Source organism: Symphodus melops (assembly GCF_947650265.1).
Source record: "Symphodus melops genome assembly, chromosome: 5".
NCBI lineage: Eukaryota > Metazoa > Chordata > Actinopteri > Labriformes > Labridae > Symphodus > Symphodus melops.
The window spans coordinates 3,488,551-3,628,853 of NC_136695.1; the positions used below are offsets into that span (position 1 = coordinate 3,488,551).

At 43.3% G+C, this 140,303-nt stretch overlaps 11 protein-coding genes and 1 long non-coding RNA gene across 13 annotated transcripts in view; 3 read left to right on the forward strand and 9 right to left on the reverse strand.

Moving 5' to 3' along the window:
- Positions 1-449: 449 nt before the first annotated feature.
- Positions 450-11,011, reverse strand: popdc1 (popeye domain cAMP effector 1). The gene is made up of 8 exons (XM_079344671.1): positions 10,860-11,011; positions 7,780-8,014; positions 5,563-5,687; positions 4,653-4,840; positions 4,396-4,504; positions 2,920-3,087; positions 2,669-2,810; positions 450-1,520 (listed from the first exon to the last, which is right to left on the reverse strand). The coding sequence occupies exons 2-8, from the start codon at positions 7,997-7,999 to the stop codon at positions 1,390-1,392; spliced, it is 1,083 nt and encodes a 360-aa protein (XP_079200797.1). The 5' UTR covers positions 8,000-8,014; positions 10,860-11,011; the 3' UTR covers positions 450-1,389.
- Positions 11,012-12,011: 1,000 nt separating this feature from the next.
- On the reverse strand, positions 12,012-17,631 carry popdc3 (popeye domain cAMP effector 3). Its single transcript, XM_079344748.1, has 3 exons — positions 16,748-17,631; positions 14,196-14,304; positions 12,012-13,535 (listed from the first exon to the last, which is right to left on the reverse strand). Exons 1-3 carry the CDS (start codon positions 17,251-17,253, stop codon positions 13,263-13,265), a joined length of 888 nt encoding a protein of 295 aa, XP_079200874.1. The 5' UTR covers positions 17,254-17,631; the 3' UTR covers positions 12,012-13,262.
- Positions 17,632-18,531: 900 nt separating this feature from the next.
- On the reverse strand, positions 18,532-25,237 carry LOC306824572. Its single transcript, XR_013779157.1, has 3 exons — positions 24,076-25,237; positions 23,820-23,864; positions 18,532-21,905 (listed from the first exon to the last, which is right to left on the reverse strand). It is a non-coding gene; the product is annotated as an uncharacterized lncRNA (long non-coding RNA).
- Positions 25,238-26,023: 786 nt separating this feature from the next.
- Positions 26,024-34,102, reverse strand: stx12l (syntaxin 12, like). The gene is made up of 10 exons (XM_079344749.1): positions 33,903-34,102; positions 31,915-32,040; positions 31,757-31,826; positions 31,548-31,647; positions 29,262-29,399; positions 29,116-29,153; positions 28,782-28,887; positions 28,624-28,696; positions 28,453-28,535; positions 26,024-27,109 (listed from the first exon to the last, which is right to left on the reverse strand). The coding sequence occupies exons 2-10, from the start codon at positions 32,012-32,014 to the stop codon at positions 27,017-27,019; spliced, it is 801 nt and encodes a 266-aa protein (XP_079200875.1). The 5' UTR covers positions 32,015-32,040; positions 33,903-34,102; the 3' UTR covers positions 26,024-27,016.
- Positions 34,103-41,102: 7,000 nt separating this feature from the next.
- LOC306824564 (IgGFc-binding protein-like) lies at positions 41,103-71,417 on the forward strand. Its single transcript, XM_079344743.1, has 36 exons — positions 41,103-41,112; positions 43,725-43,775; positions 43,864-43,997; positions 44,583-45,241; positions 46,249-46,682; positions 46,833-46,996; positions 47,781-47,957; positions 48,090-48,315; positions 49,535-49,780; positions 50,373-50,474; positions 50,676-50,823; positions 51,432-51,552; positions 52,024-52,356; positions 52,652-52,823; positions 52,921-53,018; positions 53,657-53,787; positions 54,622-54,791; positions 55,063-55,277; positions 55,972-56,163; positions 56,296-56,484; positions 57,453-57,889; positions 58,866-58,984; positions 59,526-59,722; positions 60,674-60,812; positions 60,970-61,152; positions 61,462-61,607; positions 63,004-63,350; positions 64,442-64,665; positions 65,747-65,888; positions 66,506-66,842; positions 67,239-67,355; positions 68,890-68,991; positions 69,084-69,279; positions 69,475-69,738; positions 70,212-70,351; positions 70,508-71,417. The coding sequence occupies exons 2-36, from the start codon at positions 43,727-43,729 to the stop codon at positions 70,712-70,714; spliced, it is 7,257 nt and encodes a 2,418-aa protein (XP_079200869.1). The 5' UTR covers positions 41,103-41,112; positions 43,725-43,726; the 3' UTR covers positions 70,715-71,417.
- Positions 71,418-72,928: 1,511 nt separating this feature from the next.
- LOC306824569 (dysbindin-A-like) lies at positions 72,929-81,410 on the reverse strand. The gene is made up of 10 exons (XM_079344747.1): positions 81,245-81,410; positions 78,257-78,310; positions 77,733-77,783; positions 77,545-77,605; positions 76,530-76,662; positions 76,296-76,428; positions 75,259-75,281; positions 74,471-74,617; positions 73,922-74,050; positions 72,929-73,740 (listed from the first exon to the last, which is right to left on the reverse strand). Exons 1-10 carry the CDS (start codon positions 81,355-81,357, stop codon positions 73,481-73,483), a joined length of 1,104 nt encoding a protein of 367 aa, XP_079200873.1. The 5' UTR covers positions 81,358-81,410; the 3' UTR covers positions 72,929-73,480.
- A 1,485-nt stretch (positions 81,411-82,895) lies between these two features.
- LOC306823951 (uncharacterized protein) lies at positions 82,896-98,582 on the reverse strand. Of its 2 annotated transcripts, none has more exons than XM_079343897.1 (8): positions 98,459-98,582; positions 94,923-95,057; positions 94,097-94,706; positions 90,828-90,972; positions 89,272-89,444; positions 88,833-88,982; positions 88,498-88,721; positions 82,896-88,188 (listed from the first exon to the last, which is right to left on the reverse strand). In XM_079343897.1, exons 2-8 carry the CDS (start codon positions 94,965-94,967, stop codon positions 86,998-87,000), a joined length of 2,538 nt encoding a protein of 845 aa, XP_079200023.1. In that variant the 5' UTR covers positions 94,968-95,057; positions 98,459-98,582; the 3' UTR covers positions 82,896-86,997. The 2 variants fall into 2 exon arrangements, with proteins under 2 accessions (XP_079200023.1, XP_079200022.1); XM_079343896.1 differs by lacking the exon at positions 98,459-98,582 and adding an exon at positions 96,187-96,370.
- On the forward strand, positions 98,441-104,788 carry LOC306823950 (uncharacterized protein). Its single transcript, XM_079343895.1, has 8 exons — positions 98,441-99,028; positions 99,505-99,617; positions 100,083-100,186; positions 100,405-100,579; positions 100,667-100,775; positions 100,893-100,978; positions 101,430-101,500; positions 102,447-104,788. Exons 1-8 carry the CDS (start codon positions 98,555-98,557, stop codon positions 104,024-104,026), a joined length of 2,712 nt encoding a protein of 903 aa, XP_079200021.1. The 5' UTR covers positions 98,441-98,554; the 3' UTR covers positions 104,027-104,788.
- Positions 104,789-105,622: 834 nt separating this feature from the next.
- Positions 105,623-120,398, reverse strand: LOC306823822 (aldehyde dehydrogenase, mitochondrial-like). The gene is made up of 13 exons (XM_079343667.1): positions 120,147-120,398; positions 117,827-117,931; positions 116,881-117,021; positions 115,472-115,551; positions 115,102-115,213; positions 114,346-114,474; positions 110,896-111,009; positions 110,661-110,763; positions 109,952-110,136; positions 109,692-109,856; positions 108,624-108,781; positions 107,121-107,235; positions 105,623-105,864 (listed from the first exon to the last, which is right to left on the reverse strand). Exons 1-13 carry the CDS (start codon positions 120,264-120,266, stop codon positions 105,832-105,834), a joined length of 1,560 nt encoding a protein of 519 aa, XP_079199793.1. The 5' UTR covers positions 120,267-120,398; the 3' UTR covers positions 105,623-105,831.
- Positions 120,399-121,778: 1,380 nt separating this feature from the next.
- On the forward strand, positions 121,779-125,983 carry rbm42 (RNA binding motif protein 42). Its single transcript, XM_079344173.1, has 12 exons — positions 121,779-122,062; positions 122,468-122,524; positions 122,856-122,988; positions 123,069-123,135; positions 123,935-123,997; positions 124,092-124,243; positions 124,338-124,505; positions 124,632-124,766; positions 124,857-124,974; positions 125,327-125,424; positions 125,511-125,607; positions 125,704-125,983. The coding sequence occupies exons 2-12, from the start codon at positions 122,469-122,471 to the stop codon at positions 125,814-125,816; spliced, it is 1,200 nt and encodes a 399-aa protein (XP_079200299.1). The 5' UTR covers positions 121,779-122,062; position 122,468; the 3' UTR covers positions 125,817-125,983.
- An 866-nt stretch (positions 125,984-126,849) lies between these two features.
- Positions 126,850-131,884, reverse strand: ppox (protoporphyrinogen oxidase). Its single transcript, XM_079344745.1, has 12 exons — positions 131,772-131,884; positions 131,552-131,686; positions 130,365-130,480; positions 130,080-130,212; positions 129,829-129,973; positions 129,469-129,662; positions 128,745-128,805; positions 128,496-128,614; positions 128,294-128,407; positions 128,061-128,210; positions 127,764-127,806; positions 126,850-127,262 (listed from the first exon to the last, which is right to left on the reverse strand). The coding sequence occupies exons 1-12, from the start codon at positions 131,853-131,855 to the stop codon at positions 127,126-127,128; spliced, it is 1,431 nt and encodes a 476-aa protein (XP_079200871.1). The 5' UTR covers positions 131,856-131,884; the 3' UTR covers positions 126,850-127,125.
- Positions 131,885-136,527: 4,643 nt separating this feature from the next.
- dyrk1b (dual-specificity tyrosine-(Y)-phosphorylation regulated kinase 1B) overlaps positions 136,528-140,303 on the reverse strand; it is a 20,205-nt gene continuing 16,429 nt past the window's right edge. Inside the window, 8 exon segments of the mRNA XM_079344279.1 lie at positions 136,528-137,259; positions 137,261-137,481; positions 137,983-138,086; positions 138,829-139,011; positions 139,118-139,238; positions 139,333-139,473; positions 139,570-139,716; positions 140,138-140,274. Of these exon segments, the coding sequence (XP_079200405.1) occupies positions 136,965-137,259; positions 137,261-137,481; positions 137,983-138,086; positions 138,829-139,011; positions 139,118-139,238; positions 139,333-139,473; positions 139,570-139,716; positions 140,138-140,274 (1,349 nt within the window). The 3' untranslated portion in view covers positions 136,528-136,964.

Consider the following 140,303-nt stretch of genomic DNA (forward strand, 5'->3'; position numbering starts at 1 on the left):
AGCATGTATAATTCCTCTGCAGGACTGATCACTGTGCTGATAGCTGTATTGGCTTAAAGATGCAAAACACTCATTTAAGATTAAAAATGTTAAACCCAAGAAAACACACGTGATATGTCATCTAAAGGATTTTCTTTCATGTCTCATTATATTTCTTAAACATGTTATCATTTCATATATCATAATCCTGCAGGTGGACGTTCACTGACTTCTCTGCAACAACAAAAATAACCTGCACTTCACATTATGGCCACAGGAGGGCGCTCCACACCTCCAGATCCTACAAAACCACACCTTAGGCCTGACTTTAAAAACCTGCTGGCAGTACCTTCAGGAGCAAACAGAGCAGGATGACTGGCCACAATTTATATTTTATGTTTTACACAGCAAAATATTAAAAACTTGAAAACATAACGTAACAGTTTAAAAAAACATCAAACAGCGAGACACATCTGTGAATGTTTTTTATTTAACACACAAGTGCACTGAAAATAAAATAATAATAATATATTCTTAAACTATTTCTTCAGGGAAAATTATCACCAACATTACAAAGACATATCTGTGTGAGCTTGTGGATGAAATAGTAAAGTTTAAATCTATAATGAAAAAATAAAATGAAGTCACAGAGAGGAGAACGCCCTGTTGGAACATGTTGAGCACAATATGAATGATTTCCAACTAATATATCTGAGAGAAGTTAAAGCTGCACTCGTAAATATTCTAATATCAACAAAACGTTTTGTAAGGTGCACTCACAGGCGATCCATCCTGTTCCTAAATAATCCGGTTTAAGCACGTTCGAGGACAACTTTGTAAGAGCGCACCTAAAACACAACTAGTTTCTTTAAATTCATTTGACCCCCAACTCAAGACTCTGGTAAGAATTGCTTCACCTTGTTCAAATACAGTAACGTTTCAAAATTGCACTTTTTTAACATTTGATTCAAAAAGCGATTCATTTGGAGTTTTTACAGACGAGTCCGGCTGGGAGGAGAACCAGACCCAGAGTTCACTACACGGGTTATAAATCCAGTCTGGCCTTGGGGACCTGCGGGAGGAGCTGAGGAGTTGAACGCCTGCTGCCACCGCGACCCGGCCCTCAGATAAGTCGAAGAAAGTGGATGGATGGACATTTACGCTCCATGACCGTTATGAGGTGAGCTGAACTCATGGAAGGATGGATAATCAAAAATCACTGATTAATCATATTTAAAAAATTTAACATTTTAGAAGGTGAAGTCATTTCACATATTAATTTCAGCGCCCTCTGGTGGACAAACTCGATAACTGACAAAAACGTTTTTGACGTTCAAATGGTGCAAAAACAAATGGCCCACATGTCCATAAAAGGCTGGTGCCCGGGTTTCTCTCTATGTGGCGTGCGGTCTACACCTCCTCACTGGAGGTGCTGCCCATGTGAACGGACTTGGCAGGAGCAGACTCTTCAAAGACGTCGTCCTCCAGGCCTTCTGCTATGGGCTTCATCTTCGCCGAGGTTCTGGTTCCGGGTGATTTTTCTAAAGAGAGATGAACATGAATCCGTCATGTGTTTTTTTTGTTCATTTATTTGTTGGGTTTTTTTGAGCTCATATGCACTCAGGGATAAAAAGAGACTCAACAACCGATAGAAGAGTTCACATTTCACCAAACAATCCACACAGAAGGAGGTCATTATGAAAAGTGCATCAATAAAACCCCCGGGCGGGCGCCATGCGAGGGCGAACGGACTCTGCGGAACATTAAAAAGCTCCGTGGATGAAGTCCATTAGCACTCACAGGTGCTCCATTAACATGATGAGAGCTCCTCTGCAGAACAGAAACAGAGCTGCTCTCCTCATTGATCGCATCGTGAAGAGCTGCTTTTAGCACGCCGTGCACAGTTCCTCCTGCTGATGCGTGCCATGCTTTCACTCTGCTGCAGATAATGTGAAGGAGCGATGTCAACAGGGTCCGGCACAAAGCAAAGAACCAAACATATGTTTTAAAACGCTTATGCTCATTGTGCAAGTTTGTTTTTTTGTTAGGACCGCCCACTTTTAAAGGGCCGTGACCTACATTCATGGGACGTGCAAAGTAACCACGAGGCCACCGGCACCTAAACTGTGAAGTCCCAGGCAGCAAATTCTCTCAGCACAATCCCAGCTGAAGTTCCTGAACTCTGACACCGCAGCCATCACGACGATCTCAATGACTGTTTGTTTTTTTTAAACTTCAGCCTGAAATAAGAACGCTGTGTCACGTTTACAGATTTAATCGTCTTAATCTTAAACCTTCAGGGACCCATGTGGGGTTGCCTCTCGTTGCGCCCCGTCTCTGGCCCCCACGGCGGCGACTTCTCATTCAAATGTCTGTCCTATAAACTTTTGATGGTACTGTCTGTGAGAGCACAGGTAACGGGGAGTCAGGGTTCGATTATGGAGGCGGAGCTTGAGATATATCTACCACTCCAAGGACGGCAGCAGGAGCAAAGTCGGCGTTAAAAGCTGTTGATCATGTGGGTCCCGTGGGGCGGGGCTCAGCAGGAGGGCGCCTCGAGGAAGTGAACAACGTGTTCTTTAAAAAAAGAAGACGCTGCCTCTTTAGGGTTGAATAACTCGCCCCTCCCTCCGTTATTGCTGCGGTAACCTTGAGACAGACGCAAACATCCTATTGGCTGAGAACTCACGGATCGATGACCCGGCCGACCCTCTCTGAAGGATCTGGTTGAGGACGTCGTCGGTGTCACTGGTGCTCGCCATGCTGTTCCTCATCTGCATCATGGAGAGCTGGGAGCAGAGGCTGGGCTGCCGGTCCATCTTCTTCACGGCCTGCGACAAATTCATCATCATCATCATCATCATCATCATCATCATCATTTTATTCATCAGCAGTTCATCTCTGGTGTTTGCTTTGACCACACAGCCGCCTGGGCCGCACCTTGTCGCTGAGCGTGGGGTCGTTGAGAGAGTACAGCTTGTTGGTGATGTCTTTCCCGATCAGGTACCTGAACACCTCGTTCAGGAAGGTGTCCGACTCCAGGAAGTATGTGAGTCTTTCTCGAGACCAGCACAGGAACTTACAGTTCTCCTCGGCCAAGATGGTCACCTTCATGCAAAAGACAAAAAAAAAGAAAAAAAGCAAACACGCGTGTCAGTGAGAGGAAGCGTGACGATGAACAAGCAGCTCTTTGTGATCCTTAAAGAGACATTTCTGAACTTTGAAGCCTGAGGAGGATGTTTATATGGTTACAGCTCAGCACAGTTGAGAACTGTCATAGAATTTCTTTAATTAGATGAAGATGCTTTTTCTCAACCTAACATGGAGCTCAGTGTGAAGTCAAGAATTTAGCCCCTCCCTCTCCTGCTGTGGTGATCAGCTGATTTACTCTTTAAGTAATAATTAGGGGTGGGACTTGATTAAAAAATGTTTAACTAATTAACTCAGGGCTTTCTAATTAATTAATCCAAATTAATCGCATTTTAAGCGCGTCACAATATTTGCCCTAAAAAGCAACACTTCTCAGTCTAAATGGATTTTAGTGGATGATTGAATACAATGCATGCAGTGTTACCTGCTTCTCAGTTTCATAAAGCTGTTGGATCTTGTTTGAAATAGTTTTTCTGCACAGCAGCTGGAAAGTTGGATCACACGTTGCTACCTTTAGCCCATTTTCTAACCTCTTATCTTCTATCACTAATAGTGATCTACAGTCCAGAGCGACCAATTTAGAGAGTGAATCTGTAACTTTATCAGACGTTGAATTAATAATTTTGGTTATTTGGTCTTGTTTGTACTTGTGGCAAAGCTACCATTAAGCTAGCAATAAGCTAGCGCGTAGCAATGACAAACAGTTCCGGGCTGTTTATGAGGAAAACTGTGATTAAACGCGTTACAAAATGTATTATTAAAGTTATTTCCTTGTAATAATCCAACCCGACTCTGCCACAGCCTCTCTAAACCAATCAATCCTCACGCTGCTGCGGCCACCTTTTAAAATCTGCTCTACTCTCTTCCACAGTCAGTTTGTCATTTCAGTGCGAACACTGCGACCCTCCGTTCCAGCTCAGCAGAGTTCAGCCTCAGAAACGCACTCCTGCGTTTACACGGCAGGTCAAAACATTCACACACTGATGGTAGAGGCTGCTGTGTGAGGAGTTCCTCTCATCCCGTTCATACACATTCACACATCGCTGATGAAGCAGCAGGAGCAGCTTAGGTCAAGGGTCTTGCTCAAGGACACATCAGACATGTGGCTGCAGGAGCTGGGAATCGAACCCTCGACTTTCTGGATGATAGACGAGGGACTCTACCGACCAGTAAGGAAATCCCCAAGGGGAGGATCCAGTATGACTTTAATCAAATCAATCATTTCTGAAGCATGGACGACACAAAGAGTTCAGGATTTCCTGGTACCTGGAACTTCTCTCCTCTGTGCATCTCGGTGGACCTGAACTCTGGAGAGTCGATGAACGAGTTTGTGTAGATGTTGTGAAGGAAGTGACCTCTGTAGGAAACCTTCATCCTGTCACACACAAACACAAAACTTTAGTTTAAAAAGTGCAACTCAAAGACAGCTGCTGAAAATACAAGTAAAACTATAGACTACGTACTATTGGCAGGTAATTTCAGCAACAAACTAATAAAGAAAAGATATTTCCCGGATCACGTACTTTCCTTTGAGGAGGATACTGAGCCGTTCATCCACCGAGGTCTTGTCCTCGGCAGCGTAGGCCTGTCCTTTCTTCAGGGTCTGGATGGTGCAGAACTGTCCTGTGAGCCTCTGAAACAGAGCCTCCTTCACGTGGAGGGGCTCGAACATCCTCCTGTAGACCGAGCGCAGCTCCCTGTCGATCTTTATCTGAGAGAGGACGGACGCAGATTTAGAGTCAGTCCGCTTTCTGAGTGAAAGGTGGGGGTTGGTGGGGGGGCAGCTCTCCTGTCTCATTAAGAACAAAGACTGTCGGCTCATTTGTGGCCACTCACTGACACTGAATCCCCCTGTGCCCCCCCCACCCCCCCCCCCCCCGATTTGATCTGCATCTCGTTAGCATAAAGCAGATCCACAGCAGGAGGGTCTGCTGCTTCCTGAGAGACAGCCACGTAGAAGTGAACACTGAGCCGGTGAATACATAAACACACTTGTTCCTCTGATACCTGCTTCACTATTTCCAATCTATTGAACGGTTCTATGATGTGAACAACGGGAGCCGCTCTTCTTTTTTTATCATTATTGTGTTTAGATGGTTTAGATGTGCGATGCTGCTTGCTGCATCATCGGAGTTATGCACACCGCCTTCACATGAATGTCTCTGAAGTGGGAGGAGGTTGGCAGCAACATGAGCCAAAGAAAGCGCAGCAGCAATTATAATCTGCATCCAACCAAGATGTACTCTATCGGCGGGATCTTTAACTTTGAATAATTCTGTGCTAAATCTGTCCCTGTCATTCGTCCCAGTGATTATTTCCCAGCTAAAATAGGTAAACCCCTGAGCTGTCTCCATGTAAAAATGAGCCAGTCGTCTGAACGGCTCTTTGAAAGGAACGGTGATTTCGATGAGTGTGCGTAGACGTGCAACTCACAGGTCTGCGTTTGTAGAGGAGGAAGAACAGGTGCATGAAGTTCACCACCAGGAACACCACGTTCCACACCATCACATCCAGGTTACACCTGTACAGAGCTGCCCAGGCGATGAAGAGGCCGCATCCTGTCAGAATGAGAGACACACACACACACACACACACACACACACACACACACAAGAGATTTCATTTAGGGCTTTTTATGAGTATGAGGATAGAGTCTTACTCCCAGGCTGCAGCTTCTGTACTTGGGGTTGTGCAACGAACCACTAGGCCACCGGCCCAGTGTCGTAGATCTTCAAAGCACGAGTCCTGTCTTTTATATTTTTTGTTCTTTTCAACGACTTCTAGGGTTGAAATGACGGATAGTAGAAAACTTCATCCTGCAGCAGTGAAACAGGCTGTAATGTCTGCAACATAATGATCCAAGTGAATCCACTGAAGGTTGTTGTTTCTGTCACTGAAAGGCTCAGACTGTGATTCTGACAACATTACAGAGAAGATGTGTTTTTATTAACCACTCACATCACTCTCTTTAAATGTGGGAAATGGAGCTTTTTGTCAACATGGACTGGTGTCTTTGAAGAGATCGATGTGACAGCTCTTAGTAAAGATCCTCTCCCTCTCTGACGGACGGGTCGATCTCTGTCGGGATCTTTTCTGTAAAGACACTTTGAAGTACGATCTGAGGCTGTCAGTGACAGAAACCAGAACTTTAAGTGGACGCACTTTAGTACCAAACCGTCCTGGGGACTTTCTGAACTATCCACTATCCAAGTTCCTTGAGAACTACACACCACGGGGACTCTTTCAGTATTCACACCGCCATGGGGCTGGGAGAGTATCTACTCTGAAGCAGGAGCTAAAAAGGTTCCTTTAAAATGGGTTCTGGGAACCAAGATAATGTATTGTTCCTGTGGGGCAGAATCACAGAAAAGGGATGCAACAGTTCCTAGAACTATAAAAAAAGTTCCTGCAGCCCGAAAACAACCTTTGATCCATCAAAGATAATGCTGCAGGCGTTTCTGCCTGTTGCATTACAGCAGGCTGCAGGACTTTGTTCCCTTAGGTCTTATTGACCCCATGAGATGAAAAAACCAGACCTCGGCTTCAATAACTGCCCTTTGACATTTGATTCAAAGAATCCACTTATACAGTGTTTTTGAACATTTATTTGGGTAACCCACAACATGTGAAATAAACCCTTCCAGTCCTTTGTGGGATTCTGGTAAACAAAAAAAATCCCCTCCCTTCGAGCAAAACCTTTCAGGCAGGTATTCTTGGGAGCAAAGGAATGATGTCTCCTGGGAAAATTCAGGGGGGGTGACTGCATTTAAAGAGACACACACATCAAAACGGAGCGTTCAGAGAGAGCTGGTTTCTACAGGGTCATAAACCTCCTCTAAGCAAAGCACAGATGTTTCACTTAGACCACAGGGGACTGTTTGAAAAGGAGGACAATATGTCCTCTTTAATATGCATGTGTTCTTCCATTTTTGAGCAGAAAAGCTTTAACTGTGGATGACAACACACATGCAGGAAGATGAATTATAAAGCCTTCGGTTTTCACAACAAGAGCACGAGACAAAAGCGAATTGAATTTTAAAAAACAAACACAAATTCAGTCTCAGACATTTTAAATCACGTGACACATTCAAAACCTTTGTTTCTATGAAAATAAATGTAATCTAATTGCATGACTTAGTTAGCATGAAAGTAGCTCAAAGTACAACATACTGGGTGTGAAGCGTCTCTGTTAGTCCCCTCTTCCTCTTCTCTCTCTGTCTGTTTAGTTTCTTTAAAAATCCTCAGGGACGTGCTTGTTCGAGAGGACAATATAAATAAACTTGACTGTCACAGATTTAACCACATTACCCATAATTCATGCTGCTTCCTGTCTGTACTCTCAGTCCAAGCAGAAGATAAACATGTTGGACGTTCTGTTTCCAGTCACCATCGTGAGCTTCCGCTATCTGCTGCCTTTTAAGGACTCTGATGTGTTTAAATGATTCTCGTCCGTGTGCTGACTTCAAACTTCACATTGTGCATAAAAACAGAAAAAACTTCTGATGAGGTTTTTGATGCACAGAGAATAAAGATCTGTCATGTTGTGTGTGCTCACAGCTCCAGCATTATCACCTCAGGAATGCCTTCACTGAGGTGGGGTATGTGTGTGTGTGTGTGTGTGTGTGTGTGTGTGAGGGGGGGCGGACAGACCTGTCGTGAGGAGCAGGCGCAGCAGGATCATGTGCAGGCTCAGCGTGGTGGGGATGACCAGGCCGAGCAGCAGGGACAGGTTCCCCAGATGGAAGAGGAGGTGGTGGGCCTGCTCCCACTCCTGGCAGGAGGTGACATTTTGCTCCACTTCAGGAGAAGCCGAGGGGAGGGGCAGCAGCGTGGTGAAGAGGAGTGGGGGCAGCGCCGGGGTAGAGGACATCCTTCAGCAGGTCACCTTGAAAAAGGAGGGCGAGGTGACAGAACATGTGAACGGAGGAAGAAGACTTTTTTTTTTTAGGTTTGTAAGGAACATCGTGATCTGTGTTTCCTTTTTCCTGAAAATAACTTCTTTCTTTCATTTCTGTGATTCTGTAATTTTTGTCCTGTTTGCACATAAAAACATATTCTAATAAATGTTGCTGCTCATTTCAACCAGTTTGTTTTTTATTAAGGTATCGTATACTTTTATATTATAACTCAAAGGGTTCCCAAACATTTCAGCTCCCAGAACAAGGTGCCAGAGATTAGAGATCCCCACTGTCCGTAGAGGTGGTTGATGCACAGATACACACTTAAAGAAATATCTAAACACAAAAAAAAAAAAAATTGTGGAAGACATCGTTCGACTTCATTGGAGAAAAACTGTCGGAACTATTGGTGTCAAATCGGAAAATAAGGTAACGTAACATTAAGAATTGTAGCGTATCTCAACCAGAATCACGTTGTAACATGACGTAGCCTACATTATTTTAGCAGAACATAACGCCACATCCTGTAATTTAACGTATTGTGTCGTGTCGTTTGTTATCCGATCCTGGAACACATGACGTGGTTTAATTTAGCGCTACATAACGCAATGTATCGTATCCTCTCGTGTCATATCACATCCAATCAAATCATATCCAGGATCACAGTGAAACGTGACGTAACGTAGCATAACGTAACGTAGCGTAACGTAACGTAGCGTAACGTAGCGTAACGTAGCGTAACGTAACATAGTGTAACGTAGCGTAACGTAACGTAGCGTAACGTAACGTAACGTAGCGTAACGTAACGTAGCGTAACGTAGCGTAACGTAGCGTAGCGTAACGTAACGTAGCGTAACGTAACGTAGCGTAACGTAGCGTAACGTAACGTAGCGTAGCGTAACGTAACGTAGCGTAGCGTAACATAACGTAGCGTAACATAACGTAGCGTAACATAACGTAGCGTAACATAACGTAGCGTAACATAACGTAGCGTAACATAACGTAGCGTTACATAACGTAACGAAACAGATCATATCTAGGATAACATTGTAAAGTGTTAATTTAATGTAATTTAGTGAAAGTTTTGTATCTTATTTAATCTGGGATCACATTGTAACGCGGTGTGTCTTGGCATTACATAATGTAACATAACATTATTTGACGTATTGTGTTGTATCATATTGTATCCTGGAACACATGGTCACATGGTTTAACTTAGCGTTACATAACGGGATGTACCGTATCCTCGTGTCATATCATATCCAGGATCACAGTGTAACGTGACGTAGCATAGCGTAACTTAGCGTAACATATCGAGGATCAAAATGTAAAGAGGCCTAACGTAACGTAACGTATCATCAGGGATCCCATTATAAAGAGACGTTACTTAGCATTGTAATGCAATGTGGCGTAACTTAACTTAACGTATTTAACAAAACCTGATCAATTCTATATTTATTGGGAGCCTTGTCAGGTCCTCTGTGACCTACAACAGCAACATTAGCATATGTGAAGCGTTATGTTTGTGTCTGACCTGTACGTTAAACTCTAGTTTTTAACCATCATGCATCATGCACCACAAAATATCTATGTATTTCTGCAGCATTATATAGAAAAGTCAGAAGCACCAAAAGGATGTGAAATCTTCCCAGAAGCCCTTAATCTGTTATTTTAAGATGATAATGTTTTGTAAAGACGTCAAACCTTTTACAATCAGATGGCAGTATTTTTTATTATTTTGTTAAAGGGACTAAATTGGAGTTAAAAGTTTTAAATAACTGAACTGTCAGTAAAGTAAAGTAAAGTTCCTGCAGCCACAGGTTTGTCCCCACACTGATGCTTATTATACAAACAGGTCGGAGACAATATAAGGCCATTTAAATTCTAACTACACGGCTGATGATAAAATATTCACAACTCCCACATTTATGATTATTAATTTGAAGGATGTGGCATCAGTCTGTCTGCAGGTCAGTGTGGGGCAGACTGAAGATTGCTGCAGAAAACAATAACTCACAAGCGACATAACAACATCTTTGCAGAGTAAAGAGAAACGTTTCTAATTCTATCACGCAGACAGGAGCTTCACCTTTTCTTTTGAACCCTTTTTTTAAAACAACTTTATTCTGATGGAAAAGTCAAAGAGGAAATGAAAGAGTCAACCTCTCAAATTCCATGTGGGAAATCCACAAAAGCAATATGCAGATTTTAAATTAACATTTGCAATGAAAGAAAACAAAAACAGACCTGAAAATGTAAATGATCTTTTTTGTATGCACACTGCACAGTTTGAATCTTCATGAATGATCTTTAAAGATAATCTCCCTACTGTACTCTGCGCTTCATTATTCGTTTTCTTCTTTTAATTAAAACATCTTAAACGTTGACATGTTTTTGTTCATCTCTGTGAGTTCAGATGTCTTGTTTTTTCGGGGTATAATCTGGGTGCTTTTTACAAGTTAAAAACTGATGCATGGTGTTTTCTTGTTATCAAGTTGTGTTTTGGGAAAGCAGCTGATGTGAAAATGTCACAGAACATCCTGTGTCATGTCACATCAGGCAGCACAGGAAACATCCAGGATAAATATCAGGCTGGATCTGATCTTCTCAGAGGTTCATTATAACATAACATGTCCTTTCATAAAAGATCAAATCACAGCCTGCATGCTGCAGAATGAGCTCGGAGTGTTTCTCTGTCAGCCTGATGTTGTGCAGCTCTGAGGGGCTCTGATGTAAAAATAGAAAGAGGGGACACATGCAAGAATCTCTCACAGCTGACAACTTTCTAACTGCTCGTCAAAGTACACCGAGAAGAAACGTGTCGATACTCACCGATCAGCAGAAGCAGCAGCAGGTGGAGTGAAGCTTCAGCCGATGAAGAAGAAGAGGAGGAGGAATGATTCCAGTGAAAGACTTCAGGCAACAGAGGAGACCGTAATCTGGACCCTCGGATGGGGGGGGGCTGCACAATGTGCGTCGCACATTCCTCACAGTTGACAGGGACAGACTAAAATGGGCAGGAAGGCGTGAGCAGATTAGCTGCAATGACACAGAGCTCCGACAGGGGGAGACAGAGCACAGAGTACCACTTGGGACTGGTTCGAGATCTGTGTAATGAAGAGCCCATTGCTTGGTGATCCTTTCCTCTCAATAGAATCATTTCCATGATAAGATTTTAACATTTTCTACGGAGCCTCAGAAGTCACAAAAATGAAAATGTTTCTCCCGTGTGCACAATTTAAAAACTTGTTTCCGTCTATGAGAGAGACAGGACAGACAGACCCCCACAGTGAGGACTGCAGCCTCTACACATGAGCTATGCAAGATGAACACTTTCCTCGCCAACATAATGATATATCATGTGTATAACATTATCATTGTGTAAACTATCTGTGAGTTATTTGTTCCCACAAGCACACAAGAGAATTATTTTGTCTGCACAAAATAATATTTTATACTTTTTGGGAATTAGGGGGCTTCATAAATCTCTCAGGAAAGACCTAGAACAAAGACTAAAGCTTTTCATGTCACATCTGTAAAAAAAAAAACAAAAAAAAACAGGGAGGACCCAATTGCAGAAAACAGCGAAAAGATTTATGACGCAAATAGTCAAAAATTTACTTAAATAACTTTTTTAAAAGTCCAAAAGAATAAAGCACAGGGACCACAGGCATGCAAAGAAGAAATTACACAATATAACAGGAAACATTAAAGAATAAACAGGGAAACAAGCAACACAAGGGATTGATTTATTTTACTTTCTTGGATTTACATACAAATTGCTGTATTCCTATTGGAACAGTCATTGCATGTAAAGATTTGATGGATAATTTAAGACAAAAACAAGGTCAAGTTAAGACTATTTTAAGAAATTACTCTAGTCAAATTATCATTTATCATTTTTACAACAGCTGGTGCCTTAATGTTCTTTAATGAGACATTGCACTAGTCAATAGAAGACGTTTAGGATTTATTACAACACAGTAAAGACATATTAGTGTATTTACATTTGCACAATGTTACATTCACAGGAGGCACTGATCTAAAAATATTCACCTTTTACATTCATCATGTTTAAATACGTTTAAGCATTTTTAAAGGTCACATATGATGTAAAATACACTTCACCATTTTTTTATAACACTAACATGTGTCCCTAATCTGTCTACATACGCCCCAAAGATGAGACAACTCCATCCTCTCCGTCTTCTGCCTGCTCCACTTTTCAGAAAATGTGTGCTCAAACAGTCTGTTTGGAGATTTTCCCTCCATGACATCACAAAGGGCAGTAGCCCCTCCCCCAGGTGGGTGACACTCCCACAGCTAGGTGTTTGTTCTGCCCTCTGAGTCTGCCTTCTCACCGTAAACAATAGGACATGGAGCCAGAAAGCAGCGAGTACACCCGAGCCCTTCCAGAGAGGGGGCGTGGTCAGACACAGCTCATTTACATATTTAAAGCTACAGACACAGAAACAGCCTGTTCTGAGCAGGGCTGAAATAGAGGGGTTTATAGACATGATCAAATACAGGATCAGAGTGGATTTACAACAACACACTTCACACGCATGTTGAAGAGGAGCTCTGAGAATTATTTAAGAGGAGGGGGAGGTGATCATGTGACCTTCAAAGGAACGATTTAATGTGATATGAAGTTCAAAATAGTTTTAAGAGCATGTCAGTAACTGTCATGAGTCCACAGCTGTTTGCACACACCACTTTTCAAACGCATCAGCTCCTCAGTCAAAGTGCGATTGTGATGTCTGAAAGATGGACTCTGAGGAAGAAGAGCCGACGACTGACAAACACAAACGTGACACAAACGGACACCGTTCTGAAGCAGCGAAGATCTTCTAATGAGATGATCTTCCCTCGGTTTTTAACTCTGCCTGGTAACCAGCAAGCTCATGTTTTATTTGACGGACAGATTTCAGGTCGAGCCAATCACGACTATGTTTTCACTGAGGGAGGTTTAAGTGCAGCTTTAAGGCTTTTACTAAAAGGACAAAGTCGGACGCTGTTTCCGTGGAATCACGTTTGATCCGCTATCTGCTCTTTAATTCCATGTTCAATGATAATTCAGGCAGATTTAGTATTTGTTTTGACAGAGTAATTTACCACTTGGAACAGATCGTGGCTTACTTTGACCCCTAACTCCTGCATGAAGTGAGTCCGTCCAGCGTAAAGTAGGGCAGCCAGTGTGTGTGTGTGTGTGTGTGTGTGTGTGTGTGTGTGTGTTCAGGCCGTCCTTCCTCCCGGCACTTGTAAGAAGACATCTGTTTTTTCTAAGTCTCTCGTGGTCACGTGACAGAAGCTGGGTAAGCGGAGATCATAGCGGTGTCCCGAGCTGTCGAAGGCTTTGTCGTTCAGAGAGTACAACTTCTCTGCAATGTCGTTACGCACAACCAGGGCAAAGATCTTCGCTATGTAGCGATGCTTTGCAAACAGCAGATAAAGTTTCTTCCTCCTCCACGACACGTATCTGCAGGAGTTATCAGCACGCAGGGTGACCTGCCGGAGGACGAATCAAAATCATTAGAGAGATATGAGGCATCGAGGGAACAAGCTCGTATTCATACAGTTCAAGTATTATTACAGCTTACCACAACGATAGGATGATTATGTAGGTTTAACCAATAATTTGTTTTGCAGTACCCATTTTAAACACTAGGGGTCAAAGTTACATATTGCTCCTTTAAGTTAACTAATTAGCCCGTTAGGGATATTTTTCTCGGTTTGACAGTTTAGCAACTTGGCCTTTAAGTCTGAAATTAATGTCTTAATGTCAGACCTTAAACGCACCGTGATGAACAGCCTTAATTGCTACAGATAAATAAAATATAAGATGATATATCAAACATAGTGATGATGGAAAAAGTATTATTCTTATGAAGATTTATGGATACGTTGGTCGACTCAGGGTTCAATAAATTAGCTCGCCTTAGATGTAGTCTGAAAGGTTTTTTGCACATGCAGGTGAGATAATAGTAATACATTTTATTTGTAAGTGCTTTTACAAATGCACAAAGACACTTTACACATGAAAATCATAAAATATACAGTTAAAAACAGTAGCAAAAAAAAGAAAGAAAAAAGTTATGTATTAAAATGAGGTGAGTTTTGAGCATGCTTTTTTGTGTGCAGGAACGGATGGGTTAGAGATCGAGTCACCTGGAATATCCCCTCCTCTGACGGTCTCAGGGAGTCCCATTCAGGCGAGTCCAGGAACTGGAACGGGTAGATGTAATGCAGAAACTCTCCGTTCACCGTCACACTGATTCTGAAGGAGAGCGAAGGGAAACGTGAGACTTAAACAATCATTAAAGTGGAAAATAACAACCAATGAATCCGTGGCACCGCAGGTGGTCAGTGTGCAGTGAAACAAACGCTGTGACATCATGTGTTGGGGCGTGGCTTAAAGGAGACTTCCAGAATATTTCAGGCTGTAAATTACTCATGAGAATAAAAAGCACCTGTTCTTAATCTGTTAGCCTCTCTAGATATAAAAAATGACTCACATCACAGAGGTAGTAAAAAAAAGAGCAAACGAGATCAACCTGAAGCAAGTAGCAGGACGGAGACGACCACGTCTCCTGTCCGTCTGTCTGTCTGTCTGTCTGTCTGTCTGTCTGTCTGTCTGTCTGTCTGTCTGCGTCACAGCAGCTGCAGGACCTCGAAGCAGCGTTGACAGTGAAAAAAATGTTGCAGAAGACGATGACAGGAAAGAATGAAACAAATGCAATAACAGCAACCGGCACATCAAACACACACAAAGCGAATAGCACAAATATAAACAGTGCAGTTACTCTGGGGGACGTGGGGGGGGGGGGGGGGGGGGTGTGTAGGAACAGGCTCAGTGGATTTCATGAATGTCAGTTAAGTGAGTCGTCTGAGGGGCGTTTGTGTCCAGAGAAGCTCACGTTAATAACTTGATGGTTCCTTATGGCCTTGAAGACGCAGACAGATCTCCAGCACAGTTTTCTTTTCGTGCGTCTTACAGTCGGTCTGATCAATAACGAAACACTAAGCTTATTCTATTTAAACTACACCAATAAACAAACAGACAGACGATTCCTTCAGAGAATTTCACGTTTTCTTTTGGTATTTCTCTCATATCCAAATGTTCAGCGAGGATTTCTGGGTAATATTTGATCATGTGATGTAGCTAGTTACAGCACAGCCAACATCCAACATCTGAGACGAGCACGCCGCACATCTCAGAGCGATTCCAAAAGACCTTTCAAACACAAAAGTTAAAAGTTAAAAACGACAGAATAGGAGCTACAAGGTCGGCTCTGTGTGTTCACTGTTAGTGTAGTTAATGCGACAGGAAGTGCTCCAGGCCAGCAGGGGGCTCCATTCCTATTTATTTTATTAATTTATATTAATCATTTATTTAACCAGGAGAAATTTTAAAAAATCTATTTTTCAGGATTCATCCAAGCCGAGACAGGCTGCAGCCGGCACAGACAGAACTGTTTCTGACGGACGATAAGAGGCCGTACAAACATACAAATGTAATCAAAGAAACCAGCTGAAAACAATCATACACACGACTGACTGGTACAATGTGTCCGTTTGACTTTTTTTTTTTTTCCCCACACGTGAAGTTTGAATTCGTCTTCCAACTTTGCACAGAATGAATGTGCTCATTTATAAAAGCATGGTCCTTCATGTCTGCACCTGCACGTGGACCATCGAATGAACCGAACATGGAACAATGTGTTTCACCTAAAGACACTTCATCCTCACTGCACTCACAGAAAAAAAATACATATTATTTTAGTATCAACATTAAAAATAAAATCGGAAACAATCTAATGTGATGCATCCGTCCTATCCATTTACAAGAAGGTACAGTGTTTGTTTGTTTGTTTGTTTGTTAGGATGGTAGGGAGGGAGGTACTTTATTGATCCCGAGGGAAATTCAATTCAATACAACTGCTGCATATTCATTTCCTCCATATCTGTATGTACAGCTATCATATATCTTCACTTTCAGAGTAAAATAAAGTTAATGAGTGTATAAACTGAAGCCTTGGCTGAGCTTCACATATTTTCTGAATGAGTGGAGTTTATTTAAAATCACATTAAGAAGGATTAGGGCAGAGTAGAGTTATATTACACTTTCTGAAAGTTACAGCACAACGAGCCATGAGGCACAACCCTAATTATAACCATGTAAGTGGTGGGGATGTAAAGATGAATCACGACATGGTGATAAACCCGTTCAAAGGTGTCGAGGTTCTCATCTGTACACTGATAAATGATCATATGATGAGCGTCAGCAGCTGTAGAGAAAAGATGAATAAACTGAGGACAAAACAGAGGGGAGGAAACATTTCAACTTCAAGACAGAAAATGAAAGAGGTGAGAAGATTAACAGAGGAGACACAAATACTACAAGACAAGCAGCATGATGCAGTGTTTAAAAAGAATCACCTCCTCATAGCAGCCTCCAGAGGAGTCTGTTTCACTCATCATCTGTCTCTTTTTGTTAAATAATAAAGAGTTAAGTGAATCTTTACATCAATAAGTTGTGCTTTAGTCTATATCATAAAACAGATCAAATGTTATTAGTGCCGAATTATAAATAATTAAAAAAATGTGTTTTTTAGTTTTGGAAAATAAAAATCCGTTTTATATTTGAGCCTTTAGTAGAACAATCAGCAGGTTTTAACATGAGGTTTGGTGTGAGACTCTGTCGGCTCTGCTGGATTCACCTGCCCGACAGGAGCACGGACAGCTTGTCTATGGGCGTCTTTCCCTCCACGGCGAAGCAGTGGTCCCTCTCCAAGCCGTGGACCTCTGCGTCACAGCAGGCCACGATCTTCCCGAAGTGCGTGAGCGACACCCCGAGCTTCTTGAACACGCAGGCGTAAAGCTCCTGGAAGTCCCTCTCGAAGGAGACGCTCCTGAGCCGGTAGGAGACGTGCAGCAGCTGACCCGAGCAGACCCCGAACAGCGCCAAGCTCCACAGGAACGCGTCCGTGGTGCACGCGTCGGACCAAGCCCACAGCGTGGAGCAGAAGAAGCCCACGGTCAGCAAGCTGAACAGGTACAGGACCCCGTAGAAACCGCTGCCCCCCATGAAGCCCAGGAAGAGGAGGATGTTGGACAGGTGGAACACGGCGCCTTCTGCGCCCTCCTTCCAGCCCTCACACAGGGGGTACCCCGGCGGACCCGGGTCCACCGTGAAGTTCAGAGCCTCGAAGTCCGGCGGCTCCATGCTCTCCACACAGCGTTACATTAAACAGCAGACCATGGCGCATAAAATCCTGCAGAGTCCGTCAGAGAGAGAGTGAGGGAGGACTTCACGGTGATCATGAGAGAGAGAGAGGAGCTGACACCTGAGAGAGCGAGGAGCACGCGGGGATCACATTCATCACCGGAAATAGACTGAACAACATAAACTGAAAAGCCCAAAAGAAATCATTGATGGAATTAAGAGCAGCTTCAAACATGCAATTTGTTCAAGTTAATTATAAAAGTGGATTTTTTTTTTTTTTTTCAATCATTTGCAGATTTGTGTTTCTGCGAAGTTCTACTACGGAAGCCCGAAGAGGACATGCTTCCTTTTAAAAACAGGTGAATTACTCAACATCTCAAGACAACGAAATAAATAATCAGAGCAGTAAAAGACTCTAAATATCATTAGTTAATTGTAATTAATCACATTTTTAATCACTTGTGACATTACATTATTTTGTATAGACTGGTGTAGTTTTGAGTCCTAAAACCAGGAAGTGAGTTAGCATTTTAGCGCCATGGGTTCCTTACTCTAAAAGGGGATTTTGAATGTGTTTGTGTTTAGACGCCTGAAATAAGGTCTGTGGTTAACACAAGCTGAAGAGATGTTGACGTTTTATTGACGAGAAAAACTACGTTATCTAAGACCGCACTTGTGAATTTTAAAGTTTTTACGCAAACTTTAAACGGCGGTTGCTAACGAGTAGCTAACTGAAACTACAGTGGTTGTCATGGAGACATTGCACGTCATCACGCCGGGAGCTCTCTCCCTAATCCTCCTTACAGCCTCTAGTCATGTTTTTCAGTGCTCTTGTAAATATTAGGTTAATAAACAACTTATTAAGCTAACATTTGGCTATCTTGTCAATTCCGCTGATTAGATCAATGAAGCATAACGGTCGTGACGTCATAATATACCGACCACGGTGTAGTTCGCTAGCGCATAACTTTAGCATTTTACTTCTCTCGGCTGCATTAACTCTTCAAACTTCATATAAATGATTTTCATCTGTAAAGATTATCCCGCTGAACTAAACAGCAACGCGTCAGAAACGTGTTTGACACAGAGCATATTTTCTGCAATGATCCAAAATCCAATGCAAAAATCCCATAGGCAAATTTTCGTAGGAACCACCGGCGCCATTTTTTCGGGTTGGCCTACAAAAATACGTCATTACTATACCAGACTATTTAAGAAAAAAGAGCTTTTATTTTGTATTTTTGGAGCCTTCTGTCTTAAAATTAAGGGTACTTAACATCCTGTTTGGGTGCAAACCCCTCTTATTTTGAAAGAAATAAGAAACGTGCAGAAGATCCACGATTACAATATAAAGTTAACCACAGCAAAAAGTAACTTGTTAAGTATCGAAAAGTGAAAACAGCTGAAGAGGACGGTAAAAAAGTGAAATGTTTGACGTCTCAAAGTGGATTTGACTTTTGACTCGTTAACTGATCGTTTTTTGTTTTGTTTTAAGATGAAAGGAGTTACTGAAAAACACAGAGGTGTCGTTCTTTTCCATCTGAGGAACTACGGTGTGCAGAAAGGGACAAAACAGCATGCAATCAATGCAGTCCAGAAACATGAATGCATTACTTTCAGACCGAATTTGTCATGGCGTTCAAAGTATGAATGCTGACTGCCCTGAAATTAACTCATCAGAAAGAACCATCATCATTAAAGAGTAAACGTGATAAATACAACATATAGATATGTCCTTTGAGGGCTTCTGTAGAATTAAAAACATGCAAATATACAAAATAAACAAAATAGGAAAGAGTTGGTACTAAAATAAAACAAACAATAAAACTGTTTTAAATAAAGCAGTCCATAAAATACATGTTTAGCTCAAGTTAAAATGGTTCATTTGATGTCCTGTAATAAAGTTTTTCACCAGATGAACTGATTCAGAATCATCAGAGAGCTGAAGGTTATGAAGGACTGAGATCTTTGCAGACCAGAATAGCTGCTGTGCTCCCTCAAAGTGTGCGTGTGTGTGCGCACACAAGGTGACTTTGTCTGTTTCCTGGATGGCAAAGTGTGTGTGTGCATGTGTGAGTGTGTGTGTGTGTGATGTATCTGGGGCAGCAGAGACAGACGCAGACCCCCGGGTGTATTTTCACATCTTGTCTGACAGTGTGTGCAGGAACATTTACAGCGAGTCTGTCCCTGGTTTGTTTTTTTATAGAAAGCTTAATGAAGAAGAGAATTCGGACTCACTGATAGAACATGCTGTGTGCTGTATGTGTGCATGCATAAGGTTCACATTAAAGCATTTATCTCCCCGCAGATACCCAACACCTGCTATTTATAGAGACCCTGGGCGGTGAGTGTGTGCATACCTTCTTTAAGAGTGCAAACTGAAGCCCAGATAGCCACACATAGGAAAAAGAGCCAATTAACATAAAATATGCAGGGAATTAAATCTGCATGGACGGAGCAGATGTGTCCAATCAGACGCCCCCATCTCCAAAACAACGTCCAGGGAGACGCGCAGCAGTAATTAATCTCCTTCAGGAGAGCTGTGGTGTTATCTGACAGTTGGTGCGCTCTTATTTTTAGACCGCCCGGGCACTCGAACTCTTCGCCAGGACAGCAGAGAAAGAATCCGCCGGGTGGTTTCGATTACAGTCTCACAAATATCAACTGTCAGTGTGTTGAACTCAACATCAAACTTTACTTTATCGTTCTCACCGTTTAGCACAAAGAGGTTTTTTTGTTCACATTTTTTGCGATCTGGGTGACTAAAAAAGTGTTTTAAGTTTCTCTAGAACAACTTTTCAGCCTGCAGCAGAGAAACAGGCCGTAATGGCAGCAACTAAGTCTCGTCTTCATTGCTGACCAGCTCAGATTGTCTCTCAGAGTGTCTGACAGTGTTGTAGAATAGATCCTATAGACTGGTGTAGTTTTGAGTCCTAAAACCAGGAAGTGAGTTAGCATTTTAGCGCCATGGGTTCCTCACTCTAAAAGTCAATGGGGATTTTGAATGTGTTTGTGTTTAGACGCCTGGAATAAGATCTGTGGTTAACACAAGCTGAAGAGATGTTGGTGTTTTGTTAGACGAGAAAAACTATGTGACCTAAGACCCCACTTGTGACTTTTAGAGTTTTTACGTGAACTTTAAACGGCGGTTGCTAACGAGTAGCTAACTGAAACTACAGTGGTTGTCACAGACATTAAACGTCATTACGCCGGGAACTCTCTCCCTAATCCTCCTTACAGCCTCTAGTCATGTTTTTCTGTGCTCTTGCAAATATTAGGTTAATAAACAACTTATTAAGCTAACGTTTAGCTATCTTGTCAAATCCGCTGATTAGATCGATGAAGCATAACGGTCGTGACGTCGTAATAAATCGACTGCGGTGTAGTTCACTAGCGCATAACGTTAGCTTTTTACTTCTCTCGGCTGCATTAACTCTTCAAACTTCCTATAAATGATGTTCATCTGTAAAGATTATCCTGCTGAACAAAACAACAACGCGTCAGAAACTCAGGACTCAAAACTACACCAGTCTATAGTGACTATACCGTCCCTCTAAAGAAACCAGCCTCCATTACAGCCTGTTTCACTGCTGCAGGCTGAAGAGTGCAATTAAAATCCTTTTTACCTCACAGAGCATGTGGTGTTTCTGCTCCAACTTCTTCATTTCCTGTTTGATTGTGTTATTGTTTGAGGATTTATCTTTAAAAACACACAAGTGTGAGTGATGACACGCACAAATAGAACCAGCGAGGCCGTGGTTAAATTTGAGTTTTTGTCAATGAAGTCTGGTGGCTTTGGAGAGAGTGAGGTTTTTAGATAGACCACATCACTCCTGTCCTTCAACAACTCCACTGGCTCCCCGTTAAATACCGCAATACTGATTTTAAAATCCTCCTTCTCACCTTCTAGACTCCTCTGTATACCTTTCCGATCTCCTTCACACCTGCACACCCTCTGTTCAGTCTCCTCCATGGTCCTCACCTTCCTCCTTTCCGCTTTTCATCAACAGGGTCTCGAGCATTCAGCCGCACAGCCCCTCTTCTCTGGAACTCTCTTCCCACCTTTTCAAGCTCAAAACTCACCTTTTTAAAAATCAGCTCATTCTGTAGGACCATGCACTTCTTACTGTTGTCGTTTTGTTTTTATTGTAGTTGATTGTGGTTGTTTTTATTCTGCTGTAAGGTGACCTTGAGGGTCATGAAAGGCACCCACAACAAAATGTATTATTATTATTATTTATTATTTATTATCTGCAGTTAAAAGGTCTATCAGTGTGGGTTACTACATGAATGTTTCCGTGTTTGTCTCTCGCTGTTAGCTTGCCCTATAACGGTTGGTCACGATTGTTTTTAAGTCCTAAAGAGCCGACTGGATCAAAAACAGTAAATACGAAGGTTGTGAGGGAAAACGTCTTTGACTGGTTGGTTTACCTCCAAATAATTCCGTGATAAACCAGAAGAATGTGTCTACTATCAGACACTTCTACAGAGCGTGTTTACTGTGCTCAGCCGAGAGATGTCCTGCTGTGGCGTTTGGTAAACTGTAAGCGTGCACTCCAGGGAGCCCGATCCACGTCACGAAGGCTAAAGTCCTCAATGCAGCAGCTTTGGGTTTGAATCCAACCTCGGTCCTTTTCTTCAGCCGTCCTATCCTATAAAGATGAAAAATTAGTGGACATGAATGTTGTAAATATCATTCTGCTCCGTCTAAAGGTCAAATCCAAAAAAGCATATTGTGGCAAAGACATTCAAATGCACCAATAAAGTTGTCCAGCGTCAATTTACTTCTTTTGTGACTGCGTGAAAGGAGTGTTGTGTGTATATATATATATATATATATATATATATATATATATATATATATATATATATATATATATATATATATATAAAATAAATCTCAAATAAATCCAAAAACATCTAAAAAGCGATAAGCAGAAAACAAAGTAAATCCAGGGAGCAGAGAGAGACAAATGAAGGGCGACAGGAGACATACCCACAAACTATGAACTGACAAAGAGGGTAACAAACACAGAGACTAAATAGACATGGGGTAATCAGACCCCATGGGGTAAATAGACACAGGTGAGACTAATCAGGGTCATCAAACAGGCGGGAAACACACAAGGAACCAAGAACAGAAGTAAAACCTGAAAACACAAACAAGATATTACAAAATATAACAGGAAATACTTAAGACTGGTATAAAAAGCACTAAACCCCAACAACACAAGAAACATAGGAAACAAACTTAAAGACAACACAGAAGGACACAAGGACAAAGGGAACACACAAGGAAACACCAACACACAGAAACAGGGAACAATGAAAACCAAGACGAAACACAGAACCAAACCATGACAGAGAAAAACAAGCTCTCCCAGTCATGTGCAACAGACTGTCTCCAATGAAGTATGTGTGTATGTAACTAAGTATAGTCATGTCAGAGTTATGTTAACTGACTTTATTTTCAGAAAATGATCATCCAGGAATAGTTGTCTTGATCACTGGAAAGTTTCCCCTACAGCATCTGTTAAATCTTGCGGTGCAGTTACCGCCAACTCTTAGCAGACTGGTGTTTGTTGTCTCTTCAAACGTGTGGTTATTAGTGCGGCTGGGACTCTTTGGGTGTCTCATGGTTTGATTCCATTTTGATTCTCGGGCTCACCATTCGATTGAGAATCCGTTTTCGATTCAAAGGCGATTCTGGATTCATGATTCAAAGTCCATTTTTGAACTTCGGGTTTCTACTCTCCAGTCATCTGTGAGACTGGCTGAATTTCCTGCTGCTCCTTTTTATCATTCTACAGAGCTAGCATTAGCACTTAGCAGGGAGCTACTGATTAGCCTAAAGAAAAAATGATTTTTTTAAAGTTATGAATCTATTTAAAATCTCAGTTGATGAGAATGTCGATTTTTACATAAACAGATTTTTTTCACTATGATCTCTTTGTGTGTGTTTGGTGAATTGAAGGGTATAGTTTTTGAAAAAGCCACCCAGTTGTTTTGTGAATCGTGGCTCTATAGCCTGTGCGTTCATAAGACAGGAACATTTTCAACAGTGTCCAATATCAGGGATTAATTGACACCCAGCAGCCAATCAGAATCGAGCTATCACCAGGCCCTTGGTAAAAAAAATAAATAAAAAAAAGTAGTAGTGAGTAATCTTTTTGTTTGTCTTCAACCTGCTCTTGCTTCTCTGCTCATTAAATGACAGAACAGACAGAGTCGTCTGCTCCTCTGTCCCTGTCACACATTCACATCTCTGGGAAACCAAATGGGACACACTGGTGGTCTCTCCTGTCCACAGATGCAGTTTGACAGACCTTGTTGTAGCTTATTAGAGCATCAGGGACTCACACAGGGAGCCGCAGAGAGTGACGTGCCGGTTGACAGAGGAGGGGCTTTGAGTGGTCTCGAGTCGTGGGCAGACGAGGCATAAGGGTGAATCAGGGAGTAGGAGGCGGGTGACAGGAAGGCGGAGGTGGCCTCACCATCTTGTCTTTAAAAAGCCTCAAGAAAAATGTAAATGTGCAGTGTTTGTGCACGGAAATATTCCCACTCACTTGTTTCCTCCTTTGCGCAGCCATGATGAAGTGTGAAATCTGCCCCTGTGTGAAGACAAAAGAAACTCATTTAATCTCTGTGTCCCACATTAACAGAGCCTCTCCTTTTACAATCATCGTCGCTCTTCCTGTGCGTCTATCAGACGAGCCAATCAGCCCTGATTATGAGTCTGAAACTCTTCATAACAATGAACGAAAGGAGAGCACAGACGGTGGGTTCCACCGCGACAAAAGGGAATATGGAAAGCAGACTCACCCTCTCTTTGTCCTGAGCTGACAGGTGATTTCGATCAGACTTTTTTCCCCCCGTGAGTTTCCCCAGAGACATCTTTCCCTTCAGCGAACATGGACTGTCTGCTCTAAAGGCCAGAGGAGGAGAGGATGAGGAAGCGATTGGTTCATAAAGAGAAGCTGAATATAGGGAGCTCCCTGCAGGCGACACATATTAACAACCAGATTCTATTCAAACGCTGAGACATGAATAAGTAAAAGGCTTTTATTTATTTCAGCCTAAGAAGCGACCCTGACTTTTTTTTTTTTTTTTAAACAGTCTATGCTTTAAGTCAAAGTCCACACTGAGCATGCTCAGTGAGAGCCCAGTGTCAAAGTGTTGAGTCACCTTTCTGACCTTCCAGTGATGTCGAGGACCCCCTCAATTCTCCTCCTGCGGAAACAAGGCGGCCGTTACCACGGCAACCCTGATGTTAGCATCCTTTACATCCCACCATGCTCCCATTTCTCACCGGTTAAGATTTTTTTTTTTGACCGCACTCAGAAGGGTAAGAGTCTCTTTCAGACGTTGGAGTGCCGTGCACTGATTAGACATCTCGACTTTTAACGCTGCAGCACCGACAGCAGAGCGAGCTGAAGAATATGCAGCGCAACCGGAGGACGAATACAGTACAAGCATCAGAACACACAACGCAAAGGCTGCAGAAATTTGTGTTACATCCGTTGAGCATCACTTTAGTTGCAACAAGAGCTCATCAGTACTGATTTCACCTGTTATCAAACCATCCAGGTGATCAGCCGACCTCAGAGATGAGAGGCTGGTGATAAAGTGTGCTTCACTTCCAGTCCGCTGAAACGCTTTCTCTTACCAATAAAACAGTATATAAACCAGACATGCCTCGTTTTATGTGCTGTGAGAACAAGACCTTCATTACATCTGTAATGGTTGACATGATCACCCTAACTAGGTCAAGTTTCACTCTATTGTCTTTCACACTTTATGCTAATCTGCTCATCAATAGTTGGGTACTTTAATGACAATCACCATGATCACTCCTGGTTTCACCTTATTGTTTTGGACACTTAATGCTAATCACTGCTCCTTTATGATGCTGAGCATTTTAATGGCCCAGTCTGCATCCCTGCATTGACTGTTTAATGACTGTACTCGCACCTCTGGCACTACCTCAAACACCTCTGTACATGCACATGTAACTCGTTTCTAGAAGGTCAGCACTTTTGTTTCTAAGGCTCTTCAACTGTTTACAGGTCTCTTTTAACCAGCACACATGTTTTTCTCTCCTTCACAGGTTATGTACATTATACTATATAAGTTTTAAGTCTAATGCTAATGCTAACTGCACAGGTTTAACATATAATTATGTTTACTCTTAGTCACATAGGGGCTGCTAAATCTTGTTTGGGGGATTATTGTATAGAGAGGGGAGGGGGGACAGTGGGTGTGTATTGTAACTAATGTCTTGTGTCTGTATACTGCTACTGGATGCCTTGAATTTCCCTCGGGATCAATAAAGTATCTATCTATCTATCTATTGCTGTAAAATTGATGTTTTTAAAAAGCACTTTTAGCTTCATGTTTGATCAAACTCTGAACATATGGAAATACTTAAAAAAAACTATTTTCATTTATAATGTCAGTATAAAACATTAAATGTCACTCTATAATAGTCTTTTTCTTGCGTTTTGAAAACAAAAAATAAAGTTGTCTTTGTACCTTTTAGGAGCTGTGATGTTAACACGGTGTTCATGGTTTAGGAGCTGTAGATGGACAGTGTTGCTATGAATCTGTTTATCCTTCAGATAAAATAAAGCAGCTTCATTTACATGTTTTAAGTTCCAGAGGAGTGTGTTTAGTTGACCACCAGCGCTTAAATGCGACAACAAACCTGCTTCTCTCTCTCCTCGTGCTAACATCTCCCCCTGGTGGACAGAGTGACACATTACACCAGCAGCTCGTTCATCAGGCGTGTCTGTATTGAACTCTCCGTTTCAGGGAGGCAAATCCAAGAAAACTTTACACAGACACTTCTGATTCAACAGACAGTGTTTGATAGGACTACATATAAAACTGTGCAACAGTGCATTTCATAAGACACAGAACTACAGCAGTGATAAAAGTTAGTCTAAATTCTGTTATAGGAATGTGGGATTTATTTGACGTCGGACCAATCTCAATCTCCCGCCTGAGTCCTGAACACCAAACTTCAGCTGTGTGGAGCTCTTTATTTAATATAAGTTAATTTATACCAAACTTAAAGGAAGAATCTGCGACATTTTACAAATAAAATCTCATAAAATCCAGTCTTTCCTGTGTAAATGTGTGTGAGTCCTGACAGTTTAAATTGAGGGAGAAGCTGGAGTCCCGCTGGCTGTGTTGTTGTCAGAGCTGTGTTTACATGGACGGCTCCTCCCCTTGTGTATAAAAGCTGTTTTAGTCAAGAAGAAGAAGAACATACTCACTGATTATTTGGATGAAGAGTTTTTAGATCGTTCTGTGTCAGTTTACATGAAGCTACTAGCTAACTAAAGAGCGCTAACATTAGCATGCTAACACAACAATGCAGGACACAGTTGATTGCAGCTCGAGCAAAGGGACAATTTTATCAGCTGCTTGCTCTTACTGGTGCGTTGTGATTTATAGCTCCTTCATGTGAACGTGAGTAGAGAGTGGTTGGAGACGTCTGTTTGTTTTGGTTTCGTTCTGGAGCTCAAGGGCGACATCTACTGGATCAAAAAAAGTCGCACATTCTTCCTTTTAATTTTCAAAAGGCGAGAATTATGGGTCCCTCCTCAAAAAGGGACACAGACTTAATCAGTGGAGGTTAGGATAAGAGCATGCATGCACACATACATAAAAAGGTTTCTCTCTTTCTTTTACACACACACACACACACACACACACATGCTGGGAGTCATCTGAAGGCGTCAGTGGGCGGGGCTTCTCCTCATTTCATGGCCTGCCAGATGATGATGATGATGATGAGGAGCATCAGCGACAGCACCATGGCCAGTATGCACATCCTCTTACGAGACTTCCTCTGCAAACACAAAACAAACAGCGAGCTGATTCACTGCAGCGTGTTCGATGTTTCACACACAACATATCTTTAAGACTGTCAACAATCACACAGAGAAAAAAACAACAACAACTCCGCTTTATAAATCACACACTGTCTCTTGTGACTACACGACGTGCTGCAGCTGTCCTGACGATGAACGGATTTTGTTTTCAATTCAAACATCTCATAACGTGTGCAGCAGCGATTCTGCAATAAACACTTCAAGAGATTTAATCCAACGTCTTTGTTCCCCGAGCCTCATTTAGCGCTGTGCACAACTTCACGAGCTAACTGTAGTCTCACGATCGCCCGCTTATGAGTGTGAAAGGAGAGTTATTTCCAAAGTGGCTCTTCATTATATATGTTGCCAAACATTTTGTCGTGCAGACGGAAAAGTGGCTGATTTCTCGAGGCCGAGCGATGCATATTCCTGGTTCAGAGAACTTATTGATCAGCAGGGAAGATTCTGTGGAAAAGAGTCCAAATACAGGCAAACAAGATGTTTGTGATTATCAACTTCTCACTTTCACCTCCATCCATGTTTGTGAGGTTTGTATTGAGAGATAATCCTGAAAAATCTGAAAATATAATTTCAGGTGGAGATTCTCCCGACCTGGCTGTTCACGTACAGTATACTCCTAACAGAGGGAGACAAGACAAGAGAGAGGGGCGGGGGTCTCTCTGAAGTACGATGTGACGTAAAAAAAAAACAACACAGAAGAAACAGACGGAGCAACAGAGTCCTCCAGCCTTTTCATCACAGCAGCTTTACTCCGGTTGTTTGGCCGTACTCCTCTGTGACCACATCCACAGCGGGACGGTTTACTCCTGATTATTTGGAGGTCACGTAAGAGTCACATGAACTTTTGACTGTGACGTCCATTGTCGTGTTACAATCGCTGGGGATGAAATGTTCAAATTCAAAATGAGCCAATTTAAATAAATGTTTTTATGTGGATGCTGTAGGCTAATTTCTAATTATTCTGCGGACTCCCTGCAATACCCTTCAGTACCCCTAGGGGGCCGTGTACTCCCTGTTTGGAATCACTGCTCTGAACGATGGTATAATGAGAATATTTCCTTCATATCAACGCTACGTGTGGAATGAAAATATTAACTAAAGAGTGGACGTCAACATCCTGACAAACAGGAAACGTTAATGCAGCAGTTTATCGTAGTGTTTGGATGCACCGTGCAGCAGTCACACAACATCCTTCTAATGTCCCGCTGCGTCCTCAGCTCAGCTCAATGAAGAAAAAAAAAATACTCGGGAGCCGACAGGACAAACTTCAGCGAGCACGAGAGCGTTGTTAGCGTCTGACCTGGTAGTAGGAGGCCTTCTGCAGCTGGACGGCTCCTCTGCCCACGTGAGCTTCAGCTCCCTCCACATTCGCCTCGATGCTGTCTGTGAATCCAAACACAGGAGGAGCTTCACACCACACGCTCACAGCACAAACCATCACATCTACTCGTCTGACAGTCCCACGACCTACCGATGGTCTCTCCCTGATCGTGGATCATCATCGCCAGGTCCTTGAAGATCTGATTCACGTCCATGATGTCCGCCTGGGGACGACAGAGGGAACTTAAAAAACGGAACTAAAAAGGGACGGTGTGTTATTTTAACAGTGTACAGGAGAACCTCTGATACCTCCAGCTGTTTGATGTTGGTCTCCCTCTCCTTGATGGTCTCCAGGTCCTCCTCTGTGATCGGGGGCTCCTCTGTCTGAGTCTGGGTCTGACCCCATTCGCCTCCTCTGCACAATCACACCACAACGTAGAACTTGAGTCAAAGACAGCGTCCAAAAGGAGGGACGATAAAAATAACACTCAGCCGACGAGCAGCTTGTTCAACATCCAATAAGAGCGTACCTGAAGCTCAGATCAGATCAGAGGAGGCTTACATGCCATGTCAATGCATCGGTCCGCTCTACTGGGAATAAACATTTAACAAGAAGCAGGTGGAAGAGCGAGAGGAACCTTACTTTTCAAATGTGACCAGCTGCTCGTTTCCTCCATCTCCCTGCAGACAGGAACAAAAAAAAACATTCAAAGTGAGCTCACATCACTTCTCCACTAACGTTCACTGAATCCTTCACGGAGTCTTTAAAGTCGAAGCTGTGCTGCTCACCGTGACTCTGGACCCGGCTCGAGCCCGGACCACTGACTCCTTCTCCTTCTCGGCCGCTCTCCTCTGAACCAGCTGGAAGTTGTTGAGAGCTGCGGAGAAGTCGTTCATCAAACGCTCCCTCCTCAGCTTCTGCTGCCTCTGAAGGAGCGAGAGGAGGAAAGAAAACATCACCGACAGCCAGACGCACGTTTGACACCGTTTCACAAAGCAAACAGATCAGAGGTGTCGTTATCGTTTCACACTTAATAAGCAGAAGAGCTAAATGTAAAGGACCGCCTTTACACTTTGAAATATTATTTGTGTTTTATCTGGCAGTCTCTGAAGCTTTAACAGCAGCGTCATGTTTTGCACGTAACTCCGCCTTAACAAGTCGTGCTGCGCTGTGATTGGCTAAGACAGTCAATAGATCAAACAGAGGACTTTTCAACCAACTAAGAAAAAATTAAATAAAAAAATTATATATATATATATAAATGTATATATATATTTACAGTGACCACCTGCAGATATCTTTGGGTCTGAGAGATGCCAAAAGCTGCAGTTCCTGGAGTGTCCACTAGAGGCTGTCACAGAGAGTGAGACCCTCTCAGCTCTGCAGGCTATTTAAATTACGTTAAGGCTTTAAGTTATGGGTGTGGCCTCTTTGATTGACAGGTGGCAGTGGCCACTGAGCTAAACTTTACCTCATGTCTATGTTTGTACATGTTTATATAATAAAAGACAAATCCTCTGTGACTTTGTAAACACTCAGGAGGAAGATAAATATAATAAGAGGTCGTCTTAGTGTCAACTTTGAAGCATAAATATTCCATAAGTTTACGCTTGGATAAGCAATGCATGAGAAGGGATGTTAGCTTCTCATTAAAGGACATACGACGTACTCATGATGTTGATCGGAGGAATGCAGAGAAAATCATGTTAGCGACATGTTTCTGTCATGTGGAGCGCAGCATGTTTCCCCTTCCTATGAACCTTTGAGCTGCTTCATGTCTCAGTGACAGGATGATGCATGGAAATCATTTTTATCGTCACACTAACTCTTTGCCCTGTTAGTCTATTAAAAGCAGCAAAGGCGTGGAGAGATGGACTGAGATCTAAAGTGAATCAAACGTCTCTGTAGTCTGTCTGTCGAGCCTGGAGCTCACCGTACCATCCAACGTCTTATATTCACTGGGAGTCAGAGCGTGAAGAGCCAATCAGCTGCTCCCGACCGGGCCGATGAACTTATGACATGTTTGACATGTTGGTTGTACGACTGCACACGCTCTCAAAGAGAGAGCAGAGCCAGATCTACAGACAACACTGCGTCCAAAATCTCCATGGCAACAGCAGGGATGCCTGCTAAAACAGTCAGATCTGACTCCAGCCTCCGTCGTATCATTCTGAACCCTCCGTCCTGATGTCACCCGTACGGAGGGAGCTCACAGCTTCTTCCTGTTTATGTGTTGACGTTTTCTCTTCTCGTCTGCCAACGTTAGCTTATTCTGAAGATGATTACGAGGCATATTTCTCATGAAAGTTTTCACTGTGCTTTTTGAGTGTGTGGACACATAAATCAGGAGCTTTGGCTGGAGCGTCGTTGGTTATTGGTTGCTTTAGTCCAGTGAGGTAAAATCAGGTTTTTCTGTCAGTGGAGTCGGGTGTCTTTAAAGAGAGTGATGTTCCAGCTGGATCTTCTTCTCCTTTAACAGTGAAGCTTTCAGACACTCAGGCCCCGCCCACACGTAGCCGGGTATCTCACAAAACAAAGATATTTTTCTACTTTTCGGCCTCCCATCCACACGAACACGCAGAAACGAAGCTTTTAAAAAGCTCCGACCAAAGTGAAGATTTGTGAATTCTCCGTTTATGTGTTTACATCAATACGTCAATAACCGGGGTTTTCACTGCCTTCGACAGAATATGTTCTTACATCACATGTGCGACCTGGAAACAGTCTGAATGTGCTTAAAAACTTCTGCGGTTACGTGTGGGTGAAGTTTTTTCTACAAACGAGGTCGTGTGTATGGAAGTGTTTTTCTGGACGGAGGGGACAGGATATTCGTTCTTACAAAAACCCGGCTACGTGTGGACGAGGCCTCAGATCTGAGCCTGTCAGTGACAAAAACAAGACCTTCAGTGGACACACTTTGATGGATTAAAGACTGTAAACGTTGCATCTATCACAGCCTGTTTCGCAGCTGCAGGTTGAAGCAATGTCCTGAAGGAATTTCACACATGTACCGAAAAGTTCCCTGGAAGAAACCAAGAATTAGAGAATTTAAAAAAAAGCAACAACAGACAGACCTGCTCGGATGGAGACAGAGGTGGAGGCAGAGACCCGAGCTCCTTCAGGTGTCTGTTTGTCTCTTTGGCCAGCTGGTTGGTGTAGTGCTGGAGCTGCTGTCTGCAGGGGAACACACACACACACACACACACACACACACACACACACACACACTGTGAGATTTAGACGGGTACACGTCATCAAAAGACAACGCGGGACGAGGACTCACAGTTTCTCCTGCAGCTCCGACGTCTCCTGTCGAGTCTCCAGCTGGTAGAGCAGATTCTTGATCTGACCGGCTGCACAGAGAGAAAGAGGCGGAGCTTCAAACAGACGCCATGGGTTACGAGACGTCACATCGTGATGCTACACACGGCGCTCACTCACAGTTGTGGCTGATCTTCTGGATGTTGGAGCTGCACGTCTGGACGAGGCCGTTAAAGTCCCCGGGCTGGGACCAGCCGCTGTCTGCTCGCGTGTACGACATCCTGAGCGACACACTCGAAACACCAGCTGCACACACACACACACACACACACACACACACACACACACACACACAGGGAGGAGAGAGGGAGAGAAACAAAGGGTTATTTCATATATTAAACATGTTTCATGTTGTACTTTCACTGTGACTTCTCATCCTTTATTTTGAAACCTGTCAAGTCGTGATGCAGACAGGAAGCATGAAAGTTGTTCTCTGCCGAGCACTGCCAAGTAGCCGTTGAGCAAGGCACCGAACCCAAAAATCGCTCTGGTGCACGGACTTCTCTCCACTAAGACGAGCAACATGTCTCTAGTGTAAAATCTGGGCTTGATAAAGTATATAAAAATTTAAATATGTTAGTCGTGTCCTTGCTTGAACACTTTGATCACTTTTAAAGGATTAAATGATTTTGATGCCGTCGAGCCTCGTGAGCAGTGAGTGAGAGTTGGGCTGTGTTGGTTTTTAAACAGAATCTATTTGACAGCAGCCGGAGCCGATCGGGCGTGTTTAGTATTCTTAACACTTGTATTTTAAGCTTCTTGTTTACGTGTGTTTGGATCATGTTAAACAGTGTTTTGACAGTGTTTTGTGTGGTGAGTGGTTTCATCTCATTATGCAGTTGCAGTGTCGAGCATGCGGCGTGTCAAAGACGAGGTTTAGATGGTGCAGCAGGTCATCCAGGATTCCCCGCTGTCGTCTCTCTGGAACATTCTGTTTTCTGTTTCAATTAAGATTATACTTAGCTACGTTTCTGTGGTTATTTTATGGCTGTGACTTTCTACCACAGCCTTTGAAACCCAACATTTATCAAACTATTATTGACAGACCCAACACAACACTCAAGGTACTTAATGTGCTTAAGCAGGAGCATCACTAAATGTTGTCCTGAACATGCAAATACAACCTTTTTGTTTCCTCTCTCTGGGCTCTCATGTTGTCATATTTAATCTTCTCTGTGACGTTTAATGGTCTGCTTCTTCTTCTCTCTTCGTCAGGACGTCTCGTGTGAAGCACTTTGAATCGCCTGGTTGCTGTCATGTACTTTATGAATAAAGTTTCCTTACCAGGAGGGCAGCTTGTCAACAAACTTTAAACCACAGCAGTGGCCCAAAATGTCCAAATTTTGCATTGACAGTAAGAATCCTCCCTAAGGGGGCCCCATCTGCTCAGAGTTACATGCACTATTAATGTGAGAAAACAAAGTTTGTAAGTGATGTCAATCCAGGAGAATTATCCGTCAACAGGAGAGAAAAAACTAAAAGAGGAAGAGGAGGAAGTGTCAGTCTACTGGCAGACATAATGGAGATAAATGCTGGTTGGAGGGCCCCCCAATTACTTTTCTGCCAAGGGCCCCTATATACTATACTACTGTATATTCGTCACTGTTCCTTTCCTTATTTATTACCTGCTTTATTCCTCTACTTTGACTGACATGACAGAGAAACATCAACAACGAGGACAGAATAAATCACTGCCCTCCACTCTGAGGATAAACATGTTTGTACAGATCCTCACAGACTTTTATATCTCAGTGAAAGGGAGCAGCTAGAAACAGAGGAAACAGGCGCACAGCCGGAGCCAAACCCGAGTCATCACGTGGATTAATCTTCTGACCGATCTGAGGAGAATGACCCGACGAACCAAGCGGAGCCTTTATAACATCTTTAATTTCACATCAATAAAACACCTGAGCTACTGTCATCGACGTTAAATGACACACGATCATTGGTTATCAAATCTAATTACAGGCCGTTATTGGTGGTAACTAACACGTTCATAATAACATGTCCAATCACTGCCAGGCTTCAGATTTGCTCCACAGCTTTCAACAGCAGGTGACGTCATCACTGTCAGCGTTTGATGAAATAATAAAAATGGGATATCTTACTTTAGAGTGAAGCTGCTCCCACACTGTCCGCTGCCTCTCCAGTATTCCTGGACCACAATAAACCCAGCCCGTGTGACGTCACACGCTCGCGGCACTAATCCGACGTCAGTGTGACGCAGAGAAAAAAACAAAAACAAAACGATCACTGTGACGCTGAATTCTGCTGTCGGATAAAAACCTAAATGTGAAAAGCGTGTTTTCAGTGAGTTAATTTATAGGTGTGTGTGTATTCATGAACTCTCCGCTGTGTGTTTTTTATCCCCGTGGAGATAATTCAGCCACATGACTTTCACGCAGGCTTTAATAATAAACCAGCATTGTGCAGCCGGGCACGTGACGGCAGGAAGAATTAGCTCGTTACCCTGCAGTAACCATGGAGACGGAGGATGAGACCTCCTCTGTCAGGGGTTTGAAGACCGTTTCTTATGAAAAAAAAAATAATAATAATAATACATATTATGTAGGACATTTTGCACTTGTCATGCAAAGTTTCAGGGTTAAATCCATCATTTTGTTTGTCATTTGAAGCAGGGGTCCCTAAACTTTTCAACCCGTGACCCCCAGTCAGTGGGTGCCAGAGACCGGGGACCCCCACCATCCCTGGAGATGGTTGAGACATATTATTATTAAATTATATCTCGCCACCACACACCAAATAAAAGGCCCTATGCAAACGCTGGCTTGGTTTTGTTTTTATTTTATTTTTTTTGCTTTAGTTGATATTTCTATGTGCACTTTTTTTTGGTTCACTTTACCACAAATATAAAAAAAGATATGTGCTTCCACTTCAGACCAGTAGAGGGCGACAATGCACCTTAAGTCTGTGTCCAAGTAGCTAAAACTAGAAGGTGAACAAAAAACATGTAAAAAGCTCCTCCTGGAAATATCAGGAGATTTCTACTTGATGCCAAAGCTGTTGCAGGTATAAGCTTCAATGAAACCTGCTGGTCAACTCTGCCAAACATGGAGTTGGGATGTTTGCAGCTCGTGGTAAAAGCATCACTCGACGCTGCAGTTCAACCAGAGCTTTATAAACCAGCAGCAGGATTTTAAACTCTGTTCTCTGACAGACTGAGAGTCAGTGTAAAGACCTCTGAGCTGGACGGATGGGATCCATGTTCTTGGTCTTGGCGAGGACTCTCACAGCAGCGCTCTGGATCAGCTGCAGCTGTGAAACTGGTAGAAAAAGGCTGCAGGGCTTGTGTCAGGGCGAACTTCATATCATGACTACTGCATGAGTTTGGGTTTTTTGTGTTGAGTGGCACCAACATGGATAAATAAAACATAAAAAACACTAACAGCTACTAAAATAACAGAAACACCACAAAGTCATAACTAATAATAACGATCAGTGTAATGAAACAGGTCGGATCAGATTGGCTTGAAGGTTGAATTCATAAAGGGAGTAACACCTCTCCTCTTGTTTAGAGTCAGGTGTAGGTTTACTAGACTTTTCCGTGTCAGCTGGTGGTGAATTCAATCCTGCAGGTATTTGCAGACATGAGCAGAAATGCACAAAGTATTTCTGGTCCTGCTTTAACACAAACTACAGGCAGTCAGGCGTCAATGTCAGGCACATTATAACAAACTTATTTATATAGCACTTTGCAAAACAGGGTTACAAACAGGGGCAGTTCTAGGGTCTGTTGGGGCCCTTGGCAAACATTCATTGGGGGCCCCTCCAACCAGCGTCCATTTTTAATTTCACAGCGATAACGCATTGCTTTACAAAATAAAATAAAAAAACAGAGAAATGTGAGGAAGACGGTGATTAATAATTAGAAATCAAAATAGTGAGAGATGAAACGACAGGAGTTCAACAAGTGAGAGAAATAAAAAGAAATAAGACGCTTTAAAACCAGCAAGTTAATCAAAGAGACATAAAAACCAACAAAACGTGAAAGATTCAAACAAAGGAAGCCGATTAAAACCATAAACGGATAAAAGATTTTATTAGTAATAAAAACATTTTCTCATGATTAAAATCACGTTCAAACAATGAATCCACTAAAAAAAGAGTTTTTTTAAAAGTGGACGAAGAGCTCGGCAGTCTGATCTCCTCAGAGAGGTTCTTCCAGAGGCTCGAAAACTGACTTCTTCAATTTGACCGTGTTTTTATAATGTGCTTATAATCCACCCGTACATGCTACATACACATATATGTGTTCATCTCTGTAGAGATACAGTCACCTGCACACCTGGGATGATCGACTCCTGCAGCCAGGTGATTCTGCTCTCTGTTTTACATCATTATGCTGCTTCCACTTCAGAGGAAATTCGACATAAAGGCGTGGACGTTCAGAGTAAACAGCAACCTGTGATCTTAAAAACGAAAAGAAAAAACAACAAGTCTTCAAATGTCCTAATTGGCCTGTTATAATGAGCCACTGCCTTTTGAATGTCAGTTCTGGGTAATGCTGATAAATCGAATGATTATTAAATCTGTTAGCTGGACAGAACTGGTTGCTACTGGATGCTGGAGATCTTCCCACATAGATAGATAGATAGATAGATAGATACTTTATTGATCCCGAGGGAAATTCAAGCGTCATGTGTTTGTTCGCCTTCTTCTTTGCCTCTATGATGGTTTATTCAACCTGCCACGTAGTTTGGCCCTTATAAGGTCGGGGTCAGCTCACAGGCTTGGATTTATTACGGGCAACGTCGTACCTGAAGACGACTGTTTGCATCAAAGACACTCGGTGTGTTTGTGACATCAGGTGAGCAGGTTTAGTCTGTGATGAACCTGAACAGGTGCAAACGGTGCTGTGGTCCTCCCCAGACATCATCATCATCCACAGGTTTATTCTGTCGACCCCTCAGAGTAGTGCTTCAGTCAAGACCACTCGACCCGAGACCAAGACATACCTGGAGTCCGGGCCCAAAACCAAGACAGGGCGAGACCAAGACCATAAAACAGCAATGAGGTATCATCATGCAGAAGGGGACGGTGACAACGAGAAGGTTGCAGCAGTAACAGGCGGATAAAAATCAAAAACTACAAATGAACAGGCGTCACGACTCGGAAAATGAGCCGAAATCTCAGCAGAGGTCTTGACCCGCAGTCTGAGACCGAGACAAGACCCTTTCCATTCTGAGACGAGACAGAGACCGTCAGAGAGTGGTCAAGCCCGACTTCAAGCAGTCCAACAACTGCAGGCGACTAAACGCTCTTATTCCCGAGCTCTGCAGGTTTGATGATGCTCAAGATCCCGTCTGTCACCGCCCTGCACGCTTTGGTTGTCTGGCGTCCTCTGACCCGTCTGCAGACCACGCTAACCCCGACTGACGCTACAGAGAGCTGCATTTTGTTTAACAGCGGGACTTTTTCAAACCCACGACGGTGTATATATAATAATGTAAGCCGTCACATAAAGCGTGTTCTCCTTACAATCACTGGGGGAACTTCAGATGAAATTCGAAGGCAAGGTGTGGACATCAAAGGTAAACAGTGAGCTGTCAAACATGTGATGCAGACATAATAGTGAGCTTACTTTGTGATTTATGGTACATTGAGAGGATCAGTGTGTAAAGGTGCATCCTTGTGTGTAGAAGCAGTGGGCTCACCCGGCTCCTCCTTTCACACATATTAGTTTTAAACACGCTAAAACAACGGACGCCACATCATGGGATAAAATAACTAAATAGATTATCACCGTCTGACCTCCGCCCGCGGACCGTCACTTTGTCATCTCGATCGCAGACTCATATATTATGTATTATAATTAGTGATAAAACACACATTTCTCCAAACTTGCTGTTGCACGTTTTCAAAAACACTGAAGTTCACCTGCAAAAGGCTGAAACTCAACAAACAACACGACAACCCAACAGGCCACAGTGATCCTTCTTAACTGTATTTTTATGGTCTTTTTGTTGCCTTTTATTTGACAGGAGATTGTAGGTGGGGGGGGGGGGGGGGGGGGGGCGTCGCTCATCAGGACTATAACCTCTTCACATGGGCCGTGAAACATAACTGCCCCCTAACGCGTCACATTCACCATGCGTGAGAATGTTGTTTTTCAAGGTTTATTTTTGGCTTTTTATGCGTTTGTTTAGACGCTGGGCCGTGGATAGAGTCAGCTGGGGGGGGGGGGGGGGGGGGGGGCGACATGCAGGAAAGAACACACTGGAATCATTGTCTGTAAATATGTGTGAACACAAACGTCTGGTTACTTCACCACTTACTTATTATACTTAACCTCAAGGTCACGGGCTCTTCTAGGGTCTGTTGGGGCCCGAGGAAAACATTCATGGGAGGCCCCTCCAACCAGCATCCATTGTTAATTTCTCAGCAATAATGCACAATGCATTGCGAGTGAGTGTCTGTCTGTCTGTCTGTTCGCCGTCCGTCCATCTTTTAACCACTTCGGATGGATGAATACTGAAGGCGTTTGATTTGTGTGAGAACTGAGGCGACTTTGTTGGTGTGCTTCACAAATCCATGAAAAACAAACAAAAAAAAAAGTTAGGGTGGGGAGAAAAACAGAAATAAATTCCTTTACATGAAAACACAAATAAAGCTGACTTGTGGAAAAAAATAAAAACACATTTTAAGATGAAAAAAAACAACTCTGCACATTTCTTGTGAAGCAGCCGTCGCTGCTTTGATGACTCATTGAAAAGTCCATTTAATCATTCTGACTGTGAGAGTAACTGTGAGTGTAAAATCAACTGACACAAAGCACAAATGATGAGTGTGTCTGAGAGCTAATCCCTCTGAAATGTCCTCCTTGTTGGCCTAATCCTTTTTTTATTTGATTGTAAATAAAGCTCCAGAATAGCGTGGGCCTTCATTCTCTCTGCAGATTAAACGCTTGGACGTCTTCCTGCAACGTCTCTGCTGAAGTTATAGAAACACAAACTACACCTTTCATGTAGCGAACACAGCGTTGAAATGTGTTCACTTCCTAGACTAAGAAGGAAATGTGTTCAGGTTTAAGAATGAAGCCACGCCCACTCTCGGTGCTACACATTTATTTACACATCTTTATGTTTTATATTTATTTTGTTCAGGGAGATGAAGCATTTAAAGGTCACATTATTAAGCACTCGACCAAGCGGCAAACTCCGGCGTTAAAAATGAAGCCGATGTTGAAATGTAAAATCTTGCAGTTCTCTGAGTGTCCACTAGAGGCCGACTCTCGAAGCTCCAGGACGCACTCAATAAAAAAATAAAAAAATAAAAAATCAGTTTTTACAGCAGAAATTCACATGTTTACAGCCTGTTTAAATTTTTAAAAACAGGTGTACATACAACAGACATGTTTTGGGAAGTTCTCAGACTTATTTACACTGAAGAAGAAGAGAATATGTGACTTTTTACACTGAAGAAGAGAATATGTGACTTTTTACACTGAAGAAGAAGAGAATATGTGACTTTTATATATGTGACTTTTATAATACTGAAAAGAAGAAAACAATACGATCAGCTGAAATACAAATACAGAAACTGCAGCTTTCAAAACGACCCAAATTTACCAACACCTATCCATCCGTCATCTCTCTCCTTTCCTGAGCTAGCTACCCTCGACACAGCTTGCTAGTTTAAAAAAAAACAACACGACGACAGACATGAGGACAGTTTCAACTAACTTTTAACATTTTAATCCTCCAAATGCACACGACAGACGACTCACACACATCCTTAATGATCTTTATATCACAGTATATTACACGCTTGTATATTCACAATCCTTAAACAGGTGAAGGCTGGAAGAGAAAAGGAAAGGTGACGTTTTCTTCAGGCTCGTCGGGTTCAACACGAGCACGGCTGCTGCAGAAATCCATCTGTCAAGTCTCTTGATCCGTTTAAGCTCTGCGCTGTGAAAAAGACCCGGAGCTACTTGAACTCGTTCAGTCAGTGCAAAGACTCGTAATCATCCCGAACTGTTCACAACCTATTAGCATTATGACGCATTTTCAACACTTTAAATAAAAAAATAAAAAAACACCACACTCAGGTAGTCGTCTATTCGTGTCATGTAGGTCTGGATTAATGTATTTAGTGTGTTCATTAAAAATATGTGAAGGAAAAGAGCTCAGTTTATTTTATTGTTTTTTATGACACATTGTAAATAGTTTTATTGCATTTTATTTAAAGTTTATTTTAATGTCTTTACTTTCGAGAGCAGTGCAGTCAGGGATCAAGGAGAGAGAGCGTGGGGGAGTGATGTGCAGGAAGGGAGGCCGTGTGTGAAACCTGAGCCGCCCGCTCCAAGGTCTTCAGCCTCCATCATATAGAAGTGTTAATGGATGAAGCCTGGGTGACCCGTCTGTTCCTGCAGGGGGCGCTGGAGTCTCAGTGATGGTGGTCTCCAAGCTGGAAATCCACTCTCAGCCGAACAGCAGACATCACATCAGCTCAGCGCCTAACTATATTTGACATGTTGTTTTCAATATACTCATAAAAATAACTCATCAGACCTGTTCGGCTTTTTGCACCTGGCTTTAAACAGATTCCTATAAAACAGCTTCTTTTTTTATATCAGGTGGGATTTTACTGTGCTCCTGACTCCAGCCTCAACAAACGGTCAACTAACTGCAGGATTTTGCATCTCTGCATCGAATTCATTTTTAAACACTGGAGGCTGCTGCTTGGCCTCACGCCTAGGCTACTCCTGTTAGCGTAGCGTGAGCAGATTCTGGGACTTTAACATTTTGAAGAAAAGCTGAAAAATGACTTTAAACTCGGCAGGTTTTCTTTTTTTTTTTTAAAAACGACGGTGTTCAATTAAAGAGTAAATATTTTACATGCTGCGTCTTTATATGCAGAACAGTTTTGGATCAATATGTTGTTGATATTTCTGTGTTGAATTGTTTGACATGCATTGTGCTTAACAATGTGCAGATTGTCAGATCAAGATACTCAAGAAATGACTTCTCAAAAAGTCAATATTTAAACGTGGCTGCTGATGGGAACGACAGAAGGGAGGAAATTGCACTGAAGAATGACAGGATGAAAGGAAAGTGTTCAGAGGAATGGCGAGACGTGTGTCCACTCCTTTGTTGTCATTACTTTACATGTCACGCTGGCACTCTTCAAACACCTTTCCCATGCTCTCTGTTATTCCTGCAGAGACCACACCTGGAGCACAACACGCCTATATTCAATATGCTTTTCATTCAGCCGACGCGCATCATCTCTTCCCCCCTATAAAAGTGTCCCTTTCTCCTGCCTCCACCTGCAGCACCCTCCAGTCACCCGCAGGTACGCATGCTTTTCACACCATTATTATGCTCGCTCTGTCGTCAGTGTTTCTAATCAGACGTAAGGATTGCAGTTAGTTTAGAGCAGGGGGGTCCAATGTGTGGCCCGGGGGCCATTTGCGGCCCTTGAAGGGAAATTTTGCGGCAACCCGACTTTATCTGAAGAATCTGAAGATTTTAAACTGAGGTCTCGTTCAGATGGCAGATTTTGTTATTTTTCTTTTTCATGTTAGCGAGGGCTGAAAGATATTCATCAAATAGAAAATGTTTAGTACAATGTCTGTCTTTTTTTTAACAGCTTTGACTATTTTCCACATTTCTTGTTAACTATGAAATGAAACTTTGCATCATGTTTGCAAACAAGCCGACTGTTGTTTAACCATTTAATAACCTGAGCTAAATACAAAAAGCTTTTAAGAAGAATAACCACGTTACAACTAAAACAACTAAAAACTAAAAGAAGTTATTTCCTTTTATTAAAGGGTTTCTTTTAATTCTGTTCTACAAAGCCTGACTATTTTTACAAAAACATGACAACAAAATAGTTTCTCACTGCAATTAATTATTGTGTTTTTACATTATTTTTGTAAAATTCAAAATATATAAAGTTCCTGACAATATTATTTATAAAACAAAACCTGTGGCCCGCAAGAACAAAAGTTTGGACACCACTGGTTTAGAGCATCACTGAAGCTGTACTTTAGATTTAATGTACGTTTGATAACTTAGTGTGACAAAGGAAGGATTAACTGTTTGTATTAGAGTCAGCATGATGTCTCTGTTATTGAGTATTTTTTCTTCATCTTTGGACCTGTTGACAACTTTGCGGCACTCTCAGGCAACAACAGCTAAGATCATTATTTCGAGATAATGTCCCATAAATAACACCAGGTTCTTAAAATATCTGAAATGACAAGAAATAGACCGGGACCTGTTCGGTCCACAAAGGGGAACTCTGGACCTCCTACCAGAGGACAGCAGTTTGGACTCGGCCTGTTGAAGCGATGTGCTCAGTTTGGTTTTTAACAGCAGGATGATACGCTCTGCTTCTGCTTCCTTTAGACTCCTAAAAAAGCCTTTTTCTTGGCTGTGATATCATTTTAAGTTCATGCACGCAGGGACGACTCGATCTTTAACACATTCTCAACTTGATGCGTTCATGAAATCACTACTGAGGATTTATAACGACACAGTCCAGTCAGTGTACACGCTCTACAGATTAGGATTCAAATGTCTCATTTAGTTTGTTTGCTCCGTCCGCCTGCTTCAATTTAAACTAAATATTTATTTTACTCCGAGATGCACAAAGCCGGAACTCAGTTTAATGTAATGTGCCCTTTTTTTAGGTTGGGCCTTTGTCAAAGACTGTTTGAGAAACATTTTGATTTCTTTGAAAGTGAAGCATAGAAGATTCATATTATTTGCTGAATTAGGACAGCGCACAGTGAATATTCAAATATTTCAGAATGAGCACAAAAGCTTAATTCAGGTACAACAAAATAAATATAAAACAAATTTACAGTAACAGGACACTTAAGACATTTTTTATATATCAGTAATTGCTTCTCATATTTTGTTTTATTGAAGTTCTTCATTTGCACCAACACACCAAGACTCATTCCTCGTACATGTAACAGCAACAGCAATGACAGCGAGCGTAGGTTTTACTGGGCATCGTGACCTCCAGAACATGGATGTTATAAACTTAATAATGTTAATGTTCATCTTTATGTTATAATAATTTTTTTTTTTTTTAAAAGCTATGGTTATTTTTTGCATCCATTCAATTGAAGGTGCAAAAATGAAAAACGAGGCAGCGATGCATCTCTCACAAAAGGACTCGATTTAAGACGATTTAACAGACAAATTGTCACATTAGAAAATGATAAACTGAAACACAAGTAGCTCATTTAAATGGCAGGATGATGCAGGATGACAGGACAGATGTTAAATACGAGTACAGGATGTTTGATGGTTATTTGTTCCAGGTGCTTCTAACAGACTTCTGCACTGAAGTCAGTTCCACGCCTCGGTACACGACACCCTCCTCAAACGGAGATATATAATATCTGTAAGATACCTTGTTGTTTGTATTTCACAGAGATGCTATGAGTGGAGAAAGATAAGATGCTCTGTGTGTGTGTGTCTGCATGCGACCTCTCGCCCTCTTGTTGACCCGCCCCTGCAAACAGCTTTAAAAACGTTCGACTTGCTCGAGCACATTTCGTTAAAGAGGACGTAGCGGCTCAAACGAGAAGTTTTGGTGGAGATCAAAGTTGCATCACGTTTGTTCTCGTGCAGATCTTATATATATATGAAATATATGTAGCGTCCAATATGCAGTATTTTTGTTGTTTTCATGTTTTCTGTTTACAAAAAGGACGGTATGTGTTTCTTTTTTTAATTGCGTCGACTGTTGGGGCAGCTGAACGTGTGAGTCCGAGATGTATTTCCTCAAGGGCACGATCGAGCATATCGTGACGTATCGTCTGAAGTTTTTACAAGGGTGGGACAGAAAACAAGAAGGGGGCTTCAGAATGAATTCTTATCTCTAAAATGATCTCATTATTATCCTACTGTTATCTCTCTCTCTCTCTCTCTCTCTCCCTTCAGCTATGGAAATAAGGCCTCTCACGCTGTGTTTGGCTGCTGCTCTCTTTGCAGGTATTCATGTCTCACCTACTTCATCCATTTTGAGCAATAAAGATGTTCACGACTTGTATATTCAGTCAAATCTCTTCTTCTCCCTCAGTATGTCACAGTTGCTCTTCAGGGAAAGAGTTTATCACAGGTTTTCTTCCAAACTACCAACAAGGAAAGGATAAAGACCACCAACTCCACTTGGTCCTGACCGCTCAGGAATCTGAGGCCAAAGTCCACATTCAGGTAGGACCCAGCGTCTCGAAGTTAAAAAAAACAACAACCCTGAAGGCTGTCCACGTTGTGCACCCGTGCTCGAGCTCGAGCCCGTGCCGAGGCCGAGGAAGTGAACCGCGCCTGAGCACGGGTCAGAGCGCTCACACCGGATAACAAGGACCCCCCCCCTCATTATCGTAACGTTGATAAGCACATATTAATACAATGTATTCATGCACTATGCAATACTTTACCACAATAGAATCAGGCAACATTTACACTTCTCAAATAATTCATTTTAAAACCTTTGAGAAAATGTTTGTTTTTTATTTTGAGTTTTTTTTGTTTGTTTTTCTAATGGTTGTAACTATGACGTGACAAAGATCATATCAGAGTTGATATATTGGCACAGAACTAAAGTGGGCGGGACTATTGGACAACACAGCTGATTTTATTGGTGCAAGTTGCACATTTTTTGTAAATGATTCTGTGGACCCCCGAGCTGTGGTTCGCGGACCCCTGGGGGGTCCTGGGACTCCACTTTGAGAATCTCTGGTCTAGTGTGACTGTCTGTCTGTTTTGTTGTAGTTTCTAAAAGTTGTCATTGATCTGCAGGTGGCTTCAATCAAGTTCTCCAAGGAGCTGACCCTACGTGCAAAGGAAACTCGTTGGGTTTCTCTGCCGTGTGGAGCTGAGCTGCAAAATCGAAACGTCAATCCAAAATCTGCGGTCCGAATCTCATCAAGCGCTGAAATCTCGGTGGTGTCCTTCAACCGCCGCCATGCCACCGGAGACGGCGCAGTGGTTTCTCCTATTGAAGATCTCGGCACTGATCACTATGTGTACACACCCACATCAAGAAGTAAGAGCTTCGACAGGCTAGTTGGTATCATCAACGGGGACAGCCAGAACCAGATCACCATAATACCGGCCAGTCCAGCGAAACTTAGAGGGGGAGAGAGGTGGAGCAGGGGGAGAAAAGTGACCGTCACCCTGCAGCCCTACGAGTCCTATCTGATACGAAGTCATAGCTGTTTGTCAGGCACTCAGATTAAATCCCAGAAGCCCGTGGCTGTGTTAACTGGTCACCAGTGTATGACGCTGGGTGCTAAGTGTGAGCACGTGTATGAACAGCTCCCCCCTGTGGCTAAAATGGGAAAGGACTACATTGTGCCCTTCACTGGCAGCTGCAAGGCGACAAACTACATTTACATCGTGGCTGGTGAAGACAACGCTGATTTGACGGTGCACACTGGTGGAAAACCATTTAAAAAGTTGAGTCAAATATTGTTATTCTGTTGATGCTACACACACTGGGTTTATTCACACTTTCTGGATGCTTCCTCATTTGTTCACTCATTTATCAAAAACATTGTTTTTGCTGTTGGTCACTGATTTCTGTGGTTTTGAGGCTTTTTTCCCCTCAACTATACAAATGACTTTATAAGCCAGTTGTGAGGGGAGTATGTAAACAAAAGAAGACGATAAAGTAAAATTTAAATTATAACAGTTTCATTTTAAAGGAAAAATATAAATCAAGAGTCGAGGGAAAATCTAGAATAAAGAGGCAACGTTAAGAAACGATGATGAACATTTCAGGTAATGTCACAGCTGTGGAGGACGAGGAACTGGACCAACTATTGGAGATGGGGAAAAAAAAAATCTCAACACAGTCCAAATTCAAAAATGTACCAAGGTCCAACGTAAAAGTCTAAACAAGGGGAGAAACAGAAAGACAGCAGAGGGCAGAACGGCTGACAAGGAGACGCAGAGAAGGAAGAGAAAGCACACAAAAAACATTATATCTGCCAATATCTAATATAAGACGTGTTTGATCTGTTGATAAAGAATCATTCATTGTTTGCCTTGAATGCAGATACCAAACACGTAAGGTGATCCATGTAGCGCCCTCTGCTGGTGACAGAGAACTGCTCAAATAAAACACTGACAGTCAAATAAATGGCAAAATACATGGGCACATATCGACAATAAAAGTAGATAGTCAAATATTATAATATAATATAATATAATATCAGCTGATTTATCGCTCAAACTGCTGACAATAAATTGTGCTCAGTTTTGACGGGTTTTTACTTCTGGGTTTTTTTATCTTTGGACTTAAAGTTGAACTTCTAATTTAGTTTAATCGACTGGAAAACTAGTTGGTTGGGAACATTCCTACTTTGAACTGTGTTATAAAAGACATCCCAATGTGTTGAATCTCTTTCAACGAAGACGATTTATTGAAATACTAAAAAATAAAAGCTTTTTTTATTTACAGGTCTCTGAAGAAAGCGGGACAAATGTTGGGCTTGAAGATGGCAAAAAAGCATCCTGTCATTGTAAAAAGCAACAAGAAGCTGATGGTGCTGCTGCTTAGCGACAACAGACCAAATGACCCCTTCTTGATAACGATGCTCCCGACGTGCAAGTTTTCAACTGATTGGACGGTGGAGACGGTGGGCGGGCTCAACAGCTGGATCTCCATCGTGTCAAGGAGGGGGGGATCGGGCAGCGTGAAGGTGTGTGCAGAGGGGCGTTGCTTACCAAAAAAGTGGAACAACGTCGGCTCAAGTAAAGACTGGGTGTGGACAAATGTGGCCACGGGAACGCAGCGGGGCCATTTCACCGTGGAAGGTGATGCTGATATGGTGGTGTATGCCTACGGTGGAAAAAGCCGCCATGGGTTCGGCACTGCTGGAGTCTGTTCTGGAGGTACACTCACTATCCCAAATATGCATTTACATATTTACACACACTTTTAAACAAAAGGTTCATCCCCACTTTGAGGCACACACACACACACACACACACACACACACACTGCTGGTCCAGTGTTGAAATATCTGTTGTTGTGCTTGTTAGGTTACGTTCCCCCGCCACCACCCAAAGATCCCTGTGAAGACGTTGACTGTCGGTTAAAGGAGAGTTGTGTGAATGGAAAATGTGTCTCTGTTTCCACGGCAACTTGCCAAGCCATGGGTGATCCCCACTACACAACGCTTGATGGACGTCGCTATGACTTCCAGGTATGATTAAGCAAACTGTCAGACTTTCACCAGGAGGATATCTCTACCAAGGTAGTGTATGGAAAGTATTTGCTCAGATCAACAGATCATGGACATGTTACACGTGTACCATGGACTGTATATAAAGATGGACGCACGGCTCCACCTCCTCTCCTTGCACGAATTGAAGTAAAGGCGTTGCTAACATAGTTGGCGGGTGATCGAATTCAGCTCCAGAATCCGACCAGTAAGAATCAACTGGTGGCGCCACAGAATAAAATCATTCGCTAACATGAAACTTACAGATAAAACATCAGAGATCTCTCCGACTCTTGTGTCGGTTTGAAGCAGACACGCACGGTTATAGGAAGTTCAGTGACTCGTGTTGTTTTTCCCATCCTCCTCTATCTGATAATCCAGTGCACACACGGATTATACCCCGTTTTACAACATCCAATAACCAATTAGAAATAAGCTTCTCAGAGAAAATATCCCTTTGAAATACTTGAGTGCGATACGGACTAAATATGAGGAAAGAAGCCGCGTTTGAGGAAAATGTGTTTGACATGTATTTTGATTTAGACGTTTGAAAAATGTCCCATCTGCTAGCATGGAGAAGGCTGGCGTTATGACTGCAGCCGGACAGTAGGGGGAGCTCTAAAGCTCTAAATGCTTTGGCTTCACATTAAGGGAGCTGTCAGGATGTTGGTTCTGTTACCATCATTTGAGCTCAATGTTTCAGGTTGTTTTACAAGCTGCAGAAAGTGTCTCTATCGTTCTCACGTCATTAAATCGTTCTTTTTAGGGCACCTGTACCTACATTATGGCGACAGTGTTGGACAAAGATCCCAGCCTCACTCAGTTCACCGTAACAACAAAGAACAACCATCGAGGAAGCCGGCGTGTTTCCTACGTGAGGATCGTGACAGTGAATGCTTACGAGCAGACGATAATCATCGACAGTCGGAGGGGACGAGTAGAGGTAAACGGGCTCATAGCTACGACTGTTACAGAAGATAGTTGTAGTCAGCTACACAGCTGTTGGATTGCATGGCTCAGCTTTTCCCCACAAACTTACAGGATGTTGTGATAAATGTTCTGGCGATCCCTCCAGGTGAACGGAGAGCTTCAGTACCTGCCTGTCAGTCTGTTGGAGGGGAAGATCTCTGTGAGTTTGAGTGGCGGCTACGCTGTCGTCAAAACCGACTTTGGCCTGGTTGTAAAATACGACTGGAACATGAGGCTGTTGATCACAGTTCCTTCCTCATACTACAATCACATGGGAGGACTGTGTGGAAACTACAATGGAGACAGGAAGGACGACCTGCCGGACCCCAGAGGTGAGGTTGGAAGTGGGGTTGGGTTGGGTTGGGTTGGGGGGGGGAAGAGAGAGATGGAAGAGCAAAGAGAGGTGGATGTGAAATGAAATATTTCACGTTAACAAAATGTTCAGATAAAAAAGATTTAATTCACAAAACGCTTTTGTAAACAAATCAACAATGATTCGATTTGGCTTTTTCGGGTGGAAATTTCCCTCCAAAATGAGACGAATGGTTTGTGCCATTCTTTATCACGCTCAAAGTTCATAAAAACATTCGTTTGGATTGTTTTTTTGCCGGTTGGGATAAATCTTCTCTTCCTGAACGCAACTCCACTCAAGGTGAAATCAAAAAACCAAAACGATCCTTGAGCTACATTTGTTAGCATCTCCTCGCCATCAATCGTACCGTGAAAAATAAACAAACTTAAGTATAACATGAGATGCTTGTAGAGAATTATCATTTAAAAAAAAACACATCACATTACATTCACTGCAATGTTAGGCTGTCATCTGAATCATGCTATCATGACAGCGGTTAGCTTAGCCTGTTAGCACATTAGCCATTAGCTTAACGATTAACATTTTATCCATTAGCTGCAAGTAGGCTATAATGTAGAACAAAAACAAACAATAGCTTACATCATTGACCGAAGGGGGTAAAGGAAGCTTCACTTATGCAGTTTTAAATGTTACACAGAACCTTTAAACCCCCTCCTGTGATGAATCTGCCCCTCATGGCCAGATGAGGAACGCTACTCAAAATAATAATAATCGTTTCCCAGCTCCTGCCATCACAATACAAAGTATTTTCATGTCCCAAAAGCCATGAAAATACTTGATCTCCATACCATAAATGTTGAATCTGCTTTTTGCGGATGATTTGGTCTTATTGGGGTCCCACTGGAAGAGCTGGAGGAGGTGTCTGGGGTGAGGGAGGTCTGCTAAGACTGCTGCCCCCCGCGACCCGGCCCCGGATAATAAAATGGATGGATGGACAGATCAAGTATTTTGACTTCATTAGACCAACTCGTTGGGGCTTGCAGTCTTCATCAGGGTCATCCACTTCAAGCCTTTCACTATCCAAGCACCTTAAATAGGAAATCAATAGAAGTTGTGTGATAAACATTTATGACAAGTTGCAGGTCAGGACACCTTAAATCGAATGAACTACACTCACTGCAGACGTCAGTAGTCACCAGGTTGATTTGGGGATTTGTTTGTTTTTTTGCCCCTTTTAGTCAACAGTATCCCGGTCGTTCTGGAGATGATCAAAAAGTGGAAGGTGAAGGATCCAGATCTGTTCTGCAACGACAACTGTGGCGGTCGCTGTCCTCACTGTTCCGATAGGCAGCGGGAACACTTCGCAAAACCCAAACTGTGTGGGCTCATGACCAAAGAGGACGGCCCATTCTCCGCCTGCCACAAAACCGTCCAACCCACCCCGTTCCTGGACAACTGTGTCTACGACGTCTGTGTCAATAAAGGTAAGACAACCCCTGAAACATAACAGGGAACTGGTGTAATAGCTTAACCGCAATAGAACCACATACACAGGTTTTGCACAAAAATCCTTTCGTTTATTTATTTTTAAATCTGATGATTCTCTATAACTGGGATCTATTAGAAGTTTCCCCCCAAACCAATTTCCCAGTTTGAATCTTGACTGACAGTGGGGGACATTTTGGATAGAAAATACAATGAATTTATCAAAATAAGATTCTTAAGGAATCTGTCCACTATTTAAATTATGAATGAAGTTGGTAATCCAGCATTTAGTGCGTGCATGGAAAGCTGGTTTGGTACACAGTATATTTATTGTTACCTCCTCCTTATGAAGCTATTACTTCACTTTGACAAAGTTATTTCTGAGCTGTCAGGAATTTTGTTTCCTGAAGCTAAAATAAACAAAATCACTGACTCAGATTTAACATCCATTAAAATCCAGAGGGGGGCGCTGTTTCTCTCTTTAACTGTCCACTTCGGGTTCTTTCAATGTCATGATTTAAAGATGTATGTTGTAGTCTGAGTTTACATGTTCACCTTTGAATAATGTGTTGTGTGTAATTTTTTGTCCAGGTGCCAAACAGGTTCGCTGCGACAACCTGAAGAGTTATTATGACACCTGTTTGTCAGAAGGAGTGACGATGAACGCCGTGTGGAGAGAGGAATCCGGATGCAGTGAGAACCACTTTACATGTTGTACCGTGTGAACAGTCCTCAGTCGCTCTTTGGTTTATCATGTATGACCTAAGAGGGCAGAGCGTTGATCCTTTAGCTGGGATTGAGTGATATATATATCGACTGTTTCTCACATGTTACAAGATCGAGCTTTAACATGGCGATCAAAGCTCCTCTCTCTCTCTCTCTCTCTCTCTGCAGCACCGTCGTGTCCAGCTGGAAGTCACTATGAGGCATGTGGTACAGCCTGTCCCAACACTTGCATGTTCCCAGACATTTCAACTCTCTGTAGGTCTCGCTGTGTGGAGGGATGTCAGTGCGATGAAGGAAAAGTGCTCAGCGGAGACAGGTATGCTGACGTGTGTCGACTTTAGGCATTGAAAATGTTGCACGTTTATAAAATAAATTGCCATAAACACACACAAAGTGCATCGATCTGAATGGTTTGAATTGGGTTTTTTTTGGACCATGTGTCCCTGACAGAATGAAGCACTTTGCACCCTTAATAAAACCCAATAAGTGTGCCATTAATTCAACGAAAATACACACGATTCCTGAGCTTGCGGCGTCCTTCAGGGTCCTATTCTCATGCCTCTTGGTTGTTTTTTTTTCTTTTCTCCGACGAAGACGGATGCATATACACCTCACATACATGCATGCCAATTCACCTGACAAACATTCTGGAGAAACAGGGTGGGGATGGTCCCAAACGTGCATTCTTGCCACACGAAAAGATTTAAAATTTGTGAACTGCCCAACAACTTTTTTTTTGTTCCTCTAGAGTATGAATTGCAGTAATATAATCAAAACAGCACACGAGACACAAACAGATTCCTTTCATAAACAACCAGAGTCCCATCGCTCAAACTGCAAATCTCTTGCAGTCAAACAAGAGTTTAGCACTTTAATAAGACATGCAGGACGTCTTTACACACCTCACATTACCTTCTGTTTTAGGTGTGTCCCTAAGTCTCAGTGTGGATGTCAGCATGAGGGCAAATATTACCCAGCAGGCACCACGTTTTGGGGGGATAACACCTGCAACACCAAGTGTAAATGTGTCGACGGGAAAGCCAAGGTAAGTGTGTGTGTGTGTGTGTGTGTGTGTGTGTGTGTGTGAGTGAGTGCCTTTAGCTGCTAGTTTATCTATCCGTGTTTAGTTTATTATTTTTAATGAGTTTGTATTGTGTTTATCTTTTTCTCCTGTAAAGCACATTGGGTTTACGTTTGTGTGAAATGTGCTTTACAAATAAAATGGAGTTGAATTGAATCGTCTCTGCTGGTCTTTTTTAACACCAGTGTGATAACAGCGTTAATCACTACACATGAGCGACTGTGTGATTTACTTGATTTTAGCTGTAACATGTCAAATCCTTTGATTAACAAGTTGATCTGAGTTTCTCCTCAGGTCGCCTTTCTGTATCTGAATTTTTGATGTCAAGATTTGAAGTGTTTTACGAACGTGCTTTAAACTATTTTTTTTTATAAATTGTAATCTGTTTCTGTCCTGTTTCCTCTGATCTAACTTTGTCTTCTGTTCTTTATCAAGTGTGATAAAGTCGGCTGCAGGAAGAGCGAGCACTGTGGGATCAAGAAGGGGGTCAGGAACTGTTACCCAACAACCTATGCATCATGTCGGTGCTCCGGAGACCCCCACTGCCAAAGCCTGGACAACCGGTACTTTGATTTCCAGGGCACGTGTACCTACGTGCTCGCTCAACTGGCCGCAGGCTCCGACCAGGGACTGGAGCCGTTCCAGTGTCTGGTCCAGAATGAGAACAGGGGGCGGAACAAGGCGGTGTCCTACACCAAGTCTGTGTCTCTCATCGTGTTCGGTAACCTCACTGTCAGCATGAGCAGCACCAACCGGGGGAAGATAATAGTAAGACAAGTCTGATAATATTTTTTTACTATGATCAAAAGTGAAACCTGTCAGAATGAAATGGCGTTTAACCTGATTTCAAGACTAAAGGTGTGCAAGGCCAGGCGAGTAAGGAGGACTGCGCCTTCAGTTAGGATGAGCTATGATGTAAAGTTTTACAGTAGAATTAAGCTAACATGTATATGTTGACATTAACCTGTGCCCTTAAAAGTCGATGGGGACAGAAGGGATAAATGTGTAAAAAGTCAGAGCAGCAGTTGGACCAGACTCCGGTCTAACCGTCCGTCTCCCCCAGGTGAACGGTCAGTCAGTCAACCTGCCATTCTCGTTTGAAGACGGAAAACTCACCGCACACAGATGTGGACAGTTCGGCGTTGTGAAAACATCTTTTGGTTTGAAGCTCAAGTTCAACTGGAGGAGTTACGTCCAGGTGATTCTCCCCAGCTCGTACGCCGGGGAAACCTCCGGTGAGTCTTCGGTGACTTCCTGAAAGCTTCTTGCTCCCAAAACGTCAACAGGAAGTCTGAATCTGAATGTTTGACGCTGTGGTTTATCCTGTTTCAGGTCTGTGTGGAAACTACAACGGAAAAGCTGGAGACGACTTCATGAAATCTGACGGCACCGTTACCAAACAAGTGAATGAGTTTGGTCACAGCTGGAAGGTTTGTGTTGCTTTTGACTGATGGTTCGAAACATGTCCGAAAAACACAAAGTGCCAAATACTGTAAAAAAAAAAAAAGAAATACAAAATGGCTCCTGATGTGGAGTTCGCCTTCTTGCAGTTAAACAGGCAGATGACAGTCAACTGGCGTTAGCTTGTGCTAGCTTGCTAAATAATCATAACACACGTTTAACATGCATAGAAGCGAGACGCTGCAGGTGGTTGCTGGTCTGGGTGCGTGTGCGTGCACTTCTGAGCCCAGGACGAGGGGACAAATCTAGATTTGGTGTTTACAAGCTACAGCGACCATTTCCCCTGACTCAACCTTTAAAAATATGTCTTTGTTTTAGTAGTAATGTATGTTAGAAGGGATTTTAAAAACCTGTTCGTTCTGATCAAATAACAAATCTTCCAACCGAAAGTTGATGGAAAGAATCTCATGGAGACAAATTTCTCTCAGCACGACTTAAATTCTGCAACTGGCTTTTAATCATGTATTCAAACCAGTCTGGACCCATTTTTATTCCTACACAAAATACAATGAAACTAAACCAAACTCCCATCACTCCCAACGTTACATTCAGGAGGAAGTAAAAACCTGCACTCAGCTGGTCTTACTCTGTATATATCTGACTTCAGGTCGGAGGAGACGCTGGCTGCACCAGTGACTGTCCTGGAGGGAAATGTCCAGAGTGCGAACCTGCACTGGCAGTTCGCTACCAGGAGGGGCGCTACTGTGGCATCATCTCTGACAAGGCCGGACCATTCGCGTGCGTACTTCTCCCGTGCTTCTTGTGATTGGCTTCATATCGAATGTTTTTGTTTACAGAAGGAAAAATAACCATATAGTATAAACAAAATATCATATTATCACTTTAGTGATTTCAGACATGTTCTCTACCCGATGACCTCCTGATGTAAAATGGTAAAAGGTCACCGACAGGGTCTTTAGAAATGAGATCCTCAGACTGTAGACTGTCTCTTTACATTCCCTCTCTCTCTTTTTATTTATAGCTGTCTTATCATAGGTTGTGAAAAGGTCCATACTTTTCAATATCATGTGCACAAAAACAATACATCTCGATTGTATAAGAAAGTACCAAACAAAACAAAAAAATTACCGATCTTCAGTTATGTTTTGACTAAAGCTGCTGCAAGTGAAAGAAAAGCAGAAAACACACACTACTTCTTCATTGTAAAAAAATAAAAATAATTATAAACCCAATATTTGAGACCTAGGACTCCTAGTTGTGTTGCCATCGTATCCAAACGGGTTTTAGTACTGTTTAGTTTTGCACATAATTTGAAGTTCTGTTCTGTCCTGTTGAATAAAAGCAAAAGATCATGATCATCTTTAAAAGAAAAAAAAGTTTTGCATGATTGAGGATGTCGAGCAGATTTCTCTGCGAAGCGTCAGTAAACTGAATCCTTCCTTCAGAGTCATCGACCGGATCAGCTCACGTTGTTATTCATCCAGAGCGACGCAGACCCAAATATTTAACATGAAAAGCAGCAACCAATCAGCTTAGGAGAAAGCCCAGCGAGCTAACGTAAGACGTTATCTACAGTTTGTCCTCTCACCTCGACTCTCTGTTTCACTACAGTCAGTGTCACAGCAAACTGGACCACACCACCTTCCTCAACGACTGTGTGTTTGACATGTGCGCGTACAAAGGCCACGCCTCCGCTCTGTGCAACAGCCTAACAGCTTTCAGCACATCTTGTCAGGAGGCGGGAGCTAAAATTGATACATGGAGGACCGAAAAGCTCTGCCGTAAGAAATGCAAACACACACACACACACACACACACACACACACACACACACACACATCGATTTCATTCTTCAGACCAAAAAGAAATTTAATGAGAATGAAATTGAAAAAATAAATGAATGTCTGAACATTTTGATTTTTAACAATCTACATCAAATTGTCAAAAGTTAACAGCGTCCATTTTGAACTCTGATTTCTGCATATTTTCTGAAAAACCTTTTTCCCACTTTGTGTTTAATTTGAAGTCCTCCCTGTGTTTGTTTCCCTGCAGCTCTTAAATGTGGTGCAAACAGTCACTATGAGGTGTGTGCCTCCCCCTGCCAGTCCACCTGCAGCGGCCTCGGCCCACCTGAGGACTGTGACGAAGACAGCCCGTGCACAGAGGACTGTGTGTGTGACGACGACTACATCCTGAGTAACGACAAGTGTGTTCCTGTGGCCGAGTGCGGCTGTCAAGACGAAGGGCAGTACTATCAGGACGGACAGGTGACACACCTGCACAGGATACACACCTCCTCTGTAACACACCTGCAGATACAGAACACACACACACCTCCTCTGTAACACACCTGCAGATACAGAACACACACACACCTCCTCTGTAACACACCTGCACAGGACACACACACACCTCCTCTGTAACACACCTGCAGATATATAACACACACACCTCCTCTGTAACACACCTGCACAGGACACACACACACCTCCTCTGTAACACACACACCTCCTCTGTAACACACACACCTCCTCTGTAACACACACACCTCCTCTGTAACACACCTGCACAGAACACACACACCTCTGTAACACACCTGCACAGAACACACACACCTCCTCTGTAACACACTTGCACAGGACACACACACCTCCTCTGTAACACACACACCTCCTCTGTAACACACCTGTAGATATATAACACACACACCTCCTCTGTGACACACCTGTGGATATATAACACACACACCTCCTCTGTGACACACCTGTAGATATATAACACACACACCTCCTCTGTGACACACCTGTAGATATATAACACACACACCTCCTCTGTAACACACCTGCACAGAACACACACACCTCCTCTGTAACACACCTGCAGATATATAACACACACACCTGTAGACACACAGTAATTATTTTGTCCAGCGTCTCTCACTCACCTGTCCTCTGCTCTCAGGTGTTCTACCCCGGAGACTCCTGTAACACACAGTGTGTGTGTTCAGAGGGGCAGATAAAGTGTGACGCCACCTTCCACTGTTCACAACACGAGAAGTGTGTTCTGACAGACGGCGCTGTCTCCTGTCAGCCCAAAAGCATCGGTTCCTGTTCGGTCAGCGGAGTCCGGAACATCCGCTCCTACGATGGAAAGGTCGAGTACATTTTGTTGTATACAAGGTCAAAGGTCAAACATATTCTGCGTAACGTGTAAAGATGTGTGGAGGTTTGTTAGTGTTTTAAGAGGAGTGACGGTTAGCATTAAACCTTCGGTCCCCTCCTGCAGGATTATTCTCTGCTGGGAAACTGTCTGTTCACGCTGTCAGAGGTGGAGGAGGAGGAAGGCGGGAAGACGCCGTTCTCCGTGTTGGTGCGGCAGAAAACCGATAAAGACGGACTCGTTACTCGCAGTGTTGAGGTTCAAGTGTATGACATCGATATCACCATGGAGACCAGGGTCCGTTGGGAAGTTAAGGTATGAGGTCTTGGGTTTTTTTAAATGTATTTAAGTGGCAACATGTTTGTGCAATTTAGACAGAGCGCTCTCTCTTTCACTCGCAGCAGATTTAAAAAAATATTTCTAAAGATGTTTTAAAAGTTTTGTTACTTTCAGACATTAAAAGGCAGCAGATTGTTTTAATGCTCATGGTGTCAAAAAAAATCATAAATGCATCGAAAAATGTTGGGGGATTAACATTCACTGAGAATAGAACTAGACCGAGGCAGGCAACATGCTTGGGACCCCGTGCCTGTAGGGGGCCCCCCCCAACATCTGACAAATTAACAAACCACAGCATCACCTCAAAATGTGCAAATTTTGCAAAGACAGCAGGAAACCTCCCTAAGGTGCCCCATCTGAAAGCAATCACTCTTAATGTCCTGCTAAATGTGGCATGCATTATTGCTGGAAAATAAATATGGATGCTGGTTGGTGGGGCCCTTAATAAATGTTTGCCCAGGGACCCAACTGACCTAAGAAGCACCCCTGCCTAGACCAGGACTCGATCCTGCATCCAGTGCATCAGGGACAAGTTAACATACATGAGTAACTTTAGAATCAGGAGGCTTACCAACAACATGTCCAAACAAATACAAGTTTTGACAACTTCTTCATTCATTATTAGTTCAGTGATTTCTCCACAGATTTGGTCTGATCTGTTTAAAAAAAGGTTGTGTTTGTCATTTATACGTTTTACATGCACAGTAAAGTCGCGTTGGGGGAAAATTGATTCTGACTCCACTACAATAGGTGGTGATCTGCTCGTTCAGCTAGTAACTACTGGTGAGACGTCTTCAAGGACCTAAACCAGTACAGTTACCTTTAGATCAAGCTTTGAACTTATCATGACCTTGAGATGACCTGCACATACATGTAGAGCATGTCATAACACTGAGGTCAGTTTGAAAGCCTCACCTGAAAATGGCTTTATTCCTGTGTTTCAGGTTGAAGACGTCAAAGTCACCCTTCCTGTGTCACTCGCTGAGGAAAAGGTTCAAATACAACAAAACGGCGTCAACATCATTGTGGAAACCGACTTCGGTCTGAAGGTGACCTATGACACTGTGTCAGGTGTGGTCTTGCATCTCCCGTCGACCTATCACAGCACAACCAATGGCCTCTGTGGAAACTACAATGACGACGCGTCTGACGACCTGGTGGGGGAGATCGGTACGCCGGAGAACACAGCTGCGGCCTCATTCGTTAAGGAGGACGAAGACGACAAGTGTGACACAAACTGCAACGCCGATTCCTGTCCTGAGAATGACAAAGGGAAGCCTGATGCTAGGAAAGACTGTGACATCATCAAATCAGAGCAGGGCCCTTTTGAAGGATGCCACTCCACAGTAAAACCTACTGCACGCTATGAGGCCTGTGTCAAGTAAGGAAGTTTAAACAATACACAACGTGTTAAAGGTCACATATTCTCCTCCTGGATGGATGGATAGATAGATAGGAACCCATGGTGTGAAAATACTAACTCACTTCCTGGTTTTAGGACTCATTCCTGTGCCAATCTATAAACCCCTCTATTTCAGCCCTGCTCAGAACAGGCTGTTTCTGTGTCTGTAGCTTTAAATATGTAAATGAGCTGTGTCTGACCACGCCCCCTCTCTGGAAGGGCTCAGGTGTACTCGCTGCTTTCTGGCTCCATGTCCTATTGTTTACGGTGAGAAGGCAGACTCAGAGGGCGGAACAAACACCTAGCTGTGGGAGTGTCACCCACCTGGGGGAGGGGCTACTGCCCTTTGTGATGTCATGGAGGGAACATCTCCAAACGGCCTGTTTGAGCACACATTTTCTGTAAAGTGGAGCAGGCAGAAGATGGAGAAGATAGAGTTTCCCTGATCATTGGGGTGTTTGTAGACAGACTCCGGACTCATACTCGTGTTGGAGAAACAAATACACATAATATATGTCAAATTTAATGAAATAATCCCATGGCCCAGGGTTTAAAGTTTAGTGACTGAATTAGCTGAGGCGTCACCGAGCAGGCACCTAGCAGCTCCCACCTGTCAATCAAAGAGGCTATACCTCTAATTGTGAAAAAGTGAAAGTTTAATATAATTTAAACAGGTTAGTTATATGAAAATTCAGCTCAGATAGTTTTCATTTGTAAAGGAATTAGCCCGAGAGACCAAATATGGAAAGATATTTTAACTATGGACGCCAGGGGGATTGATTCATTTTAAAGACGGCCTCAAGTGGACACTTGAGGAACTGCAGTTGTTCGTACTTCTGTTTTCTGCGTCCAGAGGTCACCACTGTCTGGAAAAAAAAGAGATCCAAGTTAGACCAGATTGATGATTAATTTGGGGTTCTGGTGTAAAGATGCTGTTGTGTGTTTGTCTCTTCAGGGAGATGTCCTCACACAAAGGGGGCGACACCCTCCTTTGCAGTCACATCCAGAGTTACGTCACCGACTGTCAGCTCGCCGGTGCAAAGATAAAAGAGTGGAGGAGCGACAAGTTCTGTCGTAAGTCTGATTTCTTCTCTGCTACTGTGACGTGATTAAAAGAAGTGCACAGTTAATCTAAGTGTTACAATAAAGGTAAAGTGCAACACATGACAGAAAGTGAATAAATAAAAGCAAGAGAACAATGATGAACTTTAGAGCTGCAGAGACACCCTGACCTCAAAATGTTGTTTTGTGTAAAGTAACCAAAACAGTTCCTAAGTGACTTCTATGCTTGATGTTTAAAATTATATAATCTCCATTTTTTTTATCATCCATTGTATTGAAAAGTACTGTAAACTGAGCTTCCATCGTATTTTAACCAAAATAAATATCTAACACTTCAGAACTGAAATAATCGCAATTCATTTGTGCAATTTAAACATTGTGACATTTTAAACATTTAAACATTTTGCTGAGACATAAGACTGGAATTTTTATTGTTTTCTTTGCCTTTTTACAACAAAAAAATGTAAAAATAAAATTTTAAAAAAAAAGTCACTTTAGGCGACAGGTAAACTTCCTCAGTTCTGAGTCTCTGTGTCTTGTTTTGTCCTTGCAGCATTGAAGTGTGCTGCAGGTAGTCACTATGAGCTGTGTGCCTCCTCCTGGCCCTCCACCTGCTCCTCCCTGCAGAACACAGCTGACTCCCCAGTGTGTCAAGAGGGCTGCCAGTGTGACGACGGCCTCATGTCCGACGGAGCGAACTGTGTGCCTGTGGAGAAGTGTGGCTGTTCGGTGGATGGAAAGTATCATAAAGTAAGAACCATCGTCTGACTTCATTTTTCTCATCTGTTGAATTCAAAGATGACCGCGTTCAAGGAGGTCAATTAAGTATCAAATTACTGACATGCCTGATCCAGGAATGACCTGTCTTTGACACAAGCAACAAATAATTGTCCCCCGCCTTGTTGAGACCCGTTTCCACCAAGCGGTTCGTCTCGGTACAACACGCATTTTGTGGCGTTTCCACAAACTAAAGCCGGGAAAGATCCCCAAATTACCGACCAGTACCGTCCTACTTTTTGGTACCCTTCTGTTGGGGTGCCAAGTATATCGATCCTACCCTAAAAGGCGGAGCTAAACACTGCAGTCCATAGATTGGTTGAAAAAATCGTCACTTTCCTTGCGACTGTATTCGTCGTCTGTATTTCTCCCCGCCTGTCTTCCATCGCTGGTTTTGTTTGTGTTTTTCTCCTTTGTTGAATTTATTAGTGACGTAGCTGTTCGCTATTAGCTGCTATGATGTCACGCTATTACATACACAGTTATATACTTCCAAAGTGACAGTACGAGAACAAGGAAAGAAGAAGACGGATAAAGAACTGGCTGCTCAATGGGAGAGAGATATTGAAAAACAATAACACATATTGGGTGCTGTGGAGTTCTAATGTTGTTGCCATGGTAATGAAACACGTATAGATGTGGTTTTATATGACTATTGTATCGAAGTTCAAAACTGGTATTGTGACAATCGTAGTCCGCAAAATTTTGGGAAGGTGTGCTAAGAGAACATTTCTATACACACTTTCAGAGGACGTGATTTGATTGTGCACAATTTCTAAAAAACAATTATGTTGGATTCATTACAGCCTGACTCTTTAAGGCACAGAACGAAACCACTTGCTTTGTATGCATAACCGAGCATATGTCCTTTGTATCAGTAGCCATTGATCAGGTCTTTTCTAATGCTTGTGGGACTCTCTTCAGGCGGGCTCATCGGTACAATCAGAAGACTGTTCAGAGATCTGTTCCTGCGAGTCCGGAGAGTTCAGCTGTAAACCCACAAGCTGCAAGACGGACGAGGAATGTCGCAACAAGGACGGCGTCTTCAGCTGCGTCACCAAAGGTCAAATACTCACTGAGTGACTTCTCTCCTTTCTGCTCTTCCCTGAACTGTTTCTATCTCTACCTGTATCTGTTTACATCCTGAGTCAGGAGTCATATCTATCCGTGGAAACCTTCAGAACCAAAGTCCTGCTCACATACGTGTGTGTTTATTTCAGACCCCTGTGCAGAGATCAAATGCAGAGAGAAGGAGCGCTGCGAGGTGTCAGAGGGTCAGGGAGAGTGTGTTCCTGAGTCTAAGGCCATGTGCTGGGGATTTGGGGACCCTCACTTCACCACACTCGATGGCCATAGTTATTCATTCCAAGGAACCTGCAGCTACGTCCTCGTCAAGACAACAGGTGTGATTTTTACTGACTGTAAGGTTGTCCAAATTGTCAATACGTTTTGGTTACACGTGTTTGAAATGATAAAATCCTTTTCTTCTGTTCTTGTATTCCCCTAAATAAATTAATCTAAATATTTATAAATTATACATAAAAACCTAAGCACTCTGTTTCCTTTGTAAAGAGTCTTTCAAATTAACCAAAACTGGGCTGCTGCAGGTTAATAAAAACGCCCTCACCAATATTATTTATACGGTTATAAAAAGAACAGAGACACTAGGTTTATGTTTGCTAACAAAAACTTATATTATTCTGATCCCTCAGGTGCTGATACATCCTTGCCACCGGTACAGGTGACCATGAAGAACGAGCTGCGAGGGAACTCTGAAGGCTCCTTTGTACGGTCGTTCACTGTGGAGATGTTGGGCCACACTATTTTTATCCCCAGTGGTCCAGAAGACATCGTAATGGTGGGTTAAACTAGAGGATGTCAGCAAATAGAAAGAATAAAAAATATGAAGTTGTTCAGGGAAAAATCAAATTAATTTTCATCATAGTGGATTTGATTATTATCCATTTTGTTATAGCCATCCAAGGTAGACTTACCACAAGCTCTGAGTGTGAAACGGCGGTATAAGCTCCAATAGAAGAGACACATTGTTATAATATCCACCTCACTTTAAGAAAAACATGTTTTTTTGCGATCTCTGGAAAAAGAACTACACTTCCCACAATCCTAGAGTGTTTCATCCCGGTCTCTGAATGGTTGAGCTCACTGTTACCATAGAAACGTTTACTGCCCCTGTGACGTTTGGCTGTCGGCTGCTACCACTGAAGTTCATGGAAGTTCAACACACTATAAAAACACAAACTACAACATATTACAACATTATTATTACAAATATAAATCTCATTTGACTCACAATGGATTGTGGGATGTGTAGTTTCTTCACTCCCCAACAAAAACCTGGTGAATGGCACGTTTTACGTTTGTGCCGAATCAAATCTTTTTAGAGTCAGTTGAATTTCCTGACTATGGTTCCTGGATTACAAATATCATCAAACTATTTTCTAACATGTTAATGAAGGATTTGAATGACGACGTTTCGCCTTATTGTGGAACCAAAGCCGCCGAAATAGTGTCAATCATTGTTAACTTTCAGCAAGGAAAATACTGTTACCTTTGAATTTATTCTCATAGTTGTTAGTGCTCGCATAAAGTCAAGAACGGGACAACTCCACTATATCTCTCAAGATACTGTTTACATATTGTTTGAAAGGATACTGTAATGAATTACATCGCCACTTTCCACATCCCGCTAGCTAACACAGCTAACATACCTTCATCAAGGGCAAAACTGTTTTAAATTAGTCTCACAGAAAGTGAGCATGCTAGCTTATCTCTCTTTCTAATCAGCAAGAAAAATACCATTAGCCTCGGTAGCCACATTAGCTAGTTTATACTAGTTCATAAATTAGCTAGTTTATTCTAGCAAAACTGTTAGGTGGGAGATTATTCTTAACAGTCGGTGTGTTTGCTAATCTTTTTTTTCTTTTTCTTTTTTTTTTTAGCTAATATAGCTTAACTTGTTTTTAGCCACAATCACACATTAGCATGGGCCCGGCTGAAAGCTAAAGTTAGCTAACGATTATATTCTATTCCTTAAAATTCTGGTTACAGATGGTTCTGTAATCAGTGATCTTTAAGGGATTTTTCCAACTCCCTGTGGTTAGAGTTTGCAGCTCATACAAAGCCTTGTGAATTAACCCTGGAAGAACAGCGTCGAGCTTCCCATCACAAGTATGACGCTCTCATGACGTTGAGTAAAATGAAAACTGGTGAATAACCGTGATGTCTCCCTGTAGGTGGACGGTACAAGGGAAGAACTTCCCCTCGTGCTGGATGAAGGCAGCATCTCAATAACACAAAGCGGAATAAGAGGAACAATCGTGACTGAAATTGGTGTGGAGATAACTTTTGATTGGTCTAGTTTGGTCATGGTTACCCTCAGCAGCAGTTACTTTGGCAACGTTGCTGGGCTCTGTGGCAACTACAATGGCAACAAGGAGGACGAACTGACCACTGTCGGAGGCAATCTTGCTGCTAATGTGACGGTTTGGGCGGAGTCCTGGAGCATCCCGGACGGAGACCCGTTCTGTTACCACCACTGTGAGGGGGTGTGTCCTCAGTGCTCCGAGGAAGACCGCAAGAAGTAAGGTCGCACAATGATTTGTGCAACTTACGTCAGCTACCACAGCCCGCTTTGAAATACAGAGTTACTCCGGTGCCTCCTCAATTATTAGTTTTATATTTTCTAAAGTCACGAGAGGGTCCACGGGAAAAGGAGGTTTGTTAGAAATGACATCCTGAATTACATTAAAACCAATCAGATGCAGCTTAAGTCTGTTTGTTTCGAAGCCTGCAACTAAATGACAGTGGCAGATTATTCCAAAGGAGTCTTGACTGCTAGCTGAAGGCTTTACCTCCCATACTATCTTAACAGACTATCCTGTAGGTACCACAGGCAGCTTTATGGGAGCAGAATTTGATGGAGGGGTAATGTGATATCTTTGTGATGGCGTTGAACCCTTAACAGCTTGTCAAGGAGGAATACAGATTTTAAAAGGACCTGTAATAATGATAATGATAATACACACCGATTAAAGGGAATTGCATTAATCCATCCTAGAATGAACAAATGAATCCTTTGACGCATGATATGCCAGATTTTTTGTATGTTGGATTTTAAGGACGTCGATTTATCAGATGTAACTCCCAGATTCCTAACAGTGTTAGTGTTGCATCTCAGACAGTTACATTATTAGAAAATGTCCAACTGAGTTGTTTGACGCCAATAACTGTAACTTCAGATTTTTATGGGTAAAAATCTGAGTAAAATTAATTATAATCCTGCAGGTCCTAATGTTCTTGCAGGCATGCCTCTAGTTTAGAAAGCTGCTTCAGCTATTTTCAAAAATAGACAATTACCAGAGTCGTAGGTCTTAAAACAACTACTTGAAACTGATGGTCATTTCATCTCTTCACATAAATATCTGGCCTTAAAATGCTGAAGTTGTTCGATCTTTTTGTGAAGTACGTCTTTTACTAATCATTTGAAGAAATAGAAACTTTCTGGAACTTTACGGGAATGCTTAACTTTCCCATTCTGAAGAGACGACAAACTTTTTTTTATTTTACAACTTGTATAACCATCCCTAGAGCCAGCTTAATCTGTGCTGTTTTTATTGAAGAAAGGTGACCACAGCCTGAAGATTTTACATTTCTCTCTATACTCTTTTTCAGGTTCCTCGGGCCACAGTTCTGCGGGTTCTTGAGTAATAAGGCCGGACCGTTTGCCGGCTGTCACGCTAAGATTCCCATCGCAGAGTTTGTGTCTGACTGTCTGTACGACGTCTGCATCAATGAAGGGCGACAGGAGGTGCTGTGTGATGCTCTGAGCACCTACATGGCAGAGTGCCAGGAGAATAATTCACCGGTGGCACCATGGAGAGAGCTGGCAGAGTGTCGTAAGTTAGATGTTGTGTGTTTTTCACATCGTAGACGACACACAATAAGAGTTGAACGTTGCCACCTAGCTCTCACTCTGTGGTCCGGCGTACTGTTTTAATCACCATGTTGTTCATTAGAGTAATAATGACCATATTTGAAGGAGATGCGGCAGCTCGAGAGGAAGCGAGCGGTTAGAAAGTGATTTGTGGGGAAAGTCTAGTTTTTCAATTTGGCAGTAATTTGGGCAAAAACAGGTAAAAGTCTACCTGGAAAAGTTTCTTTTTTTGATCACTTATTCAGTCTCAGCATCTGTGTATGCAGGAAAAAAAAGGGGGAATACAATGAGAATATTTAATCTCTATAAATGGAGATGCAGGCAGGAGAGGAAGCTAACAATCTGACACACTTAAGACACAAATCTGCTTTTAGATTTCCTAAATTCCTCGAGAAACAATCAATCCCACGTCCATGCAACAAAGATTTTGGGGACAGACCTGACAAAGCTTGACTCTTACGTTTTTACAAATATGCATCAGGATGTTATTTCAGCAAACTTAATGACTGTCAATGCACATAATTCCCAAGAAATTTGATTTTTTTTTTTGTGATTTTACTGCTGTAGCGAGTCAGAATCAAGCCTCTGTGTAAAGTACTATTTACAGTTAACATAAGACGGTTTAAATCGCACTCCTCTGGGGGATGTAATGATCCGAGAGTTTCTTTTGCTGACACATCTGGAGGAGGGAAGTTCTCCTCGCAACACAAAGCTGCTTCTCAAGTTGACAGTTTGACTGTAACCATCACCGCGCACAGAAAAGGAAGTCTACTAAATGAACATCCTGCTGTGTTTGGAAGATTTGAAACTAAAGCCAGAGACCATGAACTCATTATTGACATGTTTACTGATAAGTACGACCATTTCCTCACAGATCTCTATTCAAATCTATTTCGTTGCCGGTGGAGTTGCCTCCTACTCGACGTTAAAAGCACGCAGGTTTAAGATACTTCAGCTTTTCATTCATCTTTCAGACCTGCAGGTTGCGTTCACTTACATATCGTCTATCCAATAACATGACCTCCCTGCTGTTGTTCCTCCAGCTGTTCCGTGTCCTGAGCACAGTCACTACAAGCTGTGTGGCTCAGCGTGTCCGCCCGGCTGTGGTCCTCAGCCTGAGATCTGCACCAAGAACTGTGTGGAGGGCTGCTTCTGTGACGAAGGATACGTGAAGAGTGGAACAGAGTAAGTGAACCACACAGATGTCGAGGATGTGAACAATCCAGCTGTCTCTCTGTATAGGGAGGAATTCTGAACGAATGTTTAAAAGGGAAGAACTTTTTTTTGCAAATCTTTTTTTTTTTTGTAGCTTAGTCAGCAAGTAATAACAACGCCAATCAAGACCGCGTTTAGAAATTTTTTTTCAATTTTTTAACAATTTTTTCATTTAAATACTCAAATGAGCCAATCTGAGATTTATGAGTGTTAGTTCAGCAGTTTGAGGAAAACAACAATATTTAAATATTTCTTTATAGTTTTTAACAAGCAGGAACTGAAGGAACAGCTACAAAGGGAACCTGACAGTTAGAGGAAATATAATAAATAAAAGACTAAGATGTAAATTAACACAGGCTTTAGTTAAAATGAACCTCTTTACTGTTTGAGCTGGTGCTGATTTAAATGTTACATTTTTATGAAACCCCCTCTGCAAATGTGCAGAGAGGTGTCTGCAGGTTTCTCCTCTTGGCTGGATGTGCAGTGATGCTTTGCAGCTTTTTAAAATGTGAACAATAAAGTAGGAAATGCAACCTCAGCATTGTCTCACCTGGGATGAGTTATTCCTCTGCCTTCCTGTTCGTCAGGTGTGTGACCAAGGAGGAGGGCTGCGGCTGTGATCATAACGGACACTACTACAAGCCAGAGGAGGAGTTCTGGGGCGACTCTCAGTGCAGCGACAAGTGCGTGTGTGACGGAGCAACAAAGCAGGTGAAGTGCGAGTCAGTGGGATGTCAGGCTGGAGAGGTATGCGACGTGGTGGACGGAGTCCGGGACTGTTATCCGATCAGCTTTGAGACTTGCACGGCACGCGGAGACCCACATATGTCCTCCTTCGACGGACGCAAGTATGACTTCCAGGGAAACTGTGTCTACAAGCTGGCCGGTGTGTGTGGAGACACCAAAGGACTGAAGGACTTTGAGGTGAGCAGCAGAGAGAGAAAACATTTGTGCACTTGTTCCTAAAACACACGAGCTTGTTCGTGAGGAGTTTTAGAAGGAGCAGTTTATAACTTGAGGTCGTAGGTGGGCTGGAGCCAATCAGAGCTGTAACTGGTGTGTAGGCGGAGCTGCATCTCGTTCACAGGACTGACACACTACTCCACTCAGTTTCACCTCAGCTGTTAGCCAGAAAGCTAACCTCATGGTACAAAGAGTCAGAGTGAGTTTACATCCAGGAAACTAAAAGTCTGTGTAACAACAAGACAGGCTCTTACCATCCCAGTGTACTTGTCTCTCTCTCTTTTCTTTCGCTCCTCTTGTTCCGTCTTTTTCCCACCAACCATCATCTCTGAGCTGACTTTTTTTTTATTCTTGTAGGTAACTCTGGAGAACAACAACCGCGGCAACAAGAAGGTGGCATACGCCAAAGTGGTGACACTTAAAGTCTTCGGCCACAACTTCACACTTTCACGGGAATTCACCGGCAAAGTGCTGGTGAGAAACACACACACACACACACACACACACACACACGCACGTGGGGTTTTAAAGGGTCAGTCTGTATTTAAGGCAAAACGCTCATCCACTAAATCACTGAGAACAAAACAAATGGTGTATTTTTGTAGGTCAACCCAGAAGTAGAATCACTGTGGAGTTTATTGAGAATCCTCCTGCAGGATTTTGGATCATTGAAGATAATCAAACACACGTTTCTGATGCACGTTGGCGTCTTATTCAGCCGGATAGTCTTCACAAATTAACTTCATAACACCATTTATGATGTTTGAATCATTAATGCAGCCGACCGACATTTGGGCAAACCGTAGTTTAATAAATTACTATTAACCTTAAATATTTGTTTTAATTAACTAAAACTGATAATTGATAAATCTACAAGCGTTTGCAAGAGCACAGAAAAAGTAAGGCGGACTCGTTAGACCGGAGCCTCATTTAAAAACTTCAAAGTTGGGATATTACCTAACGGAGTTTATCTCACCTAAGAAAACATCAACATACGAATCTTAATCGTGTGTCAATCACAGACAGTGTTTCAGGCGTCTCACCACAAACCCACTCAAAATGCCCTCTGACTGTGAGAGGACAGACCACTGACTGTGAGAGGACAGACCTCTGACTGTGAGAGGACAGACCTCTGACTGTGAGAGGACAGACCTCTGACTGTGAGAGGACAGACCTCTGACTGTGAGAGGACAGACCTCTGACTGTGAGAGGACAGACCTCTGACTGTGAGAGGACAGACCTCTGACTGTGAGAGGACAGACCACTGACTGTGAGAGGAGAGACCTCTGACTGTGAGAGGACAGACCTCTGACTGTGAGAGGACAGACCTCTGACTGTGAGAGGACAGACCTCTGACTGTGAGAGGACAGACCTCTGACTGTGAGAGGACAGACCTCTGACTGTGAGAGGACAGACCACTGACTGTGAGAGGAGAGACCTCTGACTGTGAGAGGACAGACCTCTGACTGTGAGAGGACAGACCTCTGACTGTGAGAGGACAGACCTCTGACTGTGAGAGGACAGACCTCTGACTGTGAGAGGACAGACCTCTGACTGTGAGAGGACAGACCACTGACTGTGAGAGGAGAGACCTCTGACTGTGAGAGGACAGACCTCTGACTGTGAGAGGACAGACCTCTGACTGTGAGAGGACAGACCTCTGACTGTGAGAGGACAGACCTCTGACTGTGAGAGGACAGACCTCTGACTGTGAGAGGACATACCTCTGACTGTGAGAGGACAGACCTCTGACTGTGAGAAGATCGACCTCATGGCACCAAACTTGCTTTCAGGGCGTCAGACTCATTCTTGTTGCGTCTTATTGGGAGAGAATTGATTTAATATTTTCATTAAAGTATTTTAAGTTAGCGTCCCTTTCAGGCTAGAAACAGTAAATATGGACTACAGTTTATCTTACTGGAAGAAAAACTGAACGGAGTTTGCTCCTGTAGCTGGAGAGTCCAGTGTTTCAAACTGGGTTTAAAGCATGTTGATGTGTTTTCAACAGATGGATGGTGTGGCCGAATCTCTGCCGTTCCAGTGGAATAAATCACATGTGAAGGTTGAACGCAGACACAGGGAGGCCGTCATCGAAACACACTTCATAAAGGTATAAACACACACACACACACATTAAGAGCAGGTGTGTAGCTGGTTTGTTGGTTTTTAAAGATAGGACGGTGACTCTCCTTGGTGTTTCAGGTTTCCTACGACTTTGTGAGTTCAGTGAGGGTGGAGCTGGCTTCTGTCTATAAAAACGCCGCCTGCGGTCTCTGCGGAAACATGAACGGAGACCCAGCTGACGACCTGACGCTGTCCGACGGGACGCAGGCAAAGAGCGCCACGGCGTTTGGAGTGAGCCACTGGGTGGCTGATGTGGAGGGATGCTCTCATGACTGTAAGAAGCTCATTGGCTCCTGTTCTTTAATCTAGATATGTAAATTGCTTTTTATCAACCTGCGTTCATGTGGTGTCAGAAACATTTCAGAGTTGGAATATGGAAAGAAAAAGATGTTAAAATGTCTGATGGATGTTTTCTTCCATATAAAATTAATCCATGATAATGCTTTTGATGTTTTTTTTTTATTTCCAGGTAAAGACTGTCCTCCACCCCTCCCCACTGACATCCAACTGCCCGACTACACGAAGGTCTGCGACGTAATAACGGCGAAGGATGGACCCCTGGCTGGATGCTCAGAGCTCGTGGATTCCAAAGAGTACCACCAGGACTGCGTCTACGACATGTATCTGAACAACGGCAAACAGGAGGCCGCCTGTGACATCATCACAGACTACATGGAGGAGTGCCTGAGGAACGGAGGCGAAGTGAAACCGTGGAGGACGGAGAACTTCTGCCGTGAGTGATTATCATGAAGAAGAATCTGTTGATTCTTGGTTGTTACATTTTGGTTGTATATCAAAAAAAATTTAAAAATCTATAAGTTAGTGTGATGTTCATTTGTATGAACACAGCTTTATATTTATATTAAAAAAAAAAAAAAAAAAAAAAGCTAGTCACATGTTAATCATCAACCAGCTGCAAGAAAAAGACAGAGAGCACCAGCAAGCAAATGAGAAGAAACAGAAACAGAAGGATGGAGACATCACTGTCCCGTTGTTCAGACTCTTACAGTCATATCGACGCCCTGCACACTAAGCCTTCAGAGAGGAGCGAGCTTTTGTTTTAACACTCACTTCGTTCTTCATCCACACCTGACAGGGTGAAGGAGTTTGGCTGCAATCTTTCAGGAACTAAAACATGACCCTCTACCTGTGGTCCATATTTTTTTATGTGATGTATTTAATATTGTTTGTGTGTTTGTGTGTCAGCGATGGACTGTCCAGCCAATAGTGATTACAGTCTCTCGGCTCCTGGCTGTCCGGTCACCTGCAACCCCCAACCACGTATTGCCTGTATGGTCGCACCAAGTGAGGGCTGTGCGTGTAAAGAGGGATTCGTGCTGAATGAGGTAACGTTCATGCCAACTTCAATAAACTGAACTGATCATTTAGCTCTAAATCTGCACGATAACAACTTCCTATAATGACTGAAACAATGTTTGAGATGCATTTATTAGACGTCTCTTGCTTTCATTTTCCTGAATGTTGTATCATTTCCTCTGCAGGGTCGATGTGTGAAGCTGGCTGAATGTGGCTGCTCCGTGAATGGTCACTACCTCCAGGAAGGTGAAGGGTTCTACCAAGACATTTTTTGCACTTTCCACTGCACGTGTTTGAAAGGCCGTTTAAACTGCGGCTTCAAACCCTGCAATCTCTTGCATCAATGTCGTGTGGTGAAGGGAGTGAGAGGCTGCCACCCCTTTTTCGGGTAGTCAGAACGTATAATCAGGGAGTCATCAAATGGAGTTATTCAGGGGAGAATATATCCAGCCATGTTGTCTTTATATCTTGGACTATCAGCTATATTAAGTATTTCTTAATCAATCCCATTCAGGAGCCTTTTTCTTCAATCAGGTTGACATTCTGCAAATGAAACAATTTCAATGCAACTATTATTTAATGATCTTGTTTTTTCTCTCGCTTTCGTTCCTCTGTTTAAAACGAAGCAGTATGATCACACCTTTAAATACTGCAGCTAAAACCCTCATCAGGTGCTCCTAGAATAATAATCATATCAAAGGAATGCATCTATTACTGTACATCAGCCCTGCACCACATCCTGGCCACATGACGGCTGTAAAGAGCTAACTCAGGTGTTTCTATGATTATTTATCAAGCTGAATAACAGCAATAAATCAGTGTAAAATGAAGCCTAGCAACACCTCCTGACAGCTGAACATTATAATCACCATGCAGGAAGCCGGATGTTGATTGTACCGAGTGTTTAATTATGTTACAAAAAGCTTTTTCAGTGACGAGAGAACATTTTCAGATGCTGTAAAAATCACAGTAATCTTCTTTCCTCCTCATGATTTTTCCTTTCATGCACACATGTATCTGCAATGATCCATACAATAGATTTTAGTCTTTACTAATCAAGTACTTATAATGATCATTAAACATATTTCAGAAGCATGATTGTCTGCTGTGTCTGTGATTGATGTAAGAATGTGAGACAATAGATCATTGATCGCTGTCATTCATGAGCCCTTAAATTAGATGGAAAAGTCTTAGACAAAAGTTTATTTTTAGACATTTCTACATCGAGATCTTAACAAGAGAAAAAAAAGATGATTTTATAGCATTTTGTCATTTTTGTCCACGAACATGAGAGGATGTTTTTCTGACACTGCGTAAAACATAAAAATGCATTGAAATCAATGTTACTGTTAATCAATTATATATAACAGATGGTTCTATTATTAATATAAATAATACCAGTAGCAGTGACAATTTTTAAAATGTCAATGTTGAGGTTGTTTTACAGTAGGGACAACATGCAAACAAACAGGCATTTTAGGGGTTAAAAAAATAGCTTATTTTATACTTTATGGTTGTTAGTTCAGAACATCATGCAGTCAAAGTAGCAAAAAACAAAATATGAAAAAATACTGCAGCAGTCTGTAAGTTGAAAGGGTGGTGTTTAAGAACAGGACATGAGGGTTAAAGAATCAAACATTACGTTGTATTGGTTTAAGTTTCACACGTGGTCGTCATACTCGTGACAAAGACGGTCATGTGATTAGATTGTTAACTTTGCCCAGGCAACTTAAAAGTTTGCAGTTCAAACATAATCCCCTAATATTGTTCTCATCAATTCACTAAAACACAGAACACATTTTTTCATTCTCCATAAAAATTATGCAAAATAATTCAGTAAACAAAACCGACTTTTTAATTTCTCATGCAAAACCCTTCTAAAGGTGTGGCTGTGTAGTGACATTAAGGCAAAGAAGGTTGTAATGAAACGTCATCCTTGGTGGTGAATTTTACCCACCTGATTACTAATGCACTTTTCTACATCTATAAAACCATTTCATTTGGAAATACCTTTAATGTGACTCCATCAGAGTTTTAAATGTAAAATCTGAATTCATCATCTATGTGCACGTTTAAACAGGACCACTTCTTTTCCCCACCCATCACACTGTGGTGCCCCGTGTGAGGCTCATTGATTACATCTAGGGATGATCAAGATAAGTCGACCTAAGGATTTAATGTTTTTACTACTGGTCAGTTAATTATATTACTAATCTTATCATATTTTGACCCCTAATGCCAGTCAATTATTTTATACAATCTTTAATGTAGCCACCCACCACTAGCTGGAAATGGAGCCATAGACATAAACTATGGATGTTGTGTTGACATAATGTTTTTCACTTGCCTGTGGACGGTGGCCAGCAAGGTTCATGTTAGCCACACTTGGAAAACCAAATTGTCTCACATTCCTGCAGACAACTTTTTAGAAAGTGAGCCGAGTTTTGGCTGTACTCATTGACAACATTGACACCTGGCAACATACTTAATTATCACATCATTGCTGGCCTTCAATATGCACAGCATTATTTGGTACTTTACAATAAGAACTTTCTATTCTCTTTACATGTATGGGATCTTAATAGTGACAACAACCTGTCACTACATCCTGTAGGTTTATTTGAAAGCAGAGAAACATTCTGTAATGGTTGCAACATAATCCTTGATGGATCAAAGTCTGTCCAATAAATGTTCTTGTTTTTATCACTGACAGGATCAGATTATTATTTTAAGTGTCTGAGAATAAAACAGGATCCCTACAGATAAAGAGCTTTTTATTAGTAGAAGTTTTTTTTAATAATATAAATGCATGTTTTAAAGTGAGATACAGCTGTAACATCTCTCTCTGCAGAACTCCAGACTTCATGGACAAAAGTGGGGTTTGTAACTCATAAACAAAGGAGATGCTGCTCTTTTGTTGCTTTGATTGGTTTGTTGGTTTTATTGGTACTTTGTAATTTAACCCCACAGCACCCAGGAGTTGCCCTTAATGGATTAGTTTGTTTTTGTTGTTTACTAAATCACCCCTCCCATGTCACAAAGCGTGAAATTTAAGCTCAAGTTGGCGGTTACAAGAAAGAGCTGGAGGGGAGACGACAGGGTTGATTTTTTGATGGGGTATCAGTAGTCAATGTTCACAATGAGCTCCAGAGCTGTGGTTATCCTGAAGGCAGGTCCTCTGCAGGGTCACTGTCATCAGAGCCCTTCAGTATGCCAACATACTGCAGAGCAGTCAGAGACACATCAGCTTGAACATCCTCCTCATCTGACTGAACCTCCAGCTCATTGCTCTCCTCACTGCACAACTCCTCCTCCTGCTCCCACGCTGCCTCCTGATTGGATGGCTGGTTGTCTGTGGGAGGTGTTTGGTGCGTTTGGCTTCTTGAAGATTCAGAAGAGAAGGACTCGAGGTCTGGACCTGCGGGAGAGGACAACATGTTCTGGGTCGGCTGCATGTGTGAAAGCAAACGTGAACAACTTTCTCCAACTTTTACCCAGACTTTCAACTGACATTTTACAATGGCGTTGGCACACTGATGCGATCTTAGCAGCTAAGACTTGATGTTTTTTTTTATAGTTGAATAATTGTGTGCCGTTACCTGAGGTCAGTGACGATTCAGGGCTGATGTCTTCGCTGGTGGAGTTGAGGAAGTCGTCCAGCGCCTCCTGATCTGATGTGTTTGTTACCGTCATCTGATCCAAAACACTGACATCAGCGCCTGTAGATTCTACAAACACACACACACACACACACACACACACACACACACACATTTTCCACATATAATTCATGTAATTCTGACCCGTCTGACACTTAGAAGCAGGAAACACCCAGGAGCACACTTGAATGCATAATAACTTGAAGCAGAGACCGGTGTGCCCCACATCTGTAAGACACCATGATGATGCAGGAAACATCTGAATTATCCTGAGCCCAGCTTCCTCCCCTTGTTCTGCACAATCCTGTCTTCCAACAGGAGCATTATGTGTCCACATATGTTTCTGAGGAAGGTAGCATTAGACCCCTCCAAGTATGTGAACAATGTTTTGAAAAGACAAAAATGACATTTAAAAGTATTTCCACTCGTGTTTTCATTTGTTTAAAAGAGTCCAGTAGAGTGTGTGAGCCGTCAAACACTGGGACTCACGTCTGGTCTGCAGGTATCCCGTGGACAGGTACTGCTTCACGTCTTGGTTGAAAGCTTCTTCATAAACTTTTTGTCGTTCTCTCAGTTTCTGCTGCGTGGCCTGCTCCCGCTCTGCCACCTTCTGAGCATGCTCGGCACTCAGCTCCGCTGCACACACACACACAGCAGGGGGGTGTTACATCGTAATGAGAACTAACAGGTCACAGGTAACTCACGTAGGAGCAGAACTCTTTCCTGTTTTAAATCATTTTCACAGAACACGTTAAAGAAATGTGTTGAAGAATGTCAGAGGACATTTACCATCCTCCTTTCTTTTTTTTTTTTTCCTTTCCAAATCTGCCAATCAGGAGGTTTTAGAAAGCCGCTCAAACAACACGACACTTAAAAGTGTTTCACTTGCGACCCTGCCATGACAACAGCTCCGTCCTGTTTAAGGAGGGCGGTTAGATAGATAGATAGATACTTTATTGATCCCGAGGGAAATTCAAGTTGTTGTTTTTTTTTTTTGATAGTATTATTAATGAGGTAACGAGGCAAGCCGCTGCACAAAACAATTCAACAGCGGCATTAGATGAATTATATTTAACGTGTGACGACACGCAGCAACTATCATCTCTCTGATCTCCTGCAGAGGGGACAGAAAACATCCGACGCTACTGGAAACTCAAAGTGAGGGAAGATCGGCCGTTAGTTTACTGATCTCAGATGGAGACTAAAACCGGATGTAAGATTTATAATATAGACGGCTGTTTAACTCTTCCTGCCTTCACGACAGGGACGCAGCTCACCTTCAAGGGCCTCCAGCTCCTTCCTGTTAAAGACAAACACAGTGAGCATAATTATAATAATAATCATTTACATACATGCAATGTGATGAAACAGTATAAAGTGACATTTTGCAGAGCAGCTAAATAATCCATACACCTGATAAATAAAAAGTGATATTCTTGTGGTCTCTGTCCACTAACAGCATTTTTGAGACGAAGAGCTGACGACTTCAAGGAGCACCTCACAGCGCTTACTGTTGCTAGGTTACAACAAATGTTCAATGGCACTTCGGCAGCTTCCCTTTACGGCTCTGTTAATTGCTGTGCATGCTTCATATTTGCTTATTATTCAAGAATTTAATGATTAAGAATCATGCTGTGGCATGAGCAGCCGCTCCAGACCTGAAAAACCCTGATTTCACAGGTCCGAGTGTCTGTGATAAAGATTTGTTTCGTCCCCTTTTTGACTTCTATCAATCAGTGAGGGAGAGAGGCATTAAAGAGCGTCGTGTTGGTGTTTCCACATGTGCACTCTGCTATATAACGCTAAAGTGAGAATAGTGGAGAACAGAAAATATAAAGAAGCTGCATGGAGAGTGTAGCTGCAGCGTGCAGACAGTCTATGCAGCGTGCACAGATCGAGCCTCCAGATAATATCCTGCTGCGTTCTCATTCAGACAGGAGGTCCAGCAGGAAGAACTCTGGGTAAAGAGTGAACGATGTGTCTGTTTGCATTTACACACACAGAACATCCCAAAGACTTGAGGAGTGTGAACGAGGTTTGTGAGTGCTGCGACTCTCAGAGCACTGACAACAGGCTCTGCCAGCGGGGAACGAATAGCATTAGTGGACTCTGCCTGCAGTTTCTGACTCTATCCACGCTCCTATCTCTAAAAAAAATAAAGGATTAACCCCCCTTTGCCCCCCCCCCACAAAAAAACCCCACTGAATAAAAGGGGTCCAACTTCACAAACTCCATTCTTGAATCTTTTACGTGAAAAAAATCATTTGAGGAGAGAGAAATGAGACAGCTGAGGATAATCATGATGATCTTTGACCTCTTCTTCTTCTTATGGGCCTCCAGCTGACTCATGTGATGCTGTTTGGATGTTTGTTGATCACACTGAGCACACAGAGTCTCCAGATAAACCAGCCGGCTCTCCATCTCCTCAAAGTCTCCTTCCAGGAGTGCTACGCACACACACGCACACACACACACACACACTTTGTGAGTTGAATACATTTGGAGTGATTATTATTCCTTTGAAGCAGTAATTGATCAGAGCACACACCGATGTTGGCGGTGATGGTGTCCAGTTCACTGATGAAGGCGGGTAAACTCTGCAGCTGTTCCTGAAGCTGACTCAGCGCCGTTCTTCTTCTCTCCCAGTGAGCCGACAGCATCACTATGTCCCCGTCCACTGCCTGAAACACACACACACACACACACACACACACACACACACACACACACACACACACACACACACACACACACACACACACACACACACACACACACACACACACACACACACACACACACACACACACACACACACACACACACACACACACACACACACACACACACACACACACACACACACACACACACACACACACACACACACACACACACACACACACACACACACACACACACACACACACACACACACACACACACACACACACACACACACACACGATTACAGGTGGAGGTGAGAGGAGCAGAGTGGACTGATATTGGGGAGGAAAAAAAGAAATCTAATAGGGATTCATCAGCCGATCAAAGAATCATCCGTTCACTGCCTTGATGCTTCAAATGCAGTTCAACACTTGTGAAAAGATATTTAATGAAGACAAGATGGTCACTCTACAGCACAGGTGTCAAACTCCAGTCCTGGAGGGCCGGCTTCCTCAGACTGTTAGATGTCTCCCTGCTCTAACACACCTGCTTTAAACCAATGTGTTGTCATTAAGCTCTGCAGAAGCCTGATGACGAGTCACTCATTGGATTCAGCTGCGTCCGAGCAGGGAGACATCTAACAGTCTGAGGAAGCCGGCCCTCCAGGACTGGAGTTTGACACCCCTGCTCTACAGGGAAGAAACTGCACATGAAGGCGCATCACTGTGTAAAACTCTGCAGAGTGATGTGATGTTTGTAGCGCCCTCTGCTGACAGAGAACTGCTAGTTTAAAACACAAAGTAAATAAAATGCTATATGACAGATGGATAAATGGAGAAATATCCGATGGTTAAACGATGATCGGCTGGTTGATTAAGCGGTCGGGCTGATCCTACCTCTGCATCCTGAGCACAGTCTTTGGTTCTTTTATGGAGCACAAACCAGCCGTCCTCATATCTGCAGAAAAAACACGAGACACGTCGTCTGCATTCAAGCAGGATGTTTGACTGTGTGTGTGTGTGTGTGTGTGTGTGTGTGTGTGTGTGTGTGTGTGTGTGTATGTGTGTGTGTGTGATATACACACCTGCTGAGGATTTCCACGCCTGCACTGAAATAAGGGAGGCTTTCTTCAAACCTAAAAACAAACAGAAGAATTTAAACCGTGTTCACCATCAAACCATTAGAAGATGAAGAATGGGATGAAGACATGACGCATCGTTTTACAGAAGGTCTTTTGAACTCCTGAATATAATATAAATAAATATTAAATATAGCCCATCTTAAATTAAAGACAATAAACAAGAACCTGTAATCAATCAAATATGGCCGCAGCCTCGCCCCCTTCTGTCTGAGTGGTCTCAAAGTTCACTTTGAGAGGAAGAACCAGATGTTACACGTCTCTCCTCAAAGACTCCACGGTGAAAAAACAGGAGTCATTTTGTTCTACTTCTTCGGTGGGTTAGTGGAACTGGATCTTTGGTGGTTTATTTTTTTTGTATCTAACAAGATGAAATCAAACGCGTTTAAAAAAAAAAAAAAAAAAAAAAAAAGAATCTGCCGTCTCTTTTCGCAGCAGCTGCTCCGTGTTACTGACAGTTTCAGGCTCACCTGGGTTTCCTCCTGATTTTGGGGTCTCTTGATTTGTCTCCAAGGGTCTTGAAGCTGGAGAGAGAGAGAGAGAGAGAGAGAGAGAGAGAGAGAGAGAGAGAGAGAGGCAGAATAAAATTATATTAACAGAAAAGTCATAAGGCTTTATAAAAAGTGGTCTCCTATGGTCTAGGAGAGGGACACGCCTGCTGAAGACAAGATGATGATATCTCAGTGATGTTTTACGGTCCCTAAATGTCTCGCTCTTGACTCGGAGAACTTTGGTCTCCGTTATGTCTCGGTCTCAGTAAGCATGGTCTCAACTACATCATCAGACTGTCAAGGTGTTCAGAGTGTTCAGGTTCGATTAATATCATGTGACTGCGATATCTGTCATGTGATTTGTACTGCTGCAGGGTCCTCCCTGCTAAATTAAAGAACAATTAAAGACGTAAATAAATCAAGATATAAATATAAATAAATAAAAATAAAGATATAAATAAAAAATAAAGAATAAATAAAGCTATACATGTAAATTAAAGAATAAATACATATATACACTCAACAAAAATATAAACGCAACACTTTTGTTTTTGCTCCCATTTGTCATGAGATGGACTCAAAGATCTAAAATTCATTCCAGATACACAATATTACCATTTCTCTCAAACATTGTTCATAAATCTGTCTAAATGTGTGATAGTGAGCACTTTTGCTTTGCTGAGACAATCCATCCCACCTCACAGGTGTGCCACATCAAGATGCTCATCAGACACCATGATTAGTGCATAGGTGTACCTTAGACTGTCCACAATAAAAGGCCACCCTGAAATGTGCAGTTTTTGCTTTATTGAGGGTCTGGGGACTCAGAACCAGTCAGTATCTGGTGTGACCACCATTTGCCTCATGCAGTGCAACACATCTTCTTCGCATAGAGTTTATCAGATTGTCAATTGTGGCCTGTGGAATGTTGGTCCACTCCTCTTCAATGGCTGTGCGAAGTTGCTGGATATTAGTGGGAACTGGTACGCGCTGTCGTATACGCCGGTCAAGCACATCCCAAACATGCTCAATGGGTGACATGTCCGGTGAGTATGCTGGCCATGCAAGAACTGGGACATTTTCAGCTTCCAAGAATTGTGTACAGATCCTTGCAACATGGGGCCGTGCATTATCTTGCTGAAACATGAGGTGATGTTCATGGATGTATGGCACAACAATGGGCCTCAGGATCTCATCACGGTATCTCTGTGCATTCAAAATGCCATCAATAAAATGCACCTGTGTTCTTCGTCCATAACAGATGCCTGCCCATACCATAACCCCACCACCACCATGGGCCACTCGATCCACAACATTGACATCAGCAAAGCGCTCACCCACACGACGCCACACACGCTGTCTGCCATCTGCCCTGAACAATGTAAACCGAGATTCATCCGTGAAGAGAACACCTCTCCAACGTGCCAGACGCCATCGAATGTGAGCATTTGCCCACTCAAGTCTGTTACGGCGACGATCTGGAGTCAGGTTAAGACCCCGATGAGGACGACGAGCATGCAGTTGAGCTTCCCTGAGACGGTTTCTGACAGTTTGTGCAGAAATTCTTTGGTTATGCAAACCAATTGTTTCAGCAGCTGTCTGAGTAGCTGGTCTCAGACGATCTTGGAGGTGAACCTGCTGGATGTGGAGGTCCTGGGCTGGTGTGGTTACACGTGGTCTGCGGTTGTGAGGCCGGTTGGATGTACTGCCATATTCTCTGAAACGCCTTTGGAGACGGCTTATGGTGGAGAAATGAACGTTCAATGCCCGAGCAACAGATCTGGTTGACATTCCTGCTGTCAGCATGCCAATTGCACGCTCCCTCAATGCTTGCGCCATCTGTGGCATTTTGCTGTGAGACAAAACTGCACATTTCAGAGTGGCCTTTTATTGTGGGCAGTATAAGGTACACCTGTGCACTAATCATGGTGTCTGATGAGCATCTTGATGTGGCACACCTGTGAGGTGGGATGGATTGTCTCAGCAAAGCAAAAGTGCTCACTATCACACATTTAGACAGATTTATGAACAATGTTTGAGAGAAATGGTAATATTGTGTATCTGGAATGAATTTTAGATCTTTGAGTCCATCTCATGACAAATGGGAGCAAAAACAAAAGTGTTGCGTTTATATTTTTGTTGAGTGTACATATAAAATAAAGAATAAATAAAGATATAATTTAAAGAATAAAAAAGTATATACATATAAAATGAAGAATAAATAAAGCTATAAATGTAAATTAAAGAATAAATACATATAAACATATAAAATAAAGATATAAATTAAAGAATAAATAAATAAATGTAAAATGAAGAATAAATAAAGATATAAATTAAAGAATAAATAAATACATTAATGTAAAATGAAGAATAAATAAAGATATAAATTAAAGAATAAATAAATACATTAATGTAAAATGAAGAATAAATAAAGATATAAATTAAAGAATAAATAAATACATTAATGTAAAATGAAGAATAAATAAAGGCCTGTTTGCCTACAGAAGATGTTCCTTTGCTGTAAATGTAAAGCTCATAAGAGGACACTAATTCATTTGTTTTGGTCACGTGATTTTGCTAAGAAGTGCATGTTACTGGTGATCAGCTTCTAAAGAAATCATCATCATCATCTGGATCATGTTGTAAAAGAAATCGTGACTGAATCGTATCGTGAAGCTGAACACTGAACACTGAACACATGACAGTCAGCTGAAAGTAATAACCAGGAACAGCTCAGAGCTAAACATGGACCAGAACCAGAATCATTTACAGACTACACTGACAGATAATGTGACTTTAACCTTTAATTTTAAACTTTAATAAATGTATTTAATATGTGGAGCTGGTAGCATGAGGAGGAGTGAGTCCCTCTGTAATCAACAACAACAGCTGACTATCATAACAGGAACTTTAGCAGGTTAGCTCGTTAGCTTCCTCGGCTAACATGAAGACAGGAAAGAGACCGACCCGGTGCTGAAATCCTGCTGGACCATGTGAAGTCTCTCTCTGAAGTTCTCAAACATGACTCCACCTCTCGCTTTACTCAGTCCGACCTTCTGCTTCTTCTCATCCACAAACATCAGCCCGGGTCTGTGTGTGTGTTTGCAGACCTGGTCCTGCCTGAACCTCTGATCCGGAGCCTGCAGGGGAGAAGGGTAAACTGAACCCTGAGCTGAGTCTCACAGGCAGCAGCGCTCTGCTGACTCTGCTATGAGAACTTAGTCAATCTGACTCTAAAGGCTTTGACATCTTCTATCAGCACCTTAAAGATGACATACTGTGTGAATATGTTAAATATAGCGATAAAGGAAGGATTTCAGCTTAACCTGCAAATGTTTTCAAGATAGAAACTATGCCTGAAGACAATACTAAGGGCATAAACCCCCCATTATAAAGTCATAGTACAGCAGTTATCATAGACGTCACATACGTATATTATGTCCATGATAGTTACTCTCATTGGCGATTCAAGAGTCTGTAGGGGCCCGAGACAAAAACTGACAGGGGCCCCCTGTTAGGGTGATTCTTGTCTCCCTGTGGCGTGCACTTGACTCGGTTACAGCCAGCGGGCGAACTCAGACATATTGGTCGGTTTTGTTAACTAAAAAAAATATTGTTACAAACACAATGTAGTGTAAGCAGACACTAAGTTATTCAAGTACCTGATAGTAAAGGTTCAGTCATCCACTATTATATTTTTAAACTACATTATTTGCTCCACGTATCTCTGTCCTCCGTTTTGTTTTACTAAATGAAATATCCCTCTTCATGTCCACTTCATTGACTCACTTTGGTTTTCACAGGAATAATGCATGTGAAGCATTTTGAACCTGTCGTTTTAAAGCTTGTCTGACTCCTTCTGGTCTGGACCCGAGCAGATGATGAGCAGCGCCTCTGGCTGCTTTTTGTCATGTCGTTTGGTATTTAGTAAAACAAAACTCTTCAAGAGGTTTTTTCTTGTTCATAACACCACTGTGAATACCATTAAGTCCATGAAATTCAGCAGCAAAAAGGATGCAAAACATATTAATAAGAGAGCAGATCCTTACACTCGCTCCTGGACTGCTCAGACGAGATGTTTCAGCACAGCTAACACAACAGTATTAGAAGCTGTCTGCTGTCGAGGTAACTTGAGTGAAGCAACCATCAACAACTTTGTAAGATAATTTACTTGGATATGTTTAAAACGTTTTTGTTTGTTTAAATCACTTCATGTACATGTTATCTTTTATTTATTATATCCAGTATACAGCACTGACCTCTTAGTTCAAGTTTTGACTATAAAACTCCAAAACTAGTTTTTCCTCCCATCCCTGAAACACAAAAATGAGCTTTTGGCCGTCGTATAAAATAAATGATTGTTTTGTTGTAGACAGCAGAGATTTAAATCAGTGTATCTCAAAGCACGTCGTCAATGTAAACACGATTAAATGAACATCAATAAAAAGCTAAAACAAGCTAACAGGACGTCCCTGCAGACGGCTCAGACGTCTATAACACTCTGCAGTGATTTAAATAGTTTTAATGATAAAACAACAGGTTCATTATTACTGATCTTTGTTTGCCATTTTGTGTGATGTGTTTCAGTGAGACAAAGTTTTACGATGTTTAATCTTCCTGAAACAAAAATACAAAGTAAATTTATTGGAAATCATTCACATTTTATGCAGATGTTTTTTTTTTTTTTTTACATTAGATATCACAGCTCAAATGTTTGCATGTGCTAAACGTTAAATAATTTCCCCTCAAGGGCTGGAAGAGTTTCAGAAACACGCAAAGACAGAAACAACTCAACAATGGGTTAATAACAACTCTGAGAACACTTTAAAGTAAAACTGATATTAGAGAACATAAATTCACAGTTAGGAAAAAAGGCATGAATACATTTGTTCATATATTGTGGCCACGTTCTCTATCAATTTAAAAAGTCTCGCACGGATCAAAAATTCGGATCAAGCTGAGACTTTCATAATCGTCATATCAGCAAGATGCAATACTATACGGTGCAGTCTTTTACTCTATTAAACAAAAATCTAGGAAACTTCACGGTTTACCACTGGGGGAAAAAAGTCAAGAAAGTTTACGAAAAACATTGAAGGATGGCTGAAGCTTGTGGGCTTCAAACATCGCCTGTATAAAACATGGACGCTGGCTTAATGACGCCCTGTCACTGTTTTCTGAAGAGTTGTTTTTCCAACTGTAGATTAATTTAGTAATTTAGACAGAAAGACGGGGCTGAGGCAGACTCACCTGTCGACTCACCCCGATCTTTATTATGTCAATGATTGTATAATTCTTAGACTTAAAATTACTTAAATGGTTAGTTATGGGAAAACCAGGTCGTAAACATGTTAATATTTGTTTTAAAAATGTACATTTTAACATGTGACCTAATGGGGATTTTTAGGGTTTGGAGCCAGCCTCAAGTGGACACTTGAGGAACTGCACGTTTTTGCACTTCTGCATCAGCTTTATTCGCGGTCGCTGTTTGGATTCAACGTGTAAGATAATGTTCCACGATGAGAAATGTTAAAGACACTATTCCACGTAGCTTACACAAAAACTTGAGTCCCTGGAACTGCTTCTTAAATAAGCATTAGGGAAATTAGTCTGCTAAAATGTTTAAAAAGACGACTGCAATTTCCACGTACTGTAAATCAACAACTCTTTGCTGAAATAAAATGCCTCAATCAAATACCAAAGTATTCAACGCTTTAAATGTCTGTACTTTGAGAGGTGCAACGACTCATGCATGGAGGTCAAACATTGTCCAAAGAGTCTAACTTTGATCCAACCTAAGCAAGGTGAGTTCATTATCCAAGTCATACGAAAAAAAGGTGTCGGACTATTGAGTTTTAAATACTCCAGTGCTTTTTGATGCAACATGTTTATAATTTCAGATATGAATAGTTTTAAAAAGTATTGAAGCTTTTAAAAAAACACGTCTGTCATACATTTAATCTAATCTGCCATGGGGGGAACATCCATGTGTTTGTGCAATTAAGACAGTGTGCAGGACTTAACCCAATACTGGACACATAGAGCTTGGGCTTATCGACTGGTATCGATAGGGTTGGATTTTTACTAGAATCAGAGTGGGAAACTAAAGGTTTGTGACTTTTTAGCATTAGAGAAACATGCTGTTCATGACAGCAATGTGATATTAAAGTTGTTTCTTATCAAACCAGAATCAGCGAGGAGTGGCTGCCCTACCTCAGCCTTGATCAGACCAGATCAGATGAAGTTTGATGGTGTAATTTTGTGATATTTTAAATGGTTAATTTCATCCAGTGAATATCTGAGGAAACGCGAGCGTAAAAAAAAAAAAAAAAAAAGCCACACTATCCATTTAGTACGCTAAATATGTAAAAAATAAGGCCCAGGTTTAACATCGGGAATTATCCTTCAACAAGTCACATCAGCGTTTGTATTTATAACCATAGGATGGACTCATGCCTTTATTCATAACATGTGTCGGCCATAAATTAACACACTGATAAAAATGCAACATTAACAGAAGTATGGACAGAGTATAAATAACTCATTTACAAATTCATTTCTCAATTATTCATAAAAAGCCCCTTCGTGTCCAAATATGAAAGGAGCACTGCAACTTTTTTACTAAATCACCATCACCAAAATCTTCTAAAAATCCTTAACATAGAGGCTTTACTGTCAGGAAGTGTGCAGTATTTATAGTATTATTGTACTAGTTTAATTTAATACAGATATTAAGAGTCACCACTCTTCTATTCAACCTCTCCAAACCCATTTCGTGAGTTAGCTAATAGCACCTGATAGCACCTGATGTACTCCTAAAACCTCCTGACGTCTTAGTTATACAGTCTGTGATCAAACAGCATGGTGGCCAAACTAACAGTGACGGTTGCTCCCTGTCAACAGTATTTATACTGACATCTTAACTTTATATGTCTGTCACTTACTGCACTCATGAAACACAATCCAAACAGACTCAGGAATAAGAACACAACCTACCCCAGCCCCTTACAAAACCTTTCCTTCGTGTTTAACAAAGCTGATGACGGGCTCTTGAGGCTGTACAGGAAGTGGAAGTCAGTGTGGATGAAGCAGGTGGACGATTCTAACGGGCCTCGGACTTTCTTCTTCTTTCTTTCGGATTCTAGATGAGTACAAGGCTACAAACGTTTCCATTGTTTCCCGGGCTTTTTTTTTTTTTTTTTTTGCTGTACTGGTGGTGAAACTGATTATTTTGCAGACATCAGAATGGAAGAATTTTTCTATGCTTTCTATCTGAACAGACCGCCCCTTCTCAAGAAGAAACACAGTGCTCAAAAAAACCCCCCCCTTTCTTTTCTTTAAGTTATCGGGCTCACAGCCGACTACACCAGCACGGACGAAGAGTTGTCCGGTGTTCCCGGAGTCAAATACGATCATAAGACGACCAAGGATGGGCTCCAAGATTAAGCAAACAATCACAGATGTAGATAACAGTACACAGTCTCTACATCATGATCCAACCAATTATGAACCCATTGACTTATGTCTGACAACAATTAACTGTCTAACTGATACTGACTATCATGACTTCCCCTTCCCTCCACTGACCATTGCTTACAGTCCAAGGCATTAGAAGGAGGTACAGAATGAGAGAAGACAAATACAATTGGATTGTAATCTGCACTCAAATGCAGATATCTATTAAAGGAATAAATGGATAATAACCAATGGATTCTGAGATTGCATTTTAGCTTTCTGCTTTCCATGCACTCTTGGTCAAAACCATTTTGACTACAAATGGAGACCTGAACGCAATTGAACATCTTGGAACCTAATGGCTGATTGGTGTCACAGGTTTTTTTTTTTTTTTAAATTCATGACTTGACAGTGGTTTTTCAAAAAAAGCCATGAAGATGCCTAAAACTCTTTCTGACCCTGGTCGTTGTTGTTTACAATTAATATTCACATGAAACAGCTGACAACTACACTCCTTGGAGATATTTTTTCAATTGATGAATAAAATGCTGAATTGTCTTCCAAAGACAGCCAATGGATTTGGGGATTACAAAAGTCATTGGCCAATTCATGACACCTTTTCTATTCTCCACACTGACTGTTTTCCTGAAAACAACCCAAGCTTGGTCAAACTTATGTTTGATACCTCTTGGCGACAGACTTTGACGATCCATCCTAATTTCTGTTCTGTCCAGTCATTTCATAACCACCCAGCTTCATTCACTCATTAGCCAATGCATGCTTTCTGGTGAGAGGCTTCAGGCGTTTCATAAAAAATGGTGTCAGGCCTCGTTCAGGTAACTCCTCAGTGAGTCGTCAGCAGAGATCTGATCTCCTCGTACGTTGGATAATGCAAGGCAAAGACTCATGGCAGTTAATTCTGATGTTCGGCGGGATGCAGTCACCCTCGTGTGAGGCACCATCCTAATTCTAGATGTCACTTATTTTATGAAACGCCAGCAGCATCATGCCAGGGAGCTCATTGGCTAATGACTGAGGTGACTTGTAACCGATTGGACAAAAAAGTAATTCGGGTAGATCACCACAACGTGGAAACTAAAATGCAGCAGACACTTTCCCCCCCCCCCCCCCTCTGTTTAAGAGGAAACTATCCTACCAGCTAACACCTATCATCTCAAGTTCCCATTGATCAACAGCACCCATTTTTGTTTTAAAGTGTCTTGGGAACTGTCCTCTTTAATTCTCAATATCTGTGAAAGTGAACCTTAGCGCTTCGGAAGGATTCTCGGGCTGGTCCTGGTCCTAATGGCTGAGGTAGTGGGCTTGGTCTCTATAAGGCCCTTTGAAGAGCCCTTGGAAGTGCTAGAACTGTCCATAGTGGGATCCCCTGTTGTGTCCTTGGAACAGTCTTTTGAAGCACCTTTGGAGGGATGGGTAGAGTACCTGCTTGCTGGTGAAGTACACTTGGTAATGCGTTTGCTAGTACCTCTGTTAGTACCCTTAGTAGTGTGCTTGGCAGGATAAGTGGCTGGTGGATCTGGTTGAGTAGAAGTCACTGAGTTGATAGCAGCTTTAGAGACAGTAGTCCTTGCAGCAGCAGCAGCTCTGGCTCTAGATTCAGTAGTCCTGGTGATTGGCTTAGGGAGTGAGGATGAAGCAGGATGGTTTTTCTGGATCCTTTTCTCTCTGACATTTCTGTTAAAGACCTGGCTGACCGGGCTGAGTTCACAATTTGTAATGACCGTTTTTTCAGAGAGCTCCAGAGAAGTGATGCTTGCCAAACTGAACTTTCCAACAGTGCCTTTGTCCTGTAGCTCTTCACTAATACTGTCCGTCTGTAATGTCATTTCTTCGATGTGGCCAAGCATTTCTTTTCCAGGTTCTGCACCATGGCTGACATCTTCAACCCCATTTACTTCTTCACAGTCTGTCTCCTTCTGTGGGATCTCTCCACTCTCCAATGGGACGTCCATATGATTGTATTGCAGTGTCCTGCTCTTCCTTGATGGGTTGTTGCCCTGAGGATTAAGTGGGGTAGGGCTGGTATCTGGTGGGAGGCCTCTCTTCCTTCTGGACACCCTCAGGTTCTCACCTGGCTCTCCATTGACAGAGCCATTGGTCAGTGGTATCTGAGCCTGAGACCTGCTTGAATTTCTTCCTGAGTTCTGGAAACTGCTTAAGGTCTTGGGATTGCTATAGCCATTGGAGACTGTTCTGCGGTGGGTAGGAAGGGGGTGATTGCGATTAAGCTCTTTGTTGCTTGGTTGCTTGGAGAGGTGTTTGTTGTTGACTCCCTTGGGTCTGCTTTGGGGGGGGGCTTTCGTCTGACACGTACTGCTAGGCCTTGTGGAGGGTCTGGTAGATCCTCTGCTACGGACCACCGTGCTTGACTTTAAAGGAGGGACTGACCTGACAGAGGAGGTTCTTTGTTGAGAGAATCCAGTCGCCAAGGCAACCTGTACCGGAAAGACATTACATCAGATTCACTATTTTAGGGTCTAAATTAGGGCTGTCAGACGAAGACATTTAATCTCTATTAAAAGATCAAACTCAACATTTAATCATGTTGCATTAATAATCACTGAAATTCAATTACTTTGCATTTTTAAAAAAAACTTTTGTTAGCAGAAAAATAGGTGTAAATTGTCCCATAAAAAGTTATTGTTATTGTCCGAGCTGTCTGTTAGTCTTGTTGGGTTCAGTCTTCTAGTGCGGGGAATACAAGAAGAGCAGCTTTCAGACTGAATGTAGAAGGATGATCCTACCTTGTTGTTCCTCCTGACCTGTAGGGGGAGCTGGCGAGGTCTCATGAGATGTCTCTCACCTCCCTTTCTCCTGTCCTCCTCCACTCCTTTACTCCTCCTCCTCTGCTTCTCCTCCTCTCTCCTCTGCCTCTCCCTCCTCCTCTCCGCTCGGGCGGTCAGGGGGCAGAAGGAGCCGACCACTGCAGAGCGTCCACTCCCTCTCGGAGGCCGAGCGTTCCTCTGCACTGCGGGACGTCAAGAACCAAACACAGACGGAAGGAGGGAGGGGGAAAAAGTAAATCTCTCGTTCTTCATGGAAATGTATTTAAATAAATAAATAAACTCATATGATGTACCTGATGATCTACTGAGAACCTTCAGGTTCTTTCCCTGAGCTGCAGTCCTCTGATTGGTGGAAGGACAGGAAGTACGATGCTGTGTATTGGCTGGCTCCTTTGCTTGTCTACTCGTCAAGAAGGCCATGTTGCTAGGCAACGCGGATGAACCTAAAATGAAGGTGGAGTCACCGTGATAGATCTTGACACGTGTGTGATTAACGTGTTCTGTGTTGGTGTTTGATTAGAAACAGGAAACATTCACAAATAAAAGTTTTGATCTTTTCTCCAAAACAACAGATTCAGTTCAATTAGGAATATTTTCCAAGAGCTGTGACTCTTGGAAGTTTTTGTCCGGTGTTGAGATAATGATCTCTGCTATTCATCTGGACCTGTGAAGTGAACGAGGCTAAAACAAAGTGTCACGAGTGTTTGCACTGCACATAAAATGTGTCCTTACCTCTTAAGCAAAGGAAAGACAGGAAGTCTTCCGTCTTTGGTCGCCGTCGGGTCAGACAGGTGCCGACAGCGCTGCTGTGGGTGTGGTTATTTCGTGCAGGTGTCATCGACACTGGAGGTCCCGGAGAGTTAGGAGGGGAATGGGCAAACTTCCTCTGAGCCTGGAGCCTCGGTCTGCACAAAACCACAAACACACTCAGAACTTTTTAATGTCACGGCAATTTCATCGTCACTCGTTTGTTTTATTAAAACCCTCGGAGAACACGCCAAGGGAGAACACGCCAAGGGAGAACACGCCAAGGGAGAACCAGCGGTGCTGAGGTGCAGACCACAATAAGAAAAGAGGCAAGATGCAAATATAGCAAAGGAACAGAATGAAACAGGAAGTACAGTAGACGAGAGTTCAAATCAGTGAGATCAAAATGAGAACCTCTCAGTGTTGTTAATGTGGTTATATTAAAGTGTCTTTGAAGACATACTAACTAAAAGCAGAGCGTCCGAACTCTGAGGGAGCTGCAGGGTCTCGACTGTGTGTGTGTGGATACCCTCGTTAAAACAAAGCAGAGACGAAAGATACGGAGGAAGTTTAGTCAAAACGGCTTCATAACTAAATGAATAAGTAAATAAACACATGTGATGCTCTCCTCCTTATTGTAAGAGCTGGCTGGCTGCACGTCCATAGATAACATCCCCATAAACAAGAAGAGGAAGGATTGTTTTCCTCTTAGATGTTTCTAAAAAAAGAAAGCCCAGTTGTCTTCATTTAAGTAAAAGATTTTGAATGTGTTTTAAAAGTATGTTTTTAATCTATCCAGATACTGAGATATTTATAATATTGCTTTTTTTACATTCATATCTGATTGTTTTTTTCTGATCCTGATTTTTTATCACAGCTTTTTCAAACATGCACTCTGAAACTGTGCAGAACATTTCAGGAGCTGAACTTTTCCTGAGCTAAGAGCTCAACATGCTGCGTGTCCCGTCACGGTGTGACGGGAGGCGGGACGTCACGTCAGCTGACATGCAGAAGTCATATTCAGTTATATTTTATTGTTACTATGAGGGGTCTCTTATCTTTGCTTGCCTTTTGTGTGTGTGTGTGTGTGTGTGTGTGTGTGTGTGTGTGTGTGTGTGTGTGTGTGTGTATGCTAGTTTTGCTTTTTTAAAATCATTTTATTGATCTATTTATTCTCTTTTATATCTATTTATAATGTTAGGACATGTAGTTGCTGCTTTACAGTGGGCTCAGGTTGAAAGACGCTCTAAAGATGTGTGTTACTGTTGCTGGTATTGTTTTGTCTGCAATGTGACTATTGTCTCGGGTAAAATTAATTAAAATAAAATAACTGAAATGTAGTTCAGCTCTGATGTTATGAACACACAGTAGGAGGAACACTTCTGTGCATGCTTTAAAGGAATTTAAAGTTTGATAAACACTTCTCAGAGAGCTTTTTTTATTTTCATCTTTGTTGATTTTTCAGTTTAGAGAAAGATTATAATCCATCACTTCCCTGTGAACAAGTCGGATCCTTCGTCACTCGCAGGGTGAACACTGACCTCTTACTTGCAGGATCTTCTTTGTCATGGTGGAGGCTCGCAGGGCGGAGCAGTGGAGGACCGGGTCTGGTCTGTAAGGACCGGATCCAGGTCGGACCGGCTGAGAGGAGGGACTGACGCCGACTGAGACCGTTAACCACGGGGCCTTTAGAGAGAGATGATCGTAACTTTAATAGAAGTGAGAAACAGTCTCAGATAGGATGGTTTGAAACAGGTGTAAACGTTTAGTACAAACAGGAAGTGAGGCGATCAGACGGGTTAGAAACAAACTCATGAGGAAGAGAAAACAAAGATCTGAACATGTTGACCACAGACTGTATAAAACACAGACTGGTCTCTACTTTGATCAGAAGAGAAAAAAAAGCCTCTTTCTAAAAGAAGAAATAACTTTAATTCAGTCAGAATGTGATTTTGATCCCCTGGTCAGGACGGAAACCTTCCCAGTGTTCCCAGTCTGAGTGAGTGACGCGCCTGCTGGACACAAGAAGATGATTTCCAGTGATATACAGTTGTGCTCATAAGTATTCATACCCATACTAAAATTAACTAATTCTCAATTCTTTTCTACAATTAAGCTTGGATATTGCGGATACACCTATACTAAGGGAGACACAGTTGTTACACAACAATCCAGAACACATTTTAATTGGGCTGATGAGGATTATGTCATTTGTGATAGTATTTCTATTTTCACCCCTGTTCAAATGTATTCATACCCTTGTCCTTCTGAAGTACAAAGGTAAATATTTTTCCTGGTTCAGGTACTTTTTCACTCCATACGTGTGTCCAATTAATTAATTAACAATTTAAAGTGAATATTGGTTGCCAGAAAGTTCACTGGCCCTATAAATTAAGGAGTATTGGTGAGACCACTGTCAGTTCATCATCAATGCCAGACTCGACACCATGGTCAAGCAGAAAGAACTGAGTGAGGACCTAACATCCCGTATTGTGGAGGTGCACAAGGAAGGTTTGGGTTACAAAGCAATATCCAAGTGTTTTCAAGTCCATGCAGCCACAGTCCAGAGTATTGATAAGAAGTTTAAGGCATTCCACACAGTGAAGAACCTTAAAAGACCTGGAAGGAAGCCCAAAGTGACAGACAGGCTTGCCAGAAAATTGGTTCGGGCCGCCACCATCAACCCACGAATCACCACCAAGGAGATGTTGCAGGGTGTCAGTGACAAAGGAACCAGTATCTCCAGACAAACACTCCAGAGGACATTGAACAGGGCAGGACTCCATGGACGCCGACCACGGAAGACTCCATTGCTCAAGCCTAACCATACAATATCGCATCTTGACTTCGCCAAAGGTCACCTGAATGAAGAAGAGGCCTTTTGGTTGTCGGTTCTGTGGTCAGATGAGGTAAAGATAGAGCTCTTTGGGCACAGAGATGTCGCTTATGTTTGGCGAAAGAAGGGTGAAGCTTTCAAACCAAAGAACACAGTGCAAACTGTCAAGCATGGAGGAAGAAGCATAATGCTGTGGGGCTGTTTCTCAGCGAGTGGGACCGGTAACCTTGTTAAGGTGGATGGTATCATGAGGAAGGAACAGTACATCAGTACCCTCCAAGAGAACATCCGACAGTCAGCGGCAAAGCTTGGTCTGGGGCCACAGTGGATCTTCCAACTGGATAATGACCCCAAACATACCGCCAAAATGGTCAAGAAATGGTTTGAGGACAACACAATTAATGTTTTGAAATGGCCAAGCCAAAGCCCCGACCTCAACCCTATCGAAAATCTGTGGAGGCAACTCAAGATGAAGGTCAAAGCAAGAAAACCAACCAATTTGCAGGTCCTGGAGAGAATTTCAAAGGAGGAGTGGGCCAAAATCCCAGTGGAAACATGCCAGAACCTCGTAGTAAACTACAGGAGACGTCTTGAATCTGTAATAGCAAATAAAGGCTATGCCATTGATTATTAAATCATGTTAGAAACAGGGGTATGAATACTTCTGAACATGACATTTTTTGCCAATTTGTTAAATAAAGCTGAAATAAGAATGAAATTTGTCAGCAAGACATATGTTATATTTGTGAAAGCCTATTTCAACCTTTTTATGTAATTAGTTGGAGAATAAAGGAATTTAGCAAAGAAATACACAAGCAATAGCAAAACGATGCAAGGGGTATGAATACTTATGAGCACAACTGTACATGGTCTTGGTCTTGACTCGGCCTCGATCCCTAAGTGTCTCGATCTTTTCCCGGTGTCGGGGATGTCCTGGTCTCAGTGAAGCCGGTCTTGATTGCAACACTACACCATAATAAAAAAGGAAGTCTCTACTTAACTTCAGATCGATCTAACAACAGCCAAACATGTGGAGCTGAGGTGGACCTCTACAATGCACCCACCTGTCAGTCAAAGAGGCCACGCCCCCAAAGTATGCCAATGAATTTATAACTCTTAGACCTAGCCTAATCAAATAGGATGAGTTAAACATTCCCCCCTCTGTTCAGTGTGCAAATTATAAAATGAGCTCCTGAGAACAAGACTGTCTTTTTTTCTACCAGGCTGTGAACATGAAGCAGGTACCAGGTACCAGGTACCAGATCGGCTCGGGGAACTTTTCATACCACTGTAAATCTAGTTTATATTTTCCAAGACACAAACTTCAAGATAGTACAACACTCGCATGAACAGTGTGCACACTTTCAAAATAAAAGTTACTTAAAAAAAAAAGATATAATTCGCAAAGGATTGTGGGATGCAGAGTTCCTTGACTTCGGATAAAAATCATGAAAACAGTCTTGTACTGTTGCCTTTTTTTCCAGTTTTTTAATGCCGTTTAGGTGCCAAATTAATTATATTATAGTTGTAGTATAGTTTAGCTCAAAGACCCACAAAAACGCGAAAAACTGTATAAACTCTCAAATTATTTTGTGTGACATCACTGGCAGGCGCAGGACCCCGAGCCGATCTGGTACCTACATCGCTTTAGGTTTCATCAAGGCGAAGGGTTTTGAATAGTGAGGGTCGAGCTGCAGCTGTTCGTGGGGAGGCTTGAGGCGCACCTCGACTCCTTGATCTCATCGATAGGGAGAGGCAGCATTCCCAACATCACGACGGCTTCATAATCCCTCTTTATAAACTAACAGGTCGCTACATCCACGACACTTTCTTAACTTCTGTTTCGGCTTCTTTTTCAACACCACAGGTTTCTGCTTTGTGTTTGAACACGATGTCATTATTATTATTGATAAGGAACAAAAGCCAACTAAGACAATTCAAGAGGAGAGCAGTGCGGCCGATGTCGGTACTGACCTCTGTGTTTAGTGGGAGTTTGTGACCTCAGCGTCCGGGCCGGGGCGGGCGTGTTCGGCAGCGTGTGCGTGTTCCTCACCGAGTGTTTGTGCTGTGTGTTGTGTTTGTGTTGAAGCAGTGATGGGCTGGTCAGCGTTGTGTGTGAGCGGAGAGTTCTGCCTGATCCTGAAGTCCTCTGGAAAACAAGCGAGTCCCGAACGGCGTCCGATTGTGTTTGCGTGCTGCGCAGTGTGTGTGTGCATTTACTTTTTGGCGTGTGTGTATCCTGAGACGGCGGGCTTTTTTGCCCTTTGCTGTTGTTGTGTTCTTGATGTTGCGGGTGTTTGGAAACGTGTGGATTTTTCTGCGCGTGTGCGCTCGTTGGTCTGTGTGTGACTTTCTGCTGTGGCGTTTGGGCGCTCTGTCGTTTCTGCGTGTGAGCGCTCGGTTGCGTCGGCGTCTTTTGCGGAGCGTGCAACAGTGTGTTTTTCGGAGTGCGTTTGTGTGCGCACGCCTGAATGTGAGAGTGTTTGTGTGTGGCTCGGTTTGTGTCTCTGAATTCCCTGAGGGAGAGGAACAGAACCTTCCGGACCAGACGCTCTTCACACCACGGCATCCCGTCACTGATGTCCTGCAGAGGCACAAACACACACACACACACACACACACACACACACACACTTTTCATCAGTAGGAACAAACAATCAAAGCATCATGTAACAATTAAGACTTTATCAGAAATCAAAAATAAAGGATTTAAATAACTACGAGGTGTTTGAAGTCAAATAAAAGCATCGGACCGCTCAGTGGTTATTATTTTTGTAAAGACTAAATAAATGACATTTACATATTTCTTTTTGATGATGTTGCGTTTTGGTCTGTCTGTACTCATCTTGTCCAGCACACGCTGAGCGGCACATGAAGTACAGGAGAATCTCTTTCTCTTTTCTCTACAGGTGCGGAAATCCCCGTGTGTGCAATCCTGTGAAGACGAGAAAGGAAACGTGTTTAAACAGAAGAACTACAAACCATTTCATATCAATAATTGATCATCTCCATTCTGACAGTAAAAAAAAATAATTAAAAATTCAGAAAAGTTCAGTGAAACTTCGGATCACATTTATTGCATTTGTGGCCAAAAAAGCCAATGTTACTGCAGACGCCTGTTTCTGAGCATCGCCATCATTAATGTAGGATCATAGTGTGAAGAAATCTCTTCAAGTTGACCCCTTCTACTGTTACTGTCACGATGCTGAATGCCCACACTAAACGTGGGAAAAGTTTCAGATCATGATAAACATAAATAAATAAACATATGCTGGAGTAAGCCGAAGACAAGTCTGCAGAGGGCGCGTCATATTTTGCAGAAATGAAACCAAGAATTTCACAAGAAGGCTTCAAGCTCTTACAACAGCCCTCCCCTGGCAGCCCTACAGCGTTCTGCCCCCCTGAAGGCTTCCAGAGAGCTGACCAATCAGAAGAGAGTAGGCATATGGGGAGGGGGGTCTTAAAGAGACAGTAGCTGAAATGAAGTGTTTCAGACAGAGGCTGAAACATGTGTAACAGAAACAGGATAAAGCAAGAAAAGAAAGAGATTTGTCCTTGTGATTTATTCTTATAGCGCACACGTTGTTTAAATTGCGCATGGCTTTCTAGCAACTTGTTTATTCAAATAAATAAAACTGAACTAGATTATTATGTGCAATTTATATAACGGGTATGAAAATATGAATTAAATGTTCTTACAGACAACAACATGACAAACTTGTGCAAGCTTTTAAATAAAGACGCTTGCAAGCTGCTAAAACGCTTGTGCAATTTTTAAAACCAGTGTGCGCAATATGAATAAAATGCTAAAACAAATGACAAAATCGAGCATGTGCAACTAATAATACCGATGACACCTTTTAGGCTCCATATTAAACAGATATTGTTAGATCTTTACTCTTTGGTCTATGTTAGTTAAGGTATTGTGACTCTCCTAATGAACATATTGTTCTTTGTTGTGATTTGAAACTGCAATAAAAAGAAGTTTAAAGTGTTCATGAGGCCACAAGTGAACACAGCGAGGTCATACAGAGCAGGTGTGCAAGTCTGCTGATGAAACACACCTTCCTCTTCATCTCCTGACTGACAGGTCACCAAATCCAATATGCTGCTTTTCTTTCTTTCTTTTTTTTAATTCTGCTGAATGCATGACACTCACTCACTCACACGGCTGAGTACAGATTCAAACACACAAGAAGCTTCCTCTTTAAGCAAACAGAGCCCGGCACATAATCAGAGCCCGGGTTGATGGTTGAGGAGAGTCCGGCCTACGTTGGCTCCATCACACCGCTACACGGCTCCGTCCGTGGTTGTGACCGAGCAGAGTCCTGCACGACAGTCTGATCGGTGTGCACATCCCTGCAGACTCCTGACAGCACATGCATGGCAACATTCAAGCAGATTTGATCCGTTTAAATGGCATCAGACGTGAAACAAAGCAGACAAGGAACACGTTATTCCCTCACCTCCCTCCTGCAGGATCACCGGCCTACATCCTGAGACACGGTGAGGGATCAGACCCGCTCACACTGAACCCTGCTGCTGCAGCCCGTCACGGTGAAGCCCACACCGGCTGCGGCGGGTCTTTATCCACCAAGCCGAGCCGCTCAGAGTCCACACCTGCACGGGCTGTTCGGCTGCAGGGAGGCGGCACTCTGCACTCCTGTCAGCCACCGTTTCAGAACCAAGGCCAGCCCCGGTTTACATCTCACTGCGCGTCTATTACCGTCACTACGACCCGTGCAGACAATGAGGGACTTCCTGGTGGCTCCCAGAGCATTAATGATGCATTCGTCACGTGACACGGAACTCGGTCGAGGTCCCGATCCCTTGAGAGGTCTTAAAGCCCGACTATTAATTTCATCGCTAGTCCACCCTGCATCCAGTCAGCACCCCCAAATCAGGCCGCAAAACCCGACAACTGCAGCTCGCGACTGTTTCCTGATGCGCGTCTATACGTGCAATTAAGGTAAACCAATTCAGCTTCCTGTCAGCAACTTTTTCATGATGTACCGAAATAAATGATCGATACGTCGATATATCGGTCAAGAGAAGTTTAATACGATTGCTATCTTCTTTTTAAGGATGTTAGGATTCAAAATTATAATTATTTTATATAAACTGAGCATGCAGACTTCTGGAAATCATTTTACATCTTCATCTTCCCTAATTTAATTTAAAAAAGCGTTTTGTTATTATAATTTAACTAGGCTGTACGAGGTATATTCAACCATGAGGAGGCTTGATATTTAATAACAAGGAAGTTGGAAAAATTAAATTACAAACACATAAAGTAATTGGTAAATATTTAAAACTTGATATTAGCCTCTTTTTTTTTTTTTTTAAGATTTATTTTGAGTTTTTGTGCCGGAGCTGGAGGGATAGGACAGTGGATAGAGCCGGAAATCAGGAGGAGACTAAGAGTGGGGAACAAGATGCGAGAAAGAAGCCACAGACAGGACCCATACCGGGGCCAGCTGCCTGGAGGACCACAGAGAGGACCCATACCAGGGCCAGGTGCCTGGAGGACCACAGACAGGACCCATACCGGGGCCAGGTGCCTGGAGGACCACAGACAGGACCCATACCCGGGCCAGCTGCCTGGAGGACCACAGACAGGACCCATACCCGGGCCAGCTGCCTGGAGGACCACAGCCTCCGTTCAGACGTCACCAGCGCCTCGATAGATCGCAGAAGATCACAAAATTCTTGATTAAAATAACCGTCTTGGTTACAAACTTTGTTTTGCATTTTAGAAAGGTCTTTTAACTCTTAAAACGTGTGACAACAACACACACTGGACACTGGACGCGGTGTCATGTCTATAAAAGCAGCTCAATTTCAATTAACAATATGAATCCAATGGCCAATGTCATTTTAGACAAACAAAGGTCTCTTCATTTTGGAAAGTCTTATACTCCTTTAGTTTGACACATTTAGAGCTGTTAGTGTGGGCGGGGCTGTTTGATTTATCCACAGGGGTACCTCAAGGCTCAGTGCTTGTTTCCCTGCTCTTGTCCATACACTCACCTGGAGCAATAATGTGCTCTCATGGATTCATACTATTACTATGAGCTCTTCCCATCATACAGTATTTCAGATTGAGCTCCTTCGCATCCCTCACAGTCCCTCTATTCACCCACACATCAATAACCAGCTTTTTTTTTTTTACAAACAAACTCAGCTAACAAAGTCACGTGATAAAACAGCTGGTGCTCAGAGAACAACGTTTTCACTTTCATTAATCAGGCTAAATGCGTGCGCGCGCGTTTGTGTGACTTTCGTGTGATTGGCCGTACAACGTCGGCGTGTCCTCGTGCGCGTCCAATGACTCACCAGGTGAGCAGGTGTGATAATGAAGGGTGAGTCGAAAGTTGAGCTCAGGCCAGACCTCCTCGTGCTCTCCTCTTTGTTGCTCCTCTTCCTCTCCTCATGTCGCTGGTCGCGTGCCTTGTCTGGACTTTGTTCAGTGGGTCACTGGGAGGTCCGGTTCAGATGGTGGGGTGGCCTCAGGGGACTGATCAGGTCCAGACGCGACATGACGAAGCCGCGCGCCCTCCTTTCTACCGCCTGCCCATATTCCTGAACCCACGAGCACCACTCGTGGCACGAGAGGTGTTTCTGACGGTTCCATATAAGTCCCCTCTCCCCACCGGGATCACCTCGCTGCTGTTACAGCTAACGACCCCGCAGCAGAGCGTGCAGGGGACCGGGACCGGGACCAGGACACGCGCTGTGGAGGTCTGGTGTGGGGACGATCAGATAACTGTGCGCGTGGACCGCTTCCAGGTGCGCTCGTGGAGCAACCCGCACCTGTTCAGCCTGGGCTCGTGCAGAGTCAGCAAAGTCAGCCCGCGTTATCTTTATTTCTACTCCAAACTGAACGAGTGTGGAGGAGAGTCAAAGGTCAGGACACAGACACATTCAATTCAATCAATTCAGTGTTTTAATGTCCCCCAAAAAACGACTTAAACCACACTGTGAAGTTTGCCGTCTACATTTCAAGTATATTTGGAAACATTTGGGCGACATGTGCAGAATTATAGGTTACAGAAGTATGATAACATGTTTTCTATGTTAGTCAAATTGTGTTAGAGCCAAACTAACAATTTAAATCTAACCTAATTGTCAAACCAGAGGTAGAGCAGCAACTCCTGCATGTGTACTGTGACACTGAAGTGAAATTTCAAACATTGTATTTAATCGTTCTAAATCTTATTTAAGACATGTTGGGAAAAAAGCTGATATTGAACCCAAAAATATGTAGAAAATGATGCCCAGCTTTTATTCTGGAGTATCTAGAGTCTCCCTCAAAGGATATTAAAATCCACATTGAGATCTTTAAATATAAATGTTTGAAATGTCTGATTTGTGCCTCTCAGGTTGTTGGTGGTCAGCTGGTGTACTCCTTCATTCTGCGTTATACTCCTCCTCAGCGAGGTGTCGTCGTCAGGGTCATACCTCTGGCACTTCCCATTTATTGCAATTACAACAGGTAAGTATATTAGAACTGGCATTAGGACCTTCAACATCATCCAGCTCTGTTCGGTCTCTTCTGTCAATAGTTAGTATTCTGTTAGCCGGTATCCTGCAGAGGGTCTGCCGTCATTGAGAGCTTTAATTCACATTCGACTTCCACCTTTTATCAAACATTATTCTCAATTAGCAGTACTTATATTACGGGTGGTGAGCGACAGCAAATGTTCCTTTAGTATCATAATGACGGTTTATTTATCTGCCTTTTTTTTGCTCTTCTGGTGTCCCGTTTTTGGAACAATGGGGGCGACATGAGGCGACGCCACAGTCGACCTTTGTCGCAGTCTGCTCGGTGTGTCAGGGGGCTGACATAAAGCATTTCAGGCTGAAATTAGGGTTTTGACAGACTAACAACATGAAAGGTGAACATGAGGATCATTTAAGATCCTTCAAGATGGAAGTCTAATTATGTTTTCTGTCTCAGGTTTCATTACTCGTACCAAGTCGGCTACAGACCTCAAGTCCAGCACACGACGTTTCACAAGAGCCTCAGGAGTAAACTGAGCTACAGCCTCACCGTCTGCAACGGTAGCTTTAATGCACAATGACATCATGCATGAACACAAAGTTTGTCAAAGTCGCAAGTAGACTTCTTGAGGCCCGGACTTTTATTGACATAAACTCGTGTTTACTCACTCACGGTTTGAAGTTGCATGCAAACATTTCAGGAGTGATGGGATGATATTTCAGACATGTGACATTTAAAGCTGAAGCCTTCTGTAAGTTATATTTAATTTATTTAACAGAGCACTGGGAGCCCCTCCCCGCGGGTCAAGGGTTCTTTTTGGGGGAGCCGGTGTATTTTGTTGCCCGGAGCGGAGTTCTGTTAGCCGGCGAGAGGCTGTACGTGGACTCCTGCTACGCCACCAGCTCCAGCGAGCCGCACAGCCAGCCCAGGGTCGACATCATCACCAACTCTGGGTGCGTTTAAACACCCAACGCCATGATACTGAAGTTTACACTGTCACTGCTCTGTCACCGTACATGACTCATTGTGTTTGGCTGCAGCTGTATGACAGACGGCAAGAGGGAGGGAAGCAGCTCCCGTTTTCTGTCTACAGAGGGCGCTGTGCTCAAGTTTTCTGTGGAGGCTTTCCTCTTCAGCGATGTCTCACAAGTAAGAAAAAATAGTCACAATGAAAGTGGTTATTTTTCTTTTTGAAGCTTTTTGTTTGGGTTATTTTTCTCCATGTGTTTAACTTATTTGTTCTGAAGCTTTCTGTTTTGGTTACAGTTGTTGTATCTCCACTGCACGATGTCGGTTAGTTTCACTACCTCTCACTCCTCAAAGTCCTGCAACTACAACACCACTGCTGGCAGGTGAGCTTGAGTGACACTGAACAAACATACAGTTGGTTACTAATACTGTGGTTAACATCACGCAATTCAGCAATCCCATATATTTTACAATGATGTTTAAAATCCTGCACAGACGTAGAAAAAACTGGATCCGTCATTTTAAGGAGGGAATTTGTGATTTTTGTGGTTTAAAATCACAAATCAAGCCTTCAGTCTCGATACTCTGGATTGTGATAAAGACACACAAATACACCCAGACAAACGGTCACATATTCTCCTCTTTATTAATCTCGGAGCTCCTCTAAATGTGTGTGAAGTGTGTTGTTGTAAATCCACTCTGATCCTGTATCTGATCACGTCTATAAACCCCTCTATTTCAGCCCTGCTCAGAACAGGCTGTTTTTGCGTCTGTAGCTTTAAATATGTAAATGAGCTGATGATTCTCTTTTGTTTTGATCCTTCACGTCTGTAGGTGGGAGGAGCTTGAAGCCTCGCCCTCAGTGTGCTCCTGCTGTGACTCCATGTGCATAGACGGACAAGGCGGTAAGTTCAGAACCAAGAGGCAACGTCCACTGTTAAAAATGTGAGTCTACGTGGAAGTACCTCGAGTGTCCACTGGAGGCCAGATCCGAAAGTCTGAGAAGTCCCACTAACGCCCATTTTAAAATGTTTTTACAGAAGATTGAACACGTTATTGGTCAGATAACACTTTTTGACTAAATAGGTAATTTATTTTCCAAACTTTTTTTTTTTGAACTGAGCCTTTTGGATTCCATATAGATTAGGAGTTATGTCTAATCAGGGGTGTGGCTGATCTGACTGTAAGCAGATTTTGCTGTTTACCACCGGGGGCTTCAGCTCTCTTTGTCTGATATTAGGCTGACCAGAAGTCAGGTAGATTCAGCATTCCTAATATGGCGACCACCATCTTTGGGCTTCATAGCTGTCCTTTAGAAACCGATGGGTGATGTCACTGAGACTGACCGAGTCCATGTTTCATACAGTCCACTTTACCCTAAATCACACCTGCTGAAAAGAAGAAATGCAGACACAAGATCGACCAGTCCCAGTGATGAGTCGTCGAGTCTTGTCCCCTTATTCCATAAACTTCATATAAAAAAGGTGAAAGCCCGGGAGCTGCATTAGTTTGTGGACTCAATATTGCAACCAAAAGTTTAGCATCAGTCAAAATCATCGTATTTTTGCAAGACTCTAAATGGCACCTTATGAAATGATTGTCATGCAGCATTTAAAAATACTAAAAACTAGAGACTGAGAACATGAACGGTTTCGGAAAACGTTTACTGAGGTGCTAAATCAACCAGGAACTTTGACCATTTTAGCTGCGTCCACTTCTTACATCTGCTCTGTGTGTCAACAACAATAAAACGTGATTCTTTTGTGGATGACAGTGATGGTTTTTCTAGATTCATTATCAAAAAGTAGAATTATGGTTCAAAATAATTATAGATGTTTGTCTTTCTTTCAGAGATTAAGAACAAAGTCAGCAGTCAGAGCTGGTTCATCGAACAAAAAGCCAAAAAGAACTCAGGAGTGAAGTCGATTTCTTTCCAAACAGAGGAGGGGAGAGAGCGGGAGGATCAAGAAGACGAAGAGAAGAAGGACGGTGAGTGGATTGAGAGGGACTTTAAAAGAGTCTGGTCTTTCCCAGCGGAGACGGATATCGACAGTGATGAAGGGAAAGGAGAAGAGGCTGTTCCTGGGAAGATGGCCGTGTTGGATGAGAGGATGGAGTGGAGGAACAGTTCTGCAGTCCGCCACCAGGAGGACAAAGAAACGGAAGAGGAGGCGAAGGAGGAGGACAACCAGTTGAAAGAATTAAAAGCGGACGGCATTATTTCGTCACAGCAGACTGAAATCGTGGAGAAAAGCAGCATCAAGGTGCAAAGAGCTTCCAATTTGGTCTTAGATTCCTTCGACCCAAGTTCCCCTGGTTCTGCTGGAAACGTTTCCACAGCAGAGGAGGGGAGAGAGCGGGAGGATCAAGAAGACGAAGAGAAGGACGGTGAGTGGATTGAGAGGGACTTTAAAAGAGTCTGGTCTTTCCCAGCGGAGACGGATGTCGACAGTGATGAAGGGAAAGGAGAAGATGCTGTTCCTGGGAAGATGGCCGTGTTGGATGAGAGGAGAAACAGTTCTGCAGTCCGCCACCAGGAGGATAAAGAAACGGAGGAGGTGAAGGAGGTGAAGGAGGAGGACAACCAGTTGAAAGAATTAAAAGCGGACGGCATTATTTCGTCACAGCAGACTGAAATCGTGGAGAAAAGCAGCATCAATGTGCAAAGAGCTTCCAATTTCGTCTTCGATTCCTTCGACCCAAGTTCCCCTGGTTCTGCTGGAAACGTTTCCACAGCTGCTGCAGCACTTTGTACCGAGGGCGATCACATGAATTGCAGTTCTGCTGACGACGGGGTTAAAAGCAATCGTTCTGGTTCCACGTATGCAGCTGTTGGTGCCGATATCCCGTCTAAAGATAGAGCGACATCTGATCCCAGTAGATCTCTGGCTCTTGGCTCTGTTTGGAATTCAAGTGTCCAAGAGAGTCCGCTTGGCAGTGCACCTGAGACCGTATCCGAGTTGGAACAGGAGGTGAAGTCTGCTAATAAATCATTTGACACGAAGTCCGGCCAGATCCCAGATCCAACAAATGACTCTGAGGACAGTAAAGGACCGAACGGAGAGGATGGAATGCTTCACAGTCTACAGATCAGAGGGTTAGAACCAGATCCTCTTCCTGCCGGGTACAGGGATCTAAAGAGCAGGTTCCTTGATGATTCTGGATTTGATTCTGGACTTGGAGAAGGTGAAGCTCTTCATCACATGGGTCAGTTTACTGAAGCAGCTGAGCCCAGCGTCGAAGAGTTTCCTGACGGAGCGCACAGTCTGAGTTCTGCTTCAGTCGTCGGATCGGAGCGAATGCCGCAGGAAAACCCGGATCATTCCTCCGTTGTGGTGACGGTGTCTGACTCTTTTCACGGCTCGGAGAGCGGGAGCATGTCGCACAGGAAGTGGGCGGAGGCCGGGTCTGACTGGGGCCTGCAGAGTTGAGTCCCTGATGAATGAGGCGGTGGAGGACTTCCCTTTAACCACGTCTCTGCTTTTAATGTGTTTTGGTCTTCAGTAGAACACGTCAGCCCGCAGCATGGACCCAGGCTGTTGTGGCTGCGAGGCAATGAAAATGTGACGGATCAAAGTGCGGCCATTGAAGGTTCTTGTTTCTGTCACGGACCGGCTCAGATTGTTATCCTAACACGGAGACAAACCTTTTGTGTCCTTCAAAGACACCAAACTCCACAGATAACCTCACTTGTTTAACCGCTAGTTTGTTTGTGTTGGATCCAAACATCGAGCTCACACAATACGACAAACGCAAGGACTGATCGAGGCCGAAATAGACGAGCGACTCCTCTGCTCGGAGTCTGATGTCTCTGACGATGTCGCAGCTGCTCCTGTTTAAAAGGATTGTCATCCTCATTATCCTAAAAGGTCCCCCTCTCTCTCTCTGCAGACACTTTAAACTGGACTTATCTGCCTTTTAGGATGAAGCTGCAGCCATTACAGACGCATGTTGCTCGGCTGCAAATAAAACATTTTGTCGGTCAGCGGTTTTGTTTGGAAGCAGTTATGTTTTCTCAAGAGAATTGAACTCGCTGTATCACAGGGGAACAGGCGTTGTTATTGCCAAATGAGAAAAAAAAAAGACATGTTGGACCCAGTAAAAAATGTGTAGATGTGTTGATCATTATTAAACTCCTCACTGAAATCCTTCAGCACACTGTGACATCATTATTAAACTGTTGGTAAATCCTGTTGAGCTGATTCTTCACTGTGAGAGTCCACCGCATTCAGCTCCTGACAAAGTAAAGGTTCGATATCTGTTTTTGTCATTTGATCATTTAAAAGTATCTTCAGCTTCTTACAGTCAGCTGATATGATCCTTATTGATTCCCAGAGGAGACTTATTTACACCATCGCCACACTTTTTGTTACCTTCCGTACTCTCTCTCTGCAGCCAGAGCACGTGAAAAACAAATCATACTTTGCAGCTTTTTGTTAAACTTGCAAAAAGTTTTTGGGAAATCTGCGAACAAAGCTTCCAATTTTAAGGGTTCATGCATCACAACATTTTATCATAGATGATTGGAAGTTTAAATTGGTTACAAGACTTGATATTTCGTTGAGCTCAAGGGATAATTGGATTGCGAGAGATTTTCACAAAACCAGGGTCAACGTTTGATTAAAACTTCAGCTTTCTGGGCGGAGAGGAAAACGTCACGGCTGGAGAACGAGCGCTGTGTCCTGCTTCTTCTGTGCGCTTTTGTTTCTGTGCAGAAAGTTAAAAAAATCTTTGAACTTCTCAGTGTCGCCGTTGACGTCACAGACGTTTGATTTCATACCCACATCCTCTTTGCTCCGCGTCTGAACAAAAAATAAACATTCAAATTATAACACATGCAAATTAACGGAGCAGCTGCTGTTGTCATAGAAACAGGGCGGATGCTCTCCGCCTTTCTTCTCAGTGCACAAACGCTCCTTGTAGAGCTGCAGAGTGCAGAGCCGACGCTTTACTGCACACGAGGTGGACAAAGGGACCTTTAAGGATGTTTTGAATCTTAAAAAAAAAAAAAAAGACTGAGCAAAATGCATCAAATACATTTATTATGAAAGACTTTTATAACGACTGTGAATCAGGACAAGAATCAAAGATACATGGAGCTTAATCATGAGCAGAGTTTCTTCTTCTGGTTTTATGTTATTTATTAAAGATTTTTACAATGAAAAAAGTTGTTTATTGCTCAAAATGAATGTGGTGGTTAATCATCGTGTTTGTTCTGTTCATGTGACCGGACGCCTCACGAGTTCTTCTGTGGCACCTTGATGGTTACCTGGAAACAAACAGAAAAATATTTGATCCGCTCTTAAAACACCAACCGGACAGCCTGCAGGGTTTTAAGCTGTTTCAGTGATTGGCTTTAATAGTTTAGATTTAGTGGATCATTCAAAACACTTTAACTTTCATCCTGCTCAAATTCAACATTCGCAGAATAACGTAGGAAAGGAAGGAAGCGACCTTCATAAATTGACCTTTTAAAAGTGGTGCAGCAAAACCCTCAACTACAGTTCCCCTTATCTTGATATGATTCAAGGTGAAAGATAAATGGACTTGAGCTCGTGTCGTTCTTTCCTTCCACGTTTCCCCCGAAGGTCACACGGACACGTTCACACACCGACGCTACAGGCCGCTGTGTAAAGTGACCATCAGTCTGAACTCATACGTTCACACGCCGCTGACGAAGCAGCAGGAGCAGCTTGGGGTTAAGAGTCTCGTCCGAGGACGCGTCTTCAGGATGAGAGACGCCTGACCTGATCATTCATGAAAGGTGAAGTGTTAAAGTATTTGAACTGAAGTCTGTTTAAGTCTGCCACACAGCTCCTTTAAAATCAGGCCTTAAAACTTTATTATTCACTCAGGCTTTCAAATTACAAAAGCCACAAATACGAAGCCTACTGGAAATCCTTTATCGAACAGTGTCTGTAACACGGCTGATGAAAAAGATGACCGTAATACATTTCACAGGAAAAAGTCCATCCATTCACTGCCTCAGAATGACTTCATCACTCACTTCCTCAGTGTCTTTTTCGTTGTCGCTGTCAGTGTCATCTTAACGTGCAGCAGCTCTGTTAGCTTCTTTGACAGCCAGCTCGATCACCGTTAACTTGAAAGCTGCATCATATGTATTTCTCCGTGTGTTAAGATCTGATATTGAGATCCGATGTGACGAGGTCAAATGTTTTTGCGGCAGAAGCTCCATAAATAAGCTGCATCGTGCATTTTCAAAAGGTGTTACCTCATCGAGTACTTTTACATTCTGTCTTTTAATGACGTCTTCCTTTTGCACTGTTTTCTTAATTTCTGTTGCACTCTTTCCTAAAGCTTTGTTTTCATGTATTTCTGTTTTTATGTCTGTAAATCACCGTGTCTGAACAGCGCTATATAAACAGACTTGCCTTAAATTAACTTCTGCTGCGACCTTACAGGAAGAGCAGCGCTCTCCAAACTGAGAGATTCTTCCAACATGTTTTATTTGATCTGTAATACGATATGCATATCTACCAGCGGGGTGTCGTTTGAGCGCGTTACCGTTTTGACTTCTGTGTAGTTGTCCAGGCCGTACTCTCCGAGCTCTCTGCCGTTTCCTGAAGCTTTGTATCCTCCGAACGGCGCCTGAGCCCCGAACACGTCATAGCAGTTGATCCTGCAGAGGAAACACGCGTGTCAGAGGAACACGACTACATGAAACGTAACCTGAACACGAGGCTACAACACAAACGAGCGACTCCATGGGAACCATCTCCACACATACAGAAGAAGAAGAAGTCATGAGGCCGGCGCTGCAATGAAAGCATCATCAGTCTTGGTCTCCAGAATGTTCTTGCCTTTAGCGAACATCACTTCCCCAGAACACAAACAGCTGACAGTCATCCTGATACGATCGTGGGTAACATTAACTAATGTCAGCTGACTAGCACTAACTGACTTTTACGATATATTTTTTTGCCTGCAGCTTGATCGACCTCAACACATCAGAAAAACATCAAACTGTCTGTTGTAGTATGAAGGTCACATGCACCCAGAACCTGCAGAAAATCTTTATTTTAGGGGCGGGACTTTAATGTTTTAATTAAGATTAATTAATTACAAGAAAATAACGCGTTACATTTTTTAGCAGTTAGCTTATCGCTAGCTCAGCGCTAGCTTCGCTACAAGTACAAACTAGAAGCGTTTGCAGCATAAACTCGACTAATTGACTGTCTTCAGGAATAAAATTATTAATTCAACGTCTGATAAAGTTACAGATTCACTCTCTAAATTGATCGCTCTGCACTGTAGATCACTGTTAGTGGTAGAAGATAAGGGGTTAGAAAATGTGCTAAAGGTAGCAACGTGTGATCCAACTTTCCAGCTGCTGTGCAGAAAAACCATTTCAAACAAGATCCAACAGTTTAATGAAACTGAGAAGCAGGTAACACTGCATGCATTCATTCATTCACTAAAATCCATTTAGACTGACAAGTGTTGCTTTTTAGGGCAAATATTGTGACGCGCTTAAAAAGCGATTAATTTGGATTAATTAATTAGAAACCCTGAGTTAATTAGTTAACATATTTTAATGAAGTCCCACCCCTACTTAATTTCTCTGTTCTTCTGGTCGTTCAGTGATGTGCGTCGTGTGGGAGGGATGGAAAACGTACGAGTCCATGTTGCACACACAGGGTTCAATGCTCAACGCGACTTTCCTAAACTCAGGCGATCACCTGACAGCTATGACCGGTCGCTGCGCTTTGAAACGAGCACTGCCATCAGACAAAAAGAATCCTTGTTTTTTTTTTTACTCTTTCCTGTTAAAGTAACTTCAGAGAAACCTCTAAAAACAGCAGTAGACAAAAAGAGCACTGACAGCTTCTTATGATCCATGTGAGTGAAGCAGACACTCACTTCCTCTTGTCTGCGATTCTCTTCAGTTTTTTTTACGACTTGGAAATTCGACAAATCAACTAATTTGAAACGAAATCTAAACACACGACCAAACTTCAACGTTCCTGTGAATGTTCCTAATAGAGCGGTGATCTTTGATTCTGTTACCAGACTGTCCCGGCCCGCAGCCCGTTGGACACGTAGTTGGCCTTGTCGATGTCTTTGGTGAACACAGCCGCTGCCAGGCCGTATTTAGTATCGTTGGCTCTCGTCACCACCTCCTCCAGATCTTTAAACTTCAGGATCTGCATCACCGGGCCAAAGATCTGCAAAGAAAAAAAAAAAGTCTTAAGAGTCACAGTATGAATGAAGCACTGAATATATCATGTGGTCATGTATGGTAGCTTGTATCCTGTACGGTTCAGTCTGTTATTGTCGTGCTCTGTTGACGGGTATGAATGCTGCAGTAAATGGACTTGAGCTTGTTTATTTCTTTTCTCGCCTTCTGACTGCTCAAAGTGCTTTTACACCAACAGTCACACCTGTAAAGTGACCATCTGAGGTCACTCATGCATTCACACGCCGCTGATGAAGCAGTGGGAGCCACTCTGGGTGATCGAACCCCTGACTCTACCAACTGAGCCATACGTGGGGTTCAGACATGATTTACATCTCCACTGTTCTTTAAGCAGAATGATGACATGATAAATGTCTCACTGCTGTTTCTGGAAGGAAATTACAAAATCAAAGTCGGCCCTGGGTCATATCCAATCGGGGGAACCAGATAGCGTAGAGTTATGTCATGTGCCCCACGTGCAGAGGGAATAGTCCTCTTCCCAGCTGACGTGGGTTTGAAACTGACCTTTTTTCTGCACGCCGTCCCCCCCTCCCTCCTCCCTCCTTCAAACACTTCCCGGCTTCTCCTCATTCTCCAAAAATATACTTTTGCGACGACCCTGCTGCATCTATTAAAGATGGCTTCACTTCCTCGTTCAGGGGGGAGACTGCAGGAGGAGACTGAGGAGAGAGGCTGCACGTTGCTCTCGTCTATTTTTGTTGGTGGTTTAATAAATTGTGTAAAAAAATCCACTTGGGACAAATGCTGAATATCACACAGGTACTTATCGCCACCTACAGCGCCAGAGTCCGACACACTCCGTCAATAAATGGGTTCTCCCCAGGTGTTTGTGTATAGGAACAAGGACAGCAGAGACAGTCCTCCTCACACCGTCCTACCTCCTCTCTGGCGATGGTCATGTTGTCCTGCACGTCTCCGAACACGGTGGGCTGGATGAAGTAGCCTCTGTCTGCAGCCACTCCTCCTCCACACATCAGCTTCGCTCCCTCTCTCTTCCCGCTGCTGATGTAACCCAGGATCTTATTGAACTGCTCCTGGTCCACCTGCACACAGCGGGTGTCATGATGTTAGAGACCAAGAACCCCCCCCCCCTCCCTGTGTGTGTGTGTGTGTGTGTGTGTGTGTGTGTGTGTGTTACCTGAGGCCCCTGCTCCGTCTTCAGGTCAAACGGGTTTCCCACCACTCTATTCTTGGCTCTCTCGACGCTCCGCTCCACAAACTCGTCGTAGATGTCGGCCTGGACGAAGGTACGCGAGCCGGCGCAGCAGCACTGACCCTGATTAAAGAAAAGAGCGAAGTGGGACTGCTCGACCGCGTCCGCCACTGGGAGGGGAAATGAAGAAACAAACGTGTCAGAAGCCTGTGACGATCTTCTTTTTGTTTCCTGTTTAATTTCTAATCTTCTGTTTAAATTCCTTCAATGGCTTTTTAAATACCAATCGAACCGCATGGCGTGAAGCGGCTTCACATGTTGGCTTCACAGCAACCGTGGGTTCAAATCCCACCTCGGCTGAGGCACTTTACTGCACATCACCCCGCACTCTCTCCTACCAACACTTCCTGTCTCTCCTCAGCTGTCCTCTCCAACAAATCCAACCTCGACCCGAAGAACCTTTCTGTTATTTAAGACTTCAATACACTGCACGATGTGCTTCTCCCAACTTGTCTGATGGTTTTCTGGCGTGTAATTTTTGTCACGCCACTTGCTCAGGAAGACAAGTGGCGGCTTCAGCCCATGAGGTAACAGCCTGACCGCCCTGGGCGGCGAGCCTGCCTGGATTGAAGGGCGAGCAGGTCGGTGCACCTGAACAGGAAGCAAACAGCTGTTTTCAGAGACGCTAACGTACTGTTGGCGTCAGACAGGATGATGTTCGGACTCTTTCCTCCGAGCTCCAGAGTGACTTTCTTCAGGTTGCTGGTGCCCGAGGCCTGCTGGATCAGGTGACCCACCTGACAGAGAGATGGGCGGGTTCAGTTCTTTTATTTTTTTTACATCAAAGACCTCTCTCGTCTTTTCATTAGTTTCACTCTGACACTTTTACAGCATACTCAATAAAAAAATAAATGACAGGAATTTCCCACCTCTGTGGAGCCAGTGAACGCCACCTTGTCGACGTCCATGTGGCGAGCGATGGCAGCTCCGGCTGACGGTCCCATGCCCGCGAGGATATTCACAACGCCTTCAGGGAAACCCACCTACAAACACAAACCACCATTATTCATATTACATCAGCATTAAACCTACAGGCTCTCTCTAACGTTTAGAATCTATGACTGCAGTACCCATTTTAAACACCAGGTGTCAGAGTTACATACTGCTCCTTTAAAGCAGTGTACCAAAAAAAAAAAAAGTTTTAAATGAGCAGAAGTGCAGAAACTGATTCAAAGTGAACTTGTCATACAGAAAAAGCTGTTTTGATTCATTTGGTTAAAAAATTAATTAAAATCAACAGAAATACACGTTTTTAAAACCTTTAAAGAGCATATTGCAGGTTAAAGACAAAACTTAACTAATCATAGGAAAATACGTTAACAATACTGTTTTTAAAGAAATTCTGAAATTAATAACCCACAGGGTCTCCTGGAGACGTTTTAGTACGTGTTCGCACGTCTTTGCTTTTTACTTCCGCATTCGGCTGTGACGTAACATGAGGGAGTCCCGCTGAATCCCCGTCTGTTTAACATAGAAAATCATGGATCCGAGTGTCACTCCCGTCAATAAAGAGGGAGAAAACATGTATTCCTTTACATATAATGGTCCACTGGCTTATTATTCTGAACCTGTTAGATGTGATAGAGAGCAGAAACAGGCAGGATTAGAGGAATAACGGCCTCAGGAGAGAAGTGAAGTTGTGGTGTGAGGAGAGACCCGGAGCAGGCGTCCTGCTGAGTGACAGGTGTCAGCTCGCCATATATGGGCTCGTGCTTTGTTCACATCAGCATATATAAAGTTTGTAATCACATTCAATCAATTAAAAAACTATTTGTAGAAGGTGCAAGTGCCGATCATTCACCTTTACATTGTATGGGAGTTGCTTGTAAAAACGGCAAATCTGTACAACGTATTACGGTGCCGCGCTGTGCGCGCGCGCGAGAGAGAGAGAGACAGACAGACAGACAGACATAGAACCCGATTACACGGCCTGTGCAAATGCAGCTCTATGTCTTTATTGTTTATTCCTCATGCAGCCCAGTGCTCACGTTGTTATAGAAAATACAGTGTATGCTGCAGGATTCTCCTGACGTGAGTTCACAGCGCACGTAATCCACACAAACATGCACAACAGCGCACACACTCCACAGTTTAATGCGTGCACATATATTAGGCTACTACAAAAAGTATAAAGTTTTAATGGAATAGAGGACCGACAGACGTAAAGCTTGTGTTTCTGTTTGTTTCCAAACCGCGCGTTCCGTCTTTCCCCACTGCGCACACACAAACACACACACACACACACACACTCCACAGTTTAATGTGTGCACATATATTAGGCTACTACAAAAAGTTTAAAGTTTTAATGGGATAAAGGACCGACAGAAGTAAAGGTTGTGTTTCGTTTCGTTTCCAAACTGCGCGTTCCGTCTTTCCCCACTGCGCACACACACACACACACACACACACACACTCCACAGTTTAATGCGTGCACATATATTAGGCTACTACAAAAAGTTTAAAGTTTTAATGGGATAAAGGACCGACAGAAGTAAAGGTTGTGTTTCGTTTCGTTTCCAAACTGCGCGTTCCGTCTTTCCCCACTGCGCACACACACACACACACACACACACACACACACACACACACACACACACACACACACACACACGCGCGCGCACACACACACACGCGCTCTCTTGTAACAGAGTTGGATTTATAATAAATCGTATGACTACATACCGTAAATTCCGGACTATAAGCCGCTACTTTTTTCTCACACTTCGAGCACTGCGGCTTCTACTCCGGTGCGGCTAATGCATGGATTTTTTATGGGGGACAATGAGCTTCAGCCGCAAAAACATTTGACTTCGTCACGTCGGATCTTAATATCAGTCATTTTGCGCATCATACACGCACCCTCATGATGGAAAACACACGGAGAAATACATATGATGCAGCTTTCATGTTAAAGGCGATCGACCTGGCTGTCAAAGAAGCTAACAGAGCTGCTGCACGTTAAGATGACACTGACAGCGACAACAGAGACTGAGGAAGTGAGTAATGAAGTCATTCTGAGGCAGTGAATGGATGGACTTTTTCTTGTGAAATAAATTACGGTCATCTTTTTCATCAGACGTGTTACAGACACCGTCGGCTAGGCTTCGTATTGTAACGGTTCATGTTGTAAAATCAGTAGTTGATAATGTGTTCATAATTCCGATTATGTGGAGAGTCAGTGAATGCACCAGCGAGAACGTGTTGAGTGGCTGTATGAGAGAACGCTGGGTGAGAGAGTTGGATTGTTACGGCAAGTTATGTGTTGCTCTCTGCTGTAAACGGCGTGGTCACGGCCGACAGTGATCGGGTTATTAAAAGTTATTATTTGAACGCTCTCGTCGTCCTTTAACGTCCGTACGGACGCTACAGTATTTGCGGATGTTACCGGTAGCCTACGTCTGTGTAAATAGCTCTTGTTATAGCGTGGACACCTGCGGCTTATAATCAAGTGCGGCTTATATATGTACAAATACATTTATTTACTTATTTTTAGCCGGTGCGGCTTATATCCAGGTGCGCTCAATAGTACGGAATTTACGGTATATTAAAACAGACTGTCCGGTGTCTATTACGCTCACACTAGAGAATATAACAGAGGATTCCAGCAGATCAAATCATTAAACGCTTTCTGTCTGCGTATATAATATTTGATGTTAAACAGCCAGAGATTTAAATCATTAATAAGGAAACGCTTTTGTGTCTGATGCCGAAATATTCAACATGTCTGTTCGATCGTTTCTGAGGTTGTGGGAATAATTCACCAAAACACACTATGAATAATCAGCCACTTACACTGTGCACCTGAATGTGCGCAGCGCAAATTACAAACTATTGCAGGGAGGCATCCTGTCTATTCTCACTCACTACCACGTATCATCACACCTCTTTAATCATGTTTTAGCCTGTTTTTTTGTGCTTTAATTCTTTTGTGCTGCCTTCTAAATGTTTGTTTGTAAAGTGTTTGATGCTCTCGGTGCAAGACAAGTTCCCCCAGGGGCAATAAAGGCTTCATTCATTCATTCATACACAGACGCATGAAGCCGATCAAAGCAGAGTCAGAGAACGGGACTCCCTCATGTTACGTCATATGACGCGTTGTTGAAAAAAAAGCACGTTCTAAACGGCTATGCTAAAACAGCCACTTTCTCCTCTAAATTAGAGCACTTGTGTGTTGTAGAACATATTAAAAAAATAACCTACTTATTTTACAGCCATTAACAGACTATATAAAATATTAATTCAAAAAATTTTTTAACCTGCAATATGCTCTTTAAAACAAAATTGAGATTCATGATCGAGATAGAGTTAAATAAAAACACCTCTTTGATGAGGTTGGCTACGTAGAGCGCTGTGAGCGGCGTCTGCTCTGCCACTTTCATCACCACTGTGTTTCCCGTGGCGAGGGCCGGGCCGAGCTTCCACGCCTGCATCAGCAGAGGGAAGTTCCACTGCAAAGACAGACAGAGCGACAGATGACATCACAAAGGGCAGTAACCCCCCCCCCAGGTGGGCCATGTTTCTTTATTAGTAAAAGAAGTTGATTTTATTTCTGTGGTATCAAAACAGAGATCAATATCTTGGCTTTTCGTCCTTGTATTAAATTTAGAAATTCTGGTATCAAGAAAAGCCAGAAAAAAAACTGGAAAAATATATTGTTTAAGTTTCACCAAGAGGACAATAATGAGCCTCACAACCGAACACCTATGATTTACAAATAATGGTTTGTTTCTGTAAAGTAAACATTCATCATAATTTTATATGTCTCTACACGTTGGCTCATGTTTGATCTTCCCAGAAAGAGATCTTATTGGATGCCAAACTTTCTGAGCGTGCATCGTTTGATTTCATGTGCACACGCCTGTTGTCTTCTGCAGGCGTTGTATACCAACGGATCAATTCACTCGGAGGACCAAAACACAGCAGGACTCAAAGAGAGATTAAGAGATGCAGCGTGTCTGAACAGGACACAATCACAATGTGTAAACATGCAGCTGCAACACGACGATAATGTGCAGCCTGCAGATTTACATCAGGATGAATTAGCCCACTTAAGTGCGTTCTGTTAACACCCTCACCGGTATGATCTGTCCGCAGACTCCGATGGGTTCGTGTCTCGTGTAGCAGAAAAAGTCTCCATCGATGGGGATGGTCTTTCCCTCCCATTTGTCGGCCCAGCCTGCGTAGTACCTGAACACAACACACGTGTCGGGGTGAGACCTGTGCTCACACTAAAGCAGATCTACTTTTTTTTAATGAGATTAAACTGAAGTGACATTAATCAGCATCATCCGGCTGCCGGATTACACAACAGAGCACGTCTACAACAGAGTCAATTCTGCTGCAGTGTTAAGTCAGGGTTATGATTCGTTGGACAAAGGTTGAACACAAAGTCCAACTCAAGCATAAAACCTGCACTAAGTGTGTGTGTGTATGTGTGTGTGTTACCTGAGACATTTAACCACGTTGGGCAGATCCACGCAGTAAGAAACAGCATACGGCTTCCCGTTGTCAAGGGTTTCCAGCTCCTGTGGAAACGACACAGCGTTAAGTTTACACGATACGTACGACACCGGCTCCCCGTCACTGCACACATCAAAACTCTGCTGCTCATTATCCAGGTCAACCCTCCGCTAATAAAAGACGTCTGACGAGACTCTCCTCCTTTGTCGCCCCCCGGTGGTGGAACGATGACCAAACTCCCTTTGCACCTTTAAGAAAAAGCTAAAGACCCAGCTCTTTATGAACGACCTTAACGGTTTTGATAATGACCTCAATGACAACATTTTGCATGATTTTGACACTGATTAGAATTATCTCATGAGCAGCTGTCGATGTTGTGCTCTGCCTTTGGTCACTTCCTGTCAGCACCTCTGCTCACTTCCTGTCAGCACCTCTGTTGTGTCCGATCTGACTTCAAGCCGCTTGTTTGCACTTACTGATGTCGTTTCCTCCTCTCTACATCCTCACTTCTGGATAAAAACGTTTGATCAATGAACTGTCGACACCGAGCCAATAATCTGCTGAGTCACTGTTACAGAGGAAGAGAAGTGTTGACAGTCTGATGTAATCTTGTGGCGAGTCATTTCTACAGTTCATAGTTCTAAGATAAATACAGGTCATCTGAGGGTTGGATACACGAGGGTCGTCCTGATGATGTTTTCACACATGCACAAAACTCAAGAAAATGTCCCTAAAGAATTGTGATGCATGTGTGAACGCAGCCGATTCATTCAACCCAACATTACCCGTCTTTTAAAAAATAAATAAAAATAAATGTATGATCTTTGTGTAGGCAATGCTGAAGCTTTATTATTATTATTCTTTTCTGCTCACCAGACTGCAGTTTTCCACGTGTTTATATGAGCTGTGAACACGTAACGTTAGCATAAACCGTCAAAGTGTGTCGCTGTAGAGATCCAGAAATGTGACGTCCCTGTCCACGTGGGTTTCACCTGGTTTTGTTTGTGTTTCAGAGTTTCGGCTTCCTCCAGTGGTCGGTCATGGTTTGCTTACTTGGAGACGCCGCCCGCCTACCTGTGGTTGGCTGGCTGGCTTCACCTGAGTGGATCAGCTTCCTTTACTCTCTCCCTCTGCACGGCCAAGACACACGACCTGCTGCCATGGTTTCGGTTTGTTTATGAATAAAGTGATAAATCTGAAAGTGTGTTTACCTCCCTCAACTGTTACGGCCTGAACGAGCGGATCATGACGGTGATTTAAAAAGGTATTAAAATGTCTCAACATGACTGTAGACTGGATCACATTCTCAGATTTGACAGATTTCTAAAACCAGCCCGATCACTTTTTCAAAACCTCAATCCGCAGTGATTGAGCGTGACAGTGGTTCAACTCACAGCGAGGTAGGCCGAGTCTCTCTCGATGGCGTCGGCGAGTCGGCTGAGGAGCAGGCCGCGGTGTGAGGCGTCCATTCGTCGCCATGGGGACCCCAACTTGAAGGCGTCGCGTGCTGCTTTCACCGCCTTGTTCACATCAGCCTAAAAGGACAACACGTTAACACGTGAGCACGTGTGCTTTCTAAAGGTCTGTGAGAAACGTCTGTGTGGAAGGTCACATGACGGGCAGGAGGAGGCTGCACAAACGTAACCATTCATACTCAACTCAAACAACATACGATGGCATCACATGATGAGTTCTTTTCTGGACACACTCTTCCTGTTTCAGCAGATACAGAACGAAGATTCATCTTGAAACAGACGTCTGATTAAAGGTGCAGCGAACAACCTGCTCTAAGATTTGATCTCCTAAATAAACATCAAATGTTCAGAGATATTTCACTGATTAGCTGGTTTCACTGAAACTGGTGTCCCCTCCATTTTAAGACTCTCATACTGTTACGATGCTGAAACGTATGTTGCTGTAATCCCATGATGAGTCTGTAGAGGGCGCTAACCTGTGAGAATTTCACCAGGCGGCTTCGAGCCTCAACATAAGCTGCTGAAACCTCTTACATAAGTTCTCTTCTCCCAACGCTGGACAGCAGCTCTGCCCTGGCAGCCCTGCAGCGTTCTGCCCCCGAGAGCTGACCAATCAGAAGACAGTGGGTCACATGGGGAGGGGGGGGCTTAAAGAGACAAGAGGCTGAAAAGATGCCAGCGTCAGAGAAACAAGGAGCTGCTCTAAAGGTTTCACTGAGCACATGAAAGGTGACCATGAGGACGAGACGGGATCTTTAAAATGTTATGATACTATTTTAGCTTCATATGAAGATGTTCTCCGTGTGTGTGTGTGTGTGTGTGTGTGTGTGTGTGTGTGTGTGTGTATGTGTGTGTATGTGTGTACCTCGTCAGCCTCTGCCACCTCACAGATCACCTCTCCGGTCGCTGGGTTGATGGTGTGGAAAGTTTTCCCGCTCACTGCATTCTGCCACTCGTTGTTGATGAACAGCTGAAACATTCAAAGGGTCTCATTTATTCACTACGTTGTTATTATGCGTGTGTGTGTGTGTGTGTGTGTGTGTGTGTGTGTGTGTGTGAGAGTGAAAACAAGAGTTATTCACAAACACATTCAGACCCAGACTGAGTTTCATGATGTCAGGATCTCTTTTCATTCAAACTCCCCTAAACAAACAAACAAACAAACAAACGTATATCCAGACTGTACCAGTAGATAACAGATAACCTCGCCATCGGCTTCATTTTCAACAGCACAGGTGGTCGCTCGCTTGCGTCGTATTTCTCCAACAGGATCGTAAAGATTTCTACGTAACAAACCTACTAATATTTAATATTGTTGCATTTCCACCTCGACCAAATTTATTTTGTGTATTTTAACAAATCGAACAATCGAGTGTCTGATTGTCGAGCACATTAAGCTGCAGCTCTGATGTAAAAAGATAGCTGACAAAAACATCTGACATTGAGCAGTAAATGGACTCGAGCTTGCACATATATTTTCTAGCGCGTTGACACACCTCCACATTCACACACTGATGGTAGAGGCAGCTGAGTAAAGAGACCACAGAAGTCCAGTCACATAACTTGAGGTTAAGTATCTTGCCTAAAGACACATTGGACATGTTCCTGCAGGAGCTGGGGATTGAACCCTCGACCTTCCAGTTGAGCCTGAATCTACCAGCTGAGCCACATTGTGGAGTGCTCCTCCTCGTCTCTGCAGCTTTTTTTTTTTCTTCTTTCCTGCAGCTCACAAAGATGAAGTGTTCCTGTGAAATGTCAAAGACTCGACCTCCTGCTCCGTGAGCGGCCTCGGTGTGGCCTCACTGGTTACATCATAACGAGAGCAGAGGGTGAGTGAACGAGGAAGCAGGAACTCACAAACATTCTCATGAAAAAAACTCACATGTCCGCTTTGTAACTAATCTCTTTTTCTCGTGTATTTACAGTCAGATCAGGAGGAGGGCCGAGGCTTCTGTTACCGCTGAATAAATAACTTCTACAAATGATTTCCCAGAAACCTCAAACGAGTCGTGGACGGTCTTGATGCGGCGCCAACTGGCACCCGAAAGCTTGATAGGAACGTAGCAGCGAGATTCTCTAACCACGACCAAACACTGAGATAATAATGGAGCCGAACACGACCTGAAAGACTGTCGACTAAATCAATAACCTACTATCATAAAAAGACAGGAGTGTCTCGGTGCTTCCTCATAAATACTTCAGAAGTTACTCAACTTTAAACTGTTATGTTACTCGTTAATCATCACTTTCTTTACTGACCTTATTTTACACATTTTTAACAGTTTATTCTTTGGTTTGATTAAATGATATCCCAGGAAAAATGACAGATTTTTTAAAAGAAGTAAAAAAAAAAAAAAAAATTAAAAATGTTTTTAAAAAATAGTATAAAGACAAGCCATTACACAACTTTTTTTTTTTTTTTTTTAATAAAAAGTGAAGTGATTTAGACAGAATTTTAAAGACTTTTGTTTCCTGGGACATTTTGAACAAGGGGGCGCTCTGACTCCACTGCAGTCTGCAGAACACGTAGCAGACTGTAAATGTTAATGACTGAAGCCTGAGTGACGTCAGCCATCTGTTCCTGCAGGAGGCTCATCGGCAGCAGCCACCAAGCTGTACATACATGATCAAATACATGATCATGTCTACTTATAAATAATCTGTGCATTTAGAGTTTTGTGTATCTTCATGACTTCATGGACTGAATGACAGAAGCACACCTTCAACTAAAAACACATTTAACTACTAAACTAGTAAAAACTAATGAAATGCACAGATTTACATTGCATGAGTGTCAATGAGCATGCTCTTTAGACCTTACAGGTAACCTCATGTGGTGTGTGATTATTGCTGCATCATGGTTGCATGACAGGATTACTTTACATGGACTGAACCACGAGGAGCTGCAGTAAATAACCAACAAACTTATCTCTTCAAGTGCAGAGATAAGTGTGTGATTAAAATACTGATAATAACCTTTTTAATACAGCCACTCTGAGCACACCTGCAGCAGCTTTTTTTTTGTCACTTTTAGCAGGAAATGGTTGATAGTAAAGTTGGAGAGCATGCTCCTGCAGAAACAGGAGTTTAAACTTCAGCTCTGCTCAGGCATCTTTGAGGTACATTAACAGGTTAAATGTTCTGCACACTTGTTGAGTGCGCAGTTACTGTGATCATGGCCTAACCTTGTTGAAGTGGACCTCGGGCTGGCTGCTGGGAGCTGGGATAGCGGAGGCAGAGAAGTGACAAGCAGAGAGTCTGCTGCTCAGTCCGGGCAGAGTCCTGGTGATCACGGTGCGCAGCATGCTGGTGCTGGTGCTTCTTCTTCTTCTTCTTCTTCTTCTTCTTCTTCTTCTTCTTCTTCTTCTTCTTCGTCTTCTTCTTCTTCTTCACCAAACGCTGCAGGACCAGTCTCTGTCAGTCCAGCAGGCTGAAGGTAAACTGGACTGGTCAGGGGGAGAGAAATCTGAATCTTAGGCCCCGCCCACATCTTCAACGTCATCAACCTGCTTCGACCTCGCGTGGCTTCGAAATGAATCGCGGGATTTTTAAAAACTTCTGTTTCTATGGCAACGGGGACATTTTTCAGGATTAATCCTAAATCTTTAAAGTTTACTTGATTCAAAGGGAAACATATTATCCCCCCGTTTTTTTCACCTTTTCAAACATTCATCCTGTGATCCAAATAAAACACATCAAGCAGCAGAGGATGTTTCTGTTTGTGTTTGTGTTTGTGTTTGTGACTCTATAGAAACACATCACTCCTTCACCAGAGAGAAGAACATGTGTGGACCTGCTCAAAAGAATCACACAGACAAATAAAAACAGTCTACAATTTGACATATCTGCAACAGGACTCAAAAAATTAAAAGCACTCATTTTTTTTGTTTGTGCATAATTATGAAGACGTCACAGCCATCCTTCAGGCATCACTGGCTCCACATTTCATTCAGAATTCAAGTCAACCCCCTCAGCTGCCTGTGCACCCATGGAAATGCCCCCCATACCTCAAAGAACTCTGAATACCAACCTCGTAAAAAGACGAAATCTATTATTACCACCTTTTATTATTCTATCAGTGATGTTAAGATTCATTTTAAAGTCCTGATAAATAGATAAGGTTAGTTACTTAGCGAGTTAGTTGCTTTTACTGTCTCCCTTGGGAGAAATGGGCTTTGGTCACATATTGTCAAGGTTTACATTAGTAGTTTGAAAAATGAATCTCAATAATATGTTGAGCATCAGCAGCTTTATAAACTCACAGCTGTCTTACTTCAAGAGAGAAAGTGAAAGAGGTGAGAAGATAACAGACGAGACAAAAACTGTGTGCAGAACAAGAAGAACTACACAAACATCACAACCAACATGATGCAGTGTTTAAAGAGAAGCTCCAATCACCTCCTCTTGATGACAGAATATAAACATTAAAAGACCAAAACACACAAACAAGCAGGTTATCACCTCCTAAAGGAATCTGTCTTACCCTTCATTTGTCTCATTTAGAGAACCCAGCATGGTGAATGTGTGAGTTAAGTGAATCTTTAAATCACATCATTTATTGATGACATTTTAGTGTATTTTTAACCACGTGGCACATTGTGAGCCCCCCCCCCCCCCCCCCCCCAAAAAAAAAAGAAATAAATAAATACTTATCTGCATTATAGTTCATGTAAATATATTGTAGTTATCAATATTATTTATTTGAGACGTCGACATCCCAACCATAGACATACAGTAACGCCATAGACTGTAAAATACCCGTATGTCTACGCTCACTACCAGCTGGTGGCGGTAATGAGTCGTTTCTTTGTTTTGTCTACCGCTAATAGAGACGTAGAAGAAGAACACAGCTCTCCGCGCACTGCTCGTGTTGTAGCTTGTTGTCTTTTTGTTTCTTTCTGGTTAATCGTTGTTTTTGTTGTTGCAGACATGATTTATTAACAGTCACGTAGAAGTCAAGAAGCGGGTTTTTTATCTTCGTCGTTAGCTTTGATAGCGTGAAGCTAACAGAGCTAGCTCACGGTGCTAACACAGGTTAGCTTATCATTCAGCAGCTTTACAAAAATAAACTCATAAAAACGCGTCAAAATCATCAAATCAGGTGAGTCAAGATGTGGAAAAGGTTTCTATGAGGATCAGACACACAACATAAGTGAGCCAGAAATGTCTTAAAGGGATTAAAAAGCTGCAGAAGTAATTCTAATATATCAGTAATATTCCCTTTAAAATAATAAAAATAAACCTTAAAGTGACGAGTTAATGTTTTTAGTATATGTGTGTGTTTTTATTCAGTTATAACACAAGTTCACATGTTAATATATAAATGTGTTTCGATTCACTATTCGATTAACTCGATTAATCGTTAACTTAATGATTGTTTTTTTTTTGCAGTAGATGATGATTGATAATGTTGATGATTAATAATACTGCATTATACTGGGGTCTTGTGTGTGTTGGACTTATTGTTGTGTTTGATTTTGACCCTGTGGGTTTGTGTTTGTGTCAGCATGGCGTTGAAGTCTGGCGAGGAGCGTCTGAAGGAGATGGAGGCGGAGATGGCGCTGTGAGTATTTGTCAAACAGGACGTAAACGGGTCACAGAACGATGCCCGGATACAAACGCACACTTAAAACGATAATTTAGAGAAGACAGTCGCACACTGAGGTGATGGAAGAGTCAGCTTGTAAACGCTTCAACACGGAAAACTGAGATTTAACCTCATAAACACACACGTACACACACACACACACACACACACACAGGTCTGTGGGATCTTGATTCGTCACGTTCACTTTATTTTCCGTTGAAAGAAGTCATAAACTCTTCAGCCCTGTTCACACATCCCTCTCACGTGTGTGTGTGTGTGTGTGTGTGTGTGTCCCCTTTGGTTTCAGGTTCGAGCAGGAGGTCCTTGGTGGTCCGATACCAGCAACAGGAGGTCCTGTCATGGAGGCTCTTCCTGTTGCTATCTCTGTCACCGCGGTTCCGATGGTGCGACCCATCATCGGCACGAACACCTACAGACAGGTCTGAACTGGTACTGGTTCTCCAGAATCTGCTCCACGTCCTCTCTGCGTCTCACACTCTGTTTCTTCTTCTCCTCTCAGGTTCAGCAGACGTTAGACGCTCGAGCTGCTACTTTTGTTGGACCTCCACCGCCTTTCATGGGGCCAGGTAAAAAAAAAAAAAGGACTCTGACCTTTTGGAGGCTCAAATGTTGTGCAGTGACTCAATGGTCTCTTTTCAGTAATGCTGTTTGTCAAGTGCTGTGAAATCAAACGCAACAAAGCCCAAGTAGAAGAAGAAGAGAGGCGTAGTAAGATGACGGGTCGGAGCTCGACGACCCTCCGGCTTCTTTAGATCAGATAGATGAACGTCCTGTGACACTTTGAGATCTCTCACTGTGAACGCACACACAAGGTCACGAGGTCATCGCTCTGTAACGCAGCTCTTTGAATCCGTCTTTGTTCATCAGTTTTCTTTCGCATTATTTGTTTATATATTTTTAATTCATGAACTTAAAACAAACAAAATAGATCAAATGGAGGAAAAAAAACCCAGACGGTTTGATTTAGTAAATACAAAAAAAAGGAAAACGTGTCTTTTGAAAGAAATGTGCTGGAGGAGCTCGTCGAGTGGCTCCGCTAACATGTAACACAGAAACATGTTATTAAAGCAGCGAACCAGGAAGCAAAACAAGAAAAAAGACAGATAATAATACATTTTATAATAATGAGACTGATTATGGTGGTGTGTTGTTTAATTGGTTTGATTTACTTCAAATGGTCCCAGCAGTTACTGGTATTTCTAAATGACATGAGATGGAACCAGCGACATAAACCAGTTCAAAACAAACGAGAGAAACACTGAATCTGAGCTTCAGGACTTTGTTGTTGTTGTTGTTCTCTTCTTCTGTACTGAACTTTGACCTTAAAGCTGAGGTACTAATAATCGTGTTGTGTTTGTGTCCCAGTCCCTCCAGTTCGTCCTCCCATGATGAGACCGGCCTTCGTGCCCCACATCCTGCAGAGACCTGGTGAGATCATCCTCAGACGGCCATCATGTCTTTGTTACCTGTAGACGTGTAGACGGTAAACACTGACCTGTTATGTTCTCGTCTGTGGCGTCAGGCGGTCCGAGGCTGCCCATGATGCGTCCCACCATGGCTCCTCCCCTCCCCCGGCCTCCTCCGCCTCCTCCCATGATGCTCCCTCCCAACCTGCAGCTCCAGTCACCTCCGCAGCCCATCCAGCACATGTCCGCTCCGGCACCTGCACCTCAGGTCTGCGTCGCCGCGGCAACGGTCTCAGCAGCAACTCCTCTCCTGTCTCCTCGGCTCTTTTCTGACGCCTTTTGTGTGTTTGCGTCCGTCTCAGGTCAGGGAAATGGTCCCCATGGTGTCGTCCCCTCCCATGAGGCAAGGACCCCTGCCTCCCATCAAACCCACGCCGTCAATCATCCAGGCAGCGCCCACCGTGTACTCTGCCCCTCCCACTTCGGGACACAAACGCGTCGACGTCCGAGCTCAGAGACAGGCCAGAATGGTATCTGCAGTTTGTCCTCTCTAACTCTGCTGTATAATTAAAAACAGTATGTGGCGTTTAAAGAAGCGTGCAGCTGTTGCATCAGTCAGCGAGCCGCTCTCACTGTCTCTCTCGTGCACGTTTCAGGAGGAGCTGGCGGCGCGGGTGGCCGAGCAGCAGGCTGCAGTGATGGCGGCGGGTCTGCTGGACAAGAAGGAGAGCGAAGACAGCGGCAACGTGATCGGACCCAGCATGCCCGAGCCCGACCCCCCGCAGCCCGAGGTACCGCTCTCTGTACGAGCACGCTCTGAAGAGTCACGCTTCACGTGGAGACGAAACGATCTTCATGATGTTTGTGTGTTTGTGCCTCAGCCTGTGGAGAGCGCCACGGAGGACAAGAAGAAAGGGAAGGGGGAGAAGGTGAAGAAGTGCATCCGGACTGCAGCTGGAACGAGCTGGGAGGACGCCAGTCTGCTGGAATGGGAAACAGGTGGGACCATATCAAGGTCGTACGTGACCTTTACAAGAATCTTTAATGAAGGATGCTTGTGAAGGTCACAATAATAAAAATACAGAACTTCAGTCGTATTTGAAAACCATAGAAGAAGAAAGAAAACACGAGTAACATTTGAGGTGTGTTTGAGTTTAGGTTCTTAAAACAAGAGGAGAACAAATGTTGACTGTCTGGGACTTGTAGTTTTGTCGTCATGGTTTCCAAACACGTTGACGTTTGACTTGTTGGCGTCGTGATCAGCCAACACGACCCGTCGATGAGACGAGGGGGCGTCTTCAAATGTTCACGTGCTGATAATGTGACTCCACCTTCTCTCTCCGTGTCTCAGATGATTTCCGTATTTTCTGTGGCGATCTCGGTAACGAGGTGAACGACGACATTCTGGCTCGAGCCTTCAGCAGATACCCATCTTTCCTCAAAGCGAAGGTTTGAGCTAAACCCTCTTTCTGTACGTCGTGCGTTTGTTTTACTCGTCTGTGAAACTCGTTCACGGCTGATTGTTTTCTCCTCAGGTGGTGAGAGACAAACGAACAGGAAAGACGAAAGGTTACGGCTTCGTCAGCTTCAAGGATCCAAACGATTACGTCAGAGCCATGAGGGAGATGAACGGTGAGTCTGGTGACGACGGCGTGCAAACAGCCTTCGTTTACACGACCTCGGCTCTGAGCGATGACTCCACGTCTCTCGTTTTGTTTTGTTTTTCAGGGAAATACGTCGGCAGTCGACCCATCAAACTGAGGAAGAGCATGTGGAAGGACCGAAACATGGAGGTGGTCCGCAAGAAGCAGAAAGAGAAGAAGAAGCTGGGGCTCAGATAGTGTGTGTGTGTGCGTGCGTGTCTGAGTGTGTGTGTGTGTGTGTATCGCCCCCCAGTGGACAGACAGCAGGAGAGCAGGGCTGTTATTTTTAACTGTCCAATCAGGAGACGTTCTGGAGTTGTATAGAGTTGGAACATTTCTTCATTCATTAAATTCATTCTTTCTAAGTCGTTGGTGTGAAGACTGATCACTTTACTGCACGAACGATTCAGAGCGCGTGAGAGCAGCGTTGATGAGAGGTTGTGACGCCACAAGGCGGCTGCAGGCAGTCATGAGACCATGCTTTACAAAATTAACATCCTGCAGTGAAGATGACTTTAAAGAACTTTTATCAGACGTTAAAGAGAACATTAGAAAGTTAAAAAATGTACTTCTGACACCTAGTGTTTAAACTGGGTACTGCAGTCCAGATTCTAATCATCACAGAGAGCTGTCTCCGCCCCCTCCTCTCATACAGGTCAGCATGTGGTGGACACTGTAGCTTCAGTGTTTAGCCAGCTCTGCATGTGGTGGACACTGTAGCTTCAGTGTTTAGCCAGCTCTGCATGTGGTGCACACTGTAGCTTCAGTGTTTAGCCAGCTCTGCATGTGGTGCACACTGTAGCTTCAGTATTTAGCCAGCTCTGCATGTGGTGGACACTGTAGCTTCAGTGTTTAGCCAGCTCTGCATGGGTCTGTAAAGCTTTCTGCGTTCTAACCTCTCTCCATGTTTCAAAAGCATCTCCAACATTGATCCTAGTTTGAGCAGCTTTCTGCTGCTGGAGCTTATTAGAAACATGCAGAGGCTTTTTAGCTCGGGTACAATCACTTCTATCTGAAGCAGTTCCACTGCCCGCTTCCATCGCTGCAACACCTGTTGACCTGATAACTGCTCTCATATCTGGCAAACCCAGGGGCGTCCAAAACGGCCTTCAAAGCCCCGCCTACCTTCTCTGGTCCAAACAAATCCAGAGCATTCAGGAGCAGAATCTAAAGTTAGGAGGAGGACATACTGGCTGCTGCTTCCTTTAAATCTGTGTCAAGAAAATCTCAATTAAAATAAAGTTCAGACAACTCTGTAAATGTTTTTTTAGTTAAATTACTCTTTATAAAACAATATTAATTTTACACAGCGGCACTGAAGACAAACGGACTAAAACACTGCATCTTCATCTTTACATTCACAGCTGATGAAGCAGATTTGAAGTTAGCGTATCGGCGGTCGACGTCACGGTGACACGACGGACGTCATGCAAACATTCTCCTTTTAAATGCTTCAGTGAATCTCTTTGTAAACAAACAGCTGGTGTCCCAGTGGCGATCGGCTGAATCAAAGCGCACTTCCCAGCAGCTCCTCCGCCGCTCTCCGTCCACCGAAGATGACGTCATTCACTGACACGCCGTCGTAGGAGGAGCCAATGAGGGACAGCGGCAGATTGTTCTTCTTTATGAAGCTGCGCATGGACTCTGGAAAGAAAAGACACGATGCTTAACTGTGCCGGATGTGAGTTAAGTCACAGGAGGAGATCAGGATTATTCAGGTTAAATTAGAGTTCCTGTAGTGCGACTCCATTTTTAAAAAGTCTGGACGCTGTGTTACTTATGACAAAAGACAGAAGGGGAGACTTTTTCAAAGGTTTGATGGGAAAAAAAAAAAAAGTTTGAAAAGGAGGAATGTCACTGCTTCAGGAAAGTTAAACAAACTCGATGGCGACAAAATGTTTTAGAAACATCGGGACTAAAAGTTTGGAAATGATTCAAAAACACCTCAAGGAAGATTTCAAAGTTATTTAGATCATTCGTCTTAGATCATGTCAGAGCGGTCGAGTCTCTCTGAAGTAAAGATGGGGGGGGGGTCACACACTGACGGGAGAGTGACCATCACAACTTATCCAAGTCACACACATTCATCCTGAATCTGAAATGACACGGTGCATTTCACTTCCTGTTCTAAATGTTGATACTCACCCACTCTCTGATGGTGTCCCAGGTAGTACTGAGGGATACAGTCCTGAAGAGAGACGGACAACAAACGTTACATCACCGACACGACAAAGAGGAGCTCGTCATCAGGCTCCAGAAACATGGGACGTATAAAATATGCTCAAGGATGACGAATACATAAAGAACCAACTCATGTAGCTGCAGTGTTTAGCCAGCTCTGCATCAGTCTGTAAACCTTTCTGCAGTTTTGTTTTTTTTTTGCTGGTGGAGCTTATTAGAAACATGCAGAGGCTGTCGAGGTCGGGTTCACTCCTGTCGTACCATCTGTAAGACCACTCGGCTCCAGCTCGGCGCTGAGGTCACTCCCAGGTGTTTCTGTACGGCTTCAGTCGCCCTCGCCAAAAGAACGTCCTCGGTTACTGATTCAGGGTCCCCAAACACTTCCTGGAACCAGGCTCCGCCCATCATCACCTGACGAACAGGGTCAGAGGTTACTTTACTCAAACACACTGCAGAGGTGCTCCGAGGTGGATTTAAGGCCTGTGTGTGAGTACCGTGAGTCTGGTGGTTTGTCCTTCAGGTCTGTTGTGTTCAGGGAAGGGGACGGAGTCGTAAACCACCCCGAGTAGACCATGATCCTCGGAGGAAGGAACCAGGTGACCGAAGCCCTGAAAGAACATCAGCAGGACGGTCTGAACTCGCTCTTAATGTCATCAACGAGAAATGAAAGCATCAAATCGAATCATCTGTTCTCACCGTCACAGGCAGGATGGAGCCCTCGTACTCCAGGTTCACCACGGCGACTGTTACCGTGGAGATGTCCTGCAGCTGCTTAATGATAGGCTGACAGGAGGGAGGCAGGGCTGAGGACAGAGCTGGGGGGGGGGGGTCACAGAGAAAATCAACTTTATACAACAGATAAGATAAGAAACTAACACAATAAATTCCGTTTTTGTTTAATTCCAAACATTACAGAGTTTGAATTTTGAAATTTTGTCATCTTACCTTTAGCAGGAAGTGCAGAGATGATGTGATCAGCTGACACGACTCCATCCTCCAAGTTGATCTGCAAACAGACACCGACATGTTTGAAGAAGAGGATCAAATAAAAAACAGGAATCCAATGTTGATCAGGTGTACAGTCCAGGTGGGGGGGGGGGGGGGGGGGGGGGTGTTTGTTCAGCGTAGATCATGAGTGTGATAGTGTGCATTTATTCCAGAGTTTAAATATTACTGGACAAAGCCTGAGTGATGTCACGTCTGTTCCTGCAGAGGGCGCCACGCTGGAAATCCTGTCTCAACCTAACTTTCAGTCATCCTACTGAGGAGGAGCTGAGGCGGGTTTTAAGCCTCCTGACAAACCGGTCAGCTACACGCCCTTTTATCCTTCATCCAATCAAAACTGATGAGTCATCAATAACTTCCCACCATCGAGACATGAGCTGATCAGATCTACCTCGAAATTGCACGAACACCGTCTTTGTGCCATTCAACTTCCTTTGAACTCTTCAAAGAGTCGATCAATAAACTTACAGATGTCTCAGAGGAGGAACCTGCAGCAGACTTTTACTGGGTCATGTGTGTGTAATGGAGGTTTTAGGCTGTGGTGGAGGAATCCTGGCTCCGCCCCTGACTCGAGGTGATCACGTTTATTAATCCTGTTATTAGTGATTCAGACGGTTCAGCTATACACAAGTTGAGCTACATGGTAGACTTGGTCCTCTCTGACCTTCCAGCCGGTCTCTGACGGACTGATCTTTGTCACGGCGGCCTCGCTGTGGAGCTGAACCCTCCCGCTCCGCTGCAGGAACTCAGTGAGGGACTCTGGGAGAGACTGAAGTCCTCTGATCAGGGACCACTGAGCCCAGGACTCTGCCACCGACCTCTGAGCCAGAGGACCAGGAGGGACCATTGGACCTGGACCTGCACGGATCACAAAGACCACAGTATCATGAACCAAGCATCACCCTGATCCACTGGATTTCTCCTCAGGGAAACAAAAGCTTTCACTCCAGTTGTCAGAAGTTTAAAAACTTTAGAGCACATTTTTGAAAGTTGTCTCAGGATGGTTCACGAAGCCGTTAAATACCGGAGCCCAGAAGCATCCCGAGTATGATGGAACCTCGGCTCTGCTCGGCGTTGTAGAGGATCGGGAAACAGGAGCGCACGCTCAACTTCCTGCAGTCGCCTGCAAACACACCACGACACAGACTGTCTATGGCTATGTCTGCCAGCTACACACACACACACACACACACACACACACACACACAGTGGTGTTAAACTACAGTCCGCTCCACACGGATGTTTCACGATGGTTGGCGTTTCGATGGTCCTCACCTCTCCTCCCAGCCTCCTGGAAACAAACGAATGGATGGTCTCATCCTCCTGCTTCCCCCTCTTCACCAGGATGTCCCTCACCCCGCTCAGAACGAGGGGGCGAGAGAAGGGGGGCGCGGTCCGCAGGACGCCACTGAGAGGAGAGGAGAGGGTGGAGACGTAACAGAGGGAGGTGATACCAAGAACAAAGTCCTTGTTATGTCACATACTGATATAAATGCCCTGAGAATGGATGTATGAACGCACACACACACACACACAGGTTTCTTTTTGTCCCATTCCTACCTGGGCCCTGAAGGCATCTTGTGCAGTTGTTCGTTGACGTACAGAAATCTGTTCTTCGATGCAACGTGACTGTAGGTGACGGGTAGAATCTCACCTGAGAGGCCCAGCTCGTCCACCTGCACACAGTGAGACACTTTTAGAACAAGCTGCACAGCTCAGCCTTAAAGGTCACACGTCTCCATGTTCCTCTAACATGTGTCCCTAGTCTGTCTACAAACCCCCCACATGAGGAAAGTCCATCCTCTCCGTCTTCTGCCTGCTCCACTTTTCAGAAAATGTGTGCTCAAACAGGCCGTTTGGAGATTTTCCCTTCATGACATCACAAAGGGCAGTAGCCCCTCCCCCAGGTGGGTGACACTCCCACAGCTAGGTGTTTGTTCTGCCCTCTGAGTCTGCCTTCTCACCGTAAACAATAGGACATGGAGCAAGAAAGCAGCGAGTACACCCGAGCCCTTCCAGAGAGGGGGCGTGGTCAGACACAGCTCATTTACATATTTAAAGCTACAGACACAGAAACAGCCTGTTCTGAGCAGGGCTGAAATAGAGGGGTTTATAGACAAATACAGGATCAGAGTGGATTTACAACAACACACTTCACACACATGATGAAGAGGAGAAAAAAAAAATCAAAATCAGATAAAAATCCAGAAATCCAGTCATGGTTGGAATTAAGATTAAATCTCCAGTTTGTGTTGTTTTAAACCTTTGAGCAGGTGGCTGAATTTCATCAGTGACAAAGTAGATGAGGTACATTTCATTTCATGATGAAAGAAAATAATAATGCAGCTTTTAAGTGAAGGAATAAAAGTCTGTATCTGAACCGTACACACAAACGTTATCTCTAAAGAATTCAGCTGAACACGTCGTATTTTCAGCTTTGGGAGGATAAAATGTTTTCATACTCTCATGTAAGCACAACAACATCACTCGAGTGCAGAACATATTAAATCATGTGTTTGGGTCACTTATTCTCTTCATTTATAACCAGTTTAAAGAAACCTCAGAGCCGCCTATAAACAGCTTGTGACCATGCAGCATTTACTTCAGATGTGCGTTTGTCTGTTTATGTTGTATTACGATCTTGAAACAGCGTAACGAGGATTCACAGATCATCGATACGACACGCTTCACCGTCCTCTTGGGGACATTTTGCCGTTTGTTGATGTGAGACTTTACTTTACACTCACCATGTTGAGTGTGTTTTTTCCCACCGCCCCCGCAGGTCTGATCCCCCTGGGTCCATGTTCAAACACGGCTCCGTCAGACCTCCTGGTGGACCACAGCCAACCCCCGAACCGCCCGCTGGACTCCAAGAGTATGACCTGCACGGGAAACGACAGAGAACGAACACGTGGTGAGTGTGTGTGTGTGTGTGTGTGTGTGTGTGTGTGTGTGTGTGTGCGTTACCTTGGTAACCTGGGGGCTTTTGCTGAGGTAGTACGACGCTGCCAGACCCCCGATTCCCCCACCGAGGACTGCAACAGTTTTCATTGGCTGTTTAGAGACAGCATTCAAAATAACTTTATTTAATTCAAGAACAAGCAGAGAACAATAAAACAGTAACGTATGTTGTGACACATTCAGAGAAGTTCAACGACGAATCTTTGAAAACAGCCTGAGAGGAGATAAGAGCCTCTGTGACAGGGAGGGACCGCTGATTAACCCTTTATCACACATCCAGGCCAACTGTTATAATGTTTACTGCTCTGATGCACGACTCCATTTATTATTCTGTTACCATGTTCTTACTGCTCTGAAGCCTCTTGATTCTGTTAGTTATGTTCATTTATGGTCTTTATGCACTACTCCACTTTATTCTGTCTGATATCAGCTCTTATATTGTATCCATCATAACACTATGGTCACTTTATTCTTCAGTATCCTTCTTGTTTACACAGAGCTAGTATATATTTAGACTGTTTCCTGCCATGCACCACTTTCACTTTATTATCTGCATATAGCTTTATAATTATATATTATATTTATACTCTATTACTGCACTATAGTTCTGTTACGTCTGCTCATCACATATATGTATCATGTCTGATCACTGTCCACTTATATCTTTTTCTGCACTACAGTTCTGTTTATACCTGTTTCAACAGTCTACTGCATGTTTACATCATATACACCTGTTCACATGTCTGTTTACATCATATACACCTGTTCACATGTCTGTTTACATCATATACACCTGTTCACATGTCTGTTTACATCATATACACCTGTTCACATGTCTGTTTACATCATATACACCTGTTCACATGTCTGTTTACATCATATACACCTGTTCACATGTCTGTTTACATCATATACACCTGTTCACATGTCTGTTTACATCATATACACCTGTTCACATGTCTTTCTACATCTCACGTCGACGCTGTCCTCTGCATCTGACTGTGACTTGTGTGTTTTTAACTTGTACTAACATCCAGACACTTTCCTCTCTTCTGTTCTTCGTATCTAACGCTGTGACTGGATTCTAACCTGTATGAACACACTAACATCCTGACACTTATTCTAACCTGTACTAACACACTATCATCCTGACACTTATTCTAACCTGTACTAACACACTATCATCCTGACACTTATTCTAACCTGTACTAACACACTAACATCCTGACACTTATTCTAACCTGTACTAACACACTATCATCCTGACACTTATTCTAACCTGTACTAACACACTAACATCCTGGTACTTATTCTAACCTGTACTAACACACTAACATCCTGACACTTATTCTAACCTGTACTAACACACTAACATCCTGACACTTATTCTAACCTGTACTAACACACTAACATCCTGACACTTATTCTAACCTGTACTAACACACTAACATCCTGGTACTTATTCTAACCTGTACTAACACACTAACATCCTGACACTTATTCTAACCTGTACTAACACACTAACATCCTGACACTTATTCTAACCTGTACTAACACACTAACATCCTGGTACTTATTCTAACCTGTACTAACACACTAACATCCTGACACTTATTCTAACCTGTACTAACACACTAACATCCTGACACTTATTCTAACCTGTACTAACACACTAACATCCTGGTACTTATTCTAACCTGTACTAACACACTAACATCCTGACACTTAGTCTTCTTTGACACTTTATTCTTTGTTGGTTGGTTAAATGTTTTAGTATAGTTGCACTGTCGTTATCTGCTGCTCTGTGTGCGCTTGAATTGTCCCCCCGGGGACAAATAAAGTTTTTTGAATTGAATTCAGGCCAACTGTCTGTCTCTGTTTAACTGTCTGCTTGTTTAGCTGTTTGTCTCTCTAATTGTCTGTCTCTCTGTCCAACTATCTTTCTGTCCAGCTGTCTGTCTCTGTCCAGCTGTCTGTCTCTCTGTCCAACTATCTTTCTGTCCAGCTGTCTGTCTCTGTCCAGCTGTCTGTCTCAGTAAATAAAAACCTTCAGATGTATTTTCTTTTTCTCTGTTTTTACAAACTGTGAACATCATCACAAAGAGGAGCATAAACAAACAAACAAACAACAAGCTGACTTATATCACAGACAGCGCAGACACACACATATGTAACAGAGGCAATGACAGTGGTGTCACATTTTAAATCGTCCGTTGTAAACAAAAACACCTGCTCTCACTGTGACTCACCTGATTTACAACAAACACAGAAATCAAAACACGTCATTATTTATTTACCTGTTTATTTGACGTAACACCGGCGACTCTGTTTCGTCTTCCGCGTGCAGGAATAATAAATGCATCGCTCCCACGGTTCTTCGCTTGATGTTTTTGTGACGTCAGACAAACGAAGATGACGTGCACTACCGCCTCCTAGTGGTGCGGAGTGTAACCCGGTTTATCTCAGATGGATTCAAAATCAATAAAAATGATCAGAAAATTCTTAACATCTTAAGCTCTAACAGTGCTTATGCTAACAATAGTGTCTTGATAATAATAATAATAATAATCATATCAATCATCACAATAAAAACAGATAATCAGATGTCTTATTAACTTGCGTCCCTTAAACCTTTTTTTATTATTATTTTTGTTTTTATTAGTCTGAATTCTCTTTTATAGTCATTTTGCCTCTTACCTTCTCCAGTTGCTGCTTTTAAATTGTGTGACATTACTAATTTATTATCAGTCCTCTGTGACAGCAGCGTTATCTCATGTTTCATAAATATTTGTTTCTGGTTTCCGACAGTCACGTGACAGCATACTCACTCTAAAATCCATTTTGTCCCCATAAATAAAAGACGTGAATCTGAATTAATAAAAGGAGAGACAATATGTCGTGCACGTCCTCTTTCCTTTATATATTTACAGTCTGTAAACTCTTGTTAAAGTTCGGCAGAGATTAAAACACGATGAGCTGATCTGAAGGTTTCTTCCACCCTCCTCTTTAACACATTTATTTACATTAATCTGATCCTGGATCAGCAGCATCCTGAAGCTTCAGGGTCACGTGGCGAGGAGGACTTCTGTATAGAGAATGACGTCATCAGACACACGGTCTCTTCCTCTTTGCTTTTTCACTCAGACGGATCTTTTCTCTTCATCCATGAACTGTAGTTCTGTCAGATCAGACCCCGTTACGGAGGTTTCCTACAGTCAACTCTACCTGGACCTGAACTCACCCTTCAGGGGCCCCTTACTGGTCTGTGGGGCCCCATGCAGTTTCCTGCCTTGGCTGTTGACACATAAACATGACATGAGAACAAAAGATGGTGAAATCAGTTTTTCTGTGTGAGCACGAGGAAACATCCCAAATATTCAGTGAGCCTCATTCAGACTAAATAATGTAGAAAACAAGTATTTTCCTTCCTGTTTAATACATTATTTAAAGTCACGTAAAGGTGGACCCAACGGTGTGTGTCTCATAGATTCTGACAGATGTAAAAAAATAAATAAAATAAAAATAGCAGGCAGATCATTGGTTATAACCCTGGATGTGCATCTTTATAAAACCTTCCACCTTTGTTTCTGCAGACATGAATTCATACAGTTTGTGTTTAAATGCTCAGTTGTTGCTTTCTGTTCCACGTGCCTTCGTCCACTCTGCACCGTCCACAGGAGACAAGCTGTAAAAAGACTTAAAAATAACTGAACTTATTTCTTTAAATCCAGGCTGAGAACACAAGAGACGACCTCTACTTCGGTTTCTTTAATTGCGGTCTGTATGTTGTGAGTTGTTGTGGCAGGTTTTTAACCTCAGTGGGATTCTTTCTGGAAAAATAAAGGTTACATAAAAAAAAAAACATGAGAAAACCATCTTTGAGGTCGACAGGTTGACCTGCTGATTCATATCGTGTCAGGTGTGTCATGATATCCGTGCGTGCTTCCTCCTCGCTCGTTCGTTTAAAACTCGCTGCTGAGCTTCATCCCCCCACCCGACAGGAAGTGATGTCATGAGGTGTTGGATGCGAATAGCAGGAAGAAAAGCGGAGATCTGATGTTTGTTTGACTTTGGTGTGCAAAAGTATACTCTTTATTCTTATTATATATCCAACTTTATTTTGCCCCGACCCCTCCCCTCCACCCAGCCCCCAAACCGGTGGCATTCCCATGTCACCAGTTACTGTCACTGTTACAATAGCCAATCAGAGCTCACCTGCAGAAAGAAGGCAACCAAACAAAGAAGAGCAGAAAAAAGGGTTACTTTCAGTTTGTTTTTTCATGTTAAATAGTAATAAATACATTGAGATGCAGTGGTTCTTACTTTATCCTTTTCTCTTAAGCAGAAGGGTTAAAAAGTTTTTTATTTCTGTTTCTATTTCTTTTATTTCTTTATTGATCTGTGTTGGATCTTTAGCAGCAATCCGGACCAGTTGTCATGGTGATTAGCAGCACAGAGAGGAGGAGCTGTCTGGAGGAGAAACGCAGCAGGAGGAGGGGGGGAGGGAGGGAGGGAGGGGGGAGGAGGAGAGGGCGGGGAGCGGAGAGGACGAAGAAGAGGAGGAGGAGGAGATCTGTGTGAGCGCACGGAGGGGCTTCAGTGTCCTGTCACCTCCTTCCCCCTCCACCTCCCCCCTCCCCTCTGATCCGCCCGACAGAGGGAGGACACCAAGAAGAAGAAGAAGTCCTGAATCACACGGCGGCTGTCTTCTCCATGTGTGTGTGTGTGTGTGTGTGTGTGTGTGTGTGTGTGTGTGTGTGTCTGTGTGTGTGTCTGTGTGTGTGTTAAGACTGCTGTAAATGACCCAGTGTGAACATGAACACGGCTCCTCCTCCTCCCTCCTCCTTCCTCCTCCTCTCCAGGCTTCAAACAACAACCAATAAACACACAGCTCCTCACAGCGGAGAGAAATCAGAATATTAAACAACAATAATAATAATATTAATAAAAACAAACTCGTCACAATCATTCCTCTCCAGCCGCAACAGAAGACGACAAACTAAAACCGGATAAAAGGAGAGTTTTCCCAGCATCCTCCTCTGCTCCTCCCCCTCCTCCTCCTCCTCCTCCTCCTCCTCTCATGCAGTACAAACTGTCTCCTGCAGCACTCAGTCTCCTCGAGTCTCTGACTCGGCCGTGTGTGGACTTGTAGTAGTTGTAGTTAAAATCGTATGGCTTTAGGGCATGGTTCAGGTTTTATCAAGAGTTGGCCGGCCCCTCGTCTGAGTCCGGCCTCCCTCGGCCCCCCGCGGCGGGGTTATTGTTGTTGGAGGCGGGGTAGTAGTCCTCAGGGGGCGGGGCTTGCGGCCCCGGGGCGGTCGGGGCCGTCCGAGTCCGGAAGGCGGACAGTCCGATCGGCAGAGCGAGGGGCAGCGAGGCCGAGCCGAACTGAGACGCCTCCATGGAAGACACCGCCCCGAGGTGGTGCAGCCCGAGGGACACGCCCACATCCATGCTGTCACTCATCTGGGGCGAGGATCCCTGCTGGCCCCCCCCCTCCGCCGATGCCCGTCTGCCCGCTCTGTCGCAGGCCACGCCCACCATTCCCGTGGTGGGAGTAAGTGGGGTGGGGGTGGTGGGGCGGGTCCAGGAAGTGGCGCTGGTGTTGTTGGGAGGCGGCCGGCTTGTGGAGCAGCAACTGGGTGTATGCTGGGTCCTGACCCCCACCTCCACCTTCACTGCCCGGCCACATCCTCATCTGCTGCTGGGAGGGAGCCTGACCAGGGTGAACACACACACACACACACACGTTACATGAGTAGGCTCATTGAGTTGAACGCTCTCTTACTTTGATTTCGACGTGTCGTTTAAACTTCTTTTTGACTTGACTCGGTTTAGAAAATCAAAGTTTGACTGAACTTGTTAGTCAAAGAACCAGAGCCTCGTAAAGATCTGCTGCGAGGAGCTTCAGGTCGGTTTTAGAGTCACTGACTTGTTTTGAGTCATTTTATTGTGAAAAGCTGCAGACAGGTCAAAGGACCTGGACGTGAAGGGTTAAAACGCACGTTAAGGATGACCTCGTTCGTGCGCCCTGACTCTGATGGATCGTTCACATCAGCCTGAAGACAGAAACCAAACTATCCAGAGCGTTCAATGAGACGCTGCGTTTTCAGAAGAAATGCAACAAACTGTTTTTCATTGACTGATGTGTGTGTGTGTGTGTGTGTGTGTGTGTGTGTGTGTGTGTGTGTGTGTGTGTGTGTGTGTGTGTACGTACCTGAGGGCTGGTCATCTCATAGTCTGAATGTGTAACAGCAGAGTTGTAGTAGCGGTTACTGTAGCGGTAGTTACGGTTGTCATTGGAAGAACCACTGGAGCCACCTGAGAGGACAAAGAGACAGGAAGTCACCTGACTGAGACAGGAAGTCACCTGACTGAACACCTGCGGGGACAAACTCAAGCACTGCTGGGGCTTCTTTAGAGTTTAGAGACAGGACAGTGGACAGGACACCAACACACCGAGACAAATTCCTCGTATATGTATGAATGACCCGCGGGGAAAGGAGCCACAGGCGGGATTTGAACCCTGGATACCCGCTTTGAGGACTACAGCCTGGGGATATGGGGCGTGCAAACTTACCCACTAGGCCACAGAACATTTTCACAGGTGTTATCAGTTTGTGATAACACCTGTGAGAGTCACAGAAGAAGAAGTCTGACGTGACCTTTAACTGGGAAATGTTTTTAACGACCAGTCTCAGTGCAGTTAAACAAAGACACGAGAGACGTTTTGCTTCACAAACATTCTTCAAATATTTGTTTAAATTTTGATGCGTTCGACTGAAAAATCATCAAAACGTCATCAAAACATCAAAAACAGTTTTATCTTGTTTTTTTTAATCTCCTGGGGGGGATCCTAAGGCGTTACCTTGGTAACACTTTGGTAACGCTTGTAACATGGTCATGCAACCACGTCTGCTGCTCTTGTTTTCATAAAGAGGAGTGAACACATCTTTATGAGACACAAACAGAACCGCCCCCTCCTCTCTCTCTCTCTCTCTCTCTCTCTCTCTCGTCTTTAAAAATAATGACTGAGTGTGTGTGTGTGTGTGTGTGTGCTGACCGGAGCTGGACACGGAGCTGGTGGTGGAGGTGGAGTGGGAGTGGTCCATGGCAGGAGAGGTGGATGTGGATGAACTGGTGTTCGTTCCTTCGTCTGTCGTCTTCTTGAAGAAGTTGTGCTGCAGGGCGTAGAACGGGGTGATGCGGCTTTTCGGGTCGTAGTCCAGCATGCGCAGGATCAGATCTGAAAAGCGCCAACAGAGAGGCAGGAGGCGGGGTCAGAGCTGACACGTCTGACGCACAGGCGAAGGTCGCTCTTGACTGATCCAGGACTGAAGAGGGCGGCTCACCTTTAAACTTCAGGTAGTCACAGGGGGCGTGTCCTGGCTCCCCCGCTCGCCGACCCCCTGGACCTCCGGTCTCCACCCCCAAAATCTCATGAAGACGCCGTGTGGCCGGGGGTTTATACTCCTGACAAACACACACATGTTAACACTTCCTGCTCACACACACACACACGCAGAATGACGATGTGTGTGTGTGTGTGTGAAACGCTGACGATCACCTTCTTGATGTCTTTGTTCTTCTTGACCGTCCACAGACCGTCCGACAGTTTGTCAAAATACTTCCTGGCTTTAGGAGCAGCGTCCAGCATGTGGCTGGGAGGGACCCCCAACACCTCCACAATCTTATTCATCTGGTCAACCTGGAAACACACACACACACACACACACACACTCATTAGGAGTGTCTGACAGCTGAACGGTGATGTAAACAGACTGAACGGGTGTCGTGTTTGTACCTCGTTGGAGCCGCTGAACAGAGGCTCTCCTGTGTGCATCTCCACCAGGATGCAGCCCAGAGACCACATGTCGATGGCCAGGTCGTACGGCATCCCCAGCAGCACCTCCGGAGAGCGGTAAAACCTGCTCTGGATGTACTGGTAGATCTGAGAGGAGGAGGAGGAGGAGGAGGAGGAGGTAGTCAGAGACTGCTGTTTCAGACACGGTCCACTGTGGGGCGCCACATTCCTCTAACAGAGACCGAGCTGACGTTCACACACGAGCTGATCAAACGTTCAGCTGACATGTTGAATTTAAACAGGAGTTCGGTGTTTAACCATAAATATGTTGAAGTTTCTGAATCACATCGGAGACGACAGCACTCAGCCTTTCACTTCAGCTGACACACGAGTTGATCGTGTTCGGCTTCCTAAAACTAGTCGTGCTGTTTGAGAAAAATCAAACTGATCGAGAATCCGGTAAAACGCCATTTATGCAAACTGAAATTGCTGTTTTTGTCCGTGGAGCCTGTAGTGTGTAGGTGTGTGTGTGTGTGTGTGTGTGTGTGTGTGTGTGTGTGCGGCTCACCCTCTGCCCGAGCTGACAGGAGGATCCAAAGTCTACGATCTTGATGGCGGATCTTTTGGGGTTACACAGCAGGATGTTCTCTGGTTTCAGGTCGCAGTGGATGATTGACAGCTCAGGTGTGGCCAGGAATAATAACGCTGAGGTCACACACACAAAAAAACAAAAA

Coding starts and splice junctions, on each gene's coding strand:
- LOC306823951 (XM_079343896.1), bottom strand. Junction 89,445..90,827: donor GAAGATCCTGCAAGTAAGAG/GTCAGTGTTCAC, acceptor GGTTTTGTGCAG/ACCGAGGCTCCAGGCTCAGA. Junction 88,983..89,271: donor GTCTTTCCTTTGCTTAAGAG/GTAAGGACACAT, acceptor CCTTCATTTTAG/GTTCATCCGCGTTGCCTAGC.
- rbm42 (XM_079344173.1), top strand. CDS start 122,469: ATGGCGTTGAAGTCTGGCGAGGAGCGTCTGAAGGAGATGGAGGCGGAG. Junction 124,767..124,856: donor CCGACCCCCCGCAGCCCGAG/GTACCGCTCTCT, acceptor TTTGTGCCTCAG/CCTGTGGAGAGCGCCACGGA. Junction 125,608..125,703: donor AGCCATGAGGGAGATGAACG/GTGAGTCTGGTG, acceptor TTTGTTTTTCAG/GGAAATACGTCGGCAGTCGA.
- popdc3 (XM_079344748.1), bottom strand. CDS start 17,253: ATGGAGCCGCCGGACTTCGAGGCTCTGAACTTCACGGTGGACCCGGGT. Junction 14,305..16,747: donor TCCGTGCTCCTGTCGGGCAG/GTGAATCCAGCA, acceptor GCTCTCCTTCAG/AATCAGTGTGACGGTGAACG. Junction 13,536..14,195: donor CAGAGGAGGGGATATTCCAG/GTGACTCGATCT, acceptor GTCCTCCGGCAG/GTCACCCTGCGTGCTGATAA.
- LOC306824569 (XM_079344747.1), bottom strand. CDS start 81,357: ATGTTTGTGGATGAGAAGAAGCAGAAGGTCGGACTGAGTAAAGCGAGA. Junction 77,606..77,732: donor GGCGTGGAAATCCTCAGCAG/GTGTGTATATCA, acceptor TTTTTTCTGCAG/ATATGAGGACGGCTGGTTTG. Junction 76,663..77,544: donor ACTGTGCTCAGGATGCAGAG/GTAGGATCAGCC, acceptor TGTGTGTTTCAG/GCAGTGGACGGGGACATAGT.
- ppox (XM_079344745.1), bottom strand. CDS start 131,855: ATGAAAACTGTTGCAGTCCTCGGTGGGGGAATCGGGGGTCTGGCAGCG. Junction 131,687..131,771: donor AAAGCCCCCAGGTTACCAAG/GTAACGCACACA, acceptor TTTCCCGTGCAG/GTCATACTCTTGGAGTCCAG. Junction 129,974..130,079: donor CCAGGAGGCTGGGAGGAGAG/GTGAGGACCATC, acceptor GTGTGTGTGTAG/CTGGCAGACATAGCCATAGA.
- LOC306824564 (XM_079344743.1), top strand. CDS start 43,727: ATGGAAATAAGGCCTCTCACGCTGTGTTTGGCTGCTGCTCTCTTTGCA. Junction 46,997..47,780: donor GACGTCGCTATGACTTCCAG/GTATGATTAAGC, acceptor CGTTCTTTTTAG/GGCACCTGTACCTACATTAT. Junction 67,356..68,889: donor AATTCACCGGCAAAGTGCTG/GTGAGAAACACA, acceptor TGTTTTCAACAG/ATGGATGGTGTGGCCGAATC.
- LOC306823950 (XM_079343895.1), top strand. CDS start 98,555: ATGTCGCTGGTCGCGTGCCTTGTCTGGACTTTGTTCAGTGGGTCACTG. Junction 99,029..99,504: donor AGTGTGGAGGAGAGTCAAAG/GTCAGGACACAG, acceptor TGTGCCTCTCAG/GTTGTTGGTGGTCAGCTGGT. Junction 99,618..100,082: donor ATTTATTGCAATTACAACAG/GTAAGTATATTA, acceptor TTTCTGTCTCAG/GTTTCATTACTCGTACCAAG.
- popdc1 (XM_079344671.1), bottom strand. CDS start 7,999: ATGTCCTCTACCCCGGCGCTGCCCCCACTCCTCTTCACCACGCTGCTG. Junction 4,505..4,652: donor AGTATCCTCCTCAAAGGAAA/GTACGTGATCCG, acceptor TGTGTGTGACAG/GATGAAGGTTTCCTACAGAG. Junction 3,088..4,395: donor ACAGAGGAGAGAAGTTCCAG/GTACCAGGAAAT, acceptor TTTTGCATGAAG/GTGACCATCTTGGCCGAGGA.
- stx12l (XM_079344749.1), bottom strand. CDS start 32,014: ATGTCGTACACGCGAGCAGACAGCGGCTGGTCCCAGCCCGGGGACTTT. Junction 31,827..31,914: donor CCAGAAGATCAGCCACAACT/GTGAGTGAGCGC, acceptor CTCTCTGTGCAG/CCGGTCAGATCAAGAATCTG. Junction 29,154..29,261: donor GAGCCGGGTCCAGAGTCACG/GTGAGCAGCACA, acceptor TCCTGTCTGCAG/GGAGATGGAGGAAACGAGCA.
- LOC306823822 (XM_079343667.1), bottom strand. CDS start 120,266: ATGCTGCGCACCGTGATCACCAGGACTCTGCCCGGACTGAGCAGCAGA. Junction 114,475..115,101: donor TCTGCGGACAGATCATACCG/GTGAGGGTGTTA, acceptor CTGTCTTTGCAG/TGGAACTTCCCTCTGCTGAT. Junction 110,764..110,895: donor CGTTCACTGGCTCCACAGAG/GTGGGAAATTCC, acceptor TCTCTCTGTCAG/GTGGGTCACCTGATCCAGCA.